The sequence below is a fragment of the Podarcis raffonei genome, chromosome 6, assembly GCF_027172205.1.
Source record: "Podarcis raffonei isolate rPodRaf1 chromosome 6, rPodRaf1.pri, whole genome shotgun sequence".
NCBI classification, from domain to species: Eukaryota; Metazoa; Chordata; class Lepidosauria; order Squamata; family Lacertidae; genus Podarcis; species Podarcis raffonei.
This window is the reverse complement of record NC_070607.1, coordinates 53509380-53653558: the sequence shown is the minus strand read 5'-3', so window position 1 is coordinate 53653558 and position 144179 is coordinate 53509380. Positions and strand designations below refer to the sequence as shown.

Sequence of the window (144179 nt, the reverse complement as noted above, 5' to 3'; positions counted from 1 at the left end):
AGACAGGATTTAGTGAATGTGAAGAAGCCATGGCAGAGAGCAGCTCACACTCTGGTGCTGAAGCATAGGCTGGAGGGAGGATGGCCAAGAGGCAGAGTAGAGACAGGCTGCAACCAGCTCCCCTTCCCACTTGTCTCCTAGAACTCTCAGAGAAATGAAATGGGCAGAGCAGGGACTGGTTGTGTGCAGACGCAGCCTGAGACTGCATTGGAAAGACCCTGCAGAGGAGGAGTCCTAGTGGGCATAGGGAAGGTGGGGACCTTCAGTCCTTGCAACTGCTTCATCAGGGCAAGGCCTCCTAGAAAGAGTTGCTGAGACCACTAGGCCTGAGCTGTGGTTGTTTCCTTGAATAAAGAGTTTACTTCACTGGCCCAGGGTGAGTTATTGCTTTGTTGATGACCTATGCCTGACTCCAGCCCTGACAGGTAGTGCCTGGCCCAAGGTCACCCAGTGAGCTTCATGGCCAAGTGGAGAATCAAACCCTAGTCTCCCAGTTCCTAATCCAACACTCTAATCACTGTACCACCCTTACATTATGACCCAGAAAGGAGTGAAAACAGTCATTCTCCCTGCCTGTTTTATACACTGGTGCAACCAGGACCAGGGTGGAATCTACACACATATTAAAAACACTGTGAAAATGCTTTGGGAATCTGGGGAACCGGGTTCACGTCTCCGCTCCTCCACACGCAGCTGCTGGGTGACCTTGGGCCAGTCACACTTCTTTGAAGTCTCTCAGCCCCACTCACCTCACAGAGTGTTTGTTGTGGGGGAGGAAGGGAAAGGAGATTGTTAGCCGCTTTGAGACTCCTGAAGGGGAGTGAAAGGCGGGATATCAAATCCAAACTCTTCTCTTCTTCTCTTCTTTTCTAAAAAAATGTTTTGAAAAACACATTGAATTTTGCATAGCTCACTATCACCATCTAGTGTCCCATTTGTATATTGCACTTTACACCACTTTTAAAACGTTTTATCTGCAGCTGTGCAGCTGAGTCCCTGAACTGTTTGTTGTGTTCTATTCTGTAGATTGCATTCTATAGACACAGGAGCCAGTAGGAGCCTCTGGGCTAAAGAGCATTAAGGGAATGGCGTGGTGTTTTTGTTTAATTGGCAGAAAGAGTCTGCAGAAATATCGGGGCAGAGCTTGATGTGCAGTTTCCTGCAGCTGTTGGATAAGAACGGAAAGGGGAGCATGCGTGGCTGGTTTGTGATCCCACGAGATGACCCTCTTGTGCTGTACATTTACGCTGCACCCCAGGTATGTGTGGGCTTATTGAGAATTTGTTCTTGTGTGGAAGCTCAGATGGTTCACAATGGGTGTGGCTAACCTTTGGCCTTTCAGATGTTGCCAAACTACAACTCCCATCATCCCTGGCCATTGGCCATGCGGGCTGCATCTGATGGGAGTGGGAGTCCAACGACACCTGGAGGAGCCACACTGGTTCTCCATCCCTTGAGGGTACTTAATTGCCAAGATATCCCAAGCTGCTGTTCTAAGTGCTCAGTACACAGGCCCACCATAAACAGGAGCAGAGGCTCCCAGCTCTTCCTCTGGCAGTTCCTGATGGGAGAAACCTTGAGTGCAAAAATGGCTAGAGAGGAAAGGCTTAAGCGACCGCTTCCCCTGCTATTTCTCTGCTTAAATTACAGTGGCCTCTTGAGGCTGCCTTTGGTAAAAACCAAGAAATAACCACATTAGTGGGAAGATACATGCAGCTGCATGCCATGAATAGTTTTAGTCCTTACACATTGACAACAATCCCCTTGTTAAACAGGGAGCAGCTCTGGGTTGGTTTTGTCAGTTTGGAACATCTGGAATTGCTTCCTTTTGAGTCTCTCGTCCCCCCTCTCTTCCCACTTGCCTCCCAGGACGTCAAGGCTCACACTTCCATCCCCCTGCTGGGCTACCAAGTCAAAGAGATGCCCCAGAGCGACACCCGTCACATCTTCCAACTGGTGCAGTCCAAGCAGGTCTATACGTTGGTGGCAGAGACGGAGGAGCTGAAGCAGCGGTGGATGAAGGCCATTACACACTCGGCTCGTGGGGAAGAGGAGGAAGACTCGTTTGATGAGCTGGAATGACTGGAGCCTTGCTGAGAGGCTGCTGCATATCTTGAGCCGCCATTTCAACATCTGCAAAATGAAAACAGTATTTGGATTCTTTTGAAAACTATTTTTTCAGCTGTAACTTTCCAACCAGTTTTGTAAGTCACAGTATTTCTGCCTAGCTCAGATTTCCCTAGTTTGCTTATGAGCCTGTCACGTGGAATTGTGTCAAAAGCATCACTCAAGCCACACACAGTACATTGTTAGAACTGGAGACTTGCCAACGTTTGCAGATGTGTCTTCCCATTCACATGCTCACCCACACACCTAAACATTGCTGCAAACGGGATTTCCTATATGCACCTAGACTCCCACTAATTCCCTATAACCTGGCCAGCAAAACTAACATCTTCCTAAGGATGCTGCCCCTGTAACTCTTTATGCTGCAGAATCTAGATGCTCCTTTCCATCCCCACCACAAAAAGAACAGCAGTCTCACCTGCAGATGCACTAAGAAAGCTTCCATTAGGATGATGGGGGAATGGGGACAGTGGGAGAAGCTTAGACTCCCTCGACTTGTGTCTACCAGCAAATGTAGGTGAGTTCTTTGGCCCATAAGAACAGAATGGCATAAGAAGAGCCCTGTCTTGTCCAAAACTCATCTAGCCCAGCATCCTGTTCTCACAGTGACCAACCAGTCTCCCCCTCCTGCTGCAACCTGCTCCCCTCCAGTCTCCCAAAACACACACAGAATTGAAGAGGGCGGAGCAATGAGCCTTAAGCTGCTTGGGAAGGAATTGGGAGAGGAGCCTTAGAGAGTGGTCCTCACAACTGCTTCACTGAGGCAAGACCTACTGGGATGGGTTGCTGGGACCACTAGGGCTGAGCTGTTTTGTTTCTTTGAATAAAGAGTTAACTTCACTTACACCAGTGTTTTTTATTGCTGACCTGCTTCTCACGTCGGCTCCTGACAGACTGGAGCTACAACATGAAAAACCCAGTAATAAACTAGACATTTCTTGGGGCATGCCATACCCACAGCAGTGCCCCATCTGAGGAGTGCAGACAGGGCAATCCTTTATGTCACCTGGTTCCACATTGTTTAAGGCTTTAACTTAAGGCTCAGTTAGCATATTGGAAGTCAGTGCAACTTCCTCAGTGGAGTACCACAGTCAACAATCTAGCCTCTGCTTTCTGCACCAGCTGCAGCTTCTGGGTTGAGCCCCACAGGGAGTGCATTGTAATCTTCTTTGGCAATCACTCATAGCCAAGTAAGATTGTCATCCATGAACATGGTCTTAATAGTGAGTCCATAAATGACTATGGAGGCCAATTCTGGATCCACACGTCTTTCCACAATGGGGACATAGGTTTCCAGGTGGGAGTTGATCGTGGTGAGGGTTTGCCAAGCGTGCCTTCCTCTTAGCACATTTCTCCTTTTTGTCCTGAGTTTGAGCGTCTTCAAAGCCCATGACACCTTTGGTAAAGGCTGTTATCCCAATGCCAAGACCACAGTGGCCAAGCTATCTTTGTCCAGACACAGGTCCACAGCCTGCACACCTACTCCAGATTCATATGTTGAAGTGAAATAGAACTGTGTGTCATCTGACACTTTGCTCCAACTTCCTTTGTGACCACATCCAGCAGCTTCACATACATATTAACAGCACAGTGCCCTGTGGCATCCCATAACACAGGTGCCAGGGGCCTAAGGACTGTCTCCCCATCACTGCTCCCTGAAATCCACTCAGCAGGTAGGACAACAATATGGCAATGCTCCTGACACTCACCTTGCAGAACCAGTCCTGGAAGATGCCCAGGCTGATGGCATTGAAAGCCACAGAGAAATCAAGCAGAAGAAACAAGGTTGCACTCCCCTTATCCCTCTCTTTATGAAGGCCATCTATTCGGACAGCCAAGGTCAATTTGGTTCTGAAACAAGGTCTGAAGCCACAATGATATGGGTCTGGATAATCAATTTCATCCAAGAGCACCTACAGCTGCTGTGTCATGACCCTCTCAATAGCCTTCCCATATATATTAGTAATTGGTTGATAACTATTGCAGATTAGTAGGTCCAGGAGCAAGTGCACCATGTTCAAAGTAGGGGTCACCACTACTTCTCATTAGTATGCTTGCAGCTTACAATGGAAGTGCAATGATTGGAAAGCACTAGGAACCCCTGGTTTGGAAGCCCTGGTTGGTGGTTTGAAAGATACCACTCCCACCATTTTTTGGCACAAGTGTGGCCATGTGCAACGCACCCCCCCATAAGCACAGCTCGGATGCAGTGTCTCTCTATTGCAAAAATGATGGTGGTTGAGCAGTAATGCACATCTTAAAGACTGCACTTGGTCAGTGGGATAAAAAGAGATAGCCACCAGATCATCTAAATTTAAGTGCTATGTTTCTAGGGGAAATGGCTGCTTCCTACACCGGTCATATACAGGTGTGTGTGTCATGTTTTTGTGTAATTTGTGCATTGGCTTCCTTATGGATTTTCTCCCTTATTGATAATAAATCCAAAATTTATATCTTTGGCTTCTGACTTATTTTCATGACCCCTTTAAAGATACAGACAATTTTGAAGCCTCGTCTTAAAAATTGCTGTTGCATGCTTTATTATTTTATATATAAGCTACAAGGGTTCATGATTTATAGCTGTAAAATATTTTATCTCACTACTTCTGAAAGTTAAGAATCTAGAAAAATTAGGTTCTAGTCAGAGGCATTTCACCCTTGGGCCTTTAAGATCAAACATACCTGCAACTGATAAATGTTTGTTGGGTTCAAATTTCAGAGGCATAGCTGTGCTTGTTTTCTCCAGCAAGTATCCTGTGATACTTTGACTACTCAGTAATTTACTGGAGATTTCTGTAATTCATATTCTGCACACCAGAGGGTAGTATAAGATATGGAATTGAGAAAATGAAGAAGACAAGACCGATTCCCCCCCCCCCCCCCCCTAAGAGATTTGGGCTTGAAAAGGTCTAGAAGTCCAGAAGAGAAAGTAGAAGTTTAGTGGAGGATGCAACAGCCAGTATATTAAAAATATGTGTGTATTGTGAATAAGGGCTCTTATTCATGTTACAGTGTTAAGGGTCCAGGGCACAGAAAAATCTCAGCTGCTGATGGAAGTTCTCAGTTGGCAGGGGAGGTTGTAAAGGCAGGTTTACTTAATGGCAGCATTAATCTTGTGCTGGACACTCAGCCAAATGCCATCATAAGTTATTGGGGAAAGTTGGCTGCACACATGAAAGTATCGTAGATATCTCTATATAAGGCCAGTCACTCCCAGTGTGAGCAAGAGTGGGAAGCAGCTCTTGGCAATGCATTTCTGTGCATGGAGCTCAGAGAGATGCACATTTGTCTCAAGGCTGCTGCGAGAGGCAAGTCAGAAGGGCAAGGAGACAGCATTTAAGAATGATAGTCCTTGCCCATCCACCCAATGCTGCACAAGGTGGGGCAGCAAGTTGCATCCCTCCTCTCAAGACCAGGAGCATAGTAGCAAAGGCCAATCAAGAGATTTGGGTGCCTGAAGCAGGAAATCCCACAAGCACCTCTGCCTACCCTGGCAGCAAAAATACAACAATGGCCTTTCATCACACCTGAAACCAGCTGCTTCACAAGGCCACCTCGCCTAATGTTAGGACCGGCCCCGTTCCTGTTATAGCAACTAAGCCCCCAACCAATGCCCAGCCAGAAGAAGGCTTAGCTCTGGTGCCAAGAAGTCGCTGTGCCACTTTGCTTTGCACCTCCATTCCTGTATACTTTCCTCAAACTCTTTTGGGCTCTTCCAGACGACCTGCTTACTGAGCATTCATCTCGATTTGTTTGTGGGGAGATTAGACGATGTTGACTGCGTAACGAGCATATGTTCGGACTTGTTTGCAGGGAGGTAAGACAAAGTTTCATCAAAACAAATGCTGTCCCATGCTTTCCAGTTCATTTCCCCATCACCTTCCTTATTGCAAAATATTTGATCTTCTTTTGGGGAAGCAGCTTTGTTGTGCAAGGCCTTCCAATTGCACAGGCTGCCCATATGCTACCGGGACAGGTTGCTTTAATCTACAATACCCTAGGGGACTGCCTGATCCCTTATATCTCTGCCTGGTCACTGAGGTCTTCACTGGGGTCACTGTAAATGGTCCCCCATGGCTCAGATGCGTGGCTCTGTCCACCAGGAGCCGTGCACTCTGTATTGCAAGCCCAATTTTATGGGACTGCCTTCCAGATGAGGTCAGACAGGGCCCCTGACTGTTGAACTGCTGGTACCTGCTGATGATTTTTCTTTATTCCTTCAGGCATTTTACTAATTCTGAATTCATCACTTTAACAGATTTTTAGTTTCCTTGCTATTGGCTTTCTTGTTCACTGCTTAGAGACTACTGTAATTAAGCGGTATGTAAATTGTCAAAATAAATTTAGAAAATTGTTGAAATAAAGCTGCAATTGCACAACCTGGATTTGGTGGTATGTGACTGAATTCTACCCCAAAATAGTGATAGTCTGGAAGTGTCCTTTGTTTCTCTGCTCTGGCTACTCCTAGCTTCACCCTAATGAATTTGTACATCCTTTAAAAACCAGGAAAACCCCACTGGGTCCTGGAATATCAAACTCTGGAATTCCTTCTCAACACCTTCTTAGCATCATCCTGCATTTCAGAGACAAACTAAACAAGACGGCACAGTCAAGCTGTCATTACCCAAATGGGCCTCTGATCCTAATAATAGACTTCCCATGGGCATAGCCGGGGGGGGCAGGGAAGGGCAGCTACCCCCCCAAATCAATAAACAAAAACCATAGTAAACTGAGGTTCTGCCCCCCCCAACAAAAATCCTGGCTATGCCCATGAGACTTCCTGTTTTCCTCAAGCTAATAAAACTGAGAAATGGTTTCCTAGTCAAAGGTCACTCTGCTTCTATTTTTATGACCATTCTGGACCTTCCCATTGTGGCCTTCAGTTCCGTGCCACAAGCTGCCTTCCACAGAAGTCTCATTGTCAAAAAAAAAAGTGGGTGGGGAAGGGTTAGCCATGTGAAAAAAAAGCTCAAGCCAAAATAAAGCTGAATTTCACATCCCTGGGGTAGCATGAAGAAATATCGTAGAAATGCTGCAAACTGCCCTGAGCTACAGGACTGGGCAGGGAATTAATTAAAAGCACATCAGAAGAATTAAGTTTTGAATCTTCTAAACATAAGCTGAATGAATATGGACCATTTTAGAGCTTTGTTGATATTGAAGTGCAATGCTGTTTAGAACTGGCTTTGGTTAATACAGACACACATACCAGCAAGCTTTGCACCACCCAAATACTAATGACAAATTGACTGATTAGTCAATCACATTTGCACCCCTCTAAACCCCTCTACCCCACAGTGGGTAGCACTGTGGTATAAACCACTGAGCCTAGGACTTGCTGATCGGAAGGTCAGCTGTTCGAAACCCTGCGACGGGGTGAGTTCCCTTTGCTTGGTCCCCGTTCCTGCCAACCTAGCAGTTCAAAAGCACGTCAAAGTGCTTTTTAATTTTTATGCAGCCATTCAGACAGAAGTGCCAGCTTGGACCCGTGACCGTGGGTGCCCAGGGCCATGGATGCCATGCAGCGTGTATGGCCCTGGCACTGAAATTTGTGGGTGCCTGTCCCCTTCATGGGGAATTTTGTGGGTGCTTGGGCACCCAGTGTCCCAGGGAGTTGGCACCTATGCTTTCAGATGAAGGTCTAGTTAGAAAACCAAACTCCTGGATGGTGACCACAGGTCTGACTCTGTACAGGCAGCTTCCTATGTCCCTGTGATTTATAACGTGGTGTTATAACTGAGCGAGTGTGAAAAGTAGGTGAAAGGGCAAGAATGTCTGTTGTATTCAGGGCACAGCTTGAGTCATCCTGATCTCTCCCTGAACTTCAAGGTCCTCCTTTCCATTCCAAGAACACTCATCGCCATCATGCTGTCACAGGTTGATCAGCAGACACTTGCCCTGATCATCCCAGGTCCATGGCCCCTTTTGCAACTGGGGTACCAAAGTTCAGATGTGTCATCATACGGACAGCGGAAGCTGCAAGCAACCCACTTTAGTAGAATCAGGGAGAACAGGTTTCTCCCCAGAGGGGGCGCTAGCAGCCAAGGCTGCTTGTTTACAAGCTGGGAACGCTTAGTCCCTCGCCAGATCAAGACCTGTTGACCCCAACCAGATCAGCGAGGAAGATAAGACTCCAGGACACGTCTTCATCAGTGACTTGTTCTAAAGGGAGGCAATTCCTTTCTCTTTGCCACAAAGCTCTGATGGGAAACTCATGAAGGTGCCCAGTATAATAATACACAGTCTTATTATTATTATTTATTGCCTTTGTAGCTCACCCTTTTCTCCAAGGAGCTTCAGGTGGCACACATGGTTCTCCTCCTCCTCCTCACATTATCCCCACAACTCTGTAAAGTAGGTTAGGCTGAGAATCAGATACTGGCCCAAGTTCTCCAAGTGAGCTTCATGGCTGAGTGGGGATTTGAACCCTGGTCTCCTAGGTCATAGTCCGACATTCAAACCACTACCCTAAGCTGTATCTCTAGTGCTAATGGGGGAAAGGCATAAGTATTTGACAGCTACTGCAAGGACCTGACATAAGGCAGAGGTTAGAAAACAAAGACCTTTTTCCTTGTTAAAGCAGAAACTGAAAAGTCCCAACAAGAAGTCCAGTAACTTCCTATTCTCAAGAATGAAGAACTAGAGGCATTTACTGGAATTTCCCCTTCCCTCCCCCCCCCCCGCCTTTTCTCGTAAACTCAGACCAAAATATGTTGTGAAACACGCATAGTGATGCAGAGTCACAATGGGGAAGTGGGATCCGCCTACCCATTGATAAATCCAGAGCTAGGGTGAGTGGGATTGTCATGTTACTTCTTCTAAAAGCAGATGACCATGATCTTTATTTTCCACTGCGGGTCAGCATTATCTCAGCCCCGGTCAGACTGAGCTTGCTCACCTGTTTATGTTGGACTTATTATTCTGCCTATATAGACGACGACGACAACAACAACAACAACAACAACAACAACAACAAACTCCCCTAAGTTCTCAATAATACTTACAACAACTATGTTCAGTCAATTAGGTTGAGTATGGTTAGAGATGATGATGAGGAACAGTTTTTATTTTTTTTTTGCAGAGACTGACCATGCAGTCTTCCCCCATGATCACAAATATGTCAAAATATGCAGGGTAGGCTGTGCAAAATCCACACAGGTTATAACTTCCAAACCAGAGCCAGCAACCAGCTTGACACATACATATGCTGTCCACGAATGGGGGAAATCGATAATGTTTGCATGGTCTGAATTAAGCCCACAAGCAGTTGTGTGGATTAATGCTGGAAAGGTCTTTGACACCCGAGAAGTCTCACAAGTGGAAAGCAAAAGGGAAATGTGGGTCAAAGTAAGTGGGACAAGTTTCGTTTTAAAAGCTGTGCGTCTGCAAATGCAAGAAGCCGATTCTGAGCATAACTAGGATTCACGAAACCATACACAATCTGAAATCTACATGTTCCTAAGTGTAGATTCTTGTGTGTGTTACTGCAGGTGTCTGTCTCGTGCGTGAAGGTGTAGTTCTTTTACGTGCGCAGTTGCTGTTCTGCCCTTGGAGCATCTTGATCTCTGTTTATTATCACCAGCCTTTCTCTTGGTCCTTCTTCAGACCGGCAGATGGCGCCGGTTTGTTTGTTTCAGTACTTCTGGGAAATGGGGCAAACCCTTGGGCTGCAGTAATGCTCCAGATTAGTGAGCATTTCTTCCTCCTATCACTGCAACCCAGGGAACAATGACAGTTGTAAACCAAATGTAATACTTCTTATATTGCTGCTTGGAGAATCTGGCCAGATTTGCCTGGGAATACCCTACTAAAGGGAACGCCCTACTGAGTACCTGACATAAAGGGTGAACTTTATGGCAGGAATAACCAGCAAGAAGGACAAAGCCTAGGTGTGATGTTCCAGGAGAGTCTTCACTCCCCTGGAGGCCTCCTGATGTTGTTGGACTACAAGTCCCAACAGCCCCAGCCAGCACTAGGGGAAGAGTAAGGGTGAGAGGACGACTCAGGTGCCATTCAGTGTGAAAGGCAGAGCATCTCATGTAGAATCTTTCAGCTGGCTGATGCTTCAACAGCAACATGTGCTCTGGCATGATGTGCTTATGGAGGTTGCCAGTTGCCCTTTGTTACATTCAGGTTGAGTGAAGCATCAGTCTGAGGTGGTGGAGGCTGGAGTGAGGGGCAGTGAGGTTTTGGAGGAGTGGTGGTGAGATGTTGGGAGGAAAAGACAGAGCTACAGCTGCTATGTAGTCTTCCCTTTCACCCGCTAAGCTAGCCTGCTGGCCAGGAGAGGATACCATCCTGTCACCAGTGTGGAAGTCATGTTCAACGACCAGTCTAGCTGGCTTCTATACATGTCATGGGAAGTATAAGGACTTGCTGGAAAATAAGACTCCAAGATGGTTATCACCAATGGAAGCTAAGGCAGTTAAAAAGCTAAATATGGAGTCGAAATGGCCAAGATATTGGGAAATCTTGGAAAAGGAAGGGGACAAACTGAGATTGCAGAGTTTTGAAAAATTAAAAGGGAAGGTGAGAGATTGGTTACATTACCACCAAATAAATGAAGTGTTTAAACTAGACAGAAAAATAGGCTTCCAGGTGGAAAAATCAAAATTAGAGACTGAACTGTTAGAATCCAGCACTAAGAATTTGTCAAAAATGTATGATCTGCTGCTGAAATGGAATACACAAGATGAAATGGTAAAATCAAGTATGATTAAATGGGCTCAGGACGTTGGTCATAACATCATGTTTGCTGATTGGGAAAAGTTGTGGACCACCGGGTTGAAGTTTACGGCGTGTAACGCCTTAAGAGAAAATATAATGAAAATGATTTATAGGTGGTACATAACCCCAGTCAAGCTTGCAAAGATCTATCACTTGCCCGATAATAAATGTTGGAAATGTAAAGAAAAGGAAGGTACATTCTTTCACCTCTGGTGGACGTGCCCGAAGATTAAGGCATTCTGGGAAATGATTTATAACGAACTGAAAAAGGTATTTAAATATACTTTCCCCAAGAAACCAGAGGCCTTTCTCTTGGGTATTGTCGGCCAGGGGGTGTTAAAGACAGATACAACTTTTTTTATGTATGCTACAACAGCAGCTAGAATACTTATTGCAAAGTACTGGAAGACACAGGATCTACCCACACTGGAAGAATGGCAGATGAAGGTGATGGACTATATGAACTTGGCAGAGATGACGAGCAGAATCCGAGACCAGGGAAGAGAAGCGGCGGAAGAAGAATGGAAAAAGTTCAAGGACTACTTAAAGAAATATTATAAAATTGGAGACAGTTAGAATGATGTTGGATTAAAACAAATGGTTACTATTAGTAATGGTTATGACAAAGAGAATAAGGGTGATTAGCACAAATTTATAATAAAATTAGGCAAGATTTCGCTGAATAACTGTAAGAATTTGGAATACAGAAACGGGAAGTAAGAGGAGGTCGAGGAAGTAAGGTTTAGAAATTGGGTTACGAAATGGTACTTGTTTTATGTTTTATTATTGTTGAATGTTTGTTCATGTATGTTTTGTTTCTGTTATATAAAAAATTGTTCAATAAAAATATTATAAAAAAAAAATATATATATACATGTCATGGGAAGGCACTGTTTTGTCCCTTGCCTGCAAAAAACCTTAGGGTGGTCTTGGTAAGGAGTGGCGTATATTTTACATTGACCCTTATTTTACCTTCCAAGGGGAGGCTTTTTCTGTGTCATGTACCAGAACTGATGCTGGTGGCACTGCATCATTTCTGGCCCAGCTTTGTTGACACATCCAGCTGGACCAGTTTTGCCATCCCAGGGGAGCAGTGGGTGGCGCCGTTCCCAACAGTCCCGCACAACAGCTTCTCATGCTTGACCCCGTGCATTTCCTTACATCTGTGGCTGATTTGCTTGTCCCACAGTAGACTTTAGAATCAGCTCTCAGATGAGCTGTATCTCCAGACCTAGAAACCCACTGCTACCCTAGCTTCACTCCATGTGAAGGATTTCCCTGGCAACAACAGTAAACTAGTTTCCACACCTCTTTGCACATGCGATTAAAAGTATCATCTTGTTGCTTTTGCTTCCTGGCTGTTGCTATAATATGATAGTGTCTTCAGGTTTATTTATTTCATTGTGTGTCCAAATGGCCCAGGATACTACAGTGGCACCTCAGGTTAAGAACTTAATTCATTCTGCAGGTCCGTTCTTAACCTAAAACTTTTCTTAACTTGAGGTACCACTTTAGCTAATGGGGCCTCCCACTGTCGCTGCACGGCCGCCGCATGATTTCTGTTCTCATCCTGAAGCAAAGTTCTTAACCCGAGGTACTATTTCTGGGTGAGTGGAGTCTGTACCTGAAGCGTCTGTAACCTGAGGTACCACTATACAGTTGCATTTTTGTGTCTTTTCCGTCCTTGTGAAATATGCACATGTACAGAGTACACAAACATACTTTTTGTGACTCTGCTCTCCTGTTGCCCATGCAGAAGTCTGTATCATGCCTTAAGAGGGCTCTTACAGGGCTCTTCCAGTTTCATGGGCATAGACAGGATTTTTTGGGGGAAGGGGCAGGCCTTTTGTTGCCCCCCCGAAACTCAGTTTGCTATGTATTTTTATTGGTTTTTATTGTTGGGGGGGATTGCCCCTTCCTGCCCTCCCTTGGCTACGCCCATGTCCAGATTACCTATTTACACAAAGTTTACATGAAGATTAAATAATTTCCGGTCTCTATGTGCATTCCATTCTGATTTGTTTGTTGGAAGTTATATGCCAATGAACATTCACCCTGCGTTTATTCTTATTTGCTTCTGGGGAGTTTATAGGTCTTCCTGTTAGTCATTCACCCATTCCACACTTTTAAGCACATTTCCAAGTCACTTTCCTAACTGCAGAAAATCCATTTCCTTTTCAAAGCAGATTTGTTGAATTAGAGCAACATAGCTGAATCCATTTCAAATGTGCAAGTCTAAATTTCCCAGTAGGCGCTTTAATCCCTCCCACAATACCCTGACAGTCTGAAGGCACCCACAATGTCTATTTGTGACTGGTCTACCAGTTGATCAATGTCCCAAAAGAATGTTAGGAATCAACCTCTAATCCTGGTCCTACAGAGAAATTGGGCCGGCTCTGAGAAGGAGCTGGGCTCCTTCCACTCTCTATGCACACAAAACCCCTATTGTCAGGGGCAACTAGGAATTCGGAGACTTGCATTCTGCTGGAGTAAGGGAACTTCCTGCAGCCAGAGCAGAGAGAGGAAAGCAGCTTGGACAAATGTGTAGCATTATGGCAGCTATTGAAATAACAGGCTTGGGCATATAGCCAGTTACTTGGGGGATGTTCTGGGGGGGGGGCCTTGGACACATGCACCCCTTGACAGTTTTCCTTTCTGCACTCCCTCAAACCACAGCAATGGGCTCAGACCAAACAGCTAGAGGGGCTGTTACTGAGACACACAGCATCTCATCCTGTATGGGAGCTATGGGGCACTCTACCCCCAAATCTACTTATCTCTTTGAGCTATTACTAATTGTGTTTAGTTGTCTTTGAGAGGATGGCAGAAAAACAAGTCGATCATGTGAATACTTGCTTTTTTTCTTATGGGGCACCCTCCAAGTAGTACATCAAGCCCATCTCCCCCAGGCCTAGCTGGGAAGTATAAAGATGTGAGAGCCATTGTGTGCTTTTGGTTTGTTTTTTTAAAGTCGTACAAACAAACGAATGTACAGTTTAGGATATGTGCAAAGGGCTTCTTCATTCATCCTCAAAGATGTGCAGACAGTATTTCCCAAAGTTAGTTTCCCATTTATTGTTGGTGTTTGTGTGTGTGTGCACTAGCTGAAGGCATCAGTATGCCACCAGCTCTAGCTTGCTGGCAATTGGCTACTGATGCAGACACAGGGCCTTGATTGCTATTGACCAATTTGATCAAAAGCTGTCCTCAGGCAGAAGATCAGTTGTAGGCACATATGGTAAACTTCATTGCACAGGTTGTAAGCAGGGGATGTTGAGGGATGCAATGCCTCATCTGGAGATTTGAAACTTTATGGGTCCTCTAGAAAGAGCTATCAACACTAACGGGTTAGAATATGGTAAGTTTTCTCTCTCGACCCCATGTTTATAGGGGGAAGGGAGAGTGAGATCCATGAAGGACCTGAGTGAGAAAGCTTTATTCAGTAGTGCAACAGAGGAAAAACAAAGATTCCCAATGGGAGGCCAGCCCTCTCATTAGACAGAGTGGGGCAACTGCCCTAGGCGTCAAATGTTGTAGGGTTAGATGGAGCTGCCCTCTTGCCCTCTGCTGGAGGATACAATTGTGTACCACCCTGCCTGTCCTGTGGGCCTCCATAATAAGCCAACTTCTGTCAGGTGTGGTGGACGACAAAGTCTCCTTACTACTATGAAGGTAAATTCCAGCTACCAGACCCATCACCTTCTGCTTATAGAGAAGTTGCCATCTTGTCTTTCACTCCAGGCAGAAAAATGTCTTGAACTGGTCTTGATTTCCAGCAACTGGTATTCAGAGGCAAATTTCTAAGATACCAATCCCCCCCATTCATGTGGGCGAGTGCACTTTCAGAGAGAGTCTATGGAGTATAATTCTACACGTAGTCACATTCATCATCATAGAATTCTCCCCGCAGAGCAGAGACGAACTGTCATGACTTACACAATTCATCGGCTAACTGTGTGAAGCCTTTGTTAGGGCATGATAAAGAGTGCCTGCAACCCGGGGACTTTTAGGGTGGTAGGAGCCAAAAGGGTCTCAGGGATGTTTTCTCTGTGCATAGAGGAATTCAACTTTGGGAGAGCTCTCCAGTTTTCCAGTTTTAGATCACGGCCTTCAATAGCTTTTTATCCATGAAAAACACATCAAGGACAAACTACACATGAGAATCATCATGTGTAACTTGGTCCACTTAGGGCAGGAAATCATCCCAGAAACAGAACATAAAAAAAATCCTTGGCCATAAACAGCCATGTTTTTTGTTATACCCAAAGCCCAAAGGAGGGGAACTACAACTCCCATCGTCCCTGACCATTGCCCATGCTGGATGATGGGAGTTGGAGTCAAGCAACGTATGGACCAACTCTCCATTCCTGCAATGGCCATAGTGCCTTCTGTGGGTGCACCATGAATCAACCAAGCTGGTATCCAGTACATCATCATGGCAGCATGCTAGGTGCCAGCTTCCTTACACCTAGTCTGGTGGGGGTGGGGGGTGGGGAGCTGAAGTTGCCCCCTTCCTGAGAACTTTGGTAATCCTGACCATCATCTGTCATCAGCAATAAGTAGGGACAGGGGAGAAATTTGATTCAGTCCACATTCAAAGGTGAATCTATCAGATTTGCACTTTTCAAAACAATATGAGAATTGAAATAGAGCCATCCTTCGAAATTCATACTTATGCAAATTTTGCAATGCCATTCTCCAGTCAAACAATGTGTACAGATATGTATTATGTTCAGGAGAATTGCTTGCAAAGTGTGCACACCAGTCAAAACCACGTAACAAACATGTGTTTGTCAAGAGAAATTTGCACTCACTAAAACGCCAGTGAATTTTCATTTAGATTTTATTTTCATTTTCTATTTTTAAAAGGCTGCAGAAATACGGAGAGCTGAATTTAAGACTGGAAAAATGAGAAAGCAAGAAAACTGATCGTTGCATCCCTATTGGCAAGGCAACCTCTGCAGCCTATGGGCTGGATGAGGTTCCAGGATTTTGCTGCCTCTGCTGGTGCTTGAAGCCCCTCCTGAGGGTGGGGGAATACGATCAAGGTGGGCGATTTTTGCACCGACTGCAGTACAAGCCTTTCAAGTCCCAGCTGGAGGAAACCGGCTGAACGGTAGCTAGTTGCCTTGGCAGCTCCTTTGACAGCCTGTTTTACGCAGCAAGAGTAATGCAGAAGTTCCTGCTCGGAGTATAAAGCAGACACTAAAAATATCCCTGTGTGCAAGAAGCTTCCCAAGGAGGCGGCAGCCGCGTGGCAGCATCTCTAATGAGCGAGCCAGCGAGCGAGGAGTTCATCCAAGGACAGGAGAATGTTCCCTGCCTCCTCCCTCTCCCACTCCTCTTTGCTGCTGCATTATCAGGTGCTGCTGGCTGGCTGGCTGGCTGCAGATCACTCCAGCACCCTGAAAGGGATGCCAGCTGCATTTGTGAGCAGGGAGATGCAAAGGGAGTCTTAAAAGATGGCTTTTAAATGGAGAGAGGGGGGTGAGAGAGAGAGAAGAAGGAATGTAGCGGTGGATTCTTTTTACATGGGAGAAGGAGGAGAGGGTGCTGTGATCTATACATAGCTGCAGAGTTGTTTCTCTTAATGAAAGCAATGAGAATACAAGCCACGTACAAGCCGTCTAAAGCTGGCAGCAAAGAAGTGGGTCAGATTAGGCATTAGGGCTGTGGCAGTGTAACAGATCTAGAATGAGACTCCCTCGAGCTCGTGTTTCCAATGGGGGCCAAGGTGGTGCTGTGTGCAACTGGCAATCCTGTCCTCGCAATGTACAAGAAGCAGCCCTACCGTTAGGCAGAATGAGGCAGCTGCCTCAGGTGTTGGGTGCTGAGGGCAGGATGGTGGTGGCAGGCCCTCTGAACCCACGGAATAGCCTGCTGTCCTCTGGTGTAGTGGAGGATATGGTACCACTTCCAAGTTGGATTCACAATTCACCTACAATGCCAGTCAACTTCTGTACATGGAACCGTGGCGCAGTGGGGGGGGGTATCTTCTTCTTCGCCACAGACCGAAAGCTAAAAGTAGAAATTAGTACTGGGTACAAGATCCGGCATGCTGCAAATCTCATCTCTCCCCTTTTTAAAAAGCAAGCTTCTACCCAGAAGTCACCATGAACTCCTCCCTTGTTCACTGATGATGGCAATGGCAACCACCAGAGAGGTGCCAGAACTGAGTCCCAGTGTGTTCCAGCTGAAAAAAGCCCTGGATCAGAATCTGGTTGCCATGTGCCTACTTTCAACCTCCGCTGTTGGAGGCAGTGTGCCTCTGCATACCAGTTGCTGGAATGGCCCTCAGGCCCTTTTGTGGGCTTCTCACAGGCATCTCGTTGGCCCCTGTGAGAACAGGATGCTGGACTGGATAGGCCATTGGAAAGCTCCAGCAAATTTCTTTCTATGCTTTTAAATGCTAAAGATCCATGCTCCCTTTTGCATCTGACCATCTTCGAAATACATTATGTGAAGCAAGCAAAAATGGGCACACGTACTTAAACTGCACAATGCATATTTACAAATGGACATCACAAAGATGGCACTAAGACAGCATTTTGCTTTGGGCAATTGACCTTCTCTTTTGAGTGACTGACCTGCTGATAACAATCACCAACATTCAGCATTTGGGGGCTGGGGAATGTCATTTCCTTCCCATTATGGCCAAGATCATGCATACTTGTTGGAAGGGACAGTTTCAGGGACTTTCTCTGAGGTCCATTTTACTTGAGACAGCGACTACCTGGTCTCCATAACCTGGGGAAAGTCCAATGCTGTCAACCTTCCTTCAAGAGGTGAAAGACTGTCAGGCATATTATGTATGGCTGCCTATTGCTACCTATTGGGAAGGGCTGGGGAAAATACCCACTGCGCACGGCTGACAGGTAGTTTCCTTATTGCCTTACTGCCTTCCCAGTAACCCTTTACCCAGATGCCTACCAGCTTATTGCTCCTGGCAGCTGCTCAACCTGTTGAAAATGTTCAGCTCTATTTGGCAATGTCCGTGGGATGCATATGTTACACAAAGATCTTCTGGATGGGATGGAAGGGTGCAAGGAGGGACGGCAGAAACTGCCCAAGGCATTTGGGTGCCTGAAGTAGAGCAGCAAATGGTGCTCCACTTTCTCCATAAGTCAAGGTGTAAGACAGCATTGGGTACACAGACTGGTAGCAGTTTGCCAGGGAAGCTCTTCTCGGTCCTGTGTGGAGAGGCTGGGGATCAAAGCTGTGACTGTGGGTAGAGGGAAGTAGTAGCAACTTACCCTGTTCCCTTCCCACCTAACCTTCCTCCACTGTGTCTCCCCAACCTGGTGAATTTCTAGCAGATGAACAGCAGCCTCTCAGTGCGCTAGCTGTGGTGCTGCATTCTGTTCTGATGCCAGAATCTACAAGGACAGCAGCATGGCTGGTCAAAGGTTTCTGGACCACAGACAGCTCCAAGTGAGCAACTTGCACCAACAAAGGTTGAGATCCAATGGAGGATTTCATGCCTCTGCCTCCAGACTACTCCTCCAGGTTCCACCCCCTTGTGGAGAACTTCAGAGCCTTAAAGGCCCAACCCTCTGGCTTGATTCCAAAATGGGAATATGGCTTCCCCTGGGGAATCCTGGGAACAGTAGTTTGTTAAGGGTGCTGGGAACTGTCACTCAGTGAGGGATAAGCTGTGGTTCCCATGACTTTTTGAGGGAAGCCATGACTGTTAAAGTGCTGTTCATGGGGTGCTGTGAACAAATAGAGTGGATGTGACATAAGATTTTTTTTTTAATTGTTCCTGTTCATTTGATATGTTGTGGGCCACTTTGGGCACAGCTTTGGGGGGAAGTGGCATACAAATAAACAGATGATGATTGCATGTGACCATTCTGCAGCGAACACAGGCGCCAAGTGGCATCTCTGGTCTCTTGAGCTGGCACCACATGGTCGCACTACCTCATTCCAGCTTTTTCAGGGCCTTGAAATGCACAAAAGGGCTTGGATTCCGCTCAGAAGGAGAAGATAAGCTCCCCTCCCTCTTCCTGTAATAACATCACAATTTGGCAGCGCAGTGCGAAGGCAAGGGGGATTCTCTCTGGGAAGCTGCCTTTCTCCTTGGAAGCCCCAGAGCCCTTTGTGTCAAAGTGCTGAATGGCGCTCCTCTCAAATTCTGTCCCTGGCACATCAAAGGTCCCGCTCACCCGTGCTCAGCTCTCTCTGCCACCCACCACACCAAAGGCAGCTGGAGGCAGCCCCAGGATGTCTGTCCAACTCCTGCCTGCCTTGGATGGAATAGTGGCTCCCCTTTCATCTGGGGTGAGCCGCCACCATGGAGACGGATGCCTCCATTCAGGGATCTTGTATGGGGAAGACATGAACTGGCTGCCAAGGCTCTCGTGCTGTTCCCAGGAAAGGCAGCTTCTAGAAGGGCTGTGAGCTCCTACCTCTGTGCCAGCATTCCCTGTGGTGAAAAGGGCAGGAAGGACTAAATGTCATCCACTAATCCCTTTAAAAGGCAGGAACAGGGAGCTTCCGATGTATTTGATTAGATATATGCTGGCCCAGTCCTGAAGTTGTGTAACAGTGCTTCCTTATTTAATCCATACATACAATAACCCTGGGAATGGCAACACTCCCATTATACAGATGGGGAACTGAGGCCAAGCAACAATGATACACAGATAGTGAGGTGGGCTTTCATGCCCACGCCCAATACAATACAAATCTTTATTATGGCCACAGACTAGCATAAAAGTGTGGGATACAGTCATTTAAAATCTGAAAAGCATTTTGGAAAGGTAAAAGGTATTAAAACAGAAGGTAAATATAACGGTCTGTAAGAATTGAAAAGAAGGGATAGCAGCATTGGGCAAGTGTGGAGGAGCATAAAAGGTTGACATATAAAAGACTTTAACTATCAATTTACAGAGCACTCGGATATGTGCATTAAATCTGGTTTGTGGCACAGGTCATCCTCCGACGAATTTTGAGCGCTGCTGTGCAGAATCTAGCAACATTGTTTGTTGCAGCAGGATTGGTACCTGAGAGCAGCAGGGAGGTAGAGAATTGCCCTGTGTGCCCTGGGTACTTATGAAGTAGTGGGGAAATCAGGCTAATGCCCATGACCAAAACTCTGTCCCCTAATTTCTATTGGCTCTCCCTCCATGAGCCAGTGGTGCCAGGACATTGATCCTTCTAGAGTCCTGCACTCTGTGGTGGACACCTAATTTAATCAAAAAGAGAAAAATGACCTATCATTCCTGCTTTTCAGAGGAACACTTCAGTGGTAGGCAACCTCAGACTAATCATCATCATCATCCCTCCTCTGACAGTGGACAGTGCTATATAATATAGGTAGACTTGATCTGTGGCCCTTTGCCTGCAGAAGGTCCCAAGTTCACTTGTGTCTCCAGGCAGAGTTGGAAAAGACTTGGCAGCAGTGCATGATGGTAGAGGAGCAGCAGCCGTGTCCTCCTTGTGGCAGCTGGGCTGCTGAACACCAGGATGGGCTGCAGTGGGGTGAGGCAGTGGTGGAGATAGAGGAGCTCTGGGTTGGTGGCATCAGCATCCTGCAGGTTCACATTACCATGCTTACATGCCACTGCTGGAAAGACTCTTTCCTGAAGCCCTGGAGAACCACTGTCAGCCAAGGCAGGCAGTACTAAGCAAGATGAACCAGGGACTCAGCAGAAGGCATCTTCCTGTGTTCTGAAACAAGGCATCCATGTTGTTTGAAGGGCTCCCTCTGGATATGGGATGTGATCTTTTCTTTAGATTTTGCTTTGCTTCATAACTGACTGAAGCTACTGTCATGGTGTTTGTGGCTAGGAAATGTCTGCTTAGATGAGCACTGACGGCTGGTGACCTTGCTTGCTTGGATGGGGCTCAGAGAAGAACAGTTTAGTCATTGGAATGTAGGTTCTGGAAAAAACAAACACAGGACGGTTAGCTTTACAGCATCGAACAGCCTTGGTGGGGGTTGAAAGACGCACTTGCTGGTGCTGCTTTCAAGGCTACAGCTGTCTGTTTGGGTGCTTCTTGTTTCCCGATGTTACAAAACAGGATCCCATATACGCATTATCTGAATACCAGACCGTACGTAGTCTAAACAGCACCACAAATGCAAAAGAGGGAGATTTAAGCAAGCTTGGGGGGAAACCAGAAAGTTTGCAGAAGTATGAAAATACTTAAAAAAAAACACCTATGGGGAGATCCCTGCCCCACGCAAAAAACAACAACAACCAGGGCAGGAGATTCCTAGCAGACATGGACTGCTGTCAGGCTGTTGTGCCTGGAACCCTGGACCTGAACAGAAGTACTCCATGTTGCAACATTTTGGGGGGTAGGCTAGATGACCCTTGGGTCCCTTCCAGCTCAACAATTCTATGGTTTTGCTGCAGATCCCACTGATATGTCTCTATTATTCTTTCCTCATAAGGAAAGTGCCCTTGGGAAATGCTGCTCCTGGAGCTTCTTATCACTGACTTGGGGAAACAATAGGACACTGGCTGAGCAAAATATGCAAGCTGCCTCCATGGTGTCTGTGCTTGGGTGGGATGCCTATTGCCAAGCAAGCGGTAAGTGAATTTGTACTAATTTCAAGACCATATTCATCTACCAAAGAGGGAATACTTTTTCACATTGAGACATCATAAATCTAACTCCAGAATTTCCAAAAGTTCAGAAAGTTCCAGTTTCCTCGAGGGGGATAGACCAATCAAATAAATTCAAGTGGCAGGTATTTGCATGCTGACATAATGCACACCAGCAATGGATATCTGCTATGGGAAAACAGATCCTACCGTTATCAAATGGGTACAGGTAGAAGGTCTGGGCGTCTGCTATTGATATCAGGCTGGCCTTGTTTGCACCAGTGTAGGCAGATGTGGAACTGCTGTGCAGTACAGTGCAGGTTGCAAATGCGCATTGAACCCGAGCAAGTCTGCAGGACAAGCAAGAGAACTCACCATTTGTCACAGGAACTTGGGAAAATGACTTCTTTGCTCCACATGAGTGCAAGAGTTAATCTGGTGAGTGCATGTGCTTGTTTGCTTGTGTGTGTGCAGCCAGCGAGTCCATTTCCCTTCTACCGTGTTCCCAATAGAAAGTGCTTCGCTTTTGTGCACCTTCCATGTATCAGTGTGTAGCAAAAGAGTATTATCTCATTATTTCTGCTGTGTGCTTTTAGTCAGAGTCTGTATGGGTGCACATGCAGATTCAGCAAATCAGCTCATTGTTTGGCACTGTATTTACTAGGGGCATTCAACCTTAGCACATATATGTGCGCATCCTGTTTGCGCCTACAACTGTGCTTGTTATTCCTATATAGCAGAGGTGTTGGGGGGAGACCTCTGGTCCACAAGCCAAATGTGGCCCTCCAGGCATCTCTATCTGGCCTCCAGAACTCTCCCCAGGCCACTCCTGTCACTGACCCTGTTTTGCACCCCAAGTGCTTTTGCCTGGTGCATGAACTCTGATAACATCTCTTGCTTGTGTGAACGTGTGTAGAAATTAGCCTACTGTACAATGGTGATGTTTACATCAGCTGATCCACCCACTTTTGCTGCTGGCCCCACCCACCAGGGGCAAGTGGCCCTAGGAAGGTTGCCCAGAGGAGAATCCGGCCCCTTGCATTGAAAATGCATCCACATCCCTGAAACCTCGGAAGACATGCTCACAATCTTGTAATCGTTGCATTTGTATTCTGCATGAACATGTTAGGCCTGCATCTGTGCTTCATGTATGCTTCTACTGTATGTGGAGAAAAAGTGTAATAAAAATGAGACATGCCTTCTTTGGTGGTCATGCTTTAATTTTAGCAGGATCTCTCAGGCTGCCAAGGCAGACCCGGTCATCTCTGACACAAGGCACTTCACTCGTTCTTTCCCCTGGATTCCTTGAAATCAGACAGAGTGGCTGCTTCTCTCTCTCTCTCTCTCTCTCTCTCTCTCTCTCTGCTTTTGCCACTGCATGACCAGGGTAGGTAGAAACCCAGAGGAGTCCAAAAGACAGCCAGCGTTGGACCACAAGGCCCAGTCCAGACCCTACCTTGCAATCAGAAACCTTTCCTGGTATTTCTCTCTTCCATCAGCAGTGCAGCAGCTCTCCTGGGAAAGCAGGAGGTAGCAGGAAGAGGCTCCATTAAAGTGAAGAAGACAAAGGAGAAACTGCACAGGCAGCAAAATACGCTTACTGCTTCCAACAATTGCACAGCTCAGGGGAGGTTGTTTTGCTCATGGTCGGCTTCTCGTGATGCGCCTTGTAAATAATGAATGCACATTTGGTGCCATTCTCCTTCTGTTACACCTGCCTTCGCTCTGGGGGTCAAGATACATGTCTCAGTCAGGCTCCCTTACTTTCCGTAGCTGCACATGGTTTTATTATTGATGGGCATGATTATGAGTGGCCACCTCCAAGGCTCTGTGGGATCTCCCTAGACAATGCACCCCACCTCCCTGCTTCTGCAAATCTGGTCTGGGTATCCAGTGGAAGCGAGCCTTTCAGGTGTCATCAGAGAGAGGCGAAATCCCTGCCACCGTGGTGTCTGGCATGGGGAAGGTCGTGTTAACATTTTAATGCAGGGATGAGGAACCCTTGGCCCTCCAGATGCTGTTGAGGGGATTCAGTGTGGCCAATGGTCAGGGATGATGAAAGGTGTAGTTCAGCAATATCTGGAGGGCCACAGGTTCTTCATCCCTGTTTTAGTGAAAAGAAGGTTGTCCAAAAGGTTGTCCCCTCTGCTGGCTGTGCCAACCTGAATGTGGAACAAATAAAAATGTTGTGCTTTTTCATAAGTTAGATTTGTCTTTACAATATATAGAATCATAGAATTGTTGGATAACAAAACTTATCTAGCAGGCATGTTCTTTCCAAGTCTTTTGTGTTCTTTCTTCTGAGGAGGCCTTTAATAACTTCAGTCAAGCTTTATCAACTGCCTTTGCCTTTCTGCAGTATTGACCTCAGATTTATACCAGTCCTTAATGCCTGCAATGCCATATGAATCAGCTATCAGGATCAATTTAAGGCGCTAATGTTGGTGTATAAAGCCCTGAACAGATTCCAATCTGAATACTTGGAAGAGGTGCCCTTCCCAATGTATGCAAACTTGTGCCTTGAGATCTGTGTGGAAGGCCCTTCTCATGGTCACCCCAATGGGAGTGGCTTGTTGTGCAGTGACATGGGGCAGGGTCTTTTCCAGAGTGGCATCCCAACTGTGGAACACCCTTTCAATAGAAATAAGATTGTCCCCATAGTACAGTGGTACCTTGGGATGCGAATGAGATCCATTCCGGAGCCCCGTTCGCATCCTGAATAGAACGTAAGAAGTGACAGTGTGTCTGCACGTGCGTGGGTCACATTTTGCTGCTTCCGCGCATGCGCGTGACACCATTTTGAGCATCTGCGCATGCGCGAGCAGCGAAACCCGGAGGTAACACGCTCCGTTACTTCCGGGTTGCCATGGGACGCAACCTGAAAGCGCACAACCTGAAGCACATTCAACCCAAGGTATGACTGTACCCATCTTTTGGTGCCAATTGAAGGTATACTTTTTCAATCATAAAGGTTTCTGGGGGATATGACTGTGTGAAGGCCACATTCTTTCATACGCTTTAGTTGCAAAAAGTTTTCATTTCATTTTTGTTTTAATTGCCTTTAATGTGCTGCTGTATTCTAAGAGCTGCTGTATTCATACAGAATCATAGAAGGGCTCACAAGGGCCATTTAGTTCAGCTTCTGGGGCTGCTTGTGCACTATTTGTTAATGAAGGGCAGTTGAGAAATGCACTGGCGGAGGAAGAGGAATGCCAGGTGGAGCGCACTGCCCCCGGCAGCGAGATCCTGGTGGGGTGCCATCGCGGCTGCCCCCCGCTTGTGCTGGGCACCACGCCCCCACAGGCGGCATGCCACACCCCCAGGATGTGCGCCAGCCCCACCCCCGCCTGCTCTCCATCCCCTAGTGCTGGAGCATGAAGCTCCGCCACTGGAGAAATGAAGGAAATATTAAAGAAATGGTGTGAGATGAATGCTTAGCTTAGAAAGGAAAGAATCAACAGTTGGTGTTAGCTTTGTCATAAAGCCTGGCATTCCAACACTGCAAAACAAAACTGCTTGAAGATGCCTATCAAAGACTGAGATGTCTAAACTCCTCAGGTGTACCAGGAACAAGGCCCTGCAAGGCCCCTGTAAGTGCACCCTCATCGCCAAATCAAGATCAGCACAGAGCACAGACTTGTGCTGCTTGCAGCCCGTGATCAAGATAGCAAAGGGCAGGAAAGGTGGAGGCCTTGAGCAACTGATCCCCTGATCTCTGGGGGAAAGGTTGGGCTTCATGCACAATAACAACAACAACTAGTAGTAGTAGTAGTAGTAACCATCATTATCTTCATAGTACATCAGACAATATTTCCCGTATCCCCAGACCAGAATACGAGGGTTGAGAGAGAGAGAATCTTGCCTAAGGCAACCTAGTGAGTTCAAGGCAGAGGTGAGATTCGAACCGAGGACTCCCAATTCAAATATATCAAGCTCTTAGCCATTTACACAACAGCTTCTGCTAAATCAAATGCTCTGTTTGGCCACTTTCCACCAGTGGAAATCCTGTTGGCCGAACTTCTATCCACCAATACTCTGGGCAGGTAGAATGAGGAGCAGAGATTTCCAGAGGTGCTTTGGGCTGGGCAAATAGAGATGTTATAAGAATTGGAAGATGTCAGAAATTAAAATCAATGTACTTAGGTGCACAAAGTAAACTTGCATACATAAGTACATAAGCCGCATTCCTGAAATAGTACAGGAGAGCCATCCAGAAGCCATTTTGACTCTCTTAAATGACCCCAAATATTGTCTCTGAAGTAGGAAAACCTTTCCCAATAGTTCTTTTCCCTTGCAAAATCCTTCAAGGTCATGTGAATGGATAGACTTCTCACATGAATAGGGAAGGTCCTCGACAATAGTTTCAGGAACAGGGGTATTTATCATTTCAAAAGAATGGCCCAGACTGGCCAAGGTGGGGCAATCAGCAAACATTATCTTGACAGACAAGAGACAAGCCAGACTCTCAAATTTCTGCTGTAACACACCTCTTTCTGTGACGCTTGTGTGATGCTTTTGGGTGGTCTTTGACTAAGGGGTTGGGAAATAGCTGAAGTTTTGCACACTCTAGTTCTGGGTCCACCAACAATTGGGAAACACTGGCCTGTGAGCGCTCCAACTGGAGAACAACCCTTACCAAAGGCGTCATGAACTTTGAAGATGCTCAAACTCAGGACAAAAGGGAGAAATGTGCTAGGAGGAAGGCATGTTTGGCAAACCCTCACCATGATCAACTCCTGCCCAGAAACCTATGTCCCCACTGTGGAAGGACGTGTGGATCCAGAATTATGGACTCAGTGTTAAGACCGTGTTCATGGAAGACAATCTTACTCGGCTACAAGTGATCACAAAAGAAGAAGGAGGAGGAGGAAGAGGAGGAGGAACTCTGTTGCAACAGAAAAAATAAATATCTTCCTTGCTTTTATTCTACTGCTTCCTGCCTCTACTCTTCCTTCTCTGACCAATAATAGACTTATGGTACACTGAATCCTTTCATGGGGAGTTGGGCTATAAAAGCCAACCCCATTTTTTTCGTACAACAGAGACCTCAGACACATCTAACCTCCCGTCCCCCAGCATGGCAGCTTGGTTGGAACTGAGACCTAAAATAGCTTCTATAGCCATGAAAGATGCCCCTCAGTGCTTCCCTCTAAGCCTGTGCATAGCCTGTTCATGGTTACACAGAAGTGAGGCTATGGCTCTCTGCACATGTTCCAAGGTGCTCTTTGCACTGCATGTTCTAAAACTGAGCTCGAGCACAGAAAATGTATTCTGTGGCAGAGCCCTAATGAGTCCTGGCTCCAGCGGCATAGCTAGCCGCTCGGGTGCCTGGTGCAGGTGCGTGTCCTGCAGCTGGAGGCAGGGTGTTTCGCCCATGGGGGCGGGACGAGCCGCTCTGACACTTGGAGCCTCTCCACTGCCTCCCCCTCAGCTGTAGGGCAGCTGAGGGAGAGGCAGCGGCGGAACAAGCTGATCAGGTGCCTGGGGCGACACACATGCCCTGCACCCGGCGGGGGCCAGCCAGGGCAGGATGCTCAATGGGGCCTCTGAGGAGTCTGCCTGCCTCCTCCGACACATCCGCCCTACAGCTGAGGGGGAGGCAATGGGCAGGCTGTTTGGGGCAGCGTGGAGCCTGCGGGCACTCAAGCCACTGTGTCACTCCCAGGAGAGAAGCGTGGCTCGGGCGTGCTGCAGGCCCCACAGTGAGTGCTCCCACCATTTTGTCAACCCCCTCAGTGGGGACACCCAGGGTGACCCGCCCCCACTGCACCCCCTTGCTACGTCCCTGGGGATAGGCAGTAGGCAGGTGCAAGTCCCATGCTGCTGTTTCAGGCAGCGCAGGCGGCTAAGCCACCACATCACTCTTAAAAAGTTTTGTGAGCTGATTTTTAAAATAAAAAACCCTCATTTTGTCACCCCACGCTCAGTGATGGCACCCAGGGTGGACCGCACCCCCCGCACTCCCCTTCCTCCACCCCTGCCTGGCTCAAACCAAGCCTTGATGCACATGTGGCTGAGGCTTCTGTGGGCTGAGTTGTGAGGCCATGCACACACAGCAGCCACACCCTACAGATACTGGGAGCATTTTGGGGCCGTCTGCATCCCTCTTTGATGAGAGCTACTCCCAGAGAAGCCGCTAACTCCTCTGCGCAGGATAAAGGAAACTCAGTGTAAAAAAAATTTGACCTTCGTGTTCCACACTATGAGGATGAGATATCTATATAGAAAACAAAGTAATTGTGTTGATGAGTAAGAAAATTCCAAAATCCATATAAGGGCAGAACCTTGATTAAGGTCATGCCAACATTTCAAAAACGAATGAAAGCTTTCGAGTTCTCCCAAACTTTTCAGACTAGAAGATAAACAGAGCACTGGGGAAACAGGGAGTGTTCACAGACTTAAGATGGGAAGGAACATTCATCTGCAGGCTTTCTCAGCCAAATGAGAAGGCAGCACAATTGTGATTTCCAGTAGCACTAGGGGGAGAATGTGTGTGTGTGTGTGTTTACTTTCATCCAGGAATCTCTGAAATGTGCTTTTGGTCTCAGAGAGCCTGAAGTGTGAGTCACTGCTGTGGTTTAGAACGTGACTCACTCCTGCCACTCTTCAGGTAGGTCATGATTTGACTGCCAAGTCTGGGGAGAGATCCTGGCCTCCTGCTCTCGGCCCTTCGCATTAGCAACACTTGCCAGGGAGAACAGAGTGGGAGGAGAAAGAGCAGGGAGGGGGCTGGATGGGAAGAGCGGGGAGGAATGAGCAATAGCAAAAGGAAAACATTACACACATAGGAAAGAAATCGTGCCTGCTGCTGTGGTTCTTCCCAGCCAGATGAAAGAGCCAGGCAAGCTCATCGTCAGCCTTATTAGTCAGGGAACAGAAGCTGAAGAGGCTGGCTGCTCGGAAATAGATCAGCCCACAGAATTCAGGTCCAGGAGTTTCTGCTTATGGAGTCCTTAGCCTTAGATGCACAGTTTGAAGGGTCACAGGCTTCCTTCCGCAAACTTGGTATTAGGGCCCCTCCAGATGTACTGTTTGTCGTGCATTCATGATGATTTGTGCTCATGAGGGTATTGGGGTGATTGTACATGATCCTGCTTCTTTCAATATTACTTGCGTTGCAGAAGTTTCAGGGTGGGCATACTGCTTTGTTTCTAATCCGTGCATGACCTGTAACTTCCTACTAAAACCCTGTACGTTTTTGTATCACAAATATTGCAGTTTATTTTGCTTTAAAATTTTGTCCTTCTTCTGTTGCTATTAGAGTGCTGGTGTGCCCCTCTAATAGCAACAGGGAAGCCCTGCAGGAAAATGAATGAAACAAAATGATGTGCAGACAATCTGGTATAAATTCACCAGTAATGCACTATTATATAAATGACATTTTGCAACAAATCAACACCCAGTCTGGCAAGGTTGCCAACTCCTGGGGACTGAGCCCTTCTGGGCCCCTCAAATTTTGTGGGCCAGCCCCCCAATGTCCGAAAAGTGTGGAGCTGAGCATGGTGCAGCTTCAGTGGCTGACTCCGGCTGGTGGTGGTGCCAGGAGCAAGTGGCGGAGAAGCCATTGGCCATTGAAGCCATGCTGCCACCATGTTCAGCTCCACCCCCTGCTCCTCCCAATGTCCTGATGTCATGCGTGCAATGTTGCCTCCCCCCATCACTCTCACAAGCTGGCGCCTCTGCAGTCTGGAAGGACCCTTAGAGGAAGTAAAGAGCATTCCTAATGGGGGTTCCTGTCCCTTGCCTGCAGGCCTATCAGAATAAAATGTTGCATAGGGCTGGCCATATTACTTTGCATAAGGGGCAAATGAGCATTTGAAAATGCTCAAGGGGAAAGCTGCTGGTGGTAGAAAAGAGGGTACCACTTCAGACTACAGATGTGGAATCCCATTGATGAATGTTCCTTAAGGTAAGAACAAAACACCTTGCAAATAGACAAAGAGCACAAGAGGGAGGGAGCTAGGCAGAAACCTTTCCCTTTAATAGGCTGGTGGGTTTGTTGGTATGTGTGTGTGTTAAAAAAAATTATACTGAATTTTTTCCTAGGGAAACATTAAACAATTGCATGCCCTCACCTGCTGCCATGCATTGTGCAGACGACGGTATTGCTGCATTCAGAATTCCACCAGCCTCATTCTATTGAATGTGTATTGTAACAGCTGGGGAAGGATCACAACCTCAGGATCAAGGGATGCCCTTGAAGGTTCGGTAAGAGGGGAAGGCAGACAGTGGCACACACGCACTCCAACTGTGTCTCAGAGCATGTGATCGCAACAGTCACACTGCAGCTAATCAAAGTGCTGCTCTGATTCTTCAGGCAGAGGGGCAGAGTGCTACTGCTGCAGTGGTGCCCTGGCCCAGAAACCCCTCCTGCCTGCAGCTATCATTATGACTGGCCATTAAGGGAATCCCCAGGGCTTGGAATAGGCTTGTTCCCAGAAGGCTTCTCAGCATCCCTCCTCCACGTTTGGCCAGCAGCAGGTGCTGGCAGTGAGCAACCGGCCCACGACTACATGAGCAGTGATTTTGTGCTGCTGCGTGGGTGGGTTTTTTTATTTTCCTTGAAGGGGGCTTGGAAGCTGCCAGGGCAGGCACCTACTTAAAGCTTCAAATACTGATGAGCAGGGAGGTAAGGGAAACCAAAGGCGGGGAGTGAATGCGTGGGTGGGGGCTGTGATGCAGAAGATACTCCAGAATCCTTCTTGCTGCAGCCAAGGAAGGAGCAGAATCAAATGAGTGGCAACCGTCTCTCTCTTTCTCTCTTTCAGAAGGCCAAAACTGGCTAGTCCCACTCTGTCGTGGCAGCTGTGCCTGTAAAAATGACAGGCATCTCCCACTGAGGCAATCAGGCAAGAGGAAATGCCCACTAAACTGTGGGAGGGCCCTAATCTCTTCCATCACATCCACAGATGGGAAGGGTTAGTCTGCAGGCAACATGAATATTACAGCAACAGCCCCAGGCCCTCTGCCATTGCCAGACATCGCCACTTACTCTGGTATTAATATTGGAGGTGGTAGAGGGAGGATGCATGGAAAACAAAACCCCAACCCCTCCCATAAGAGCTGGTCCTTCCCTCACTCTGCTGTTGTCATAGGGCTAACGCAGGGAAATTGTGCCTGATGCTGCCATGCATTACAGCATTGACAGGGAGAGCCCACACGACTGTGGCCACAATTTCCTCCTCTTGCACAATGAAGACGGGTGGAGGAGGGAAGCCTGCTTGCATCACCTCGTCACTCTTCAGCACTGAGGAGGAGAGGCAGAAATCTGCTGTGGGGAAGCCCCCCTAAGGGTAGTCTGGTGCCACAGCTGGTCCTCTCCATCCTCCCCCTTGGCTCCATTCCTGCAGCTGAGCTTGGAAGCAGAGAGTGGGCAGGGGAGGGGTTGGGGGTGTTCTCGCAGCAAGCAAAAGAGAATGTGAACGGGTAATTTTTTGAGAGTGATTTGCATCCAGCTTGGACCCAGGTATCTGAAGGGTGGCCTGCTCCAAGTTGCTAAGACCTTCACCTGAAGACCACCACCTTCTAAGGCAGCCTTCGCTAACCTGGTGGCCTTTGGACTATAACTCCCATCAGCCTCAGCCAGCATAGCTGGCAAATTGGAAAAGGCTCTTCTAAGCAAGGCAGATTGTACCAGTGACAGGGCCTTCTTGGGAGTGGTGCCGCAGCTAGTGAACACATTCCCTAGAAACGCTTGCCTGGCACCCTCCTTGATAAGTGTCAGGCACCAGATGAAAGCCTTTCTCTTGGCCCAGGCTTTTTAACAAGTGTAATTATGATTTCATTCCAGTGACTGCTGGCTTATTTGACAGTTTATCTGCTGCTTTAATTCCTGCTTTTCTTATATTTGAAATAATTGGACCAATTGATTGGACTTAGCTGACCCACCCTGGCCCACCCTGCTCCCTCACCCAGGTCTTGGTGATGCACACCTGGTCAGCCTGCTCATCCACAGTCAAATCATGAATTAGCATGCTTTTATTATTGTGAATAGACCAGAAGTAGAACTTCCAGATTGTTGGGGACAGTGGTAGAGCCTCCAATGGTACTCTGAATAGGAGGAAGCTTGATTGGGGGGGGGGTATCAGGTGCATGCAAGCACCTATTATCACCCCTTTAATGTCTCCATCTATAATGACTATCCATTCCCTTGATCACTGAGATTGGTCACCCAACCACCCCCTCTTTCAGTAATATCTTTCCCCAGAGACACATGCTGCATATGGAACATTCTGCAAAAGAAAAGATGAAATATACAGTTGATCATAACAGCAGGCCATGTTGAGAGTTGCAATCTAACAACGCCCTGGCGTGAAGATGGTTGAATCCTAAGAAAAGCCAATGTGCTGAGTAACATAGTGGGCTCCTATCATCCTATCATTGCTGCTGCCAGTGTCCAATGCCTGCAGCAGCCCCTCATTTGTGCAAGCAACCTACTGTTTGCCCCCACCCCATATTTGGGACAGTCCTGTTCGCATGGCAAGAGAAGGGTGTAGGTTGAGTGGATCCAGCCAGAAGTCACCTTGCTGGGGGCGCCACAAGCACACATCCAGCATGCAATTAATTCCACCCAGATTGGCAATGCTGCATTGACTAAGGCTGCCAGGAGTGGTCTGGCCGATGCTGCACTGTGAGCTGGGCGCAAGTCGAAGCAGTGGCACGGCTGCTGATGCAGAATGTACTGAACTCTCCAGGGATCCCCTTGAATCTCTGATCATGCCCATTGGCAACGAACTGGTTCTCTTTGCTGGTTCTGGGTTGGCGGCAGTGGTGCACAGCCAATGGGCAGTCCCTCCCTCCCTCCCACCCCTTCCTGCCCCCAGCCCAAGCCTGGCAGCAGCTGCCTTTGTCAACAGTGATTGAAAACCAAACCCGGCTGGCGTGCTTTCTCTGTGATCTTGTTAATTAAGAAATACATTTAATTAGCAGCACCCCAGCTGTGACTCAGCTAATAATCATGATAGAAACATGAGAAGGATTCAACCATTCCTATCAGGGCACATTAAAATCAACTGAGGCGGGAGCATAGCCGCACATCGGTGGCTCCAGGGTGAAAGAAGCACAGCAACCCTGGACCTTCCAGGAGAGACAAAAGGGCCAGGCAGCCCCACATCTCACCCTGCCCCCCACCGCTCCCAGCCTATTTGTCCCATGAGCTGTGCTACAGGGAAGGAAATTGGGAGAAGCTCAGGGCAAAAAGGGGACATGAAAGCCAAAACGGGTAAAATCACTTGCCTTCCATGACATTTTCACTGGCACTAATTAGGGTTGCAGCATTTACTTACACCCCTAGGCATGTTTACTCATTAATAAGACCCATCTAGTTCAATAAGGTTACTCCCAAAGATGTGTACATAGGATTACAACATAGTAGTGTTTTGTGGTTATATTTACCAATTAGTAATTAAGCAGGCAGCAGGTTTTTAAAATTATTATTATTATTTTAATATTAAAATACAAGCACCTACAAATACAATATTTTGGTCTGTAAAAGGAGCTCTCAAGGATGCCTCTTGCACAATGATTGCAATGAAGCAACCTTGAGAGTTGGCTGTTTTTGGCAGAATATACCTTATGAAAACTGCGTGGATTAAGGAGACTATAAAAGGTTGTTGTATCTTGCAAAATATGTTTTCCTGAGTATAGAAGCTTCTTCTTCTCCTCCTAGTGACCTTTTAAGAAGCCAACTGTTTGGTTGTCCAGTCCCTTATACATGTAACAGAATCTCCATGATTCACCCTATCTGTTCCCTATCTGTTAATCTGCCCTTTATACAAAGATCCCAGCGAGAGATTTCTGAACCCCTCATTGACACAGGGAAGCAGGAATGCCCTGGTAGAAACGGTTCAGTTCCTTTGGAGTGACACTAACGGCTTTGTGACACACCAAGTGGCTCTTTTTGCACTGGCTGCAAAAAAAGATTAGAAAGGGCAAGTTAGATCATATCACTACAAATTGTTTTGGAGACTCAGAGATTTAATCTGAAGTTGAGTTAGCTGATGGTACTTCTGCTTTTTCATTCTCGTATATTATTGTTATTACTCTGTATTTTGGCATATAAGAATGTAATTGCCATGGCCTTCAGTTACCACAATAAACTTACTGATTGAATCTCCATCAATAAAAAATGGATCAGTGGGCCATTCTCCTACTGGACTTGGGAAACATATTTCATGTTATAATACTGGATGGCTTCTTCATTACATAATGAAAACCTTGGATAGTCATCGCTGTACTTATAATTAAATACTGGACAATAGTTCTTTTTTTCTTTTTCTTTTTACATATATTCCCTTTTCTGTCTCACATGGGAGGGAATGCTACTTTGAAAAGGGTCCTTATGATGACATGTACGTGCCATCATCTAAATCAGGGACAAGGAACTGGTGTCCTTCTAGTTGTTGGTAGACTAACTCCCATGAGCCACCTGGCCAATGGACCTCAGGGTTGAAATTGTAATCAAGCAACATCTGGAGGCCCACCTCTCCTGTGATGTTGCCATGGCAATTGAGGCCTATACAGCATTGGATCTCTCTCCTTCTCTGAGTTTGGAGTGCAGGGGTCATGGGGTGGCAGCCACAAACTCATTTGATTGGTCAGTTAATGGTACAACCCTAATCCTGTCTGTCCTGAAGTCCCAAAGTGTATAATAAGACTTGCTCTAGGACCCTCCAAGTGTCCCTATTTTCCAGGGATGTCCCTGATATAGAGAAGCTGCCCCAGTTTCTGATTTGATCTTGTAATGTTCCTATTTTCACTGGAGAAATGTTAGAGGGTATGGTGTTATCTGACCCCTGAGCCGTCTGAAGGCAATCCTGTATAGGGAAGGTTTTTTTAGATGTTTAATATTTTATTATGTTTTTATATATGTTGGAAGCTGCCCAGAGTGGCTGGGGCAATGGAGCAAGATGTGTGGGGTATAAATAGTAAAATTATCATTATGGAATGGGATGTCCTTATCTTCATTGGAGAAATGTTGTAGGGTATGCCAAGAAGGAGACTATGGGACTGCTGCCTAATCAAGTGCGAACCTTACTGCTAATATGTTTACTATTAATTTTATTGTTGCATACTTCAGTGAAAATTAATTAGGCCGCAGAAATGTTACTTGTGATGCTGTGAGATTAGATTTCATGGGACAATAAAATTGAAGCAGCCCAGTGCTACATCTATTTCCTAGGATGGAAATGGTGTTTTTTCAATGTTCAGGATTGCAGCTTTTTCACATTTTCTTGGTGCCACTCTTTCTAGAGAAAACATTTTTTATTTAAGTGCAACTCAATCCTTTGCATCTTTATTTGGAACTAAGACTCACTGAGTTTAATAAGAGAAAGTATGCACAGGACTGCAGTTTTAGGATACCATCCTCCTATACACAACTATCAGGAAATAAGCCCCATTGAATAGAAAGTGTGTTTTGGAGTATATATATGAACAGGACTGTTGTGCCACTTAACTTTATTGGATTTGGCGATTGAAGATAAAGATATTTGCAGAATTTTTATAAAATGTATGTACTTGGAGCATTAACACAGACCATAAACAAGATATGTACTCAAACAGCCACTTTCTATGTGATCATCAAATTATTGTTAGCAGGTAGAAATGTCTATTTTCTGGTGGGCGGAGATTTATTTATTTTTAAAAATGGAAGTACAGTTCACTTCTAAACTTCTCCTTCGATGACACTTAACTGAGTGTGTTTGAAATGAGAGTGTTTTACTGGCAATTGATTCTGTTTACAGGCTTCACGACAGTCATTTCAAGCAATGATTTTGCTGGCTTCCAGTAAATTTTCTTGATGGCAGTCCCACTTCACTTAGGCGAAGGAAGGAAAATCCTGAGTGAAGGGTGGGTGAAGAAGGGTGGTGATTATAGAGTTTTTTGACCCTGAAGTTGGGATCTGTGACATCTTTGGGCTGGGATTTTGTGAGCTTGGATGAAATAAACAAAAACATCACCTCTCCTGTTTCCTGCGCTCCGGGTTCTCTCCTTGCGCATGAGATGATAATCCTCTTCTTGTCACCCTGGTTACTTGTGACGTGCGCCTTTGAGGCAAGGGCTGCCCTTCACAGTGTGAGCTGAGCAGCCCCTTGTCCTAGATGGTCCTTATCTCAGCTGGAGCTTCTGGGGAATGATAATAATGTGGAGGAATAACAAAACGAGAAACAAAAGCATGGCTTAGATCAGATCTCTGTAGAACTGGCTGAGAGCCAATTACTTGGAAATTGGGCATTCTCTCAAACGGGAGGATTTGCCTGCCGGAAGATGCATGGCTGGAGCCCAGAAGAATCCACATTCTGAGTTATTGAAAAAGCACAACAGCAACAACAATAACATCCTGGGCTTTTAAACATTATTTCCCATTGTTGCTGCAGACTTTCTCTGTCTCATGCTTTTGTCAGGAGTTTCTGCAGCATTTGGCCATGACTCAGAGATTCCAGAGAGTCATCAGTCCTGAGATCAGTTTCTCAATGGCTTAACAACAACAACATTTTAATTCTGCCTTTCCTCCAAAGGCCCTCATTTTATCCTCAGAACAGCCCTGTGAGCTGGGTTAGGGCAGAGAGTGACAGGTTGAGGGCCACCTGCTGAACTGCATATCAGGGATTTGAACCCAGGTTCCCTGGACCCTAGCTCAGCACTCTAACCACTACACCACACTGGCTCTTTTCAGCTGCCACCTGGAGAATGCTCTAAGGGAGGCAGATGGTGGCTGCCGCTGTGGAGTGAGCTGTCTGGGTTGGGTCTGGGCTGGTGGAAGGCATTTTGCTGCCTGAGGGTGAAGGGTAAGGTCATGCATTCTGCATATTGAAGCCAACTGGACCCAGGATTGGCTGAAGCTCCTTGTCCTCTCTTCAGAAAAGCCAGGGAGGAAGGCTGGTTCAGAATACAAAGGTGGCAAATGATAAGCAAAGTAGCATCTGCCGCGCATCAGACCAGAGCCGAGATCAGCGTGTTCATGGGGATCAGAGAAGCAACACGGAAAATCTCTTGCTCTCGCTGCTTCCCCTTCTCTGTGCATGTGTCAGATTCTCAGCTACTGCAAGGAGGCAGCCTGCCAGGCAGTTGTGGAATTTGCGTCCAAATAAACCGTCATGTAAACGGGCCCTCTTTATGTATATTTATAGGGAGCTCTCTCGCCAGCTGGAATCTAATAGGGTGTAAAATAAACTGTGAAACTGCCTGGAACATGAGGACTTACACCCTCTGCATTCCATTCGACTGCCTGTGGCTGACTTATACGATCCATGATGCCACGGCCTCGCCTGCACCTGCCAAGGGAGCTGCAAAGCAAGCAAGAGAGCTGGCTGGCCCAGGATTGAAAGCATCCCGGGTCTTCGCAGTCTAAGGCAGGGGTCAGGAACCATTTCCTTGTAGGCAATCTTCCGAGGGGGGGGTGCTTAGAAAAAGTGGGTGGGACAGTGGCAAAAGCGGGCAGAGTAGCTGATGTGACTCTTGCCTTTGTGCAATTTTGCAATTCAGCTATGCAAAAGTCAGAGGTTTCCCCATACACCTGTGCTCGCCTCTCCATCCCCCATCCATCCATCCATCCACCCATCCATCCAAACAAGAGGCATTATCATAGTCCAACGACACACTCCGGCTGGCACTTGAGGTGGGTGTGGAGAAGGGCCAGTGAGTGTCAGGACCTGGGGAGGAACATTATTTTTGGGGGGGGGGAGAGCCCGAAGGGTCAAAGAGAGAGCCATGGAGCACTGCACTTGGTCCCCAGTGTCTGAGGCTCCCCACCCCTGCTCTTGGGAGTAGGCTCTATGAACACTGGAGTGTTGCCAATCTGAGATGAAGTTCCCTCTGAGGATGGGATGGCTTGCTACACGCAACCACCTGAAATTAAACTTGGTTGGCTGCTTCTTTGAGGGTAAAAAGATTAATGTGCAGCGGAGAAGTAGCAGCTGAAGGGAGGTACCTTCTCACCTGCAGTTCAAGCCCCTGCCCCCAACCAGCCACAGACGCGTTGCCAGTAGCGGTCACTTACCTGTCCTCTTACCACCTGCATTGCTGCAGCTTATTCTGAGAGATGGGAGGAGAGAAGTGGCAGAGAGGTTGGTGCAGTGCTAGCCCCCAAATGGAAAACGAGCGAGGTCCCTGCTAAAGAAGAATGGCAACTTAAACTGATGGAATAGCCGCAGCTTGTGGACAGAATAAGAGAACAAGAAGAACATACCTTTAAAGAAGATTGGAAAATGTTTATTGAATATATGGGGGGGGGGTTGTGCACACTTGAAAATGTTGACAGCATTAAGATAAATTCAACAGTGTTAATAAGGTCTGATGGACGTAATAATGGCGTGCTCTGGTCCATGGGGTCACGAAGAGTCGGACACGACTAAACGACTAAACAACAACAACAACAATAATAATGGAATACTGAATGGTTTAGTTTACATAAAATATGCAGGGATTTGTTATGCAAAATGAACTGTGGAAAGAGAAGAAGGGAAGTTTTTGATATTTTAATATTCTAAATTGCAAAACAGAAAGTTTAATTAATATATATATTTATATATATTAAGAGAGAGAGAGAGAGAGAGAGGTTGGTGCAGTGCGAACACACCAGCAGGAAATTGAAAGTATGCATCTAGAACCCCAAGAAGGGCAGGAGAGAAGTGACAGGGGGTGGGAGAACTGCAGAGGGCAAGTGGCGGACAATGGAAGAGTTAAGCTCACCTGTCTCTTCAGCAGCTTCTCTGCTCCAATTCGCACCCCCTCTGTGGGGTGGCCGCTTACACACTGGCAAAAAGAGAGGACAAAAGAGTGCACAGATTGGCATGAAATTTGATGCTGCTGATTTATATGTATAGATGCAAATTGGGAAATTACTGAAGTCTCACTAGAAATGCAATTCATTGCACCATCCTGGAGAATAAGACTGGGACCAGGTGGCCTGTGTGCCTGCTCAGTCTGCTGTCCAGGGTGCTAACTGTAGATAGGCAACTTCAAGACCCTTCCTGCTCTACTTTCTCATGGCTCTATATTTTTAATCCAGACTTGGAACAGGCAGCTCTTCAAACAGAGGACAACTAGAGACAGGCCTTTGGGGAAGGGCTGTAGCTCAATGGAAGAACAACTACCTTGCATGCAGAAGGTCCAGGTTCAAATCCTGGCATCTCCAGGTAGAGCTGGGAATGTCCCCAGCCTGAAACCCTGGAGATCTGCTGCCAGTCAGTGTAGACAATACAGAGCTAGATGGACTAAATGTTTGGCTCAGTATAATGATAATATTAAAAAATTTCAATTCTGTACCACTTTATATTTTTAAGGGGGGGGGAGTCTCAAAGCGGTTTACAACCTACACTAAAACATGAAATAAAACAACCCAGAACAAAACAGTACTGAAGAAAGTCAGCTGCCAAGTATACATTCAAAGCAGCATAATTGACAGGAAATTAAAACATTATCTTAAATATTCCAAAATAAAACATTACAAAGGAGGTCAGCTACTGTATGCACATCTAATGCAGCAAAGCTAACAAAAAATCTGAAACATTTCAGAGGAAAATATTACTAATGGGAGTCAAATATAAAGTGCACATTTAAAGCAGCATAATTAGCGAGGGAAAAAATATTACCATAAGCATCAAACATGACTATCGCTGCCAATCCCTCCAGTGGTGTTCATGGCGGTGATGGCTGTGGAAGCTCAGACCCGATGACTAGGAGATAACCAAGGTGGTTTCTGGACTCTTTGGCAGCCTCAGCTTTTATAGCTGGACCAATCAGAGTCCTGCCCTCCTGGGCCAAGTGGGAAAAGATTGGCAAGGCAGGGAGCTGGTCTTCCAGGATGCACAGAGCCACCCTAGAAAGCTACTGTCCCCTAATGTTGGAGTTTATAAAACACACATGTGTGCTTCATTTAGGTCTGCTCAGAGTTGTTCTTTGCTTGTTATTACAGATATTACACCCCCAGGATGAAAATGTTGCTAGTCTTAGGCCACTTCCCGGCAAATAATAATAATAATTCCTAGGTTGTATCCTAAGTTAGTACTACTCTACTCAGAGTAGTCCCATTGAAATAAATGGGCCATGGTTAACTTAGGGCCATTCATTTCAATGGGTATACTCTGAGTAGGGCTTTGTTGCCTGCAACCTTTGCCATTATCAGGAGTGAGGCTTGTTTGATACCATATATTCCCCCTTTTCAGACTCTGATAAAGCTCTGGGTTAGGTTCAATCAGACAGGATCTGAGTAGAAAGCACGTGATTTCAAAAGAGTTTCCCCTGGCCTGTATGTAGCAAATCCAGCCATCCTGGCACTAGGCCTCTCTGCATGTAATCTGCTGGAGAAGAAAACTTTGGAGCTGGAAAAATCCCCAGGCAGTTTTTTTTTGTTTTTTTGTTTTTTTTTGCTAATGGTAGGAGTGGCTCTAGTTAAGGGAAAGTGCAGATCCCTCTCGGGATGGGAACAAATGGAGTCACTTTGCCCATCTGGACAGTGCATCTGCTTTGCAAGGCCCTGGCTCACACCTCGCTCCCTGCACCCCCGAGCTAATTAATCTGCCTCTGAGCCTGACCAAGATGCCTGCGCCAGGAGGAGAAGCAGCCTAGGAGGAAGGGAGGGAGCAGAACATACCAAGAAAGAAGTGGCTGGGAGGGCAGGTGTCTGACAGCTGCTCATGAAACGCATGCGTACAGACAAGGGAGGTGGGGAGAGAAGGCCCACGTTTTTGGAAAACAGCTTCTCTGTGCGTCAGGCTGCTGTCAAATACACAAGAGCAAGGAGAGGGAAAGAAGCCCAGTGGCAGAGAGCCAGTATGGCACAGTGGTTAGAGTGTTAGACTAGGACTTGGGAGCCAAGGGTTCAAATCCCCACTCGGCCATGATGCTCATTGTGTGACCTTGGGCCAGTCACTGTCTCTCAGCCTAACCTGCCTCACAGGGGTGTTGAGAGGATAAAACGAGAAGGGGTGTGTGTGTGTGTAAGCCACCTTTGAGCTCCTTGGTGATAAAGTTAGGATATAAATGCAAACAGCAGCTACCTGGGGGGACTGGGGACTGGGAAGCATGCATGTAGATGAGAGAAAGAAGGGGCATGTTCTGGGCAGGCCCCAGGCCTGGTCATCCTCTTATATACCTGCTGGGATTGGCAAGGCATCTGACCCTCACCTGACTCTCATAGCTCTTCTGTAGCTGCCTCTGATTAGTTATCATTTAACTCTTGGGAGAAATAATTAGCATCACACGTCATGTGCATGGAAGTTGCCAAACCAATTAACCAACTAGATACTGCTGGATTGTTTTGATGAACTGCAAAAGGATTTGTGGGAGCAAATATATTGTGGGAGCAAATATAAGGGGGCCACAGTCCTCTCTATTATCCTGGCTGCCAGTGTGTGTTGGACTGAGCATTGTTAACTGTGGCTGTGCTCAGGTTTGTGAAAGGCACGCAAATCGTGACTGTATAGATGTGAGCAAGCAGTATTTTTAGGAAAACAGATTTCTCCCAAGGAAGAGGAACAGCCACTGGCCCCAAGGCAACACTTTCTGGTTCTAGAAGAGAGGTTTGTTCAGCAGAAACCTGGAATCTGTACCGTGACGTGAGGGTTTCCCTGCAATCTATTGTACACTCACTTAAGAGAGATACTCCTATTAAAAATTCAGACAACACAGCTTGGCTCAGATCTTCCTGTCTGGAGAGAGACCGTCTCCAGAGTTTGTCGCTCCTCCAATGTAAACCCTTTTGCGGCAGTGCAGAGCTGGAAGCCTGTAGCATTGGAAGCTGTGGCCTCCATCCGGTCTTGTTTCTAATGCACAAAATGACTGGCACTTTGGTCCTTGTGTGGGTAGTGCAAAAATGTGGAATGTGGGGAGACAGGACAGTTAAGGATGGCATTTGCACCCATATGCACTACACGTAACTTTCACAGTGTGTGTGTGTGTAGAAATAAGTCACCCAAGTCTGTTGAGCACGTACAATAGGGATTAGGTGTAATGTCTGTGCAGAGATGGACAGCTCAAGGTTATCACAGGGAAGGAGTATTTGGGGGGTGTTGCCTGGCAACATATACTGTCTGTTGGAGCAATGGTGGTTAGAGGGTTTAGCTATGTTGGCAACAAAGGCCTGAAATGCTTCAGCAGCAATTTATTTATTTAAATATTTGTAAACCACACTTTCATATAGAATGTCACCAGACAAGACGAAACCTTAAAAAGCGCAGTATATTAAACAATGCCAAACATATCAGTAACAGCTGATTGGCAATGAACCTCAGGTTTGAACAATACCGTTTGAAGCAGCGATGGCTCTATTGGCAAGGAGTTCCACAGGGCAGGGCCTGCCATGCTAAAAACTGGCAAAGGCCAACTGAACATCACAGGCATGTGGCGGCACCAAAAGTGCCCCATCAGGAGAGCTCGGTGGTTTGAGGAAGGGATTAAGGAATCAGGTGGTCCTTAAGGCACTTTGGGGCCCAAGTTGTGTGTGGCTTTGTGAATTGGTAATGCAAGAACCTTAAACCTGGCCCAGTAGCAAACTGGTAGCCAGTGGAGCTCTCTCAGCAGCAGAGTAACTAGTAGCCTGTTCCTGTCAGCTGTCTGGCTGCTACATTTTGCACTAGCTGCATATTCTGGACCAGACATAAGTGCAGCCTCCTCCACAATCTACCGTACTTCTACTCCATTCTAATAACATCCATTAAAGGTCTATGCAAGCTAGCAGAAATATTTGGTTCCTCACCATACATTGCCCAGCTCCCAGAGAGGAGCAACACAGCCTTGGGATGGCCACCTGACAAAATTGTTCTTCTGTTTATGGTGCCATAAAGCATCTGTTCTGGTTGCTTTTAGAAAAGAAAATTAGCTGTATTTTTTAAAAAACCACTCCTTCTATTTCCTTCCCCAATCTCCATAGGAATCAATACCACAGGAGATTTAGGTATGCAGATTTCCAGTGAACTGGCTGGCTGATTCTAGTTAATTTCCTTCATGGGAATAATGAATCGTTCCTTTTCATATTTAAGTGTTCTTGGTTTTCACTCATTGTAGAGCCTTGATCTGTATGAAGATATGGAAGCCTTGTTGTCCTACAATCATTGGTTCTTCATTGGCGTAGAAATCATCTCTCTCCCTCCCCCACTTTCACTTCCTCTGAATTTGATACTTTTAATTAACTTCCATCTTCTGGCTTGTTGTTTAATTCCTGCCGGCTGGAGTCAAGGAGGGTGCAGCCAAGAGTCAACTCCATGATCCTTTTGTCTGACTCAGCCTGACTGAGATAGCAGTGGCCCTGATCCCAGGAGGACACCGTGTCAGCTCTTGAACTCAAGAACTTCTACTGGTCATGTAATGCATCAGCTGTGAACAGAGCCTGCCCTACCATTATTAAGGAGCCACCAAATTTTGTCTTAAATTTTATTTTGTTTTGCTGCCATAACCATTGTGTCTTTCTGTTTCTGGTAAATAAAAGTCTTATTTTTAAGCCTAAACAGTCTGTTATGATTATTTTTCAAATAGAGGACCTGCCCACATTGCTTTGCTGCCAAAATCTTAATATTATGAATGGAAAGAAAGAAGCCACAAAACACAACTTTTACAGCAGAACGGACTTACTCTGGGGTTTGTGGACTCTCCTTCCTTGCGGGTTTTTAAGAAGAGGTTGGATGGCCATCTGCCATGGATGGTTTAGTTGAGATTCCTACGTTGCTGAGGGTTGGACTAGATGCCTCTTAGGGTCCCAACTCTACAATTCTATGATCTCCAGCAACCCTATAACTGATGAGGGATCTACAGGGAGATGTATTCTTTTCCCTGTATGAAGCTGGAGTTCTGATGTTGCATTATGGATCAGCTCTCTAGGCAGGGGACATTTACTGAGCCCTCAGGCTGCTTCACACACACAAACACATCTATCTTTGAGGGCTGGGGTGCCAATGAAGGGCTTTGTCGTGCTGGATTCTGTTCAAACGCCCAATTTGTATCATTCCATCCTGCTCTCAGTCACATTCTGCAAGCATCGCTGTGATTCCCTGCACTCGGCTAAAAATAACTCCCACAGCTGCCGCCACAGCAAAAGCCATCAAGCAGAGCTAGTTATAAATAGCCCAGAGTGCTGCCATTGCTGCCACTGTCCCCTTCGCACTCTGCTTCCCACTTCCCTCCAGCCTTAGGTGTGTACATGCGCAGCGCTGGAACTCCCCGAGACAGCCTCACACTCATTGCCTTTCTGTGATGCAGGCTTGAAAACATCACCTGAAATAACTCCATTGTGGTATTCAGTACCGGCGGTTTGCCCACTTTGAACTCTTGGACTGATGCTTTCATGGCAGGAGAGAATCAGCTCGGGAAAGTCCAAAACACCTCTGTAGACTTTCAATTTTCCTGGCTATAAACATGAAGAAATTCCAACAAGAGGGGGTATTTTTGCCTCTCCTCTCTGTGTTTCATGCATAGTTGTGTGATGATTATTTGTTAGTTTTTTCTGGGTTTTTTTTTAAACTCACTTAACATCCTAGAATCTGAGCAACTTTGAGACGCCAACTTTCCTCTTGGCTCCTGCTGTTAGCAGCTGGCCTTTTTTCGCTCTGCCTTTCATCATCATGTGGTTCCCCACTCAATTCTGAGGAATCAAAGTTGTAAACTAGGGGTGGATCTTGGGACACGGCCAGTGCATGCCTGGGGTCAGGAAACACCCCACAGAAACACAAGGGAGGGACAAAATGGAAAATAGATTTTGATGAGACAAGGAGTGGCGAATGCTTTCAGCTCAGAATAATTCATTATGTGCACTAGAATGGTGTCCTTATCCAGGGAGAGGCAGTAGTATTTGGCCCTTGTGGTACAGATAGAAACTCCACATTTCCCAGACTGAAGGAAAAACTGTTTTGCACAAAGGAAGCTTGATAAATTTACTTTCAGAAACTGCAAAGAGAGTACATATATCTCTGTACAGATAGACTTTGAAGGGGGGGGCACTTATGCATTACCCCCAAAGCATCAGCAAATGCATCACCAAAGGACACCAAGTCGCATAAAAAGTTCACGTGATAATTTATATGTAGGGATGCACATTTGGAAATAATCCCTATAATTTACATAGAACTACAATGCGGCTCACCATAGCGGGAACAAGACTGTGATCAGGTGACCTGCACAATCTGCTCCTCAGGTGTTAACTGTTGATGGGAAACTTCAGCTTCCTGCACTCGCTTCTTTTAAACTGGGCCTGGACAGGGACACCTTCAAAGAGAGGGCTGGTCTCTCTGACAGCCCTTCGGACCCAGGGCTGTCCTCTGTAAAGTAGGGTACATGGCCACCCTATTTTGAATTCCTCTTCTTTCTCTCCTCCTCCTTCTGTATCTCACACCTATGTTTGGATATAAAAGGTAAAGGTACCCCTGACCGTTAGGTCCAGTCGCGGACGACTCTGGGGTTGCGCTCTCATCTCGCTCTACAGGCCGAGGGAGCTGGCGTTTGTCTGCAGACAGCTTCCGGGTCATGTGGCCAGCATGACTAAGCCGCTTCTGGTGAATCAGAGCATTGTACAGAAATACCGGTTACCTTCCCGCCGGAGCGGTACCTATTTATCTACTTGCACTTTTTGACATACGGTAATTTCGAACTGCTAGGTTGTCAGGAGCAGGGACGGAGCAACAGGAGCTCACCCTGTTGCGGGGATTTGAACCACTGACCTTCTGATCGGCAAGCCCTAGGCTCTGTGGTTGAGAGCACAGTCCCACCCGCGCCCCATGTTTGGATATACATTACTTCAAATTCTCTCCATTGTTTACTTCATGCATCCACGTAAGACCTGCTGTTAGTTTTAGACCCATCACAAAGTGGTTGTCCCCTGGTGGCTGTTCTGCAATCATAGGGTCTCCATGCTAACACTGTTTAATGCCATTGGCCTGAGTCACCTCTTGCCACATGCCCTGTGCATGTCTATTTTAACTTTGCAGTTTTCCCCACTACATCCATAACTTTTGATATTTGTCACAGCCAATTATTAGTTTTTCTAATAATAATAATAATAATAAATTTCTTGTTTGTACCTTGCCCATCTGACTGGGTTGCCTGAGCCACTCTGGGCAGCTTCCAACAAATAAAACATCAAACATAAAAAACCTACCTATACAGGGCTGCCTTCAGATGTCTTTTAAAAGTTGTATAGTTATTTATCTCCTCGACATTTGATCGGAGGGCATTCCACAGGGTGGGCTCCACTAACGAGAAAGAATATCACTGCGAAGGAGGAATATCAATGATATTCCTAAAATTGCATGTTCTGTGGCATGTTGTGTTGCTCTTAAGCTGTTCGTGTTTCTCTTTGTCATGGTCTCTGCTTTCATTATAAAGCTGCCCTGACTTAAGGACCATCATATGGCAATTGGTTTGGGGAAATATAGGAGTGATAGAGCAGATTGAAAAAGCTTTGAAGAAAGAGTAGATGCCCATGGTCAGGAAGGTGCCTGTTTTGATAGTTTCCTCTCTGGAGGGGTAAAGCTTGAGGCTATGCTTAAGGCACAGAATACTCCCAGGCACTAAAGGCCAGCTTTTAAGAGCCAGCTGCTTCGGCACTCCAAGACATCTGGGGATTGAAGATGGAACCTGGGAGACTAGGACCAAGGTGCCTTGTTATTCACGGACTAGCTGTCCCTCCGCAGATACACACACACACAACACAGGTGAGCACACTTTGCTGATGGGAAGTTAGATCATACTCAAATGATTCTACACCAAGGAAAAACCTACCCCATATCCTGCAAGCAGAAAACCCAGATCCAGGCTTTAGAATGAATTCTGCATATTTGGATATACTGTATGCCCTTAATCCCTAAGATGAACTGTGGCTGCACCATTTGGCTTGTTTTCCTCTCTGCAGTTTAAAAGAGAATATGCCATTCTCTGCTCCAATATTTATGTCGGAACAAAAGAATATGAATAATACAGTGCAAGACCGAACTGAGCAAAAAAGAGCCCCGAGATTCCCAGGATTTCCCAGATGCTGTTAGATGTCAGATTTTGCTTTTCATAGCACAACTCCAATCATATAGTTTTCAGGTCTCCTGCTTCTAACATCTGTGAACAGAGCTGAGTTGGCAGTCATTCTGCAGTGCAGTAGTACAAATGAAGCCATATCTCCATGGCAATGACAAATGGATCTCTTTTCAGCTTGATCCAAGGGTTTCTTTTGCATACAGTGCCTCTACACAAGCAGGATTTCCCCCACGCAACATAAATTAGGGAGATGGAGCAGCATACATGCATCCTTCAGGTAAGTGGAGCTAATGCTGAGGCCATTAAACAAACTCTTTCTGTTTATTTGAGTGCATATCTCAGAATCTTCTGCAGGATAAAAATGGATCAGCATCTTGTGGGTTTCATTGGTTCTCGAGTCCCAAAGTACCTAGTTCCAATTTGTACTTTGTTTCAGACATAGTAAGTTGAGTACATCATAAAGCATGAAGTCATTTAAGGCTTTCTACACTGGTAAGGAAAGGTAAAGGGACCCCTCACCATTAGGTCCAGTCGTGGCTGACTCTGGGGTTGCAGCGCTCATCTCGCTTTATTGACCGAGGGAACCGGCGTTCAGCTTCCAGGTCATGTGGCCAGCATGACTAAGCTGCTTCTGGCGAACCAGAGCAGCACATGGAAACGCCGTTTACCTTCCCGCCAGAGCGGTACCTATTTATCTACTTGCACTTTGACGTGCTTTCAAACTGCTAGGTTGGCAGGAGCAGGGACTGAGTAACAGGAGCTCACCCCGTCGCGGGGATTCAAACCACCGACCTTCTGATCGGCAAAGTCCTAGGCTCTGTGGTTTAATCCACAGCGCCACCCGCGTCCCCTCTACACTAGTAGTAACACCTTGAATTGGGCCCAGTACTCCCTGAAAGCCAATGCAGCTTTCAAAACTGGGGAAACATGGTCCCAACAGGCTGCCCCACTTACCAGCCTAGCAGCTCCTGTGCTGAAGGGGAAAGCTGATGTATAAACTACACACATCAAAATTAGCTGCTCTTACTCAAGAAGAATTACAACTACCTGCAGGTGCACATTGTGCAAATACTGTCAGCTCTTGCCAGTGGGATTTTTGCAAAGCCCTTTCACCAGAACAATCCCTTCCTGACTTGGCACAGTGAGGGCATATGAAAGTAGCGCTTACCTAACACCAAGAGTGGATAAGCAAGACTTGCAAGGCACTATAGCTTGGTAGATCACAGGGTGTAACAGAGGTCAAAACAGTAGCAGGGAAGAAGTAAATGTAAAGATACTTTCAAGCCACTGGGGTAATACAGTGGTACCTCAGGTTACATACGCTTCAGGTTACAGAGTCCGCTAACCCAGAAATAGTACCTTGAGTTAAGAACTTTGCTTCAGGATGAGAACAGAAATCGTGCTCCCGCGGTGTAGCGGCATCAGGAGGTCCTATTAGCTAAAGTGGTGCTTTCAGTTTAAGAACGGACCTCCGGAACGAATTAAGTACTTAACCCGAGGTACCACTGTACTTGTAGCTTTTTAATGTTGTAAAGGAATTAACTCAGCTGTTAAGTGCACACTTTGCCCATCTCCCTAGTCACACATTGCAATTCTGAGAATGGAATTTCCTCCACAAGTTCTTCCTGGGAGCAGCGGTGTGCCAGCCAGTGAGAGCCAACCTTAAGGGTACAAGAAGAGCCTGCTGGGTCAGGCAATGGCCCATCCTGTTCTCACAGTGGCTGACCAGTTGCCTGTGGGAAACCAGTAAGCAGGATTCAAGCCTGAGATCCCTCTCCGCTCCTGTGGTTTCCAGCAACTGGTATTCAGAAGCATTGTTGCCTCCAACTGTGGAGCTGGAACATAACCACCATGGCTAGTAGCCACTGCTATCCCTTTCCTCCATGAATTTACCTTACTCTTTCAAAGCCATCTAGGTTGATGGCCACAAGAGCCTCCTGTAGGGCTGAGTTCCATGGTTTAACTATGTGCTGTGTGAAGAAGCACTTTCTTTTATTTGTCTGAATTTTTCAACATTCAGCTTCATTGTATGTCCATGACTTCTAGTGTTATGAAAGAGGGAGAGCAAGTTTTCTCAACCACTTTCTCCAAGGCTTTGCAGTTTCAATAGCTGCATAGATGAGGTAACATAGCCTGGGAATTTCCGGTCATAAACCCCCTTTCAAGGTATGATGATCCTGCACCACCTGGAAACTCTTCCTCTCTTTTCTCCTCTCCACATCTTCCACAATCTTCAGAGAAAGGCTGAGGAATATTTTCTGGCCTTAGGCTTAGAGGATGCTTATATGGGCTTAGGGCTGACCAACCCTTTGTTAGACTAATTGTCCAGGGTGGCTGGTTGATGTTTCGTTAATGGGATTTAGGATAATCTCTCCTGAGAGCTTGCGTGTTTCAAATGAGGTGGACCTGGTACCTTGGAGAATGTGAAACTCCTGCAGCTGATGGAATGGGCCAGGAATGTGAGAGAGAATTAGCAGAATGTGAGAGAGAATTAGCAGAAAGCTGAAGGCACCCTGGAGATGCAGCACTTTCTTCCTGAGGATGTGACTTATAGGAGTGCCTCTGCTGCCTTCTAGACTCTTTCTTGTCTATTTGTGACTAAAGCAAACATTACAAAGATGCTCAACGTCTCTTAACACCCCAATGAAGTTACTTTAGAGTGAGTCAGACTATTAGTCCACCTAGTTCAGTATTGTCTACACTCTCCAGCCTTTCAGAAATGGAGTCTTTCCCACCCCTGTCCAGAGATGCTGGAGAAAGCTTAGGCTCTCCTGCTGAGCTATGGCCCTTCTTTCCTTCCAAGAAAACTAAAACCAGTAGCTCTGCCTCTGGAACTTCTTGCCACTTGGAAAAGCGAGATGCATGCAACTATGAAAAGCAGGGGAAGGTGAAATAATTTTCAACTCAGGGGCCACATTCCCTTCCAGTGGCCACATGCATGGTACTGGAGGCAAAAATGGACCATAGGCTACTTTCTACATGCACTCACACAGCCCTGCATCCTCCATCCAGGCAAGCATTGTCAGCCGGGCCAATACACTCAATGAGCATTAAAAGAGGTGTGGTTTAAGGAGAGTCCTGAGGGCCAAATAAAGAGACTTGGAGGGCCACATATGGCCCATAGGCCCGAGGTTTCCCATCCCCGATGGAAAGGGAGGCAAGGAGTCCAGTCCTGAGCAGCATTGTTCATTCCAATGACACTCACCTTTTGCATTCACATGAAATGGCACATTCTTGTTGCCAGATGGGAGGTGTTTCCATATGCCTGTCTACTGTGGGATCAATGCTCCTCATGCTTGCAAGATTTCCCCCCCAGCATAAGCCCAGCACCAATGGCATCCCAATTTAACCTGGATATATCTTATTCCAGGGAAAATCCAATCATTTTTTAAAAAAATAAATATGTTGCCAAGAACCGTTTTGTGATATCTCAATGAGCCACTTGCAGTATTAAAAGGTGCCCTGTTGGGTCTCACAGGAGCTTCTTGCAGAGGACTGGAATGTGTCTGGAGCACACCCTGATTCTGTGGAATAGCCCCTAGCTGAAGTTTGGGCCAATTCTGCCCGGCCCGTCTCCCTTTCTGTGTGCCTGTCTGTCTCGCCCAGCAAGGCTCTTAAGCTGCCAGCGCCAGCGGAGCAAATAGGGACACACAGCGAAGGAAGAAAACAGAGGCTCCAATTTTAAACTTCGGCCAAATCCATGGGACCAGGAAAAAGATTGTTGGCAGGTCTGAGTGGAAATTGGACTCATCTCTCACTGCGGAGCAGGGACTGTTCCTTTCCGACAGGGACAGCTGGCAATGGATGTCTTGAAATGTGTTCCCTGCCCCCTCACAAATGGGACTTTGTTATCCTCAGTCGGATAATGAGCCCGGCTAATAAATATTAGCATTATGGTAATTGGTGAATCACCCACAAGGGCAGGGCCTGGACGCAATGTGTCTTCCTAGAGGCCGGGCCTCGAGTCAAGCCTGTTCAGAATCCCTGTCCAGTAAACACACACAGGGCAGGCCTTTCCCCTTCCTCCCCTCTGTGATGCAATGGGCAATTTCACTCTCCACACAAACAAGCCTGGCAGCATTCCCTTGGCCCAGGCCCAGGACGGTGATGGGAATTTGCTCAAAAACATGTTTTGTGGGAAAGAACCGTGAGGTAATAACCTTTCTCAAACTGGAACAAGACTGAAATAGGGCACTTTGGGGAATCCTCCCCAACACACACACACACACACACACACACACACACACACAGCACCACCTGCCTCTTTGCCAAACCATCCAACTTGGTCCCTTGGGCTGGTGAGAAAAGAAGTAGAAAGGACAAGAATTGGGGAGGTCTGTTATTTCATGGTGGGGAATGACAGCCTTATACCCAGTGCAGGCTAATTCATTGGGGCAAATGGGGTCCTTCCCCACCAACCTCAGTGAATTACCACCTTACAACCTCTCCTAGGGGGTGTCACTGCCTCTCAACTGTCTCCTCCTTAGTCTCAGTGTCGACCTTGCCACACATTTAAAGCACTATAATGCCACATTAAACAGCCACAACTTCCTCCAAAGGTTTCCTGGGAGCTGTGGCTTGTGGAACTAAAGATAATTGGTTCTGCCTTCACTTTCTGGTTTCCCTGCCTCCTGCCTCACCAATCTCAATAGGCACCAGGCACCACTATCTATCTATACCACCAAACTGTCAGGCTTAAAATTTGGCTTAAAATGCAAGGACTCCATCCACTACCCCCCCAAGCCTTAAAATGTGTTTAGGTAATTACAGACTCAATTACAGAAAGGTAGCCGTGTTGGTCTGCCATAGTCAAAACAAAAATTTTTTTTCCTTCCAGTAGCACCTTAAAGACCAACTAAGTTAGTTCTTGGTATGAGCTTTCGTGTGCATGCGCACTTCTTCAGATACCAAGAAGACTCAATTGTTTCATTTGTGGTGCGGTGACATAATTAGTGGCATGGTGTATTTCTTTGCTTACTTTGAGATGTGTCTGTGGGTCCTCCTGCTCAATCTTCTGAGAGGGCTTTGGACCTCAGCCCCCCCCCCAAAGTCTTGTCCTAACAGCACCACTGAGAAGCCTCCACCTCTTAGCCACCAGATCACGTACAGATTGTGTGCTTCAGAGTCAAGTGTTGGGGCAGCTGAATCATCGCTTCCTGCAGCTTAGGTTCAGAGGGAACAGCTAAATTCCCCTGACAACTCATTCTCCTCCAGATAGGTATGTGTATATGCTCAAAACAGAAATAGGCATAGTAGCTTCTTCTGAACAATGTTTGCATTTTGTCATGATCCTACGAAGTAGGAGAAATGGTGAACAGCTCACCCAATCAGTCATAGCTTGCTTTTTATTACTTACTGATCCGTAGGGGCAGCATTTCTTCTATAACCAAGAAGACAGTTAAGCTTTGCAAAGTTCGCCTTTTTAAACTACAGACACTAGACAAGAACACACAAACAATGACCCACCTTGGGCACTGTGACATTGAGAAAAATGACCTCTGATTCTGGAGGTAGCATATAGCTGTCATGCCTAGTGGCAGCAATTTATAGCTTTATCCTCCATGGTTTTTATCTAATCACCTTTTAAAGACATCCAGACTCGATGTAGATTTTAGTCCATGTACACAAGAATTTCTCTTTGGGCCATTTGTGCTAGGATAGTCTCGATCTGTGTTGAAACGAGAGGGTAGAACTTCCGCCTGGAAGGATTTTACCTTGAAAATGTGAGATGAACTGGCGTCTGGATCAGAACAGAAAAAGTAAGAGGTTTCAGAAAATGCCATTTCTGTGATTTGATGCCTTTTGCTTTAGTTGTACAGTGCAGGCCACCATGGCGCTGCACTGTGAGTTGGTGGAGCTAGAACTATTAAAAAAAATCAAAGGCTGTCATCAGAAGCAGCAACCTTTGAACCATCTGCTCAAAACCTTCCAAGTGGCATTTGGGAATTGCTACCTGAGTCTCCTGAAGTCATTCTATTTCATCTTTAAAGCACGCTTATCAAAAAAACCAATTCTGCTTGCAATGCAGTTGAGCTTTAATTTGTGGGGGAAACGCTGTGAATGCACAGACTAAATAAATGATTTGATAGGCCTGAGTAGAAACACTGAACTGTAGCTGTAGCCTCTTTTATGTCTGATGCGAAAATTATTCCTACAGACGTCAAAGAAAGTTGTGTCCACACAATGCCCTCAGTTAAAATGTTGGGAGTAAATTAGAGAATTATACTCAACTTACTGCAACTCAGTGGTAGGGGAGATTTTGAACAGGGCCAGGTTCCCAGGGAGAAAAGAGGCTAGAGTCTCCTTTCCCCTGAGCTTAGAGGCCCCAAACAAAATTGAGGGCCCATGGGCCTTTTTGTTGGGAGATTCAAACACAGACCCCCCTTTTTCATGCACAATTTGCCCCTAAATCTATCGTCTTACATCTAAGTGTAAAGCTTAACTGTTTAGTGGCTCACAGACATATAAAAATACAACAGTCATGCTGGCAATGTCCTGAAGGTCATCTGTTCCAAACTCTGGTATGAGTCATCACAACCAAAATGTTCCTAACATATTTTACACACACACACACGTGTTGAGCCAATTTCTATCCTGCCTCAAGAAATAAGCTGAAGAGTGTCTCAGTGCTAAAATTTGGCAGTCACACAAAGGACTGGTGCAGTCCTCCCCATGTTTACTCAGAATTAAGTTCCACTCTGTTCACTGGGGCTCTTACTGCCAGATATTTGCAAATTTTGCCAAAATCCAAATGACTTAAACCAGTGTTTGGCGAAAGGTGACTTGGAGTAGACCAGTAAGGTTTTGTGACTCCCAGCTGTCGGACAATGGCAACATCCAAAAGGCACAGTTTCCCCCTCAAATTAGGCTGCTGAACTGAAGAAAGGTTGTGATAAGCCGGAGTGGACTTTGTATGAAAGCACTGTGAGCAGAGTTTGGTTCCGCTGCTGAAAACAAATCCCTAGGCTCACAATATGCTCAGAGGCACCCTGTTATTTAATTCTAAATGTATGCCTTATGCACCTAGCTCTGACTGGTAGATCTTGGGGGGTCTAGTAAAACAAAAACAAGAAGAAAAACAAAAACAAAGCAGATATGTCATTCCTCACATCTGTCTACTCCTGACTTAAGGCACACAATTCTAATGGAAATTTCTTCTCAGTATTATGGTGAGTGCCAGAGTATGTAAGCATGACCTCCAGTACAATTCCTGTGATAACACTGGGCAAAATCTGTATCCTGCTTAATCACAGTCACCTCTAAGTGGTGTACAGGTGACTCAATACAATGAAATGAAGCAAGAGTTAAAACAATAAAATAATAATTTAATTTTAAAGCCTGCTGGAATAAAAACAACAAAAAAGTATTCAGTAAGTGTCAGAAGTTCAACAGGGAGGAGGTCTTTCTGTCCTCACCTAGAAAGGAGTTCCATAAAAGTGGGCCCACAATTTTCAATGCACAGCATTATGTGGATACAAACTATGCATTCAAGGCATGGGGGACGACTAATAGTGATTCCACCAAAGACCTCAGTGATCAGGCAGGGATATAAGGAATCGGGCAGTACCTAAGGTATCCTGGACCCAAGTTGTTGAGGGCCTTGTAAATTAAAACAAGACTGTTGGTCCCATCCAGCATATTTGCAGCAAGTGCAAGCTTTTGAGCACTGGAGTTATGTACTGGCAATACTCTGCCCCCATCAACAGTTTAGCAGCAGCATTCTGCACCAGCTGGAGCTTCAGGACCAGACCTGGGTAGCCGCACATATTTTCCTGGGAGCAAAGTGTACTGTACAGAGCAGGACTTACTCCTGAGCAGACACGCATAGGATTGCTTTGTTCTATAGCCAGAAGAAGGCTAATTTCATGTATGAACAGGTGTATTGATGTTTGTTTACAGGTGTGTGCAGGTTTAGGAGAATGTGCAGGTGTAGGAATATGTGTACATGCAAATAGACGCATGTGTACGGTGTGTGGGTGTGAGCGACAGTGAATTAGGCAATGCTTTACTGGAGGGCGTAGTGATACTGCCTTTTTGTTGCCAAATCTCTACAGTAGCTGTCAGTCAGCTGGGCATCTACTTTCACCCCTTTGCGTGCAATGAAAATGATGACAGCATTGCCACACCCATGGCACTTCATTACTTAAGATTAACCGAGTGCTCTGTTGCCTTCTGGCTCATGCCGAACCCACACATGCATTGCCACAGTAGCAGCTGATGTTCTCTCTGTTGACACCACTTGTCCATAAAACAGCAACCTCTTGTTCCTATGAAAAAGGGCCTCGTTGACTATGGGCATCTGTTCCTAATCCACCATTAATTAAATCTCTGGCAGCAGGTTTCACACAACCACATGTCATACCAGAACATCATTGGTTTCAGCAGAGGTTTTAAAGGTAAAGGTACCCCTGCCCATACGGGCCAGTCGTGACCGACTCTAGGGTTGTGCGCTCATCTCACTTAAGAGGCTGGGAGCCGGCGCCATCCAAAGACACTTCCAGGTCACGTGGCCAGCGTGACGAAGCTGCACTTGGTGAGCCAGCACCAGTGCAGCACACGGAAACGCCGTTTACCTTCCCGCTATAAAGCGGTACCTATTTATCTACTTGCAGTTAGGGGTGCTTTCGAACTGCTAGGTGGGCAGGAGCTGGGACCGAAAGACGGGAGCTCACCCCACCGCGGGGATTCGAACCGCCGACCTTACGATCAGCAAGTCCTAGGCACTGAGGTTTTACCCACAGCGCCACCCGTGTCCCATAGCAGAGGTTTTACTTATCTCAAAAATAATAATACTCTTAAATCCTATGAAGATCAACGAAGTCAACAGTAATTCAGGATCTCAGACATGGTTGAGATGAGACTATTTCTCTTCTGCTGCACAGTAAGCTTTCTCCATTGCAGACATCCACTCCCATCCAATTCTTGGGAACAGTTCAATACTTTCAATACTTGGTATTGGAGAAAGAGGGGACAACAGCTTCCAAGTAGCCTTGAGTCTTAGTACTTTTATTTTGGAAAGGAATCTTTCTTGGCCCTGCTAACTGAATCTAGTTAACTGGAGATGCCAGAAATTAACCTTGAACCTTCTGCATGAGTATAAGAAGATAAGAACAGCCTGTTGGATCAGGCCAATGGCCCATCTAGTGCAGCATCCTGTTCTCACAGAGGCCAACCAGATAACTATGGAAAACCAGCGAGGAGAACATGAACACAAGAACACTCTCTTCCCATGCTTTCCATGAGATGAGCGTCACAACCCCAGAGTTCTCTGCGACTGGACCTAACAGTCAGGGGTCCCTTTACCCTTTTCTTTTACTCATGAAGAAGCAATTGCTTGACCCCACCCATCCAATAAGCAACACATTTGCTCAATCTGCATTTTCATCATGCAATGCAAGTGGGTTAGATCTCCCGAGAGACTCACTACTATGAAATAGCCTTCCCTAGAAACAGTATTGCCAAAGGTGGCAGCAGCCGCCGCCGCAGCAATAATACCAACAATACACACATGCAAATATATTTCATCATCATAAGCTGCACCGAGTAGATGTCAAGGGAATGCCCTTTTTACTCATCCAAAAGCCAGACAGCTTGGGAGTGGTGGGTAGACAAAAGAAAAACATGAATGGTGCTACAGATAGACATGACAAAGCAGAAATTCTAATGGTGCCTTCAAGCATATTTTATGGATAGTTGATAGATATATATTTTCTAAGTGCCATGCTACAGAACAAGGATGGGAGACCTGTGACCCTCCAGATCTTGTGGAACTCCATCTCCCATCATCCTTCACTGCTAGCCATGCTGACTGGTGCAGCTGAGGGTTGGGAGTCTAGCAACATCTGGAAGGCAACAGGTTCCCTATCCCTGTGCCATAGTGTTTTCAGGAATCTGAGGAGAAGTTACTATTGAAGTCCAAAGGGAAACCTCTCAACATGATCAAATGCAAGATCTTTTCACATAGGGAACAGAGACATGTACCTTCAGGGATCTCCTTACCTCTATGAGATCTCTGAAATAGCAGGTCTAAGGCAACTGGTGTGTGCGAATCCCAGCAGTTAATTCATATCATAATAGATAACTTGTGTAGGGTAAGGCTTCCAGATGGACTAGTGCATCTGTTACTGCACTTGCAGCTAATGAATGAATTCAGATATATTGAAATGTGTGTCTGTGTGTGATGTAGCATGTTATGAAGCTGCTACATCATGATGGCACATGACTCTTCTGTGGCATCACTGAATTGGGATTTTGGGAACCAGAGGTGGATCCACACAGAGGTTCCTTCCTCCGCTGAGGCAATACTCTCTGCCTATTGCTGGGATCACCATTTTCTTTTAAAATATGCATCATTGTTACACTATGCCCCCTGTAGACATTGCATGGCCCCTCCCCACTAGATCTGTGTAAAGCTGCTGTGTGAGATGCTCAAATGAACTGCAGGTGACAGCTTCTCAGTGACATGTGTTCAGGCCTTGGTCTTTCTCTGCACACCCGAGCTGGCCTGGGCAGAAAGGAACACATTTGCTACTCTGGCTGCTTCTTGCTTGAGCAGCATGATCTTTCTGGGGTCTTGTGTGTGTCTTTGTCATTTGGTTCTTTTTGACCCCAACTCCTGGCTTGCAACTTGATCCTGCCTCCTGGATTCTCGTCCAGTTCTGACTTGATCTTTGGTTCTGACCCCTGGCTTGAACCTCAGTTGTGCCTCCTGGTTTTTCCTTCAGTCCTGACTCAGGGCTCATATACACTTCCACTTGTCCAGCCAATTTAACCTGGGGAAACCTGCTGTTTACTGCTGAGCTGGAGCAAATATCTGCGGATTGGTGTTTGTTCCTATCCAGTATTAAAAATCCAGTGAATTTCCCCGGGGGCAAGCAATGGAACAAATGAAAAACAGCTTGGACCCATGCCTCTTTGACCCATGCTTTCTAGGCATGGGACAAGTGAAAGTTTGGAGGATCCCTTACTCTTTGGTCAGGCTAGCGGCTGGTCTATGACTCCTGCTTCCTGGCCCCTTGCTCACCCCAGACTGCTGCTCACAACTCATTCCTGGCTGACTGTCCCCATCACATCTGATGTAAACCCAGGGCACAATTAGATCCCTCCAAAAGAGGCTAATTAGAAGCAGGCATGGCCAAAGCAGTGACTCATGCAGAGAGGTAGTGGGCAACCTCCTCTGTGAGCGAGTGCCTTGGGCTCAGGGGAGACTTTTAAATGAATGCATTTTGGGAATGACTGATGCTCACGCACAGTAATAACCAGATCTCCTGTTCCACAAGGTATTCGGCCTCCATAGGTTCCCGCAGGCCGCTCTACAAAGCAGCTGTGGTGTCCTTTTTCAGAGCAAGGAAACACATGTGCCTTGTCTCAGAAGTGCTTCAAAACCAACAGGAGAGGTGACTTGCTGTACTTACTGACCACCAAAAAACCAAAACATGTTCAAGTCATAACTAGAGGCCAGCGATTCTTAGATCTGCTAATCAGTCAAAATCACATAATGAAACAATGTACCCCTGGCTCCCCAGCCCCCAGCCTCCATGCTCTCAGATCCAAAGACTGCCTGCGACTCAGCATGGCACCAGATATTTATTTAACTGCCGGAGCTCATGAAATGTATAAAGCTAACACCCATGTTGAAACCCTCAGACGCCGCGTTTTGCTAACACAGTACCTAACGCAGAGCAGAGTGGCGCTTAGGAAGGAGTTACGGGCTGGCTGAGAACAAAGACAAGTCTCTCTCTGCCAGTGATCCAGGGCCTTCCCCAAGAAGCCCTCAGCCGCTCAGTGCATCTGCAGAAGCACAGAGCACAGTTCAGTCCTTTATGAGCATCCCAGACTAAACACTCCCACCAGCCTCCATGGACGTAACTCAACCTCTCCAAACTCAATGGGTGACTGGCTACATTTTGCGTCCGGAAAATTCTTGGAGCCAGGAAAAGGGGGAGCTGGGAATGTGGCTGCCAGAGAGGAGCCAGAGGGTGGGAGGGGGATGATTCCAGCAATTCCAGTGTGGGCTAGGAAGACTCTGTTTTAAAGTGCCTGCTCAGAGCCAGTTTCAGGGTCTGTAGCCTGCGGCTACGTTTGCAGGCCAAGCCATACAGGCCCTCGTGGAATGAGCAGCTGGTAATTTTTTTTGACAGCACAAAGAACTGGAGCTTCAATGTATGCAGTTCGACCAAACCTATTTATCAGGCACTGAACCTAAACTTTGACTATGTGTACAGATTGGTTCATTGGATTGCATTTATTGGAATGCCTTCATCGTTGGCAAATTGGCGGGCTGGCCCAAATTTGTATGGTAATGGTTTTTATAACCAGATTTCTGCTCATAGGATTATCATTGCCAGTTGTCTTAAGGAAATACATTGCTAGAGTCTTGGGCAAAGGAGTAATAGCCCAGAACATTCAATAAATACTGCTGCATTCTGAATCCTATTGTTCTAGGACCAGTCAGACTGCTGCATTCTGAATCCTATTGTTCTAGGACCAATCAGACTGCTGCCTTTTGGATCCTATTCAACTCGGGACATAACAATTCAGGTGATCTCTTTCCAATTGTTGTCAATTGTTAGATGATCTTTCTTGAGCCAATTGTTAGATGATCTTTCTTGAGTCTTATGAATGGGGCAAAATCAGATCTCCTACCCCACATGCACAAATGACAAAAAGAAACAATACAAACTGATTTTTTTTCTTGGCCTCCAGATTAAGACAGCTTTGACCCTGCCTGCAATAGCCAGCTGTCCCACCTGAGAGACGGAAGAGTAGCAGCTGCAGCTCTTCACGTGAGCAGCTCCTTTGGGCTGCATCCAGCCCTGACATCTGCCTCTTTCTTGTTTTATTCACTCACATACACCTGGCTTTGCTTGGGATGAGCTGCAGGAGGAGACAAGCAGCTCTGCATCTGGTCCTGTGCATGGCATCTAATTCAGGAATTTAAAGAAAGGGCCAGACCAAGACATTTTGTAACCAACCCTGGTCGTACAGTGATAAAACTGTAGTGAGAAATTAAATGAATGGAAAATGACCTGCTTTTTAGTGGCAGCTGCCTCATGAAGCTCGCTTATCTCTCAACCTACCTTGCAAGGTTGTTGTGAGGATAAAATGAAGGGGAGTGGGAGAGCCAATCTATGGAACCCTGAATTCCTTGAAGGAACTAAGCGGTAGCTGTATAAATTGCTCAAGCAGCATTCTTGGCAACCTGAAGCATGGAGTTATTTTTAAATTTTGTATTTTCTTTCAGTACAATCCTATGCATATTTACCCTGAGGGAAGACACACCATGTTCCCTGGTCAGGGCCCACCTAACCCAGACTTCCTCCTGCACAATGGGGCTTCCCCTCTTCCCTTGCATGCCACCCCTATGTCCCTGAAATTTCAGTTGTCATTTGTTTTCTTGAAGACACACTGGCTTTGGGCTGAGGGTGTGGGGTATTATATGTTCTCAGTACAGTGGTACCGCGGGTTACATACGCTTCAGGTTACAGACTCCTCTAACCCAGAAATAGTACCTCGGGTTAAGAACTTTGCTTCAGGATGAGAACAGAAATTGGGCTCCAGTGGTGCGGCAGCAGCAGGAGGCCCCATTAGCTAAAGTGGTGCTTCAGGTTAAGAACAGTTTCAGGTTAAGAACGGACCTCTGGAACGAATTAAGTACAGTACTTAACCAGAGGTAACACTGTATTAAGTCACGTTTCATGCCTGGACCCAGGGACACTATTAGTGGTAGTCCCAAAAGACCTAATTCCCATAACTTTTTCTGAGAGCCCCATGTGCCTCTGAGTGTGCCATTATTTTGGGGGGTGGGGGCTGAATCGAGGGTTGACATGGGTATTTATTTATTTATTTGACTTTGTAACCAGCTTTCCAGGAAATAAATTAAATTAAGATGGCTTTATACAGAGATGATTTGGAGGTTAATGAAGGGGTGGGTGGGTAACTGAAGGCGAATTGAATGGATATGGAGCAGGATCTATGGGGAAATAAATCAAAGAGGAACCAGTCTCGGGTGATCTGGGGTGGGGTACAAGTTAATTGAAGGATTTATCTGAAGTTATTTGTATGGGAAATTAGTTGGCTTGACTTCTTCGACATTTGAATTCCAAATGGGCAGCTGTACATAAGAATTAGCATATGCAGATCTCATGCAGATTTGTGCCTATGGGCCCTGAATCTTTTAGGTGCTTAGCAATGTCCCCTGCCCGGACTCACAGTGATTTGGTGATGGCATTTAATCTTTTCACATTTTCTAGTTATACTCCCTCCCCACCCCCAGCTGGCCTCCCCAATGTTCTTCTAGCAGTTTTCTGATATGCCAACCATTTATATACTCTTCTTTAGCAACAATCACTTTAGCTCATCAAGCACATCGGCTTAGAAGCTTCTGGCATTGCTGTATATATAAACATTTACATTGTGCATCTCTCCAAATTTCGCCTAGCGGGGAAAACAGCAGCAGGTCAAAGAAGCAGCTCCAATCAGTGAACCCTCTGCTGAAGTGCTTTGTTCTCTCTGCCAGTTTTGAGATGCCTGGAAATTCTTGCTTTTAAGAAAGGATTGGCAATTTCGCTTGTTGCGGCCGCACTCCTATGCCTTTCCTAACTGTATAATGGAGGGGTGGGGGAAGGGGAAGCTCAGCAGGCAAAGCTATCCTCATCATGGACCATATCTTGCCCACATCTTTTCTGGTAGAATTCCTGTGACTTTAAGGGCTGTCTCTCCTGCAGAAATTTCACCATTACTGGCACAGAGGTGAAGGGAAACATAACTTTCTTCCAGGTTGCTTTTAAAGGCACAGGAGCCAGACCAGAAACATATTGGCATCCCCCATGACTTTGTTCTACCTCCATATCAATTGCTGGGAAACACAAGTGGGGAAAATGCTCTTGTGCACAGATCTTGCTGTTGGGCTTCCCAGGAGCATCTGGTTGACCACAGTGAGAACAGGATGCTGAACCAGATCGACCATTGATCTAGCAGGCTCTTCTTGTGTTCTTAACTGTACAGTGGTACCTTGGGTTAAGAACTTAATTCGTTCTGGAGGTCCATTCTTAACCTGAAACTGTTCTTAACCTGACGTACCACTTTAGCTAATGGGGCCTCCTGCTGCCGCCGCCACACAATTTCTGTTCTCATCCTGAAGCAAAGTTCTTAACCTGAGGTACTATTTCTAGGTTAGCGGGGTCTGTAACCTGAAGCGTCTGTAACCTGAAGCGTATGTAACCTGAGGTACCACTGTATTGCCCTGTGCCAGGCAAAATATGTCCGATTCCTACCTCTTGTGCAGATTTTAAAGTGTGGAATCTCTGTCCAAAAAAACCCAAAACACAAACCTGTTGGCAACCATGCTTCAAAGGTAAATACAGGCTGGCAATAGTATCCAATTGACCTTGGCCTTCCACATGACTTTTCAGCAAATGACTGACCAAAAGGGATCCAGTAGCTGCTGTGCATTTACAGGAAGCAATACTTGCTGATGGTGCCAGCAGTGGCTGTTATTTCAGAGCAGCACTGGGCTCAAGGAGGGGGCAGTTTTCTTGGTTTATTATTGTGCGATGCAGCCCCATTCAAAAGCTGGGAGCTTGGCATTGGCACCCATGTTGTTTCTTTTATAATCTTTCAGATCTTCCTTCCAGGCAAGAGAAAACGCTTTCTCCTGCTGGGGTGCGCGCACACCTCTCAGTCTGGTTACTGTAGAAACGAAATTGGCACTGGGATGGAATGCAATCCCAAAGCTAATTAAGGTAATTACAGCTTCACACCAGCTGCTCATGAGGTCCAAGGACCTTCTGTAACTTGTGTTGAAAAGCAGCCGCTCTGGGGACTTTTGAACTCTGCCTGTTCACCTGGTGCAATCCAGATACAAACACAGGAGAAGGAATCGGTGAACTGCACCTAGGAGCGATGTGACGAAGCAAAAGCTCAAGCTCTCCAAAAACTGCCGTTGACTCTGCTTGGATCGCATGGCAGGGTTAGGAGCTTTGTGGGTGCTCTCACCGCCATGCCAGAACCTGGTATTTAGGGTCCCACTGTTTCAACACTTGAGCAGCTAAAGATTATCCCTGCTACAAAAGGCTTTACAGAAAATTCAATCTGAGGCACAATCTGAGGTAAAAGGTAAAGGTAAAGGACCCCTGGACGGTTAAGTCCAGTCAAAGACGACTATAGGGTTGCAGCGCTCATCTTGCTTTCAGGCCGAGGGAGCCGGCATTTCTCCACAGACAGCTTTCTAGGTCATGTGGCCAGCATGACTAAACCGCTTCTGGCACAACGGAACACCGTGACGGAAACCAGAACGCACGGAAACGCCTTTTACCTTCCCGTCACAGTGGTACCTATTTATCTACTTGCACTGGCATGCTTCCGAACTGCTAGGTTGGCAGAAGCTGGGACAGAGCCACGGGAGCTCAACCCATCGTGGGGATTTGAACCACCGACCTTATGATCAGCAAGCCCAAGAGGCTCAGTAGTTTAGACCACAGCGCCACCAACGTTGTGTTTTTACATTTGAGCTATAGCTTCCCTTATTAGATGAGGAGTTGAGGAGACACGCATGTTTTGTGTTTTATGGCTGCCAGTTCATGTTTGGGTCCAATTCAAAGTGTGCACTTTGGCGTTTAAAGCCCTGAATGTCTTGGGCCCCAAATATCTCAAAGACTGTCTCCTTCTCTACGGACACTCCCAGGTGTGAAGATCAGCAGAGGTGGCCCTCTTGGTAGGAACATAGGCAGCTGCCTTATACTGAGTCCAACCATCAGTCCATCTTGCCCAGTATTGTCTACACTGACTGGCAGCAGCTCCTCAGGGTTTCAGGCAGGAGGTCTCTGCCATCCCTACTTGGAGAGACCAGGGATTGAACCTGGGACCCTCTGCATGCAAAGCAGATGTTCTCGCATTGAGCTATGGCCCTTCCTCAAAGGGTCAGTTGCAGCAGCCTGGGAGAGGGCGCTGAAGACCCTTGTGGTCCCTTCCAACTCTACAGTTCTATGATTCTAAGATTCCTTGTGGCAGCCCCTGCACTGTAGAAGTCCCTCACCTGGCTTCCTCGTGATACAGCTTTCGGTAAATGCTGAAAATGCACCTCTTTACTCTGGACTTTGACATCTGAGATGTGTGTTTTCAAGACCCACACTAGTCGTGTGCTTGCAATCTGTTTTAACTGCTTTTAATGTTTAATTGTTGTAACTTTTCCTGGGACTTGCTGGTGTGAAGGGGGAGGTAATCTATCTATATCTATCTATCTATCATCTATCTATCTATATCTATCTATCTATCTATCTATCATCTATCTATCTATCTATCATCTATCTATCTATCTATCTATCTATCTATCTATCTATCTATCTATCATCTATCTATCTATCATCTATCTATCATCTATCTATCTATCTATCTATCTATCTATCTATCGATCTATCTATCTATCATCTATCATCTATCTATTTATCTATCTATCATCTATCTATCTATCTATCTAATCTATCATCTATCTATCTATCTATCTATCTATCATCTATCATCTATCATCTATCATCTATCTATCTATCTATCATCTATATCTATCTATCTATCATCTATCTATCTATCTATCTATCTATCTATCTATCTATCATCTATCTATCATCTATATCTATCTATCTATCTATCTATCTATCTATCTATCTATCTATCATCTATCTATCTAATCTATCTATCTATCTATCTATCTGTCATCTATCTATCATCTATCTATCTACCATCTATATCAGGCTTCCTCAACCTTGGCCCTCCAGATGTTTTGAGACTACAATTCCCATCATCCCTGACCACTGGTCCTGCTAGCTAGGGATCATGGGAGTTGTCGGCTAAAACATCTGGAGGGCTGAGGTTGAGAAAGCCTGATATCTATCTATCTATCTATCTATCTATCTATCTATCTATCATCTATATCTATCATCTATCTATCATCTATCTATCATCTATCTATCTATCTATCTATCTATCTAATCTATCTATCATCTATCATCTATCATCTATCTATCTATCTATCTATCTATCTATCATCTATCTATCTATCTATCTATCTATCTATCTATCTATCTATCTATCATCTATCTATCTATCTATCATCTATCTATCTATTATCTATCTATCTACCTACCTATCTATCATCTGTCTGTCATCTATTTATTATTCCTAGTGTTGCCAACTTTTTTCTGCCATGGCTCTTGTGCCTTTAACACCTACATAACCAGGAGAAATTGGATACCAGAGCCTTTTCCTAGCATGGTGTTATAGTCAAAAGTTTCACCTACTGAAATGACCAAGTTTCATGAACTAAGCCTCTGACTGACATGGGATCCATGCCAGATTTGGGGGGGGGGGGCTTTAGGTACTCTAGGGTTGGATTACTGCAGTGCAGGACTTGATTAATCATTATGCTGCGAAAGCTTTGCTACTGTATACAATCCTTGCCAAACTGTGTCTGCTGAGTCAATTTTTTATATAGCCAACATCACTAAAGAAAGAAACACTTCATAATATTTTGCAGGGCAGCATTTGGTGAGAGAGCAAACAGCAAGATCCAAATGGTGTATCTTTTACGATCTATCCATAACAACGCATCATCTATCTAGAGTCACAGGAAGCTGTCTCGTTCCACCTCAGGCCACTGATTCCTCCCGCTCAGGACTGTCTACCTTGACTGGGGACAGTCCACCAGTGTTTCAGACAGCCCAGCCACTCTCAGTCTTAGGGATGCCTGGGATCAAACCAGGGACATTCCTCATACAACACACATGCTTTACCACTGAGCTATTCCCCCTTCACCACATGTTCCAAGAACGATTGGGGCTGAGCATTACTGTGATATGACCATTTGTGTGAGCTTATAAAGTTTTCAGCTGGGTCAGAAGTGCCTCCTTCTTCTTCTTCTTCTTCTTCTTCTTCTTCTTCTTCTTCTTCTTCTTTATTATTTATACCCCGCCCATCTGGCTGGGTTTCCCCAGCCACTCTGGGCAGCTCCCAACAGAATATTAAAAACACGATGTCTTCTAAAAGTCAGGTAGTTGTTTATTTCCTTGACATCTGATGGGAGGGCGTTCCACAGGGCGGGCACCACTACCGAGAAGGCCCTCTGCCTGCTTCCCTGCAACCTCACTTCTTGAAGTGAAGGAACTGCCAGAAGGCCCTTGGAGCTGGACCTCAATGTCCGGGCTGGACGATGGGGGTGAAGACGCTTCTTCAGGCTAGGTTCACATTAGTGGCTTAAAATGCAGTGTGGAAATCTCCCAACGCTGCATTTCAAGTTGCATTTATAAGGTGTTATTTACATCAGAGTGTGTTGGTGGTGGGGGAGGGCATGCAGAGATGGCACATCCTGCCACCTGAGGCAAAATAGGAATTGCCAACTCCTGCCCCTCTGCACTATTCCTTGACACCATGTCCTGGCTTTTGCTGAACTCTGCAGGAGCCGGGGAGCTCCTCAAAGTGTTGCCACTTGCTTGATTTGTCTGCCTGGGGGTGGGGAAGACGTGGCAATGCCACATGCCAGAATGCCTCCCTCTTGGCAGCAGAAGTGGTGGGGTGGGCAGAGCGCTACCTCTTGCACTTCCACTGCCTGAGGCAAGCACTTCACCTTGCCTCATAGGTGGGTCAGCTGGGGGGGGGGGTTCTCTTCCAATGGCCAAGGAAAATGGAGTTGGTCTGAAGCATCCAAAGGGCACCAGGCTGGAAAAGGCTGTCATAGGGCAGAAGCAGCCCTATGGTCACCGTGGTGGGGAGAGGTCAACTAGAAAGGCCAACTCGCTTCTCAGGGTTGACCAGTGTGGTGCAATGGTTAAAGTGTTAGATTAGGAGCCAGGGTGACCTTGGGCCAGGCAGTGCCTCTCACCTGAACCTACCTCACAGGGTTGCTGTGAAGATAAAATGAGGTGGTGGAGGGGAACCATGAATGCCACCTTGAGCTCCTTGGAGGAAAAGTGGGAATATAAATCAAATGAATAAATAAAAATAGTAGATATTTTTTCCTCTGCAGATCAAATTTTAGAGCTCAAAGCCCACTAATTCCAGCCATGTTTTCTACCTCCAGTGTGTGCACAGGTGTGCAGTCTGAGCCTATCAAAAAAAAGTCCCACTGTATTAAATAATGGGGGGTATTCCCAAGTAAACGCCAATAGGATTGCTACCCACAGCAAAGAGACATGTGTGTCTTTGGGAGAAGGCCAAGAAGAAGAGACTGAATGACCCTTTTGGCCTCCACGTGTTTACTACAAGGACTGGGTGTCCTGAATGTAGCTGACATCCCAAAAAAGAACCACTGAGTGAATGTGCCCACCACTGGGCCAAACTAAACATGACATTATTCAGGCCTGCAGCCCTTGTGTTGGCCAAGTTGGATCAGGACCACAGTGGGGGGGAGCTTTAACCCTTTGTCCAAGCTATGGTTGCAATTTGCAGTGGAAGTTAAGTTCCCATTGGTGCACATATGAGAGATTACCTCCCAAAGCAAATAGCAGGCATGTCCCCTTCCCAATTTGAAGTTGGAGCATGGCAGGGACAAGGAGCTAAAGTCCCTTCCCTGCATGTCACAGTCTAAATCTACCCCCTCCCCATGCTGGGAATTCTTTTTTTAAAAAAAAGACTTGCCCATTCAAAGTCTAAAGGCATGAATAATCCTATATTTAGTTTTGTGAAGTACCATGCTGCACTTAAGTACCTGCTGGAGGACAGTCAAAATATTTTTCTCCATCTATGCCCTGAATTTCCACTTATACTTAGAAAGCAGTGCAGGAAATGAAGGCAAGCAAAACCATTTAGGACAGAAAGCAAGAGTAGGGATGGTCCAACAGCTTATATACCTGTACATAGGTTTGTTTCCTGATTCCTGTCCCCCCCCCCCAAAGTAACATTACCTGCCTGCTGATGTACAGGCAAAAATACACTGGGAAATTTGCATTTATAGACATCTAGGCCATAAAACAGTCATAGTACTTTTGGTCAAGCACAGAGTGAATGTGAGAAGGAGAATATTTAGAATGAGATGCAGGCTGGGCACTATGCATGCACCTTAATGTAAAACTGGACTAACACCTCAAAGTTTGACTGCAATATCCACATCTCTATAGGACTCCTCTACTTTCAGTCGGTACTCACAGCACTCGTATCCATTTTTCTTTATAAAAAAAAAATAGTTCTGTTTTCAGAATCCTTGTATATATATATATATATATATATATATATATATATATATATATATATTCTAGAAACAAAAGTAACCCATACCCAACAAAACCAACAAAGTTTTCCTGGAGACCCCTACTCAAAATATTTTATGAAAGCCTATAACCTTTTCAAACACCACGACTTATAACAGCATAATCTGTTCTTATTGTTCAACATGTTCTTATGGAATGATCTACAAGTTCATATAAACCTTTGGAACTGGTCTTTGTTTTTCTGCAGTATTTGTGAATGAAATAAAGCTCCATAATTCTCCAGCAAAAGTCTCTTTGTGCTTTGTTCCTCTCGCCAGACTCAGTTTTGTCCATAAGAGCAATATGCCACACTTACTCTTGCCTAATGTTCAAGTCTGCCTCTTTTAAGTTCTTCTAGAATGTGGCTACAACAATACATGCTGCCACTAAGAGAAATCCACAACACTTGCGCAACCACAGAATTTACAACCGTACTGGAAGCAGTAGTTAGGGGAGAAATGAAGACATTTCCCCAGTAACAAAATACTGCAATATTTTACTGGAAAAGAGATTTCCCTGCAAGAAAAGCATTACACTGAGAAAAGACATCTGGATTCCTCTGCAGCTACTGAGTAGCAACTTGGAGGAAAGTAGCTTGGGTTCCCTGCAAAATTCAGTTTGTGCATTTTTGTGGGTGCTGACAAATTATTGTCTGGGAAGGCCCTTAGTAGATTCAGTGTCATTTTCCATGGATTCTTTTGTACTTCAAGGGGAAACTTCAAGTCACAATGAATGTATGGCTTGGTAAATCCATCAAAAGGAATTCAGTCTAAAAGAAATGGAACTGATTGGGCCAATTCCAATATAAATTTTGGTATTAGCAGAATTCTTTCGAAAAGCATATGAGCACATCTGCTTGGAAAAGTTATGTTATAATAAGTCATCCACTAACAGTTCTGGGAATCAGTGGGATTCCAGATGCCCACTGGCTCTAGTTTATAAACTACATCCTAGGGACATTGTTTATAAACTACATCCTAGGGACACTGTAGGGACGTGGGTGGCACTGTGGGTTAAACCACAGAGCCTAGGACTTGCTGATCAGAAGGTCGGCGGTTTGAATCCCCGCCACGGGGTGAGCTCCTGTTGCTTGGTCCCTGCTCCTGCCAACCTAGCTGTTTGAAAGCACGTCAAAGTGCAAGTAGATAAATAGGTACCGCTCCGGCAGGAAGGTAAACGGCATTTCCGTGCACTGCTCTGGTTCGCCAGAAGCGGCTTAGTCATGCTGGCCACATGACCCGGAAACTGTACGCCGGCTCCCTCAGCCAATAAAGTGAGATGAGCGCTGCAACCCCAGAGTCGGCCATGACTGGACCTAATGGTCAGGGGTCCCTTTACCTTTACCTAGGGACATTGTATGATATCCTCAACATATTTTTTTCCTGTGGGTCTGTTGTATGCCATAGGTTAATTTGGAACTGACCCTGGACCAAAGTCCAGACCTTATCCTATTACCATCACTCTACCATCACTCTTCAGCATCCTTTGAAATGTGATCAGGCCCAGCTCAAGACATGTTGATGCTTGGAGTGAAGTACAAGAGGGCACCACCTGCATTTCCATGTTCAGAAGCCTACAAGACTAGTTGACAGTGTCCTCCACGGCACAAGGCATAAGGGAACACAGGGCAGATACAGCTTTGGCATCCCAACACTTTATAGCTGCCCTCTCTGGCGTTCTAATGGTAGGGCTGGCCCATCATGTAGTAAAATGTATTAACATAGCAAGTTATCGGGGGGGGGGGGAGATTCCTGTTGCTGCTTTAAAAAATTGGATCTCAAGCAAGTTTACATAAAAGCATGTTCCAAGCTTAGGTTTAGTGATGCCATCTACATAGTGGTAACCTCTTCAAATATGAATCCCCTGATTGTTATTTTTTCAAGAGCTGTCTAACAGAGAACATATACTCAGCCAGAGATTCATGAGGTTGAATTTTTCAGTACTTTGGAGGCGGAGTCAACAGGAAAGTATATAGCAGGGTTTGTGGAGTGACCACAAGATCTGTCTTGTGTCTATACCTGTAGCATTGGGAATCAGTTTGGTCTCTTTTGGATCTGCATCGTGTTATTCTGATTCATTATTCAGGTTGACTCTGATCTGTTAAATCTGCCCCATTGGCTATGCTGGGAAATCTAAAAAGGGCTATAACTTGTTTTCCTTTCCACTTAAGTGGATGAAATTGCAGGCAAGGTAGTCCCCCAGAGTGGATTAAGCCTGTCAAATTTCAGGCAGAACCGTCCAGGGGTTTTCATGCAGTGAACCTTTAGAGTGCTTTTTAACAGTCTCTGCCTTTCCTGCCCTGCCAGAAATGGATGCATATTGTAGACATGGCCACTCCTTTTGAGGGATGAAGCCTGCCAGATTTCAGGAAAATAGATGCAGCAGTTCTCCCAAAAGGGCAAGCACTGACTGTTTTGTGGTGAGAAAAGAGCAATCACATTCTCTTCCCTATTTTATTTTAAAATTTTTGTAGGGAGGGAGTGACAATCCAGTTGAAAACTGGGGACATAAGTGAGGTAAGAAACCTGCCAAAGGACTATAATGCTAGCTGATTTTACCTATGAAAAGCTGGGAAAGTCATACTTTCTTCTTGCTACTCAAAGTTATCATCAAGAGCCAGTGTGGTGTAGTAGTTAAGAGTGGTGGACTCTTATTCTGGTGAACTGGGTTTGCTTCCCCGCAGCTGCTGGGTGACCTTGGGCCAGTCACACTTCTCTGAAGTCTCTCAGCCTCACTCACCTCACAAAGTGTTTGTTGTGGGGGAGGAAGAGAAAGGAGATTGTTAGCCGCTTTGAGACTCCTTAGGGTAGTGATAAAGCAGGATATCAAATGCAAACTCTTCTCTTCTTCTTCTCTTCCTCTTCCTCTTCCTTATAGTAAGAGAAAGAATAGACCAACATGGATAATTTAATCTTCACAATTGCTCCCCACTCCTCAATTTAATCATCCTGAAACCAATTTACCAGCTGCCAGGATACTAAAATTGCTCTTATGCCCAGTTTGAGGTCCAGGCTAGATGTGATGTGTGACATCTGTGATTCATATTTCTTTCAGGGGTTTTTTTTTATTAAAAGAAACATTAACAGCCATGGGAGTACGCAGGGGTGTGTTTATTTATTTTGAAGATTTATACTGTCTTTCAATTAAATGACTCTGAATGCAGTTTACAAGTAACAGGTTGCAATAATGCAAAACCTTCACACTCACAATACACAGACACACATCTTCAACCAATAGCCAACCCCCTGGCTGAAGGATGGGGCCAGAACCATCCTTCCCTTCAGTTCTGCGGCTCCAAGGCAAGTGGCAGTTTGAACCAAGGGTTGTAGTCACGGTTAGACCTACTCAGTGTAGACCCACTGAAATAAATGAATATGACTAATGGAAACTCATCAGTTCTAATTAGCCTGCTCTTTATAAAAAAAATAAAGATTTTCTTGTTTTAAAAAAGTACATGCATTGTCTCTTTTCAAGTTGTACAGTCTTTTCTACAGATCAGTTACATTTGTTATGAGACATTAGTGTAGAATACAGTATAAAGTCAGGAAGAATAAGGGGAGGGGTGGTGGTGAAATTTATATTTTTTACAGTGTACATGTGGTGTTTTTGTGTCAGCTTCAACTGGATAGGTTCTCTTTCTATTTGATTGTTACGTTTCCTTGGTAGTGAGAGAGGTTGGGGGCCCAAGGTATGGTTGATTGTCTGTGGTTGGCTGCAATGGGGTTTGTTTGTGAGGGGTGGGGTGGGGGGTTTGTTGGGTCAAGTAAGCCAGATTGATTCATAGGCTGTGGTGGGTTTAATAAGCCTGCTCTGAGCAAGACTTCATTGGATAGAGACCCAAGTTCTTATTCCAGGAGGGAGAGGATGGGGTAAACTAGCTCCCTTCAGCTTCTCCTTCTCTGGCCAATGGTCTGGAGGCTGGTCTCTCCTAGGCTGGTGATGTTCTCCCTGAGAAGCAGGGGGGTTTAATCTCCTAGTGCGCTTTGATCACCTAGCTGATGTCAGAGTGCCTTGCCTACCTCTGCAGCTGAAGGGAACAGGACCAGAACCACAGCATTAGGGGAGCAAAGTTCTTTCCCTGATGGCAGTTGCAGGTGGTTGGACTAGATGCCCCTTGGGTCCCTTCCAACTCTATGAGTCTATGAGAGAAAGCTTACAGGTATCATCCCTGCCTGAAAATGTCCATAGAGAAGCACAGCCTAAGATTTTCTCCCTTTTTTCTGGAGGATGTCCTGTACCTGTTCATAGCTTCCTTATAAATGCATTCTCCAACCATGCTCATTTTTTGTTTTTCATGTCAGTTATTAGAGGACCTTCTCCCTTTGTCCTTCAGAAGATGGCAGCTCTTGGTGTCGCAGCAGTACACATGACTAGATCACAACAGCAAGCCTCCAGTGAGCCCTCAAGCTTCCTAGGGAGGTGAGGACTGAAAAGGCATGACTTGGTTTGCTAGGTTTCATCCAGAGATCATGCTTGAATCATGAAAAGGTCCAAAGCAGACCCTCTTCCATTAGTCCTGAGCTGGGGAACCTGTGACACTCCAGACTTCAGCTCCCATCAGCCACAGCCTGCATGGCCACTGGCTAGGGATGATGGGAAATGTAGTCAAACAACATCTGGAAGGCTACCAGTTCACCAGTCCTGAATTAATCCCTTTGCCTATTCATCTGTCATGCTCACTGTGGGACCAACCAAGAGTCACAGGTGCTATAGTAAGTCCAATCACCAGGTTGTCAACTATCAACATGCAAAAAATAAGGGATCCTAAGATACTAATTGGCAGAATCTGGTCTACAACAAGGTGTTTCCTTACAATTAAAGCACTTCAGATATCCTGATTTGCAGAGACAGGGCTGCTGTTCCCATCTTCTTCCTCTTTTCTCATGAGATGTCCTCAGAAAGATCATGGTGAAGTTTATAATATACGAAGATGCCTTTCACTGAGCCGGACCATTGACCTATCTAATGCCTTATTGCTCATATGGCAGCAGCTCTCTCAGGTTTTATACAAGAGCCTTTTCCACTCCTACCTGGAAACACCAGGGAGTGTGATGTGGTAGTCCTGGGTTGCAGGGGGTCAAAGACCTGTTGCTACTTCTGCAGCAGAGTCCTCTCTCCAGTGTCCTAGAGTCACCCAATCAGGAGCTTTTTCGCCACTATATGGTGAAAGCTAAGCATTTAGGAACACTGAAAGCACAAAGTATTTCAGTTTCAAGACTAGTGTGCAAGTTTTGTTTTGTACAATGAAACTTCACAGAAAACACAGCTTAAGCCATGCCGAAAGAAGATATCAGAGCACTCAAAATCATTTGTCCATGTAGGTGCACGAAAATAGGAGAACTCGCTGAAAGGTGACACATGGATATGTGCATTGATTGCTGCAATGCATCCCTAATTATTACTGCATTGTTGCATAAATATTATCGTGTAATCTTGGAAGGTTGTATAATCTGTGGCTGAGAGGAGACATGGCAGTAACTGTCCTGAAGGGACCCATCACTTCTGAATTTGCAGGGATTGAGCAAGCAGGCACTCTGCCATTGAACTATGGTCTTTTCCCAGTTATACTTAGCAACAGGGCCTGTCTGGTCCCCTGAGATGCTGAGCACCCCAGATTCCCAGGCAGGAAGGTTCCTAATGCTTCACTTCAGCCAGGATGTGGGGAAATGGAGGAAGCAGACTGTATATTATCTGAGCATTCTCGTGAGAGAGTGGAAGAGAGGCTTTTGGCAAGACTTCATCACGTTGGAAATGAGCTTATGTGGAAGGTCAAGAATGGCACACTTTTGCTTCCAGTGATAAGTGACCCCGAGAGGTGAGGAACCAGGGAGGGGGAGGCACTGATTCAGAGCATTTCTGGTGCACCCCATTTGAAGCCATCATCCCATTGCCTGATATCAGTTTCCATGGGCTAATTTATACCAGTAGCAGCAGCAGCAGCAGTAGCAGCAGCAGCAGCAGCAAAAGCTGCTAAGGAGAATTCTGCTGACTTGTGGCTTTTTAAAAATAACTCTGCCTTTGTCAGCAGGTCAGGGTTGTTCCAGATTGAATAAGCACAGCAGCTCAGCCCTCCCCTCCTCTGGGTAATTTGCACAAGTCTGTCACTCTCCTACATCTGACAAATCATCACAGTTAATGTCCCAAAGAAGACAGATGGGCCACTTACTCACAGGAGCTGCCATCCTTTGGGGTGAGGGAGGTGTCTCCCCAGACTGGTACAGAGGAGGCTGTGCAGAGGAAGAGACCCTTTCGTGCCTTGCTCAGAGCACTGGCAGTGCAGATACAGCAACGGAGAAAGGGCTTGTGACCCAGCAGGCTGTGCTGCTACTCATGACAATGAATGGAAATGACGAGAAATCCTTGTTTTGAAATCAGAACCTAACAGAGCGCTGTCAGTGTTGTCTCCTTGTTTCTTTTGAAATGGTTCCTTTCTGCAGTGTGACCAGAGTGAAAGGATGAGGGGCCTGCCCTACGCACAACCTGGAGAGGCTCTCAAAAGGGCAGCAAAGTCCAGGCAGTATTATTATTATTATTATTATTATTATTATTATTATTATATCTGACTGCGCTTCCCCAGCCACACTGGGTGGCTTCCAGCAAAATATAAAAACACAATAAAAGATAAAACATTAAAAACTTCCCTATACAGGGCTGCCTTCAGGTGTCTTCTAAAAGTCATATAGTTGTTTGACATCTGATGGAGGGGCATTCCACAGGGCGAACGATCGTAACGATGGTTCTCCAAAACAATTTTACGTTATGTAACTTTTCAAAATAGAACCATGGCTGAAAACAATATGCAGAAAACCTTGTTCAATTTTAGCTTGCTCAGAGGCTTGGTAAGCACAGCAGGATGGTCTCGTGGAGTTGAAGCTTCTCATTGGCCCTCTCCCTGCAGCCTAACACAGTAAAGCACATTCAGTCACTGAATCCTGCTGGTACAGGAGGAGCAAAACTGGGAACCAGAGACCATGGACAGCAGCAATCAGCAGGTTCCCTCTGCCCCAAGCACAACAGTTTCTGAGCAGAGCCATTTATCTGAGCAATGAGAACCTGGAATGCCACAAGCAGACCCCTTTCAGGCCCATAAAACCATTCTTAAAATGGCTCAAGTGCCCCATTCCCAGGTGTGCTTGAACTTAGAACTGGGAGCTGCTCCAGCTGCCATTACAACAGCAGCTCCTTTGGGGTGAAATTCATCACCCCCCAAAAAATCATATTCCTGTTTTAAATGTAACAAGCTCCTTCATGCTGCGCAAGTTAATCTGCTCCCTTCCTCTCTCCCGAAAGTCAAAGGGTTTTTTGGGGGGAGGGGGGAGTTTAGAAAGAAAACTGCAGGCAGTTTTTCATCAAGGATGATTTAGTGAAGGATTTTTTTGCAGCGTTAATACACCAGGGCTTTCTTGACTGGTCAGGTAAGAAGTAAGAAGAGATATAAAAGGCTTCATGTGGAGAGATGGGTACTCAGGGAACAGGATGTAAAGAGATGGTGAGTGCTTTGTATTTCACGCTTGGAAGGGCCAAGGCATTTACTGGCCCTTGCTAAATGATTTAAGCTTGGAAATTCAGGTGGAGAACGGACTTTGAAAACGCACTCTATGCATGGGTGAAAGTTTTTTGGACTCAATATGGGGTCACTCTCTTAGAAAGAGTAAAAAGCCAGGTCACTGGCAGATGGGCTGGAAGGTTACTTGCTAACACAATGTCGTCTCTTTTGTAGGCCACTTCCGGATATTAGTACTGTATCACATATTCCAGAGGCTGGAGATCTTCTGACTATTAAATCTGGGGTCCATTAACTCATGATGTCTGCTGCTGCCTAAGACCTCTGCCAAGCATAGGTAAAGGTAAAGGTACCTCTGCCCGTACGGGCCAGTCGTGTCCGACTCTAGGGTTGTGCGCCCATCTCACTTAAGAGGCTGGGGGCCAGCGCTGTCCGGAGACACTTCCGGGTCACGTGGCCAGCATGACGAAGCTGCTCTGGCGAGCCGGCACCAGCGCAGCACACGGAAACGCCATTTACCTTCCCGCTAGAAAGCGGTACCTATTTATCTACTTGCACTTAGGGGTGCTTTCGAACTGCTAGGTGGGCAGGAGCTGGACTGAAAGACGGGAGCTCACCCCGCCACGGGGATTCGAACCGCCGACCATGCGATCGGCAAGCCCTAGGCGCTGAGGTTTTACCCACAGCGCCACCCGCGTCCTTCTGCCAAGCATACTGTGTGTCTATTCCCAGTTGACAGCTACAACCCCATTGACTGCACGGCCTTGATGCATGCTGCTGGCCAGCACTAAAAAAGATCAATGTTATAATCCGCAGAACAATCCAGTGTCTATTTGTGGCTGTTACCTATGAGTCTTGCCTTCTGGGGAGGTGTGAGTGGTGGGGAAGTACTGCATAGAGATCAAGTCTTCTGAGGGCATGGGCCCCTGCCCTCTGGTGCCCCCTTAGGTTTCTACATCTATTTTATTTATTCCCTGTTATTTATAGGCTATTTTTCCTGCACCATGTGCAGCCACTTAAAATCAATAAAACTAATCAATTTACAACAACAGAAATCAATCCATTAAAAACAAACATGAAAATGAGCAATAAAACAATAAGATAAGCTTTGAGGCTCCAAAAGTCTTTTAAAATAAATTTTGTCTTAGTTCAGCTAAAGGCAAGGAAAGAAAGTTGGTATAGCCCAGAGGTTTTACGGAGTCGGTTCTAGAGATGTGAAGGCCTGCATTAAAGACTGAAGAAATCACAGACACACACCCCAGCTGCTGTTATTGTTCTCTCCAGGCCTTTGCATCTCTTGCAACTGTATTCCAAAATTCTCTGGAGAAATTTAACACTGACATTCACTTACAAAGTTGCCATACCATTGGACTAGTTCTGAGATTCAGGTCTGGTTTGCATAGCTATGGTAAGGTAAAGGTAAAGGTAAAGGGCCCCTGACCATTAGGTGCAGTTGAGGATGGCTCTGGGGTTGCGGCGCTCATCTGACTTTATTGGCTGAGGGAGCCGGCATACAGCTTCCGGGTCATGTGGCCAGCATGACTAAGCCGCCTCTGGCGAACCAGAGCAGCGCACGGAAACACCGTTTACCTTCCCGCCAGAGAGGTACCGATTTATCTACTTGCACTTTGACGTGCTTTCAGACTGCTAGGTTGGCAGGAGCAGGGACCGAGCAACGGGAGCTCACCCCATCGCGGGGATTCGAACTGCCGACCTTCTGACTGGCAAGCCCTAGGCTCTGTGGTTTAACCCACAGTGCTACCCGCTCAACTTATTGGGACCACACATATCTTTACACCCTTGGAGAGGAGCTTGCCTTCACTTTGTTCCTCATTTTTGCTCTTGCACTGTGCTGAGCTAAGCCATGGTTTGGCTTAGCCTGCTATCCAAACCAGGGGTTGTGGTCAGTGAGGAGAGAGATTAAAAATGAGCCTGAATACAGACACCATGCTAACCCAAACCTTGTATGGAATGGCAGCAAAAAAGGACCAGGGAAATAGAGAAGTGCTTTGAGCTGCTCCTATCCAGGAGTCCACATATTTGTGTGGTCCTGCTAAGCCAGGTCACTTGGATATCTCAGCAACAGCTGCAAGAATCCTGCAGATGGGGTGAGCTTGGAGGGAGGAAAAACATTTTTCCATTTCTGCAGGAGGCTGGATCTCAACAGGCCCAAGGCTTTCAGAGAATGGAGCCTTGGGAAGGAAGCAAACCCCAGTGCTGTGAGTCTCTAAAAGTACCCTTTCCCTGAGCATGGATTAAGGCTTAAAACTCCAGAGAGCGGAGTGGGATGGACAAGTGGCCAGAACATAAATATCTGCTTCATTTTAAATTCAACATATGCATTTTTAAAACTTTCACTTTGGGTGTTTCCAGACTGTTTTTCGCAGGATGGGTTCAAGTACGTAACAGGGAAACTTAGGCTTGCAGAATGAAAACGGATCAGAGGCATTCTGTCACCCCAGTGGCGTAGCGTGGGGGTGCAGGGGGGCTGGCCGCACCGGCTGCAACATCTGGGGGGGGGGGTGCGCTCGCACTTGCAGCTCTCTGCCCCTACCTGGCAGAGTAGCCTACCACGGGTTAGGGGGCGCAAATTACTTGCCTTGCCCCGGGTGCTGACAACCCACGCTACGCCACTGTGTCACCCTCATGTAATGAAACCATTTTTATTTTAAAAAAGGAAACTGACCTTTCGTGGTTAGGAAAGTGATGAGGAAATGCATTGCGAAACATGGCATGAATGAATGACTAAAGGGAAAGACCCCACAAGCAAATCAGGAGAAATTAAGGAAGGATGCTCATTATTGTTTGACCTCTGCAAACAAATCAGAATGAATGCTCAATGAAGACCCAACGTAATCAAACCTCCATTTAATTTTTGTGCAAGTAAATCAGGACAAATGCTCTATAAATAGGTTGACTGGAAGACCCCTCTGTGCTTCACAATTTTATAAATGTTTTTTGGACGATGGGCATGAATAAGCCCAAATCTGAACAACCAGTTAAGAAAGCTCAAACCAAATATCACTTCATCCTATATTAAAAAAAACTTTTTTTAAGAATTTGGCATAGTTAGACTACACAGATCCACCAAAGGAGACAAAGGAAGGCCGCCCCCAGCCGCACCATGGTTTAAATGGGAAGTGGCCATGCCCTCGGCTAACCCGATTGGTCAGCCGGGGTGTGTGATGTGGCTGGGCATCCTAGTGATGTGGACAGCATCCCTCTGCTCACTGCCGGGTCACTGGAAGGTCCAGGAACTCCTCCTGCAACACAGCCCCCCCCCAAAGGCGAGCTGTCTTCACACAAATTAAGGGCTTTGTCACAATAACACCTTTTAGCCTGGAATGCTGGATAGAAAGTAAGAGAGAGAACTATTTTTATATCAAACAGACATTACTTGCTAATGTAGGTTTACAAGAGTGATTTATTTTTTTAAGCATCAAACTACAAAAGCCTAGGTTTTAAACCTGGACTTGCAGCCTGCCCACAGCAGAGGATTCGTTTACTCTTGTTATTAAGACCTCCCACAACCCTTTCAGGATGCTGTAAGCTCGGAGCGCAGCGATCCCTTGGGGGACATGAATATTTCCCCCATGAAGGATGTTGCCCTTGTCAACAAGCTAAAGTGGACTCTTCACTTTGTATCATTCCTCTTGTCTCTCTTTCTGGAGAGTTTTTCCACTTCTTTTGCAAAGCTCAGCATGAGGGGTGGGCTGGGGCGGGGGCTCATCTATCTCTGACTGTAGCCCCTGCACGTTAACAGATTGTTATTTACTATCCAGGAGTCCATTAATTCTGCAGGGACTCAGGAAGGAGGGGATGTTTCTCCTGCCACTGAAGTGGATAACACAGCTTGGATAAATGCTTTTCAGCAGGCATCCCTTGCAGCAAGGCAGTGCAGATGTGCAAGTGGCGCTGGCTCACGATGAAAGATGCCCTTTTGCTTTTTAAGGCTTCTGGTATAGTTGAGACTATCAAAGCCCTATTGGAGGGGAAGCATACCAAGGCCATATGTTCAACCTGCCAGACATCAGGGCCGGCCCTCCCCTACAGGAGGGCAAAGTGAATTCCTCCCACCAGTTGCTGGGATTCACAGATGGGGAGAGTGGCATTGTGTTCAGGTTCTGCTTGTCTGATGGGCATCATTTTCATCCCACCTGCCCTCCCAGGAGCTCAAGATGGTGCACATGGTTCTGTCCCTCCCAGTTTATAATCACAACTCTGTGAGGTAGGTTAGGCTGGGAGGCAGTCACTGGCCCCAGGTCACCCAGTGAGCTTCATGATTGAGTGTGGATTTGAACCCTGGTCTCCTGGGTCCTAGGGACGTGGGTGGCGCTGTGGGTTAAACCACAGAGCCTAGGACTTGTTGATCAGAAGGTCGGCGGTTCGAATCCCCGTGACAGGGTGAGCTCCTGTTGCTCAGTCCCTGCTCCTGCCAACTTAGCAGTTCGAAAGCGCGTCAAAGTGCAAGTAGATAAATAGGTACCACTCCGGCGGGAAGGTAAACGGTGTTTCCGTGCGCTGCTCTGGTTCACCAGAAGCGGCTTAGTCATGCTGGCCACATGATCCGGAAGCTGTACACCGGCTCCCTCGGCCAGTAAAGCGAGATGAGCACCGCAACCCCAGAGTCGGTCACGACTGGACCTAATGGTCAGGGGTCCCTTTACCTTACTCCCGGGTCCTAGTCCAACATTCTCACCACTCACCACTCTGGCTATTTCCCTTTTCTGCTTTTAAACAACCTGATAGGACAAATGTGTTAATGTTATCAAGGATCCCAAAGACCCAAGAACCTTGTCCATATCCTCAGTTACCACAGTAATTAAACCTCATCCACAGACATTCAAAACCAAGAACAACTCCTTAAAAAGTCTATGCTGAAAGCAGTATCTGCTTCTGTGCAGATATGAGAAGTTTCATCAGCAGGAGCTTTGCAAACACATGACCATTCCCTTTCTGTGGTGCCCATTAATGACATGCTCAACATCCCTCAAGTCATAGGAGCCAACTCCAATGAGCCAAGATCCCTTTGCCACCCCCCCAATAAAATATTTGAGGGGGCTTGGCTCCCCAAGTTGATGGGCATTGCCATTCAAATGGCGTGTGTGTGCATCTTGTGATCTATTATGTGGGACAGGGCTTACCTGCCGCCCCCCAATATTTTATTCAAGTTGGCACCTCACCTCAAGGCTCACCCAGAAACACTCCATTCATGACCCTCGGTGAAAGTGTTGGTCACAAACTTAGGCTGGAAATGGGGTGGAGAGCTTTAGGCTGCAAACACACTATACATTCAAAGCACACCACCCCTAAAGAACCATGGGAACTGTTGTTTGTCCTCACAGAGCTACAATGCCCAACACCCTTAACAAACTACAGTTCCCAGGATTCTTTTCTTGGGGGTGAGGATATGCTTTAAATGTATGGCACATATGCAGCCTCCAAGGGATGGCAGATGAAATTGAAGCAGGCATCTTCTGGGATGGCAGTGAGAAAGTGTTTACAATGTTGATGCTTCTCATCAACCCTTTCTCTCTCCTTTATTAGCGTAGAAAACACTGCTTGAGACTGGGTTATTGGCCCCAGGTCCTGTTCGTGGGCTTCCCCTAGGCATCTGGTTGGCCACTATGGAAAACAGGGTGTTGGACTAGACAGGCCTTTGGTCTGATCCAACAAGGCACTTCTTATGTGCTTTTTTATGGATCATGCAGGACAATAATCAAGAGGAGTGATTGTATTAGTTTGCTGCACCCGACAGCAGTAAAGCCCATTACTCACACAGTAATGGTGTGTGAGTTTTAAAAATGTTCCAAAGCTCTTTAAAGCACAATAATAGTTTCAAAATTTCCTGTTCAGTCACGAGAGCAATAAATTTAGATCTAAATTAAGTGTAGATGCCCAAGTTTCTGTCTGATATCATTGGCACTTAATTGAGGGTGGAGGGAGAGAATGATAACCCAGTCACCCAACGCAACCAGAACACTGGATATTTTGCACGTTGGGATGTAATGGCTGTTTTTAAAGCATTTATCCAAATGAACAATTTCATATAATCTTATGAACACATCAGATAATTTGATCTGGAATTTAGGTTTCTTTGAGCAAGCAACCTCATTGCTGTGGCCACAAAGAAGGCACAATCAGATTAATTGGGCATGAGAATCATTTGCATGGAGGTTATTTGGATAACATGGACACATGCTGGCAGGATTTTGTTTCCCCCATCAACCTGCTATGCAGATGGACAAGAGACCCAGCATGGCACATTGTCACAGTATGTGTCTGAACAACACATACTGTAACAACACATGCAGCAGACAGATCTGCTGAATAAGGACTTTCGCTCCTTGACAAAAACATTCTGCAGCCCAAAGTAAACAGAAGAAGAACATGAGAAGAACCTGCTGGATCATCTAGTTCAGCATCCCATTCTCACAATAGCCACCCGGATTAGATGTTGGTAGTCTTATTTTTCATGAATTTGTCCCATCCTCTTTTAGAGCCATCCAAATAGGTGGCTGTCACTGCTTCACAGGGCAGCAAGTTTCCATAGTTTAACTATGTGCTGTGTGAAAAAGTACTTTCTTCTATCTCTCTGGGATCTTCCAACCGTCAGCTTCATGGGATGTCTGCAAGTTCTAATATGAGAAAAAGAGGGGCGGAAATCACTATCCACTTTCTCCATTCCGTGAATCATTTTGTAAACTTCCTCTATGTCACCTCATAAACTACCTTTCCTCCAAACTGAAAAGTCTCAAATGCTGCAACCTTTCCACAACCCCCTTCATTGTTTTGGTTGCCCTTCTCTGAACCTTTTCCAACTCGACAATCTCCTCTTGAGGTGGCCATGCTGAACTCCCAAGGTGGTTTTTTTAAATACTAATTGGCTACCTAGCTGAGTTCTGCATGAGCGATAGGACCACAGAGTTGGAAGTGACCTCAACGATCATATATTGCAATCCCCAGTTGATGCAGGAAATCTGCTGCTACAGCATCCCTGATATTTAGTGGATTTTTAGCCATGCTCCAGACCCACTCATGTGGGTCACTGCTTTTACGTGCAGCACTTGCACTGGTGTGTGTGTGGGGATGCCAGGATTCCAGAGTTCAGTGCCCATGAAGAGCAGTGCAAAATTTAGCATCTTTGCAGCTGAAGAGAAAAATTAAACTGTAACAGGCCCATATCTTTGCAGATCTGCAAATTTGGTTGGTGTTGTTTTACCACTTTAGTTCTAATAGCTTCCCCCAAAAAAAGAACCATAGTTTTTGTGTGAATGCCGACTGTTCGCCACAGATCTTCCTTGGATTCTACTTTATGTTTGTGGTACTGGTGGGGAGAACAAAGATCAGAGAGATGGAGGTTGAGAGCAAGAAAACTAACTACCGGTACTCTGGACTCTTGATGCATGTCAACAGTAATGCCAAAGTTGTTGTCGCTTCCATTGCCTGTCTGTGTAATGATGGGTTGCGATGTCACCAGTGTAGGCTGTTACACTTGCAGTGCCAAACATTGCAGATTAAGTTGCATAATGTTGCCTTTCCTGAAACTGGTCCCCCCTTTTTTTTTCTTTTAAGGGAGACTGCTGGAGGGAGGGCGTTGGGTCTAAGCATGCTTGATGGATAATTCTTCATTCCTTTAATGCATTTGCAAGCCAAGATAATTGATGGATGTTTAACAGGATGTATTTCCGACAGTTGGGCTGGAGAAATGGACTCTCATTACTCTGCAAATGTTTCTTTTTACTATTGAACTCTTTTGTTTCAATTGATCTCTGCATTTCCCATCATTCGCTGCTCATTAATAATCCCCTCCTGAAGCAGCTGTTGCCTCCAGCCCTCTCCTCCTTTGCCCAAGCCATCATCAGTCATCTCTGCAGCCTGGCGGCAAGTCCTGCTAAGGATGCCACATGGCGGGGGGGGGGAAGGAGGGAGGGAATCTGTGTGCTCCTGAAGACAGAATTACTAAGAGCTACAAACAGAAGGAAGGAGACTAATTGCTGTTTATTTTCAAACTGGATGCAGAAGCATGTTAGGCAAGCAGACCCTAACAAGACCAGCTCAACAGCTCATAGTTCTTGCTTGGGCTTGCAGAAGAGGATGAGCTCATGTATGTGTGAATAGTGTGCCAGTGAGTCTTCAATTCTAGACTCACTAATCTGGAAGCAGCGGCACTTCTAGGCGGGTATTTATTATGGGACAGGTGTGGCTTATGCATGCAAGTTTTTTGTAGCGTGCACACAACATTGTGGGCATCAAAATGCCATCCCATATTTCCCCCCTCCCCCTAAGAAAGGAACAACACCCTGCCAAACTGGGGGCAAAATCTGTAAAACACTCTTCAGGGTGTGCTAAGGTGTTTTCAGAGCATGCATCACTGCTTCTGGGTGGAATTCAATCATATATCAGCAATTTTAGGTTAGGCCATTACAGTGGCTTGGGAGGTCTTGCACAGCAAACCCACTTCCCCAGAAGACTGGACTTTTTGCGATAAGGACAGTGAAGGGGAATGCACTGGAAGGTGTGGGGTGCTCGTTGAATAGCTAAACTCAGTCTCATTTCCCTGTAAACAAATCGGGATGGATGCTCAATAGCCAGGTTGTCTGGAAGGGCCTCTACATATAGCAGCACCTTCTGTATTCATCGTGGAGACTTTGGGCTGCATCAGGCTTTGGCCCAGAAGCAAAGGAACACAGAATTGGCAGAAATGACCGGCAGAATCCGAGACCAGGGAGAAGAGTCGGTGGAAGAAGATTGGAAGAAATTTAAAGATTATTTACAGAAATGTTGCAAAATTAATGAATGTTAGAATGATGTTGGATTGAAAGTTATGTGTCTTTTAGTTATAATACTATAAGGAGTATGAAAAAATGGACTATTAATAAGTAAAAATCTAATGTTACATTATTTTAAGATTAAAGATTAGGACAAGTAAAGAGGGGAAGGATTTGCTGAACTGATAAATTAAACTGGAATACAAAAAGGGAGGTTAGAGGAGGTCCAGAAAATTAAGTAAATGAAAGAATGTAATGGAAAGATGGAACTGTTTTTTTTCTTTTTTATTTGTATTTGTATTTTTCTTTTTTCATTTTGTAAAACTTTAATAAATATTTTATTTAAAAAAAAACAGAAGCAAAGGAACACATTCAGGAGGTCTGCTCACCATATACACACTGCACAGGTCTCTAATCTACCTGCATGGCAGAAAGACAGAAGGGACCAAGCTCCTGCCACGTGGATCAAGTTGTCCAAATGACGCAAGGTGTTTGGATAATGCCTCATAAACCTAAGATTGTACCTTCTCCATCAATACTGTGGATGTGTCAGAGAGCCACAGCTAGGTTCCAGTATGGCTCTCTTAAAAGGCCTCAAAAAGATTCCCATAAAATGCATCCTTTCAAAATGTTGAATAATGTATATCTCTCTAATAATTCCTGGAACAGGCTCTGCCGCTCACCACAAAATTCTGAACATGTGTACAGTGGTACCTCGTGTTAAGTACTTAATTCGTTCCGGAGGTCCGTTTTTAACCTGAAACTGTTCTTAACCTGAAGCACCACTTTAGCTAATGGGGCCTCCTGCTGCTGCCACGCTGCCGGAGCACGATTTCTGTTCTCATCCTGAAGCAAAGTTCTTAACCTGGGGTACTATTTCTGGGTTAGCAGAGTCTGTAACCTGAAGCGTATGTAACCTGAAGCGTATGTAACCCAAGGTACCACTGTACTCAAAAGTAAGTCCCACTGCATTCAGTGCGGCTCACTCCCAATGACCAAGCATAAGATTGCAATCTAAAGGCAGTAATTGGCTAATACTACTAGTGAATTGTTAAAGATATTGGGCAAATAATACCTTAAACCAGCTGGCTTCAACCATTTAAGACCCAGGTCCATTTTTAACCTGAGAATGCATTTGGGGACCTATTTCTTAATATTTTACCATATATTTGCATGCTGGCAGTGCTCCTATTGTGATCCACCTTGGATCAGGCCATGATCCACTTGCGTGTCGTGACACACCAGTTGAAAATTAAACAGCCAGAAGCTTGGAGTGGAAGGAGACGAACTACACTGTTGAAGTTTCCTTAATCTGCCCTCCACGGGAGGAAGAATACTGGGTTTCATGGGTAAGTGAGCCATTTGTCTAACTATATAGTCTATTCTTCAGAAGATTTGGCTGCTGGCTTCATTTGTGTGATGGTAGAACACGCCTCTAAATGCACTGTGGGCAAGGATTCTGCACTCGTCCCCAAGGAATTAGGCATCTTAGCTGACCTTAATGGGCCTTTGATGTATACAGCATTCTGACTGCATAATTACAAGCTCCTGCCAAGTGAATAACTACTAGGTTTAAAAACAAAACAGCATCAGTGCAGAGCATGGAAACTACATAGTCCCAGAGATGAGCTGGAAATTATCCTGAGAGTTGCCATATAACTATCAGGAAATTAGACAGGTGGGTGGGTGGAGGAAATCAAAGATCAATTACTGCACTACTTGTCTGCTTGAGGAACCCTTAGTGGTTTGGGCAGAAAGTAACTAGATAACAGCCTCTGGTTACAAAACACTTTTGTGGTCAATGGGTACCTTGTAATTAAAAGAGTATTCTTGTCCTAAGCGAGTTTTGAAGAAGGCAGCTAGGGAAATGTTCTCCATTTGGGGGAAACATTTTGACTTCTGAGCATCTGCAATTCCAGTTCCCAAACATGTTAAATGTTGCCATGAGCATAGCCCAGATTTATTTGGGGGGGGGAGGCTTTATGTTTCAGGGGGCAGAACCGAGTTATCTGCAATGCAATTGGTCAATTAGTTCAGTATTTTTATTTATTTATTTATTTACTTGATTGGGGGGGTAGCTGCCCCCCTGCACCCTGCTGACTACACCCATGAAAGTTGCATTTTATTAAATCAAAAGTGAGCAGGGCAGAAGACACCCAAAGGTGGTGAATGGAAAAAGAAAAGCACAGATTTTTTTTCTGCTGTGCCACAGCCATTAAGCAAACCTTTTAGAATGAAAGATCACTTTTTGCAACCTTTTGAAATGATTCTGTTGCCCATAGAAGGTATCCCCCTAACATTTCTAAAGAAGAACCCGAATCTCTTGTCTCTGCTGCCTCTGCTTATTAATGCTCCCTGCTTGCCCGTTTCCCCAACTACCACTGGTCTTTCTCCACAAAACTGTACTTTGGCTGGAAAGCTGGAGTGAAGAGCTTGGATGTCTAGTCTGATAATAGCTAATGACTTATTATCAGCAGCTGGAATATTAATTGCTGACAAATGGAAGACTGACAAACAACCAAGTGGGCGGCTAAATAAAATATGAACTGCAGCAAAATTAGGCTGTAATCCTATGCAGGTTTACTTGGATTAAGTCTCATTGAACTCTGAGTTACTCCTCATGGGGATGGTTTATGTGAGTCTGCAAGCTGCCCCACTGCAGACGTGCACTGTGAATGTGGGCAGCATTGGGGAGGGGCCATTATGGGGTGCAACAGTTTGTGTATGTGTGAGCCCCCATTCTCCTTATTCATTCATTGCATTTTGATCCCATCTTTTTCTCCAAGGAGCTCCATGGTTCTCCCCCTCCTCATTTAATCCCCGCAACAGCGCTCCGAGGTAGATGAGGCTGAGAGGCAGTGACGGGCCCAAGGTCAGTGAGCTTCCGGCACTTCAACCACTACACCACCCTGGCTACTTCTTCACATGATTCTCATCATGTTGTTCTGAAGGCCCAAATATGGTTCCTAGTGTGCAGTGTACCAACAGGCGGAGACACCATCAGGCTCCCTGATTCTGCTCTGGTACATACACAGCCAGGGCTCAGGTAGCACCAGATATCCATACTATGAAAGTCCTTGCCTTTTTTGCTTTCATTACAGTCAGAGGTAAGTAGGCAGGAAGTCATGATCCACTCTGGGCAGCATGGAACCATAGATTCTGGTGGCTTTGTCAGAAATCTCATCACTGTCAACTTCCAGCTTTTTAAAAGGAAAAAAGTTTCTAGACCTCAAGGGTGCTGAGAGGGTCATACACAGCTGTACAGATGGGCATTATCAGTGTCTGCTCATACGACATAGAGGGCGAGGCCTCCAGTGGCCAACTGTTTGTGCGTATGCCCCTCAAATGAGCAAATATGAGGGAAAGGCTTGCCGTCACTGCTCCAGAGTGTGCCCAACAGAGAGAGAGAGCAAGAGGCCAGCCTGCCTTACGAACTGTGTGTTCTGAAGCAAGGAGGCACTGGGGCAGCTGTCAGGCTCAGATAATCTTCTGAGAATTAGCAATTGTTCACTTGAATGTCATTTCCATCTTTAATTGGAACATGAGCTGAAACAAAGAAGCATCCAGGGCTCAGCAGTCTGATAAGACACCGCTGGGAAAAACCTTTTCTCTCCTTTCAAACGTTTTGTGTGAATCTGCAATGAGCTGATAAAGCAGAGAACGTCCTGCCTTCTTGGGGAAATGGCTGTGGCAGACTAACATACACATGCGCGCGTGCACACACACACACACACAGCATCCCCCTCCCCTGCCCATCGCTGCCACCACCGGAGGAGGAGATGTGGTACATTTGCAATGGAAATAACGGGGGAGATGGCAATAGCAACAGCCCAGTTGGCACACATGGACTAGAAATGGTGTGAAGTCGAACAGCTTCTTTTAAAGAAAGTTGAAGGTTAGGTTTGCAGGGTCAGATAGGCTACATAACTAATCCAAGAGAACATAAGAGGCTGTTGGAGCAGCCAATGGCCCCTCTAGTCCAACATCCTGTTCTCCTGTCTGTGGGAAACCCGCCAGCAGGATTCAAGCGCACAAGCCCTCTCCTCTCCTGTGGTTTGCAGCAACTGGTACTTGAAAGCATTGCAGCCTTCAACCGTGGAGCCTAGTCAATATGGCTAACCTGATCCAAAACAGCCACCCACCCCACTCACACATGAAAACAAAGTTCACTACAGCCAATCAAAGACAACTAACCACACCCTAGGCCAACCCCAACCTCTCTCATCCCCAAAGGAACACAAGTGAACAGCAGATAACCTGCACAAGTGACGCTGACACAAAACCCCACATATATTAAGTAAAATAGAAACATCGCCACCCACCCCCACCCCCACTCACCTTTCCCCCCTCCACCTCTTTCCCCGCTTTCTTCCTAATGTCTCAACAAAAGAAACTGATCTGTTACTTGGAAAAAAAGAGACGTTGCACATACTTTTGTAAACAAAGAAAATCTCCAATAAAAATACATTAAAAAACAATAACTGTGGAGCCTAGTAGCCATTGATAGCCCTTTCCTCCATGAATCTGTCTAATCTACCTTTAAAGGCATCTAAGTTGGTGGTTACCACTGCCTCCTGTGGCAGTGAGTTCTATAACTATTTCCAGTTGGAGGCTGTTCCATTAGGGCAAGTGGGACACGGCCCCACCAAGTTTGATCGGCCGTCAGGCCCAACTGGCCTGCCTTCTTTCTTACCGACAGCCCTGGGGGTAGCCTGGCTTCCTCCTCCTCTGTCTCAGTTCTGTCCACATCATATTTGGCAGGGAAGAAGTTGGGTACAGACCTAGAATTAATGGGCTCCTTATGCCATTGGTTCCAGCTCACCTTCCACCCAACCAATCTCAAGGGACACTAGCCACCACTGCAAGACGGTGCTTTGGGCAGCAGTGTGTTTAGGGTACCAGAGAAGCAAGCAGTGATCCAAGAGGTACCCCGCTAGATCCCTTGATATGTCAAAGGAGATCCTAGGGAGCAACTCTTTAGATCAGGGGTAAGCAACAGGGTGCCTTCCAGATGTTGGAATCCCAATCCCACCATCCCTGGCCAGCGTGATCACTGGCCAAGGATCTTTGGGGAGACAGAGTCCATCAACACCTAGAGGGCACCATGTTTGTGGGCAACAAATGGGCAACAGTGGCAGCAAGGAGGAGGAGGTAGACCAACTCGGAAAGGGAACACACTGAAGGCATCTTGCCAAAATCCTGCCATCCTACCCAAACTTGGAGCTGGTGCTACCTCTGTGTATAGATTGGTGGCATGGAAGTAGCCATTCTTCGTAAGGCCAAATGAGACTCTATCTGGCATCTATCAAGACAGCAATGTTCCAGCACATAACTCAGCTTTGGTGCTTCATCCAATTATCCAGAAATTGAGCACGTCACTAATATTGATTGCTAGCGTAAGCTAAAAACCTGGACCCCAGTACCTTGGCTCTTCCTTAATCTCAGAAATTAGCTTCTTCGCCATCTCTCTCAAGGTTTCCCTCTTCATGATTATTTATAAGTTGTAATTGTGCAAATTCAGCATTTATTAATTAAAAGGGCTGGAAAACCCCTTTAGCATTAAAATTTCAAAAGAAGGAAACATGGAATGCACAGGAAATGTACAAAGAATACTTCAAGCCACTAAAGGGCTGGAAAGTAAAATTGGTGTGAGCCAAAGAGTCAAACCACACATTACACACAGTTCCATGTGACTTTCTTTATTTTCATTTATTTGTTTATTTAACAAATTTATTAACCGCCTCGTTAAACGAAGCCATCGAAGCAAAATTCAGGAGAAAAATAGAATAAACCACAAAAACACAAGCACCCTTGGAAATAACAGTCTTTATTAGTGCTTATTTACAAATCACCCTTTGCAACATTTTTACAACATGCCTGTTCTGAAATACACCCCCAAGTTCAATGGGATTAACTCCCCAGGCACATATTTAAAGGACTGCAACCTGTGTTTACAAAGTGTCTTGCACATATTGCATCACAGGTAGGGGACTGAAGCTGAGAGACAAAGCCACTCAGTCAATTCACCACAAAAAGTTCAGCTTTCTGGGTTCCAAGTCTGTCTATCCACCAGGCTGTACAACATGCACCTTTTGATCTATAGCCACACATCTATGCTTCTATCAGAGCAATAATACAACTTAGAAAAAAGAGGGTGTTACCATACAAGGGGCCTTCTTCTTAAATACACCAGAGATAGGGAACCTGTAGTCCTCCAGATGTTGTTGGTAGTCCAGCATGGCCAGCAGTCAGGAATCTTGGAAGTTATGGTTCAGCAACATCTGGAAGGCCCACCATCTGATACAGGCAGTCTGGGACATAATCAAGGTCATGGGAGATTCCGCACAGGGAAATATTTCCCTGGGAGCTTCTCCAGCTGCTTTTTTTAACTTGTGTGCCTTCGTCGTGACTTATGCTCATGATGGCAATGGGGATGTTATACACAAACCTGCTTTCAATACTGTTTGAGCTTGCAAAAGTTCCAGGGCAGACACGTTGCTTCCTTTCCAATCGGTGCATGTCCTGTAATTTCCTGCTGAAATTCTGTAACTTCTGACACCAGTGTTCTGTAACTTCTCACACTAATGTTCAAGGTGTGTGTGTATTGTTTTCGCCACTGCCTATGGCACAAGAATGCCTACCAGACAGCAATACTGTAATGTGGCATCATTCCGGAAGCATCACAAAACAATTAATAAACCATAAAGTTGTGTGGACAGTCCAGGATAAGTCCACCGCTAATGCATTATTGTAGTGTCAGTGGCACCTGAAAAAAACAAACAAACCACCCTTCTGGTCTGGAAAGGCCTACAATAATGCCTGCCTATGGAGCACAGCTGAAAATAAAGATCCTGCTCCAGTCTTGTGCACCTCAGCGCCCTTCCATGGATGCCAGCCTCTCTTGTGCAACACGAACCTGCATTGTCAGGTATATATTGTGCCAGTTAAGCGAATTCCCCCCGTCTGTGCCTCTTGGAGACTCGTGCTCCTAACCATCCAGTTCCCCATCCCTTCCGTCTCTCCATCCTGTTTTTTTATTTTTATTTTTCCTCTCCCTGTTCGATCTCAAAGGGTCGCCTTGCTTCCTCCTGCCCCCCCCCCTTTCCTGTTTCCTCGCAGTGACCTGCTTTCCCGGCAGAGGTCATGTTTCCCACATTGGGCGGGTCGAATTTCCCCAGATTTTCGAAGCGCTTGCATCTCCCGTCTGCTTTTGTGCCTCACTTTGGGACACGCCCCGAGCAGGGAGAGAGCGAGGCTGGGAAGCAGCGAGAGAAGGGCCTGGCTCTATTGTTTCTGCCCGATCAGCACATGTATTGCTCACATAAGCAGAGAGCCCCAGCGGGCTGCCACTTGGGATCAGCAGATTGGAATGCTGTGAGCTTGCAGAGTGTGGTTTCAGCGAGACGTTATCTAATGAAGGAGGGAGGAGGAGGGTGGATTAAGCCAAACCCACAGCACCAGCTTTCAATTAAACCAAGGGAATGTGCTGCCTCTCAATCTGATACAGTAATCATATATATATGATATACCCCTAGTTGGCTCCTGATGGGATCTTGCAAAGGTTCAGATCCTGCCGGGTGGGTGCTAAATATTGTTAAAGCACATGCAGACTCTGTGCTGCTCTTATGCATCTGAATATCTCCTACCAATGCCCCATTTGTTAAAGACAATATATTTTAGCAAAGCTTTGGCCATATCTTTATGCAGCACATCTCTGAGTGGTAACAAGGACACACTGAACAATGGTTATTGTTGCCTATTACTAGAGAAAGGTGCAGGCCAGGGTAGAGAAGCTGTGGGTCTTGGCAGATGTTCTGGGACTACAACTCCCATCATCCTGGGCCACTGTGCTAGCTGGGGCAGATGAGATCTGGAGTCCAGTATTATCTGGAGAGCTACAAGTTCCCCAGCCCTGGAGAAATAGTGTCCAGACAGCGTAGATGGACCAGTGGTCTGACTCAGTGTATGATGGCTTCCTGTGTACAGTGGTACCTCGGGTTACATATGCTTCAGGTTACAGACGCTTCAGGTTACAGACTCTGCTAACCCAGAGATAGTACCTCAGGTTAAGAACTTTGCTTCAGATGAGAACAGAAATCGCGCTCCGGCGGCGCAGCAGCAGCAGGAGGCCCCATTAACTAAAGTGGTGCTTCAGGTTAAGAACAGTTTCAGGTTAAGAACGGACCTCCGGAACGAATTAAGTATTTAACCCGAGGTACCACTGTATCTATACATTCCCATGCCTTTTCCTACTGTTTAGTGAAGAGAAAACCAAGACTCAAAATGGGAGCCCCCTCCCAACAGGGATCATGTCCCTATAGGTCTATTTTCTTATGCGGTTCCCATATGTATAGGGAACTATAAGTCTTCCCTGTAAGTCCAGCATTTGCAGGGAAAACAAAGACACAAGGTCGCCTGCGCTGAGAAATAAACAAAACAGATACTCAAAAAAGATGTGGAACTCTGGCCAAACGTAGCCCTCCCTAAAAGTATCTTGATATAGAGACAACTGATTTATGTGCAACTGGGTGCACTCAGAAGAGGTGGACCGTAAAGAGTATTATCAAATTTACGCCTGACAGGTTATTGGTTCTAAGCACCTTTTGGAAAAGTAATTATGCATATTGAATCATTCTCTTAGGAGCACTGGAAGAGAGCTGGAAGAGAGCGAGAGCCAGCTTAGCCTTGCATCCTGTCTCTGACATAACTCTGTGCAGGAGGCTTTAGAGGAAGTGCAAAGCTTTGATAAAAGCCCATCATTGTGTGCTGAGATCCCGTCAGAAGCAGAGAACTGCTCCCCTGACTCCCAGATGGTGAGAGATCACCAAATGGCTTGAAGCCTGAACACCCAGAGCCTTTGCAATGCCCATCCCAACTAATATGAGGGTGCTCATCTCACTCCCTCTCCTTTGAATCTCACAACCTCCTTGCCTTGACAATAACCTGAGGCAGGGAGTTCCATGGGTTGGTTGTTCTTCATTTGTAGTTATTTGCCCTGCTTTGTAATTAAGTGTAGATGTCAAGATTAGGATCTCTTTTATGTCATTGGTGTCAGTTTCCTTTCTGAATGGTTTATCCAAGAACAGATCTTTTTCTATTTTCTTCTATGAACAGATAACTTTTCATCCAACTGCTTAACTCTAATGTGAACTTGTGCCTTTCCCTTAACAGGGCATTATTCCTGGTTCCCCCTGCCATATATTCAGTGCCCATCTAGTCTTGATCTGTACTTTTTATTGCTGGTTTCATTAACATGGTGGTTATATTGGCAGATTCTGGCCTGTCGGGCTTGCCATAAATTTCCAGGTTGCATACACAGTATGACTGCAACAAAGAAAGTCATTCTCACTCCTGTGTGGTCACATTCTTTCATGGCTAGACAAACCAGACACATATGGATAGGAATAAGACAGTGGTTTGCTCCGCTGAATTTAATCTGGATAGTTTTGACCTAGCAATTCTCCCTCCCCACCACTCTGCTTTGCACACAGTGTGAAAACATTTTGTTTAACAATTAGATCATTGTTTCCAAGCATTTCTGCAGGGAAATGTCATCAGGTCCAGCAGCAAATCTAGGTGAATGAAGAATACCTAGAAGATTACAACAGTGAAATAAGCAGATATCTGTGTTTCTAACGGTGGGGGGGAGCAACAGAATTTCAGCGACACTTGTGTAAAGGTGCTTCTAGATGGGGGCTTACTATTGCAAACAGGTTATTATCACATGCCGAAGATGTTGCATGGATTATGTTTCTCAAAAATCCAGGTATGCATGAGGAGCACCCATCCCACAAACCCAATATCCTATGGGGAGGCCCAAGATGCATCAACAGGACTGCCCACTGTTGTTTTAAATGCAAGTCCAACCTGTGCTATCTTTTATTTTCTCTGTCCTTGATCTTTCTGGTCTTACATCTGCTCTGTTTATCCCCCCACCCATTGCTTCCTCTTTGTAGCCAATAAATTCAGGACTCATGAAAGCAACATTTAGTGGGGAAGGTGCTTTCTGCTGACCATAACCCTTACCTAGTCGGATAGAGCATATGGATTAGGAAATAGGAAAGCATCCATTTAGCTCAGTTGTACATCATCTGCTTTGCATGCAAAATGTCCCAGGCTCAATCCTAGCATCTCCTGGTAGGACTGGGAATGACTCCCTATCTGAAACCCTGCTCAGTATTGATGATACTGAGCTAGATAGATCAGTGACCTGAATTACTATAAGGCAGCTTCCTATGTTGTTTGGATGATACAGGAGGTCTTACATACAGGGACTATTTATTTAGACCTACATACAGACAGTGTTTCCGGTAAAATGCCACTAGTGTTGTTTAATTTTTTTAATCGAGGGCAGCGCTTAATTTCTGAAAGCGGAGCTACTAGTGCATGACCTTGCCTGGAAGGATGCTTGGGGCTTAGCTGTAATTATGTTGAGGGGAAAACACTCTGCACATGCTTCAAGGCACTCACGTTTTATGGATACTTTCCAGCTTTCAGCATGTCATGCCTAGACTGCAGCATTTGTCTGCTAAGCAATGCCATGTGTGCACGCCTCACTCCCATTTTAATTGTGCAGGAGTCTGGCTGGGTAACCTTGCTCACCTCTCTAGGCTTGTGACTTCCTTGTAGCCCAACGAGATACTGTGTGTGTTTCCTCAGAAATGTCTCACTCAGGCCCTATCGGCACTATACATGTAAAGCACCACGATGCCACGTTAAGCAGCCATGGCTTCTGCCAAAGAATCATGGGAACTGTAGTTTGTTAAGGGTGCTGAGAATTCATAGGATACCCCTAGTCCCCTCACAGAGCTACAGTTCCCAGAGTTCCCCAGGAAGCTGGGTAGATTGTTAAAGCACTCTGAGAATTGTAGCTTTTAATTTCAATGGGTTTAGTTTGAGTAGACATTAGTTGGTTATGTCCCAGAGGAAGCTGACTTATATTGAGCCAGCCTATTGGTCCATCTAGTTCAGTATTGTCTATAGTGACTAGCAATGGCTCTTCAGGCTTTTAGGCCAGGGATAGTTTTTGGGCCTAGAGACCCTGGGGATTGAACCTGGGACCTTGTGCAGAGAGCTTCCCTTGACCCAAGTTTGGGGACCTCCTGGCAGATACCAAAAGAGGGCCAGAACCACATCTTCAGCAATACATGCTGTTTTCTCGCTTGCATCCCTGTCACCCAAATGTGCGTGTTTTAAGTTTCACTGAAATGTACACAACTGAGGGAGGAGGAGGAGGAGAAACAGGGATGAGTCACCGTGGAAAAGAGCAGACTTTATGGGAAATCAAGATTGAAGTTCACTGTCGCCATGGCGGGGCGGGGAAGAGGGTGGAGAAGATGGCGAAAGTCTGTCAGGGCTGTGGGAGGAAGCAGGACTGGAATGGCAAGAGTATTGCAAGGGCAGTAGCGCTTTGGAACACCTTCAGGGCAGGGTGTAGGGGAGCTGAGTAACTGGAAGACAGTAGTATCTTGGCACATTTGGTTCATAACAATGCACGATGCCGACAAGCCTTTTCTTCCTTGCAAACCAGCACCTGATTTTAAAAGGGGCTGGAGACTGCAGACCACTACTAGGTGTGAGCACATCAGGGCAAAGGGTGCGCTAATGTGGCGGCTGTGGCTGATGGGAGTTGTAGTTCAAAACATCCAAAGGGAACCAGCCTGCTCTGGAGGATTTCTTTTTATTACTGCCTGGACCTCTTTGCTGGAGACACCTGGCAGGGCTTTTAAAAAGCCAGATTGAACTCTGCCATCAAACTCGGCCTTCTCACACTTGCTCCCTCCCCTCCCTCCCCGTTGCACCTTATATTGCTGCCACAGAAACCTCAGTGTTAGCTACTGTGCTCCACGTTCCACCTGCACCTTGCAGCCACTTCCGGTATCACTAGCAAGGCTGTGTGCGATGGCTAGCAGTTGCATTTCTCACATTTGCAAACGTTCAGCCTGCTTCCCAGAAGGCAGCACAGGTGAACTGGCAGCATGAGCTTGGCTGACAGGAATCAACTGGGCTCCTTGCCAGCTTCCACCACAGCAGCCTTCAGCTGGAGACATGCAAAGTTCCAAGCTGAGCACCGGCTGGGGAAAGGCTTACAGGGCAGGCCACCCAGTTCAGTGTTGTCTGGGAGGGACCAAATGGCATCTCCACCAGCTTATTGCAACCAACGCTGCTAGGAGATTTGCATGTCTCCTGGTTGAGCATCAGGTCAAAAACAGCTGGTTGGGAGCTGCCTGGTACCCCTCCAGCCTCCCACAGCTGATGCTCAGCTAAGAAACTTGTGTATCAGGCAACTGAAACCCCTTGCAAGCAGCTTGGAGTTTCAGCTTCATGCATGCAGCTCTAGCTACGCTTCTTCATAATTTGCACCATCTCCCTCATTATTATATTTATAATAAAATAATAATAATAATAATAATAATAATAATAATAATAATAATATAATAATAATAATAATAATAATATAATAAGAACAACAACAACAACAACAACAACAACAACAACAACAACAACAACAACAACAACAACAAATTTGTTAGTCACATTATCTTGCCCATGGCAACTGAAACTGACTTGCAAACAAATAAACAAAAAAAACCCCACATGAAGATGCATTAAAACCTAGGGTGGAGGAATACATTAAAAACATCCCACCCACTTCTAAAAGGCCACAGTTAGTTAGAGGCGAAAAGCCAGGTTATAGAGGTAAGTTTTTGCCTGGTGCCGAAAGATATATAATGATGGCACCAGGTGAGTATCCCTGGGGACAACATTCCACAAATGGGGAGCCACCACTGAGAAGGCCCATTCTCAGTTTAAAGGACCCCTGACCATTAGGTCCAGTCATGACCGACTCTGGGGTTGCGGCGCTCATCTCGCTTTACTGGCTGAGGGAGCCCGCGTACAGCTTCCGGGTCATGTGGCCAGCATGACTAAGCCGCTTCTGGCGAACCAGAGCAGCGCACGGAAACGCCGTTTACTTTCCCGCCAGAGTGGTACCTATTTATCTACTTGCACTTTGATGTGCTTTTGAACTGCTAGGTTGCAGAAATCTCCCATGGGGCGAGCACATGAAGAAGAGCCTCAAATGATGGTCCAGGTTGGTTCCTATCCCTCCTTTTCCCAAACTGCGACTCAAGGCGGCTTATACAAAATAAAACAACACAGATAAAAGACAAAAGCTAAAACCATAAAAAGGTAATTATTAAAAAGAACTCTAAAAGATTCAAACAATAGAAAAAAAATATATTAAAATACAGATAATAAAAACAGCATGGCATTATTCAAAGCCCTTTCCTCAAAGAGTGGTCATTTCCCAAAGGCCTTTCGGAACAAAACAATCTTCACCTGCCGATGAAAGGACAAGGAGGGAGCCAGATTCCTGACATCTAGCTTCTCTAGGAAATCTGGGAGCAGTCACTGAGAAGGTCCTCTCCCATGTTCCCACCAAGCATGCTTTTGAGGGTGGTGGGAGTGAAGAAGGGCCTCCCACGAATCTAGGCAGGATAGTATGGGAGAATATGGTCTTTCAGAAGGCCTAGGCTGAAACCTGAAAGCCTAATTTCATGCTGGAGTTTTACTATGGTGCTGTGACTGTCACCACTTCCAAATCTTAGGAGTTTCCAGAACCACTTGTGGTCGCCCTTGAGATGAAGGTTGGCCCAACCACAGAAGCAAGCTAGCCAGATGCCAAATGTCAGGGCTGGATTACCAAATTTTGAAGTAATTCAAGTAAGTGAAGTAACATACATTAGCCATCTAGAAAAGTGGGTGGGTTTAAGAGAATTAAGCATCTAATTAAGTGTCTAATTAAGATAATTAAGAGTCTAAAAACTAGGCCTAGGGTGCCAACATTTATGGGGTTTCTGCCTCAGCTAAAGAAATCATAAATGCCTTGGGAAAAGAGCTACTGCCTGCCCTTTTTCCTTTTTCAGGCAAACTTCTGGAGGAAATGAGAATTATAATCCATGTTAATGATAGCTTGTAGGAATCTGGCAGCCATATTTACTCTGCCTCTGGGTTGGGGAACCTGTGGCCCTCCAGATGCTCCTGGACTGAAGCCCCATTGTTCCTGACTCTGCTTGTTGGGACTGATGGGAGATGGAGAGACACGGATTATGCACCCTTGGGCCAGATTTAACTAATGTGGAGAAGAGTTGCGTATAGCTAATTCCTGAAATGACTGGCACATACTGTTTCCTTATTTTTCATTTTTATTTTGTTGCTGCTCAACATTCAGCAAGACACAAGGGAAAGAGGGAGGAAGAAAACTTCAATTTGCTCAGGATAGTGGAAAAACAAACATTTTGTTTGTAAATAAATATACAAACCTTGGATTGGCCCTGCTTGAGATATTCCCATCAATGCATTTGGCAAATAGATTTAACACCAAACTTCTTTCATTAGGAAGTCAACAGTAAAGGGCTGGTCTGGATGCAGCCTCAAATGCTAAGCCTTCTCACATTGGTATTATTGTAACTATATCAATTTGGGCAAGGAGAAAGGATTCTTATATTATTATCTTCAGAGCGGGGAAAATGTGCCACTTAGAGAAGCAAATAGTCCTGTGTCAAATAGGCAAAGATGTGAACCATCTCCCAGGCTGGGAAGAGATGGTGGTGGTGGTACTGATGATGGGGGATACTAGGTTATCCAACCTCCCTGTGGCTGAATTGCTTTCATAGCTGGATGTTGTAATCCTAGCTCCTCCGGCTCTGGTGTGCCCCATCACAGGCATGCTGTAGACAGGTGTTGTGAAACCTCCACGCCCACTTCAGGCACCTGCAATCATTTCACAGGTGCATCTGAGATCCAAGAGTATCCGACAGGCTATGTAGGGCAGCCTTTAAGACACCGACAAAGGCTTATACAACACTTCCACTTGGGAGATCCTCATTGGTCCTTAGGGTGATGTCACCATCCTTTATTTCCCATCCTCACTGTGATGTTCCCGATAAAAGAGTCTGTCCCAAAGAATTTACAGTTTGGCAACATTGGACTTAATAATCAGGATCTGCCACAAGGCCTCAGTTCATCCCAGCTTATGCAAGACAGAATGATTCATATATTACCATGTCACAGAGGTTGCATTGATTTCACCTTCTTCCATGCCTGCACATAATAGATGGGGGAGATAATTCCCCCTTCCCCACAGATTGTAGCCTGGACCTTTGGGGGGAAATCTTTAATATAGAGCATTTTAACTCTTTCTCCTGCCCTAGAGATTAGGGGGTGTTGTTAATAGGAGGCCCAGAGTTCCCCCCTCTCTCTGGGGGGTCTGGGCTGAGGTTGCAGCTGCAGAGATGATTATCTTGTGACTAATAATAATAATAATAATTTTATTATTTATACCCCACCCATCTGGCTGGGTTTCCCCAGCCATTCTGGGAGGCTCCCAACAGAATATTAGAAACACAATAAAACATCAAACATTAAAAACTTCCCTGAACAGGGCTGCCATCAGATATCTTCTAAAAGTCAGATAGTTGTTTATTTCCTTGACATCTGATGGGAGGGCATTCCACAGAGCGGGTGCCACTACCAAGAAGGCCCTCTGCCCGGTTCCTGTAACCTCACTTCTTGCAGTGAAGGAACCACCAGAAGGCCCTTGGCACTGGACCTCAGTGTCTGGGCTGAACGATGGGGATGGAGACACTCCTTCAGGTATACCGGGCAGAGGACATCAGATCATTAGAAAGATGTCCATCTTCACAGAGGCCAAGGAGTATGGTGTATGAGCTGAAAAGAATTGTTGAGGGGATTCTTAAGAGACCCCACCAGAATAACAAAGACTATACAAGGATGACCAGCTGCTGGATGACAGCAAAACCCTTGGAGACCATGGCTTCACCAGCCAGTTAGCACAACCTAAGGCCTCAGTGACAGTTGGCTTGGCCTTCAGGCCTAGTGAAGATGTCTCTGGAGCTCCCAGACGTGATGAAGCCCCAGGACTCTGGCAGCAGCGCCAATGAGCAAGCAGTGCTGTGAGAGCCAGAGGGTGAGGGAGTGAGCCGCACGACCCATGGTGCCCTTTCCTCATCATCCACCCACTCCCTCCCTCAACTCTCCAGTGTGGAGAGTGACTTGGCACTGTCCCATCCTTCCAATCTAGGTTCCCCTTCAACTCCACCCCTCTCTAAACAGGACCACACCTCCTTCCAAGCCTCTCTGCACTCATCAAACAGAGCAATGTTCTCATTTTGGGCTTTGGAAACAGTTCAGTTGTTCTTCTTCTTTCTTTTTTACAGGAGGCCCAGGACCTTCTGCCTCTTCTGCCTCTCCCCTCAGCCTTTTGACACTTAGAAGTTCTCTTGCAACTATACCTAGAGGTGCCAGGAATTGAATTTAGAACCTTCCACAAGCAAGCAGATAGTCTGCAACTGAGCTACATCACTCAGTTAGTTGTGCTACAAATCACAGTGCCTGTGAGATCCCAGCCACCCACCGACTTAATTTACCAGAGGCAGAAATATATGTATTTATTCAAATTTGTGTTGTGGACCTGTGCCCTGAAGCCTTTAAATACTTGGCAATGCTTCCACGCTGGTTTCTCCCTGGATGACTAAATGTTTTCAAATGCTGCATTTTGAAGCAAGACAAGGCATCATTGAGCAAGACTAGCTTTTTCCAAAGAACTAATCAATAACCAGTTTCAGGAAACCTTCAAAGAGCTTAGCTTGATTCTCTAAGGAGCTGAACATCCCACAACCAAGCTGTTACCTAGATTTTCAGGGGGTGGGGGTGGGAATCAGCAAATTAATGTTCATTGCAGTCCTGTTCATGTTTACACAGAAGGAAGTCCCACTGTATTTATTCCTGGGTTTATTCTTTGCAGATAGTGCAATAGATTTGCACCTTTAGGCCTGTCACCTTAATGCACAGGGTGACTGACTTCTGGCTGAACATGGATCAGGCTGCACAAAAATCCACACAGCCTTGTACGTCCCAATCTTATACATGATTGCTCGGGAGCAAGTTCTTCTTGGCATGTCTAGCTGTCTTAACAGGTTTTTGCTCCTGATCCATCTCTGGGAGAGTGGAATAGTCACAGGCCCCAATAACCGACTTTGCTTAGAGGTGATGGAGAAGCTTCTCCTTACTGGAAGGCAAAACATTGGTTGTCTCTGACCTGTGGGTCTTCTGAAGCCAGCTGGTAGTGCTTTGATGGTGCTGAATGGGTCTTTCCGTGAGAGTTTAGCACTTGTCTACCCCCCCAGTTTACTGTTTCTGTCATCTGGCACAACCAGCAAAATCCTCCCCAACAGCATGTAAAGCAGAGAGAGGCATAAATTTGGTTCTGATTCCTGTCATCACAAACTCATGAGCTTTGGCCTGCATAGAATAGCTGTCACTTCACTGGTGTCAACAGTCAGAACCAGGTAAAGGAAAACCTGCCCAATGAGCATCAAATGAGTGGCTGATACAGAAGCTGATTTGCATGATTTCCAGGCAGGGCCAACCCACTGGGCAGAGTAATGCAATTGCCTCAGGTGACAGGTGCCAGAGGTGGTGGTAGCCCTCCATGATTCCACTGGTGTCCCCTAAAGTAGCCTATTCTGAACCCCCTAAACTAACCTGCTCCCAGTCTAGTTGGATTCTGTTTAGGGGTTGGTGATGCTGTCATTTCCTTCACCTCAGCCAGCAAAACACACACCTGCCAAGTGCCCCGGAAAAAGCGAGACATTCCATTTTTTCACATGAGAGGGTGGCAGCCATTTTGAATGCCGCAATCTCACACGCTCTAACACTGCACTGTGACCCCAAAAAAGTGCTTGGGGATGGGGCCACAATCTTGCCCAGTGCCCCAAAACACACATTTTTGGGTGCCACATGAGATTTCACCCTGGTAAAAGCACTTTTTCAGGGCAAGAGTGAGACACAGGCCATGTGACTCATCTGGGAGCTCGCCTCGGAAGACGTGTGTCTTGGGTCTGAAAAAGTTGGACAGTATGCAAAATATCCTGTACTGACTCTGTTTCCAGGGCCTTGTGCTAACCACTAACTTCACCTCCATTGTCAGCAAATTCCAGGCCTCATGATCACAATATTCCCACAGGGTTGATATGAGAACCAAATGGATGCTCCTTCTGGTTCCTGCCTGCCAATCACTAACGAACAGAAAGGAAAGTGAAACTAAATGAAAGTGACTGCTTTACCCCCAAAAGGGATCTCTCAAAATTGCTAAACTAAATTGAATTGTTAGAGAATACTCCTAAATTTCCATAATCAACATAAGCACCATCATAACAAGGTCATTTGTGAGGGGGATGCTGGGGGTGGGGTAGAGTGGGGCAACCCCAGATCTTTAGTTTGGTTTCTGCCCTTCCTCCCACCCCATTTTTTAAATATAAATAAATAAATAAATAAATAAATAAATAAATAAATAAATAAATAAAAAATAAATCCTGTTTTCCTTGCTTATTGATGAACCAGGCATGGTGCAAAGCACAATGCCAGTGAGACTTCACCAACCGTCTTCATTTGCTCAGAGGCCTAAATTGGTGTCTATACATATAAATTTAGCATATGCAGATGCATGTTGTGGGTCTTTAAAGTGCCTAGCCCAGCTTCTTGCCAATCTGGCTCCCTCCAGATGATTTGGGCTGGGGTGATGGGAGTTGGTCATCTTTGGAGAACGAGCACAAGAAGGCTTGGTGCTTCCTGCTTCTTCAGCTATCTAAAAGGATATTCACCGATGCCAACAAACGCAGCTCTAGATTTGACTTACAAATCCCTTTATAAATCTGCCCAGAGCTTTGCCCTTTCACACTTGGAATCCCAGAAGCAATGCAGAACCTCTCTGCCTGGCCTGTCGTTCAGTAGCTACAACTGAGCAGCTAGGAGGTTAATTGTGTTTATTTTTGTATGCTTAAATGTTGACTTCATATGTATATATTTAATGTATCTGTTATATCATCTAGCCCTTGAGAGAGAGTGAGAGTACAATATAAAACCAAAATGGAATAGCTAAATAATAATGAATAGCTGCAATCTCACAATGGTCTTCTCCTGACTAAACCAAGTGACTAGAGAAATGCATATGCACACACAGCAGGGGAGGGGCAGGGGGGATATGACAACTAGAATCAATCCCAGGATGTCCTGGGGTCACATAATTCTGGAGGTCAGATTGTAGCAAACTGACCAGCTGGAAAAAGTGGCCGACGCTGCTCAGCCTTTCCAGAACTCTCCCACCCCTTGACTGTTTATTATAAACAGCCATTTCACCTCAGAGATTTCCCAGTAGGTTCTAGAGGTCACTGGGAGGCTGCAGGTCACGGTTAAACAGCTCTCAGTTGTAAGGCCTTTAAGCAAATGGCTCAGGTTAATTATTTTAGACCCTGCCCCGGGAGCCACTTTATTGCTCCCTGAAGAGGAGAAAAGGAAAGGCTCCGAATTCTGGGAAATTAGACACTGCGCATGCAGTGTACAGTAGAGACCCATCCTTGCAACTCCTTTGGTGCAATCCAGATAAAAGAGGGTGTCTCGAGGTACCATTAGTAGCAATGGAAATTAAGAGCAGAGCTCCTTGTTTCCACCAACTTCAGTGGGGTTTATTTCCAGAGGGGTAGTCATGTTCATCTGTTTGAAAGCCAGCATGTAGGTCATATAGCACCTTGCAGACAAAAGCACTTGCAGACTGTTGCTATTTTTGGGTGGGATTCAGTCACATACCGGCAAATTCAAGTTGCACAATGAAAGTTTATTTGGAACTCTTGCACAACAAACCTACTTCCCCCAAAGATCAGATTTTTAAACGTATTTATTGCAATAAGGAAAGTGATGAGGAAATGCACTAGATAGTGTGGGAAAATGTCCTATAACCTCCCCACAAACCAACCAGAATTCACAATAAAGAGCCATCAGGATGAATGCTCAATAAACAGGTAATCTGGAAGCAACCAAAGGCTGTAATCCTAACCCCACTTACCTGGGAGTAAAACCCAGTGAGTTCAATAGTACATACTTCTGGTAGACGTGGTTAGGATTGCATCGCAAAACATTTATTACGGCATGAGCTTTCATAGGCTACAGTCCACTTCATCAGATACATGAGGCACTTTCATGAGTTACAGAATATATACACTTCAGTTGTGGGGCGGGGGATTGTAAACAGTGAGGTCAGAGGGAAGTGTAATGCAGACATTTCAGACAGTGATAATTATGTTGTGAACAGTACTTATTCACAAAACAGTAGCTGGTGGTAAAACAGACATCCTGGCATTAGTAAGTTAATTACCAAATGTAGTGTGGAAAAAACCCTTTGTCCTGATTCAAGCCACAGTCATGCATCCAATTTTCACTTGATCATGCCCCATGTTTGCCAGATCAGCTGCCCCTGCTACTTCATTCTGTGTGGAAAACACAGCACTTCCACAACACCACCATCCATTACTCCAGCTGTACCTGACTATTGAGTGTTCCTCCCAATTTGTTTGCAAGGAGATTGGATAACATTGGCTATTTAATGTGCATTCATTCTGATTGGTTTGCAGGGAAGTTAGAAGATACTGTGCCAAAGCAATCCTGCACTTTCCTGTGCATTTTTCGGACACTTTCCTTGTCACAGTAATGTCCGATCTTCTGGTAAAGTGGGTTTGCTACACAAGACCTGCCAATCAACTATAATTGCATAGCCTGCATTTGCCAGTATGTGATGAAATCCCACACAAAATCAGCAATGGTCTGGAAGTGCCCAAAGGCTTTATCATACAGATCCAGAGTTTACAATTAAAAATTCTCTGTGGCAGTCCTTGCATTCATGAAAGGGTACTTATCTGATGCCAGTATCTTCAAACATCTCCATACACTTTTAGGTGTATTACTTACAAATCTAAGTAGCTTTGGAAAATACAGGAAGCCATGTTGGCCTGTTAGAGGCAAGAGGGACTTCTAACAGTAGCCAAATATATTTATGAGGATCAACTGAGAGGTCACAAAGTCATGCATAAGCTTTCAAGTTCCCTAGAATAGTTCTTGAGGCTGGGTTTAAAAAAACAAACAAACAAGTAGTGAGAAAGGCAGAGAGGAAAGATCCTGCTGGTCACAATGAAAAGTCCTAGTCTGCAGTTTGCAGAAATCTTAGAATAGAATATAGAGGCATTTTCCTGCAGCTGGAAGTTTGATTAGAACTCAGGTTGCTGCAACACATGATAGGATGAAGGAGCAATGGCAAATAGATTACAAATATAAAAGACAGCAGTTAAGAGCATAGGAAGAGTTTTTCAAAGGTAAAGGTACCCCTGCCCATACGGGCCAGTCGTGTCCGACTCTAGGGTTGTGCGCCCATCTCACTTAAGAGGCCGGGGGCCAGCGCTGTCCAGAGACACTTCCGGGTCACGTGGCCAGCGTGACGAAGCTGCTCTGGCGAGCCAGCACCAGCGCAGCACTCGGAAACGCCGTTTACCTTCCCGCTATAAAGCGGTACCTATTTATCTACTTGCACTTAAGGGTGCTTTCGAACTGCTAGGTGGGCAGGAGCTGGGACCGAAAGACGGGAGCTCACCCCACTGCGGGGATTTGAACCGCCGGCCATGCGATCGGCAAGCCCTAGGTGCTGAGGTTTTACCCACAGCGCCACCCGTGTCCTTGCTAGATCAGACCAAAGGCCCATCTAGCCTGGTAATCTCTTCTCCCAGGGGCCAACCAGATGTCTATGATAAGCAGGACATCATAAGCACAATAGTCCTTTCCCTCTCATAACTAGAAACCAGTATGCAGGAGAGAGGTAACTAACATGGTGCCCTCCAGATGCTATAGATGACAGCTCCCATCAGCCCCAGGCAGCATGGCCAACAGACAAGGATGGTTCAAGTTCTAGACCAACAACTTATGAAGGACACAATATTGGCTACTTGTGAAGCAGGATATAGCCATCAGGAGCAGTAGCCATTGTTAGCCTCATCCTTCGTGAGCTTGAAGAGCATTACACTTATCTGAACAGCACAATTTATGCTTTGTCTCTGAGGTCAACAAGGATTATCCTCTTCTGAATTCTGATTAGAAGAACTGATGGGTTGCCAAAGCCAATGAGAGGCAGAAGTAAAGCCAGCTCTTTGTAGTTTTGTAGTTCTGCAAGGGACAACATAGAGATGGAGGGAGGAGGAAAAGGACAGGCACGGCCGCCTCCTGGAGTGGTTGTTAATAGGAAAGCAGGCAGGTGGGAGCTGGCTGAGTGCAGACCAGCGCTGGCACTTCTGCTTCACCCTGAACAGAGGGGAACTGCCAAGGAGGTGGAGGTGCAGCCACCCCTCAGCTTCTGCCGCCTGAGGTGGTTGTCTTCCTCCCTCTCTGCCCAATGGTTGTGCCGGCCCTGGAGAAGGGGAAGGAGAAGAAGAGAGCAGCATGAAATTGCCATGCCAAGTATCACCATTGTGGCGGTGTGTGGTGATCACAATAATAATAATAATAAATTGTTCTGCAAAGCCTCATGTGGGTTAACTAAGAAGAAATCATCCACCCGGAAGGAGCTGATACTCTGTGCAAAGCAAAGCGCTGGAGCTTATTAATGCTGCTGATGTCCCTGTAGCCCTGGGGGAATGTGGATGGCGAGGGAAGATGGATGTGTCTGGCGCACTTTGGAGACAAGTTGCTCTTAGGGGAGGGAGAACACTGCAGAGCAGAGCTGCCTGCCCCGTAAGCTGTAGGGCCCTTAACCCTGCACATTTTGTCCCGAGCCGCAGAGGTGCAGTGCCAGCTGGAAGGCAGGCCACGGCATGTTGTGCTGCTCAGGGAGGGAACTTGCACAAGGCTTTTTACCTGCTCATTATCTGTGATTCACCTGTGACTCTGCCTTCCGCTTCCACACTAGGAGATGCTTCAAAGGGATGTGGGTTAAGAGGAAACCTGCGACTATCTTTCATCCGAAAGTGAGGCCGTCAAGTAAACAGGGAGGCTGGAGTTTCTGGCTGGGTCTGTGACTCCAGGAAGGGGTGGAGAAAGCAATGAGCTTGATTCACCCGCATGCTGTACCTTCACCCTGTGACAAGCCAGGCACCTGGCGCTCATTTGGATGTGCTCTAGGATGGAAAGAATGCAAAGAGCCCTAGAGGATGGGAGGAAGGAAGGAAATGATTCTTTTCTGCTTACAGGTTCAGGGTGGAATTGAAAATCCCTGCTGCAGACTTACTGTGTGATCCTGGGCAGTCACAGATGTTGGCCGTGTAAAAGAATTGTAGACCCATACAGTTGGGAGCAGTCTTGTCTGCCAGACTTTGGGCAACAGGTTGGCAGAAGCTTAATTAGGCGAACCCCCTTCTCAGTGGAAATCTAGAGCTGCAGTATCACCTAGCAGACAGCTGCCTGCTTGAAGACCTCTAGCGAGAGAGAGCCCACCACCCCTTTAAAATGACATATTTTTCTGCCTAATCTCTTGGCAGCATCCTAAATGACAAAGGAATGTCATTCACACTAATTCTATGTGTTGCTCTCTTAGGCTAAAGTGGGGATAAGAGTTTTCCATGACAAAGCATCAAACATGTGGAGTCTTATTGCCCAAAGGGCTCTGCTCATACCATCAATGCATGAACACAGGCTCCCCCAACCTGGTGCCCTCCAGATGTTTCAAACTACAGCTCCCATCAGCCCCAGGTGGTGTAGCCAGAGGGTACCAGGTGGAGAAGGCTGCCCTGACATCTCACACTGGGGGCCACTGAATCTGGAGGGTACCTTCCTAGCCTACCTCAGGTTAAACCTAGGCCATGACTTTTACAAGAGATGTGGTAATTAAAAGCGAGCTCCCATTATTTGGCATGCACTTTGCAGGAAATTAGTAGAACAGAGATCATTTAAACATAACTTCTTTAATCCTAAGGAGTCATAAAACAGGCAACACAGCTTATCCTCAAATGACTCTGCCTGAAATGGAGCTATTAAAATCCCAGAGTGATGAGCTTGAGGGGAAATGCTAGCACACCCTGGACTGTATCCATGCAAACATGGTACTGTAATAATAGTTGTTTTTTTTAAAAAAAGCAATAGGAACAATAACGTCACCTTGAGGAGCGTCTATGGGTGCTTAATTGCCATACACCTGTTGCTGTTTGTTCATGTTCCTGCACTGCAGCCTGAGACAGAAGCTCTAGGAGAATTTCGACATCCTCAAACAGAGCTGGTTTTGTAGATAGAGTAATGATATGTCCCTATGGTGAAAGGTACATGCTATACATTTAAAGCACACTCAAAACACATTCCCCTCTCAAAGAATTCCAGGCCCTGTACTTTGTCCATCGCAGAGTTACAATTCCTGCAACCCTTAGCACCTGGAATTCTTTGGGGGGAAAGAATGTGCTTTGAAGTTATAATGTGTACACAGCCAAAGTGTACCAGCTGCTGGTTAATAATGAATTCATACCTAATACTTGGGCTGTCATGAGATGTCTTTCTTCACTGCAATACATTTTGAACATTTCTGGATTCTGTGTGGCATGCTAGAAAAAAATGAAGTGAATGATTCTGTATGGCATGCTAAATACATGCACCCACAGTATCAGTTCTAAAGCTTTCTAAACTGTAGGGTAGGAGTAATCTATGTGGTCTAAAACAGATAGCCCAGAAGCCATAGAATCATAGAATCGGAGAGTTGGAAAGGACCCCAAGAGTCATCTAGTCCAACCCACTTCAAGTCATTAGGACTCCAACTCCTATCATCATAGGTACCTAGGAAGCTGCCTTATATTGAGTCAGACCTGCTGGCTCAGTATTCTCTACCCTGATTAGCAGCGATTCTCCAGGGTTCCAAAGCACTTCTGTAGAGAAATAGATATTTTGAAGTTAATTTTTCCAAATTTATTTGATGGGGAATGCAACCGGAATTCAAACAAAAGCAGCTTGCATGCTACTGTGGCACCAATCCCTTTGTTTACTTAATATGAAACAAGTGTAGCTTGTTTTCCCTGATCAAAAGCTAGAGGTTACATGTAGGAAGTGGTTGCAATTGGGTCAAGCTGCCAGGGATTACAACTTGACTCAGCAAGCTATTTTAATTGCTCTCCTCCTACCATCTCGCCTCTTATTTCTCAAGAAGGTGGCCACCTATTCTTCTGGGCTGGTTCTTGTGCCATTAACAGCTTTGGGATGGCCTTTGTCCTGCATTCCCCATCCAATAACATTGGGGATGCTAACTTCTAAGTATGTGTTACCTTGCTTTAAGATACTGAGTGTGCCTAATCGGAATCCCTGCCCTGTTCCTGTGTACTATATGAAATGGGAGGAAAGCTCCCATTGATGCCAATGGAAGCTTTGTTCCTGTTATGTCTAAAGGGACCCCTGACCATTAGGTCCAGTCGTGACCGACTCTGGGGCTGCGGCGCTCATCTCACTTTATTGGCTGAGGGAGCCGGCGTACAGCTTCTGGGTCATGTGGCCAGCATGACTAAGCTGCTTCTGGCGAACCAGAGCAGCACATGGAAACGCCGTTTACCTTCCCACTGGAGTGATACCTATTTATCTACTTGCACTTTGATGTGCTTTCGAACTGCTAGGTTGGCAGGAGCAGGGACCAAGCAATGGAAGCTCACCCCGTCACAGGGATTCGAACCGCCGACCTTCTGATCGGCAAGTCCTAGGCTCTGTGGTTTAACCCACAGCGCCACCCGCGCCCCTGTCCTGTTGTGTCTAGCAGGCCATGAAAAAACAATTACACACAGCATCACAATGTGAGAAGAGTCCTGCTGGATCAGGCCAAAAGCCCATCTAGTCCACTATACCGTTCACTCAATGGCCAACCAGATGCCTGTGGGAAGACTGCAAGCAGGATCTGAGTTTACAGAACCAGTTGGAAGAGACTCCAAGCATCATCTAGTCCAGCCCCCTGCAATGCAACAATCTCTCTGCTTGTGATTCCCAGCAACTTGGTTTCAGAGACTTACTGCCTCCAACAGTGGATGTAAAGCATAGACATCATAGCTACTAGCCATTGATAACCTTGTCCTACATGAATTTGTCTAACCCTCTTCAAAAGCTATCCAAGTTAGTGGACACCACTGCTTCCTGTAGCAGTGAGTTCCATAGGTAAACAATGTGCTATGTGAATAAGTGCTTTCTTTAGTTTGTCCCGACTCCTCCAACTTTCCATTTCATTGGATGGCTCAGAGGCATGCCTGGTTTGGCCCTGGGTTCATTATAAGCCTGTTTATACCACCAGTTCTCCTAGGACAGCCAACACTTTCATTGTTTCAGCTTCTGATTTGTAAGCATATCTGAAGGATGGCTCAGATATTGAAATGAGGAAAAAGGAAATCATCAACTTGGCAATGTATGGCAATGTTCTCTGCTCACCCGGATGATAGAAACACTGTTAGTTTAGGATAACAGGAACACAGCGATTACCAACTTATCTCTCTAATTGTGTAAGCAAGCGCTATGTCAGTCTTCAACATCTGAAAGCTTGTCTCGGATGCTAGCCACTTCCTGACAAGTACATCAGAAAAGGCTCTGATAGCTACAAATTTAACTAAGCAGGTCAAGCAGATCTGGACTGAAACCAGCCACCAAAAGTACCATATGAGTTGCTTACATTTAGCTCCCTTGAGGGTTTCACTTCATTAGGTGCTACAGACCTAGGAAAGACTAAGGACAAGTGAAAGAATAACAGGGCAAGAAGCAATTCATAAGCCCAACAGGGACCAACCAAAGTTCAACTCCATCTTAAAAAAAACTCCAGAAGGATCTCTTTCTTTCTCTGACTTCTTGCTTGAATTCCTGGGTTGCTTATCCTTGACAGTTCTGCACACAAAAGCAGTAACATTTTAGGTGCTCTTCATTGTGTGTGTCATCCAGTTATGTGCAGAGTGTACTACCTGCCCACATGCTGATGTGAAACAGCCAACATTGCGCATGAAGGGGTGATGCACGTGGCAAGGGGAGTTGTAAACACCACTCCTTATGGGCAGATGGGCTTTTCAGCAGCCAAGCCATAATATCTAAATTGGCCATTACCTCTTGTTGAGTAGCAAGGCCCCTTCCAGCCACCATCCCAGCAGCTGAGCTTTTGCAATTGGCTTGAAGAGCCATAGTTACGCACCCCCCTTTCTGCAGTAGCAAACCACAACCTGTTCCCAGCTAACTGTATCTCTCAGGAGTTGGGCAATGCCCAAGGCACAGGAAAAGAATCTCAATGCCCCCTCCCTTCTGCCCCCTCCCAAGTCCACTGTTTTCGCTGCCTGTTGTGAAAGAGACTTATCAGAGAAGTAGCGTAATACTCAGAAAACGCAGCTTCCAGGAAAGGAAGGAAGCATTGGGTCACCACTTACACTCTTTTCCAGCAAACAAGCAAAGCACACAGATAACAAGGCCAGCGGTATGCGCTGTAGAGGAATGTGTGTCAATAGGGAAAATATGTGACCCAGCATGTGCTACTGAACCTTTCAGTTTTTACTAAAAATACTTTCACTCCAGCACAAGCTGGCTGGATCCCCCTGCCTGGTTAATTAACTCATTGCCATTTATGAATGGGAGGGGGTGTAAGTGACCCTGCCTCCCCTGACAGTGAGAAGGAATCTCATTCTATTAAATTAGGAGTAATTCAATTTGGCCTGGTTCTCTGCTCTTTACACCCTCTGCAGATCTGTTGCTTTCCCACTTCTGCTGAAATGAGTGGTATTATGACTACGCATGAAAGGGAGACTGGGCCTGACCCCCTGGCCTTTGTTATGCACATGTTATCCATCATGCCACCCACTTGATTAGACTCAGCGAATGGGATACGTAGAAAAGTAGGTATGCCTCTGTCCTTTATACTCTGTCCTGTATACTTAAGATCCACTGATATTCATGGGACCTGGGTGTGCCTATAGCTTTACCATAACTTCCACTATAGGGCTTCAGTATGCTGATGACAACGTAGTGTGTGCACACTCAGAGGATGTCCTCCAAACCATTCTAAATATCTTCGTAGAAGCTTATGAAAAGCTTGGCCTATCGCTCAACAGCCAAAAAAATAAAGTGCTGCACCAACAAGCACAAAACAACCCCTCTGCAGTGCCACAAATCCAACTCAATGATGTACCATTGAAAAATGTTAATCACTTCTCCTACCTGGGCAGTTATCTTTCTACAAGGGCCAACAATGATGCTGAAATCCAGCATTGCCTGAGCTCTGCATGTGCAGCTTTCTCCTAATTGAAGTGCAGAGTGTTTGAGGACTGGGACATTCTCAGGGAAACCAAAATGCTTGTTTACAATGCTATTGTACTACCAACCTTGCTGTATGCTTGTGAAACATGGACCATTTATAAACGCCATCTTCAACTCCTCAAAAGATTCCATCAACGGTGTCTCCAAAAAAAATTACAAATCACTTGGGAAGACAGGTGAACTAATGCCAGTGTACTGGAAGAAGCAAAGATCACCTGTGTCGAAGCAAGGATTCTTCAACATCAGCTTCGTTGGACTGGTCATGTTGTGTGGATGCCTGATTATTGTCTTCCAAAGCAACTACTCTATTCTGAACTTTAAAATGGAAAGCGTAATGCTGGTGGTCAACAAAATAGGTTTAAAGACTCTCTCAAGACAAATCTAAAATAATGTAGTATAAACACCGACAACTGGGAAACACTGGACTGTGAGTGCTCCAGTTGGAGTACAGCCTTTACCAAAGGTGTCATGGGCTTTGAAGACGCTTGAACTCAGGATGAAAGGGAGAAACATGCTAAGAGGAAGGAACACTTGGCAAACCTTCACTGTGATCAACTCCTGCCCAGAAACTGTGGAAGGAGGTGTGGATCCAGAATTAACCATGTTTATGGAAGACACTCTTACTCGTCCATGAGTGATCACCAAAGAAGAAGAAGATAGTTTTTCAGAGGGCTCTTTTAGAGGGCAAAGGGCAGCAGTTTGAGCAAAGACTGGACCATGTGTCACGTTTTCTGTTATGATCACATCCTAAGCAATTATGTCTGAACCAGAACTCCGCACACCTTGGCTTTGATGTATCAGGCCAGGACTGGGTATGATGTGGTCAGTGTGGTTTCCCCCCACCCTCTTCCTCTGTTCCGTTGCTCCTTCCTCTATTTGGCCATGCACTGTGTGCAACTGTGCCATGTGGCTGCTTGCAAGAATTGTCTGGACCACCATGGAGGTGATGGTTGGTTGGTGAAGGACTCTGAGAGGCAGGGAAGGGAAGATCTCCCAGGGAGGGAGGCTGGGAGAAGAAAAAGGAAGCTCCCAGGTGAGAGCTGGGAGGGTCCACCCCCTTCTGTGTGAGACAAGGATTAAGATCTATCTTGGAGAGAGGAATCTGCATTTTCTTTTCTTCTGTCTTTCTCTGTTTTTGTTTCTTTCTAGATTAGTTTCTTTTCTTTTCTTGCATTATGAAAAATGTTTAATAAAGTCTTATGGTGAAACAGAAAAGTGCACTTGCACTTTCTGGAATGTATTCAGAGATCTCACTCAGTCCCACAGCATCACCCGTTGCAAAGGGGCAGCATGAATGTATCGGTGATAAAGCAGTAAAGCTGTGAATATGTTTCCCACTCAGGAAATTGCAAGCCTACAAACAGGAAATCGGTCAGGGATGCATAGATGGACTGTGGCGCCAAAGAGCTGCTGAAGAGGCTACGTGTCATCAAGAATGCTGATTTATTGAACATTTGCATAGGATTGAATATTTCCATGGCACTCGTAGCACTTACATATTTATGAGTTGACTTCCTGATATCTCATTGCACAGGTGCCAAGGTCTGTACAAATGGCCCCCAAACAACCCTTTCATTTTAGGGCTTTTCCAGTGCAGTGTGTGAATTTTAGGGTGAAAGGTAAGGGATTCTCATCTGTTCCACTTTTTTTTTTAGCTAAGGATGCCATCCTAAAAGAGAATGGGTCTCTTCCTTCTGGAATCGGAGCAGTGCTTTTTTGCAGGGATTGTGCAGAAGCTAAGTAATTAATTAGTGAACAGGATTTACATGCTGCTCCATCATCAAAACCCCTTAAGAGGTATATAGGCATGTTTCAGGCAGCATTGCCCCAGCAAGCATTTCCACGGCGGGAACAATGCTTTCGCAACAGCCAAGCCACCAAAGTGAACTGAATTGCTGGGAAATGCTGCTTCACCACTTCCTACCTCCACCATCCTTATTAGCACAACCACTGGGTTTGGTGACATCTAGATGCCCAACTAGCGAAATGGGAACTCCTCCCCCGTCACCATCACTACCTACAGGCATTTCTGATTGCTTTTGAAAGTAAATTATTATTTTTCTAATTGCAATGGGTGGGATTCGCCTAACAAGTCCCATCAGTGCAAGCCCTGCGCCAGCAAAATGGGGCTTTCTCCTCCCCCTTCCGCAGTTCCTGCACCCACCCAAATTGGTTCCAGGGGTCAGGAGAACCCCTCACCCCGAACAGTACATGGGGCGGGGGGAGAGAGAAAGAAGAGAGGGGATTGTTCCTTCTGGAAAGCTAAAATGCTTGCACGGAGAGGATGTTCATCCCAGCGTTACACTGAATCATGGTAGGTGGGGTCTCACCATCTGCATGTTTTGTAGTACACCCGCCCGGCCTGTCAACAAAGTAATATTTTTACAAAGAAGCTTTAAGTTTCTTTTTTGGGGGGAGGGGTGTTGAAGGAAGGGAAAGGTGCAGGAGATCCAGGGCCCAACAGAAAGGCCTTGGCCTTAGGCATCCAGGGCCACACATTAATAACATTCATAGCTATTGGCCCAAGTTCTTTGGGAGCAAAGCCTGCATGGTTCTGGTACATATTACCTGACTAATACATTCAAGGCCTGGCTCCTGACCTCATCCCTTGTAGTAATAATAACGATGACTGATGTGAAGAGAGGAAGCAGAAGTCATGAAATGGTTTTCTTCGCACCTTTCTCTCCTATAAACAAATACACAGTGGAATTATTGGCAAGGATTAATCTTTGATCTTATTAGTCCCTGCTTTTCCATCTGCCTTGAATTTGCAATGGAATTCCTCACAACACCACTTTATTAAGGACATGACACCGCCAATCTGTGGAGAAAAGCTGCAAATGTTTTTGGGGTGTGTGTTTTCTCTTTCCCCAATAAATTTCCCCTAAGAGACGAAATTCCCATTTCTAGACATATGCCAACTTCTGTTTGTTAAGTGGGCCTTGTAACATAAAAGCCTGACAGGGAGGGCTCCTCTAATCATGCATTCTAGCAGGGGTTACAAAGAGAAAGAATCATTTTTCTTTAGTGCTGTCTGATCGCTGCAATTTACTTGTAAAAAATAATAATAATCTGCAATTGGAACTGCGGAATGAATTTGAAGTTCAATATTAACACTCACGTAGGTTGCGACAAATAAAAAATTAGCACAGCAGGATTCACTGAAAAGGAAAGATGCACAAAGCGCCACGTATTTGGGTTAGCAAAATGGTTAAATGTTTGCTCAAAGTGCATCTGGTTTTGCAGTTACCACTTCCAGTATGGCCTTTGTTGGTAGCAAGGCTTGGATGTGCACTGCATATACATCCAGCTCTCCCAAGATACTGTTGTTGAAAGGTAAATACAGGTTGCAGCAGTTCTCCTGGGTGTAGCCTCTGCAAACTAGTCTGGCTGGGGTGGCTGAATATAAGTCATTATGAAACAATAGACAGTTGTTATCACCTCAGAAGGAATCCCCCAGGTCTGTGCAAAACAGAAGTTACCAAGGTGACTGGAATGGGTGTGAGGTGATGGGAAGGAGGTTTGGGTTTTTGACCAAGGTGTGCTGGGAAGAAGAAAGAGGAACAGAGGAGTCCTCCATGAGCTGCTAGAGGGGCCAGAACTCCATGGTGGGGCTGGAGGACCAGAACCATCTTGGCTGCTGGTTGGAGAGGCCGCAACCCAGAGCCGAGCATGGCTGGTTGCTCTAGATTCAAGCTGGTCAAAGCCATGAGAGAAACAAGACAAGACCCTTTGGACATGACAACGCTGTAAGATTTGCTACTCCCTCCACCTACATACTCAGGTGTATATATGCAAATAAACTGTATATCTTAAAGCCACTACTATCTCCACCGTGTCTTGACTCTCAGCAGAAACGCAACACTGGGATGAGTGCCTCCAACCCCCTGGAATCTTGCTACCGGCCAGCCGAGGTTGGGGGTTGGCGTGCCACATTGGTACCAATACAGTGGTACCTTGGTTCTCAAACGCCTTGGTACTCAAACAACTTGGAACCCTAACACTGCAAACCCGGAAGTAAGTGTTCCGGTTTGCGAACTTTTTTGGGAAGCCGAACATGCTCCGTTTTGAGTGCCACAATTCCATTTTGAGTGCCACAATTCCGTTTTGAGTGTTACGCTGAGGTCTGTCTGTTTTTGCCATTTATTTTGTGTTTTTGTTTTTGCGGCTTTTTTGTTTTGTTTTTGTGACTGTGTGGAACTCCAGTTCAGCTACTGATTGATTGTGTGGCTGCAGTACATTGTTTATTGCTTTGATTTTATGGATCAATGGTCTTGTTAGATAGTAAAATTCTTGTTCAGTTGCTGTTTTAGGGGTTGTTTTTAAAAGTCTGGAACGGATTAATCCATTTTGCATTACTTTCTATGAGAAAGCGCGCCTTGGTTTTGGAACTCTTTGGTTTTGGAACGGACTTCCAGAATGGATTAAGTTTGAAAACCAAGGTATCACTGTATTAATTGCTATGATGATGTGTTCCCTACTGTTGCTGTCTATAATTTGATATTGCCCTGACATAACCCTGCCTGATGCTTTCCTCCAATGACCTTCCTTCTCCCAGTATTAATGCTGACATGGTCTAGGTGGGGCCTTTTCTGTCTACTGCTTCTTCATCGTCTGCAGCTTCCTGGCCTGCAGCAGCCCTGTATTATCTTGAGACACGTTCTTTTGGCACAGTTCCTGGTGCTCAGTCCTTGATACCCAGCTACGCAGGCCCATCTTCCTAAAGGAAATTTTGTCAGAACATTCATTACAGGAAGAATGATGAAGCGTAGGTAGCCCATTTCCCCAGATCAGTCCCTCTCTTCTCACCTCCTGCTTCTCTGGTTTTCCTTCCATGGTAAACTCTTTGGGGAAGTACTTTCAAAAAGAAAGAAAGATTGGCTTCAAAGAACAAGATTCTGCTTCTCACTGGCCTTTCAGCACCACCATGCTGTTAACTACTTGCCAGTAACATACTTTCTTTTAACAAGTAAATAAAGGGCTGTATGAACTCCCCTCTGGGGCCACGTGCTATGGAGACCCAACTAGGAAGATCAAGATTGCTGACATTGAGAACGCAAGAGCCCTTTACACCCATTGAAATGTGTGTAGTCTAAATACAAGGGAGCATGATCGTATGTGCCACCCCTCTCCTGATCACCATGCGTTGATCAGTTTTGCATGTTCCATACTATTGCCTTCTGTGATTGGATGTTGCCCTGATACAACCCTGTCCAATATTCGCCTCCTATTACCTTCCTTCTCCTATGCATAAGAAGCTAGGTTCTTTTCTGACATAATCTTCATTGTCGATTATTTTCCTGTCCACGGGAATTCAAAGACGAATGCACAAGGTCCCATCCAGGCATTGGCCAAACCCTGACTGGCTTAGCTTCAGCAAGGTGGCTGCATCACATGCCCTCAGATTATGTCCTTGGGACATTTGAAAGAGGACAGGGAAGCCACTCTTGCATTGGGAAGATGGGGATGGTATCACACAGGCATCTCTGGGATTTAGGGCTTGGATGAGCACCAGAGGTATATCCACCTCCCTCTTTAAAGCCTTCATGCAGACGTCCTAGGATGTGTCTTAGAAAGGAGGCTGGAGCATAAGAAATGTGATCATTTTATTAATGTGGCACTAGCATGTTAATATCATTTCTAAGTATACCGGGGCAGAGAGATGTATCTGTATATATGAAAAAGACAAGGAGTTGCTGTTGTAGCCACCAGGGAAGATCAATTGTATAAGCACGGCCCTTTGGGTAGAAATATGCTGGCAAAGTCAGAAGAAGCAAGGATACTAATGGGTACAGGGGACAAGGGACATTGGCAGTGGGGCAAAGGATTGTTCGTCAAACTGATATTCATTGCCAGGCACAGTCATCAGGACGTTTTGGAGCTGCTGCTCACCAGCAGCTGATTCTGCTTCAGTTATGCCTGGACTCTAGCCTGAAACTAGAAGATGTTGGAGATTTTAGATTGTGCATCTCCACCAAGCTATGTCCACAGGAGGGACCTCCAACATGGCCATCACACCTGTAAAAAGACCCTTGAACATCAATAATCTAGAGCAGGTCACAGCTTTTTGGTCTGGCTTCCTCTTTTTGTCTGAATGTCAAGGGAACTCAGCTTGCTGCTGTCCCTTGCCACGTCTGGGTTATGGAATGATTTTATTTATTTATTTTAGAGCATTTGCTCAGTCTCATCTAAAGGTGCCTCCAGACTGTCAGTGGGAGGGATTTAAGCACATCCTGGAGCTTCAGGTTGGTGCAATTAACGTGGATTAAAGCCCTCTGTCAGCCTAGTGCAACAAGGGACTTTTTGCAGTTTGGAAAGTGATGAGGAAATATATTGAAATGGAAGGATGAACAAAGGATTGACTCGAAGGCATATGAACACCCCACAAGAAGATTAGGACGAATGCAGAATGATTGCTCATTGTGGCATAACCTCCCCACAAACAGAATAAAGGCTCAACTCCAGACATGGTATAACTGCCATGGAAGCTTTGTGTAAGCAAATCAAAACGAATGAATTGGTCGTTTGGAGGTGCCTTTATTTCTGTGTCTACTTTTTCAGCCTTGCCTTGCCTTTCACCCTAGGGCTCATTCATTCCCACTGATTGTGTGGGGGAAAGGGTCTGGCAAACTGAGAATGAGTTTGTGAATGATCCTGGCAAAGTGGAGGTGGGGAGCCTTCTTTTACCAAACATGTGCTCACATTGTTACCGGAAAAATCTGAGGGCTCCCTTGGACAAAAAGTAAAGACACCAACCAGAGTAAATTGAAGCAAATCAGCAGCCTGTAGGCTTGGTCTTTATTGAAGAAAGACTGTCGCGACAGGGTGCTCCCCTCACTTGCAGGTGAGAGGAAAGACCCAGAAAAATAGTGTGCAAGGTCTTATAAAAACTTTTTGAAATTCCCCTCCTCTAGGTCAAGCCCACCCCCAGAAACATCATGCATACATTACAGAATGGAGGGGTTGAGGGAGGAGTTGGTGGTAACCTGAGTGTCTTGTCACCTGGCTGGTTCCTCCTTTCCCCCCTCCCCATGAGTCACTTCCAGGAGACAAAGGGGAGTTTGCAGTTTCCTGCCCCCAGAGGGAAGATCTGATCATTGTCCTTTGTTTCAGTCCATGCTGAATCCACTCCCATATGCAAGTTCTTTGTGATCTTGATTGTCTTCTGTCTGGGATCATCAGGGTTGGCATAGCAACTGGGCAGGGCTCCTGTGGATGTGCTGAGACAGTGAAGGGATTATGGCTGACCAGGACCAAGCCACCCCCCTTTGATAGTTCTTGTCATATGGAGTAAAATAAAATGGAACAGTGCAAATCCGATGTATGGTTGATTTTCTATGAATTTATAACAGAAATGTGGCGTATGTAGTGTGTGAGTGTGTGTGTGTGTGAAGTTTGTACAAACAGAATGATTGGGGTGGGGTGGGGTTCCTGCTACAACATTAAAGACATGGAGCCTGTTATCACTGCAGAGTGCAAGGCTCTTGTTAACTACAAGCTTGTGCCCTGAGAGAAGACACTTGCTGCACTGAGAAAGGCAAGGAGCAATGCCCAGTGGATTGCCAGACAATGTGCCAATGACTACTGGCTAATGCCGCATCAGAGCATTCAACTTGCTGCTGACACTCTGAGGAAGCTCTATAAAGGCTCATCAACTGTTTTGCCCAAGCCTGGGTAGAATTTGACCTCACCTTCAGCCTGACAAAGACCAACATATTGGATCAGGATGCCGCCAGCACTACACACATTAGCATTGGTGACCACACGCTTGAGATGGTAGATGATATTGAGCATGCTGCTTTGTGGAAGTGAGTCATGGGCAACTTACACCCGCCAGGAACGATGCCTCAATGCCTTCCATATGCACTGCATCAGGAAGAGTTTGGCCATCAGGATAGAGTCTCAAACAAAGATGTGCTCTTCCAAGCCCACATTCCCAGTATGTTCACACTTCTGTCTCAACAGTGTCTGTGCTGGCTGGGTCATGTACATAGAATGGAAGATGGCAGGCTCCACAAGTATGAGCTCAATGGGGAGCTTGCTTCAGGCACTAGGCCTGCTGGCAGACCAGCTCTGTTACAAAGATGTCTGCAAACTTGACATGAAAGCTGGCAACATTAACCTTGCCATGCGGGAAACCCTTGCAGACAACCATAGTGCCTGGAGACAAACAGTCAGGCCATGTATGCACAGCAATGACCAGAGGAGAAATGACTGCTGGGAGGAGCGCAGAGAGAAGAAACGCCATGATGTATCTCCACTAGCAAAACCTGATCCCTTCATCTGCAGCTCCAGCTGCAATAAAACATGTCTCTCCCATATTGGTCTCTACAGCCACAGCAGGTGCTGTAACTGGCCAATGGTTTGATTTTATCCCCGATGGCACACTCTTCCTTTGTCTCTCGAGACAGATGGATGCCAGCAACAATGTGTGTGTGTGTTTGTGTGTGTGTGTGTGTGTGTGTGAGAGAGAGAGAGAGAGAGAGAGAGAGAGAGAGAGAGAGTAAAATGGCAGCTTCCCCACGCAGAATCTGGAAGACATTCAACAGAGCAGTTGCTCTCACATATTCTGTCACCACCGCAGATGGGCTCTGCTCACACGAGAGAGAAAGTATATCATTAGCACTGCTGAGTTTATCAGGGAAAGAGGGCCTTCAGCTCTTGTGAGCGGGTCATAGGAAAGACGAGCACCAGACCAGACAATGTGTCCAGCCCACACGCACTCCAGTCACTTTGTCTGGACATTCAACATTCAACAAGGTCGGGTGCCTCTCTGCCTGTCAGACTGTGAAAGGCAACAGTGGGAACTGCTTTTACATCAGCGTTTGATAGAAATTAAGCCATATGACTACCAGTGTCAGGGTATTCCTTTTTCTTAGCTCTCAGGCAAAACCAGAGGGACAGATTTTCAGGAGGCCTAATGTTAGAAGCACAGTATCAAAAGCAGTCAATTTTCATCTGAACAGTGAATCAAAGGTCATGCCCTGGAAACAGAGGTATTGCTAGCCTAGAATGCCCAAGGCTGTGTGCATACCATATGTTCAAAGCACATTTTCTCTCTCTATAAGAATTCTGGGAACTGTAGTAGACCCCTCACAGAATTATAGTTCCCAGCACTTTTAACAAACTGTTGTTTCCAGGATTCTTGGAGTGAGCTTTGCATGTGCTTTAAATGTATGGTGTGTATGCAGCCCTGAGTCTTTTGCACTTGGCCCTGAATCTCCCACTCCTTTCTCCCTTTTAAACTTAAAAAATTCTTTAAAAAGCTTAAGAATGCCTGAGACTCCACTCACCATCATGTCTGCCCAGAAGAGGACAACACAGGAAGCTGCCTTACCCCAAGTCAGACCAGTGGACCATGTAGCTCTAGATTGTCCACTCTGACTGGCAGTGACTCTTCAGGGTTTCTGGCAGGGTATGTTCCAAGCTCTACTTATTTATATGCCACTATTTGGGCAAAAAGGCCCCCAAGGTGGTTCACAAAGAATAACTAGGGACCTTTTGCATGCAGATGCTCTTCCAGTGATCTATGGCCTCTCCCTTAGTAAAGACAGGGATGGGGAACTGTGCTGCTACGTTAGACTTCTAAAAAATGAGGCTGACAAATATCTCCTCTGGCCTTCAGAACCCTTACTTATGAGCTGAGTTAAACCAGCTTAGGCCCAAGTGGACTGTAGTTCCTGCAGACAAGGGATGGCCTTCTGTTGACCCTGGTTTCACAGTGACACTGAAGTTGTGAAAGCTGGCCCAGTTGTTCGATGCTTGTTCTGCTACAGCCCCTGTGTGTGACCTTGAGAAAAATGACTCAGTCTCACTGGGTTTGAGGTTCTGACCTTAAACACTGGATAACACCTCTGCATTGCTGAAGTCTTGAGAGGATATTCACATGCTACTCAGATCACAGTTATCCTAAAAGTATTATCAGTATTAGTAGATATTATGTGGGCTGTAATCCTATGATTATTTGCTTAATTCAGTATATGTTTTTAGGACTGCAGCCTTATATGGCATCATCAATGTACTGACACCTTTTCTGCAAAGCATTCAAGCAAAGATGGGTCCCTGCCCTGGGGAGCTTACAATAAAAAGTCTGGCAGGACATAGCAGCATCCAATAATAAATTTAGGCTAAGTCTACATAACCCCGAATAGGCTTTCCGAAAGAAATCAGCTTAGTAATTCTATCAACCACCATCAAAAATTACAGCAAAATAGTTTTCTATACAGATTGCAGCACAGAAAGGAGAGCACTAATTTTCCGCTTCCCCAGAGATCACTTTTCATTCATGGATTTCCAAAGGTGATAAGAGCAGCAAAGGGGGACTCAGGACAGGATGGTGTTGAAGGCAAGTTTAGAGAGGTGGTTGGTGCCCATTAGGATTGGCAGGGAGCCCACCAGTAGGCAGAGCCAGAGCCAATGAGGGGCAGAGAGCCAACTCACACCAGTTATGTTCCCCATCCTCCTGCCTGCTGAGTTCTACAAGAGGCAACTCTGAGACTAAGGGGGGTGAGGAGGAAGCTGAAAGGAGGTGCCATTCTCAAGACTGTGGGCAAACTGAGGTGGGGGTGGGGGTGCCCCATTTGGCCTAATGAGCCAGCTTCCCCTGTTGTAGGAATGCTCTTCATCTCAGACAGAAATTATGGTTTAAAAATTATAAGGGCATAGTGCCTCTAAGCATGTGAAGAGTGCCTCCTGAAGAGCACAATCATGTGTCTTATTTTATATATATATACATTATGGGAGGTAGAGAAATAACAACATAGGGCCAAATGTTTTTGTTGCTATTTCCTGACCCTACATCCTTTGTTCTGACAATTGACCAAGAGGATGGCATTCTGGCTGGGCTGGTAAGATTCTGGCAAGTGGGCATCAGTAACTCTTGAGCAGAGAGGATTCCTTAATAGTGTTATGAGTTTGTGGTGTGTCAGGACTCCCTTTTTAATTTCTGGACCCCCGCTTCTAGTTCCTGAATCAGACACTAATCAGACACTGGATTTAGCATGTTAAAATACAGACCAGGAGTCAGCCTGGCAATAGCCTGCTAAATATGAGTCCTTAGTGGGACAAAGGGACAGACTCTGTGCCATAGGGCAAATGGGGGGGGCCCTCCCTCACCTCCCTTAGTAAGAAAGACTAAAGCCTTTGGAGTAGTTTTTAGAGTTGGAAGGAGAGAAGTTCTTTTGAGGACTGCAGTTGGGGCTGATGCGGGCTGGAGGAAAAATAGTTGCACACTGTTAAACGCGGCAAGCTGAGATGAGGAACTGAGGACCATGGCTGATTTCTGCTGGCATTCAAGACGGTGGCCATTGGAGAAGCAAGAACCTTTTGGAGTGTGATGCTGGGAGCCCTTCCACCATAGGCTCAGGTTGTATATATGTGTAAATAAACCACATCTCACAAAGACACCACAGTCTCTGTTGTGCCTCATTTCTAAAAGAATCCCAGGTAAGCACGTGGACCCCTGGAAGCTTGCACCGCTTGGAGATTGGGATGGCTTAGAGGATGAGCCTCCCCTCTCCCCAAACTTGGCCTTCAGCATGATTAACCTTTACCAAGGGAGACACTTAATCAAGTCTTAATCAAAACTTAATCAAGAGAAAGACTCCCTGTGGTGAGAGGCTTCATGCCAGGCCTGCCTAACAATAAGAGGCCCACGCAGGGCATCCTTCTCGCAATGGTTTCTAACCTGCTGTAGGATGGTTTCATCATCAGAACAAAAGAAGCCGCTTCCTGATGCAACAGGTGGGAGAAGCCTGTGGTGATTACGTTTCTGAGTAGCTGTGGCAGGGAAGGGCTCCCTGGACAGCTTTACTCCCTTAAGGGGAATCCTGAGCACTGCTGCCACATCCCTTCCATCCCCAAAGAAAGCCTAGCTTGTGAATTACTCCCTTTCCCTCTTACTGAATTGCTAGTATTGAACCAGCAGCACTCGGGTCATTAGACACACAGCAATATGCACCATTCCCTGCCCATGGCCAGGGACGGGCTTGACATCTGGGTCCCTTTTCCTTCTCTCTGTCCAGTCACTGTGAGATGCACACCTCCAGGGTGGGGGAAAGAAAGGAGAGAGAGAGAGAGAGAGAGAGAGAGAGAGAGAGAGAGAGAGAGAGAGAGGAGAGAGAGTCTCACTGTGTGTGTATGTAAAGCAACTGTTACAACACTGCCCTGTATCTAGGAAACCAGGCTGGGGAATAATCTTGTTGTTGTTGTTTTTTAATAATAATATTTTATTAAGTTTAACAATAGGAAAAAAAACAGCCAAACAAAGAACAGTGAAAACACAGGGGAAATAATCTTGTTTTGGTCCTGAGAGCCATCGCTGAGCAAGAGTCATTCTCAGCTAGATCACCTGCATCTCATACAGGTGTCTGTAGCATGCTGAGCATCCAGTTCCCCGCTTGGGGGACAAAGCACTGGTTAGTGGGCCATGTGACTCCAGGACAAGCTGTACTGTTTTGGTACCACACAGACATCCCAGAACTGGGACATGCTTCAGCGGCGTAACAATAGCACAGCTGTCACATGCACGTAGATACACTCCTCCCTCTCCCTCCCTCTTTCTCTGTCCCCCCCCCACTCTCTCCCCCTCTCCCTCCCTTCCTCTCTCCCTCTTGTTCATAGCCTGAGCCCTGAGACTTCTTTCCCAGATCACTCACCAGGGAACCCACTGCATTTGTGAAATTTCTGTTCAGGGAAGCAGTCAAGAAGGAGGACTGGTAGCCTGGCAGCAAACCCTGGGATGTCGTTTTGCACATAATCAGCTCTCTCTTGGCTGGCAAAGGCTGTTCTCGTTCCATAGGATCAGATCAGGACAGCAGAACGGGAGCGCAAGGCAGGTGCAAAGTGTGCCTTGGAGACGTCACAACCCAATGCCAGCAGCATCTGTACCAGATCACAATGTAACTGACTGCAGCGTGACCATAAAGTGTTGATAGTTACTCTCCAGTTTCAGGACATGGCACCGGTCCGCTTCCTCTCCCAGGCTCACATTCAGCAGCAGGTCAAGCGCAAAATGCCCTTTGCCATTCATTCTGTGGCATTTCCTCTTATGGGAACCTAGAGCTGCACCACTTCATACTTGAAAATAGCAAAAAGGAGTGGAGGGAAGGGACAGCCACCCAGAGTGGCTCATTGGTGTGTGTGTGTGTGTGTGTGTGTGTGTGTGTGTGTGTGTGTGTGTGTGTGATGGTTTTCTCCCCCCTTTTTTCTTTTCTTTTTTGAGGGAGGGTGGGAAGAGAACCCTGGTGTTACTTTGGATTTCTGATCACTTGCAAACTTTTACTTTGAATCTCTTATTGATTGTGCAGCTAGAAACAAGACGGTGGTTTCTTCAGACCCCCTTTCTATTGCACATTTATGATGATTTGTGCTCATGCGAGTATCAGGATGCTTATATGTGATTCTGCTTTCAATACCATTTGCCCCTGTAAAAGCTTTGGGGCAGTCATACTGCCTGTAGCAGCTTCCCATGGAAAACCAGTCCCTGTGCATATGCCAAATGTTCTGGATATTTGCTTGCCCTGCTTTTGTTGCACTGCAGTGCCTCTCCAGATGACAATAATGCAGTGACATTGGGCAAGTATCACAGAACAACTAATAAAGTGGACTGGTGTGTGGACAGTCCAATATTAACCCATCATTAATGCACTATTATGAGTCAAAGGCATGTTGCAGAGTACACCAAGAAACAAAGAAGCAAACACCCATCTAGGGGTGAGAATCTGGAGGCAGCTGTGGGTTGGGAGAATAGCTACAGGGAGCTTAGCAAGAAGGCATGCCGTTGTAGGAGGAATGCTTAATCTGAAATAAACACGCAAATCCTTCTCCCCTTAGTCTGAGTCTTTCTCTATCTGGAGTGCCTGCTGTTTACCAACTTTGACATCCTATTATTTAATCTGAATGGCAGATTAAGTAACCTCCCAGGGTAACAAAATGTCTTGAATTGACCCTTCCTATCTAAGCATGAACTTTCCGACTTTTGAAAAACACTCTAAAGCTTTCGTTCAATTCAGACATACATCTAACCACCAGGGATTAGCATGTCTGTATGTGCAGACATGTAGCCACAGATGCACATGTGTGTTTGTATTTCTTTGTGGTTTTTCTGGTAGTTTTTATTTCATGTTTTAAATGCTGCTTACTTGAATGTGGGTAGTAGCTGATACGGTGTACGGATTATTTCCTCTGGGCCCGAGAGCTTTTCTCATTGTTCCATAGCTGTGCCTTGAGAAAATCTGATCTTACCTGCTGAACTGAAGCTTGGTCAAGCAAAATATCCCTTTGGATTTTCCGCACATCTGATAAGATCTGATTCACAGGTAAGATCAGGTTTTAGCAAGAACACAAAAAGCTCTCGGACCGGGGGGAATTAATTGGTACACAATACGAGCAAATTATGGATCAAGCAAAAGTGTGGATGAGCCCCTTTTGGAGCTGAGCTAGAAAACTGAAAGATACCGATGTCCTGTCTGAGAGTTCTTAATGTCAGGCCCTCTTGCATTTCAGAATAGACATCTACAGGCTGCAAATGCATGTTGCAAGATACTTCACTTGCTGCTTAGACATTCTGAAGCTCAAGAGTTCCCTCCCACCATCACTGCCTTCCCACTTTAGTCAAGACTCTATGATATGCATCAGTCAGGAGGCCAAGGGGCAGCGCAAAAGCAGCAGGGGAGAGGAAGTACCACACTTTAAACCACATTTCCCATGGGACGGTTGTGCTGTGCTCAGTCCCACCGAGTGGTTTGGGTCACTAAACCTGGGATGAGTTATAGTTTCCCAAAGGAAAAGCTTTGCTAAGCGGGACCCCAGGCCTCAGCCAACCAAACCCCTTTCCAGAATTGTTGAGCAAAAGGAATGTGTTCCCCTTGTGTGCTTTGGTTTCATCCATGGGGGCCTCCCAAGTTGCTTGCGCCGCTGGATCCATGTAGCAAGAGAGCATGAAAAGATGAAAGACCCTTTTGCTCTTACTTCCTCCTCCCCCTTCTTGATCTCTGGGACCTACAGCTTCCCTACAGCAGAGAGCAAGGCTTTCCCATGGTCAGAGAGGTCAGCATTCCTGCCTGGGCGCTCACAAAGAGAGGAATGCGGGGAACGCACCTGAGAAATGAGCAATTCCTTTCATTCCGGGAGGCGACATGCAGAGACATATAAAAGCTGTCCAAAGCAAGCTCAGCTCCCCTTTGCGCAAGGTGGGAAGAGCTGCTTCTGCGGAGCACTTTGGAAAACATTTAATAGGAAAAGGAAATGCCGTGAGATCCATTCCATCTCAACTCAGAGGGTGAAAATGCCCACAGCTTCTCAGCCGAGTCTGTTGTGTGAATTGATCAGTCCCCACCCATGCTGAGGGCCTTTCCATATGGCTGTATCAAAGTGTGGTCCAGTTGCATAGCAGTATTTTATTTTTATTTTTTTTGCAAAGCAGTCTTGCGAAGCCCTTTTCAATGACTATAGCAGGATCATTTCCAGAAGGGTAGCTGTCTTAGTTTGCATTGCAGCAAAAAGAAAAGAAAAAAGGACAGTGCTCTGTAGTGGTTAGAGCAGGGGTCAGCAAACTTTTTCAGCATGGGGCCGGTCCACTATCCCTCAGACATTGTGAGGGGCCGGAATATATTTTGAAAAAATAAATGAACGAATTCCTATGCCCCACAAATAACCCAGAGATGCATTTTAAAGAAAAGGACACATTCTACTCATGTAAAAACACGCTGATTCCTGGACTGTCTGTGGGCCGGATTTAGAAGGCGATTGGGTGGGTCTGGCCCCTGGGCCTTAGTTTGCCTACCCATGGGTTAGAGTGCTGGACTAGGACCCGGGAGCCTAGGGTTCAAATCTCCACTCAGCCATGAAGCTCACCAGTCACCTACCTCTCGGGGTGGTTGTGAGCATAAAAGCGGGGGGAGAAGTTTGCATGCCACCTTGAGCTCCTTGGAGGAAAGGTAGGATATACATACATACATACATACATACATACATACATACATACATACTACAGGGAATTTTGTGCACCTTAAAGATGTAACAAATGTTATTATAGCACAAGCTTTCAAGGAGTTCCAGCCGATCTCATAAGATGCATAGAGTGTGATCCTCAGTTGTCAGGTGTAATGGGTGTAAAGGAGTTAAAAATGTAAAGGTTGGATACAAATGGCAAGGAAATGCAAATGTACAGCCTGAGACCATTCAGTTAGTGTTTAAATATATGCAACATGACTTCTCAATGCCTGTTGCTGAGCCATGATGCTGAACGCTAACCGCCTCTGACAACAGTATAGTTGGCTTGTGGTACAACGAGGTGATCTTAGTCACTGATCATAACAGTATCAGTGGTCTTATGGGACCCCACTTTAGATCACTATATCTATCACTTCACAGGGACACGGGTGGCACTGTGGTCTAAACACAGAGCCTAGGGCTTGCCGATCAGAAGGTCGGTGGTTCGAATCCCCACGATGGGGTGAGCTCCTGTTGTTCGGTCCCAACTTTTGCCAACCTAGCAGTTTGAAAGCACGTCAAGTGCACGTAGATAAATAGGTACCGCTCTGGCGGGAAGGTAAACGGCCTTTCTGTGTGCTGCTCTGGTTCACCAGAAGTGGCTTAGTCATACTGGCCACATGACCTGGAAGCTGTCTGCGGACAAATGCCAGCTCCCTCGGCCTATAGAGCAAGATGAGCGCTGCAATCCCAGAGTCGTCCACGACTGGACCTAACAGTCAGGGGTACCTTTACCTTTACCTTTATCTATCACTTCAACTGTAAACACACAATTAACATTTCTCTCTCTCTCACTCCATGCATTACAGCTGCTTCCAAATTCCTTGTATGTTAGAGCAGCAGCAGCAGAGAATTTGTGAATCCTGATGGGGAAAAGGAGCATCCTGAGCATGTGCACTTTGGCATTTTTTAAATAATGACTTCAAGCATGGTGCCTTCAACGACAACAGGAATGAAATGGAGTTTGTGTCTCCTGCACTGATGCTAAATGCAACCACTTGAGAATAAGTCCCATTCTGTTTTGGAGAAGGATGGTATCGTTAAAAATAATAAAAGGAGCATCTGTAACAATGTACCTACCGGTACTTGGCTGGTTGACCCCTGACTTAACCCTGAAACAGGTGTGGGGAGTCTGTGGCCCTTCAGATGCTGTCAGATTATGACTCCCATCATCCCTCAGCATTGGCCATACTGGCTGGGGCTGATGGGAGTTGGAGTCCAGTTCCATCTGGCGGGCCACAGGTTCCCTCCCCTCCCCTGAAAGCCTGGCTTAAAGCAGAGCAGCTTCTTATCTTTCTTCCCACCCTAAAGGATAAACAAGCGAGCAGCCCCTGAAATGGGCATTCTCTGGGCCTGCTGGGATTCCTTCTCTGGAGGGAAGGGATCAAAGCCAAGGCGAGAGGCAAGCACTTACCACCAGTGCTATATGCAAGCTCCTCTAGAGATGCTTTCTAGGACCGGTACCTCTTTTATAAAGAGAAGAGGCTGATCTCAGAGTGGGGGAAATGTTTTCCCTATCTCGCACTTGCTGATTGTTCGACTGCTGAGGTCAAACTACAGAGAGAGAGAGAGAGAGAGAGAGAGAGAGAGAGAGAGAGGAAGCAGCCACGGCAGATCGCCCCTCCTCTGTCTCCTCCACACACACACCCTATGCTCTCCATCCCAATTGCTACTGGAGTCTGGGGTTCCTGCACATGACATCATTTCCCACCAATCACAAAGGGCCATTGCTTCAATGACTGCAAGCTGGGGGCCCCACTTCCCCCTGCTCATATCCAATACAAGTTCAACAGCATGCAGTGAAAACTGACCCGTCCCTGATCAGAGAGGGGTGGAGGCCGCTGGTGAGCTTCTGGTGTGGAGGGCTGTGTGGCGCGCACAACTGCACAGCCCCAGACAGCTGCCAAGGCCCCTGCGCAGGAGCAGCAGGAAGACCATCTCTTCCCGCCAGTGATTTGCCTACTCACGCCACCGATCCCCAAGTCCTTGCTGTAGCTCATGCCCTCTAGCCCATGAAACAGCAAGCATCCCATAATTGACAACCACTCCATCCCTTCCTTAGGCAGGATGCTAACAGCCACCGAGCAAAATGCCCCTGTACAAATGCACACAAATGCACACCATTGTGCACAGACGCACATGTAGTGGTGGGGGAACCCACCCCTTTTGCTGTGCTCTTTTCTTATTTTTCTTTTATGCCTATAAACCAAAGCCGAGCTCTTGCTACATCTGTGCAACCAGCTCTGCTGATACAGGAGAACTGTATCCTGATACATTGGAACACATGGACTTCCTGGGTATCCTTGGTCAAGTCACCTGTCTGTCTCATATACTCACTGCAAAAAGGGGAAGTTATTGACCAATATTACTGTGTGGGAATCATAGAACCATAGAATTGCAGGGTGGGAATGGTACCCTCAAAGGCCATCTGATTCAACCCCCTACAATGCAGGAATCTGTTGGCATAAGTCTTTCTTGAGAGACAATGGAGTGAGCCTCCGAGGGTGAAGTCAAACTGCTACGTTAGCAGTACTGAAGTGACCTCTTTGGGATGCAAGTCTGGACAGTGTGTATGGAGGTCCTGGATGGCCCAGACAACAAGACCCCCCACCTCAGCCTTCCTTATGTGGTCCAAAAGAAAGCAGAGTAATACATTTGACACCAGCTTGACTGCAGGAGTTGCCGGAAGGAGCCATACAAGGCACCATCCAACCATCTTAGGGACTCCATTCCAGATTTGTGTAGGGTTTACTCCTGAGCCTTTTCTTCTCCTGAAGATATCCTGCAAGGCAGCAGAGATTTAGGATCAGAGTTTTCCTAGATGGGCTACCTTCCCAGGTTGACAAGCCCCATCTGCCCCTCATTTCCCTCTACAGCATGTGCTGAAACTGCCTTCTTGACCGTTGGAGCCAGTATTGGTCTTGCCTGCTCAATTTACCAGAGCCTGTCTTTGTATGCAGGGGAAGACCCTAACTCACCAAGGGTTTGAGCCCCACCAGCAACCTTCATCTGGTTTAGTCAAAGCTGTTCCCGGGGTGTGGCCACTATCACCTACTGACAGCTTCTAGGATCTACAAGTGAGAGCTGAGTGCAGGGTGGGGACCCAAGGTGGACAAACTACCCCAGAAGGAGCACAACGTGTCCCCCACCAGGGGTACCACCCCTCCCCTAACACCCTATACACCTCAATGCAGGAATCACAGCTAAAGAATCCCTGTTGCAGTGAATCAACAAGTCTACACACATTTTGCATGGTAAAATGTGCTGTGTAAATAAATACCGTAAGAATTAAAAAGAGGAAGGTCATTCTGAGATGGGTGGCGCTCAGGGTTTACTGTGCAAATGCAATCTGCATTTTCCTATTGAACTTTCATTTTCAACCACCTGTAGCTTGCTTTAAGTGGATATGATATTCCAGTTTTCCCTTCTAGAAATATTGATCCAAGCCATGCTTTGTTATGATTTGTTTGGGTGAATTTCCCTGAGATCACAGTTAGTGAGGTGGGGTTTGTGTATGTATATCTGTAACTCTAGCATAGCACTTGATGCTGACACTCTGATTTTCTGCATGGGCAGAGTCTAGCCCATTGAAGAATCTGGCCATATCAACATGCTAGCTGGCTCTTTCTGAATGAACTCTGTTCCTAGCGAATGAACCACTCCACCGTCTAGTCTCCACTGAACAGGCTGAGCCTGGAGTGGTCGTGTGCTCAAAGGGGGGGAAATGAATGGGCAGGCAAGGGGAAAGACATCTAGACCCAGAGGCATCTAGGAAATGTGGAGCTCCCTGTGACATTGAAGGGGGAAGATGCTGGAATGTAGCCGGGAAATGTTGCATGAAATCCAGGCTTAAGGCTTGATGACTGATGATCAAACAGTCGCTATGACTAGATGTAGGAGTCAAAACTGGCTGCTTCCCTTGGGAATTCTCCCAGTGAAACATAATAAAGCATGGTTTGGACCAGTTTTTCATCCAGAGACAAATTTTTTTAAAGTGTCATATATCGTTAAAACAGAAAAGTATAAAATAATACGCTTCTTATTTACCTGTAAATCACAGACTTCATCCAGGCAGACTGACAATCCAGCAGATTAAGAGCGAAGAAAGGAGTTCTTCACATTGCCATGGAAGGGTTTTCATCTAGAGACTTGTATGGAAAGACTGGGAATTTTTCTGGGAAAGGGTCTGGCACAAGGCAATATTGAGTGAACAGAAGCCAAAGAGAATGTAGGCTTTCTGAAGCCTCAAACTACTGCTGATGGCCACTGCAAAGGGGACTCTCAGACATTTGCACACTATTTGGAGCAGCCTTCGCCAACCTGGTGCCCTCCAGATGTTTTGGACTACAATTCCTATTGTTATAAGAATGTTAAGGTCATATATATATAAATAAATAAATGTTAATAACTGTATATATAAACACATGTCTGAAACCCCACAGATTAGGTCCTGAAGAAATTGACCTCTAATATTTTTCACAATGTCAAAGTGGGAAACCTCCCCATTGTCTCTTTCCTCACAAATCCTGTCTTAAGGGCACATTCAAGATATGAACAGGGTGTGAGCCTGTGACCTGTGACCTAGATTCAGGAATTAAGTAGTTATCATAAGAAAGAGTGGCCAAAACCCAGATAATGCAATCAGGTAACTTGCCAGACAGGAGATAAACAACACACTCAGATTTCTGTTGTAGACTGCCTTTTCTGTGATGTAGGTATGATGTATCTGGGGAATGGTCTTGGGCTACACCCCTTCTGTGATGTATGTATGATGTTTCCAGGGGGTGGACTTGGACTCCAGGGCGGGCAATTTAAAATGTCTATATAAGGGCGGGCACACCTTTGTTCTGGGTCCTTCTCCTCTCTCCTGCGTGTGGAGGAGCACCCTGTTGCAACAGCATTAATAAAGATCAGGCTTACTAGCTGCCTTGCTTCTCAATATTCTCTGGTTGGCCTCTGTTATTTTCTCCTACCAAGAGAGAACCTAAAAAGAGGACTCTATATGGGCTCTTGGGTACCCCATAAGGGAAAAAGAGCAGTTTTTTTTTTCTTATCTCACTATCATCTCCAATCTTGATGGCACCTGTGTCGCAAAGTATATGCCTGAACCCACATCTGTGTGCGGCACTCGTGTGTATTCATTCACACAATACCAAGGGGTCTGGGATTTTTTGCTAGAGTTATAATGCGTGTCCGCTATGAATTTGTGTTTAGCTCCAGTCCCAGGTCCGCAATAAGTTCTTACACAAAAGAAATAAAAAACACTTGGTGTATTGTATGAAATGAAATTGACAGAATGTATAAATGTGTACGACACATACACACCTTCATCTAAAGAGCGAAATAATCTCTACTCTCAAACGCCGACAGAAAGTGAGTATGACAATTTTGCCACAGAATCTACACTAATGGCAAATCAAAAAATGAAAAATGGAGGGTAGTGGGTATACCTGTCCTTAAGGCAAAGTGTGTGTTGGTTCTTTGAAAGTGCCGAGTAAGTTCCTTGTTTGAGCTTGGAGAGCTAACTAACCTTTGAAAATCTAGGGCTTATCTACTAATTTTAGCCAATGCAAAGCCAAGTAGCTCAGTTGGTGGACCAAGAGACACTTCATCTCCAGGTCATGAATTCGAGCCCCACATTGGGCAAAAGATTCCTGCATTGCTGGGGGTTAGACTAGATGACCCTCATGGTCCCCTCCAACTCTAGAATTCTATGACTATGATCTTGACTAATGGAGAAAGGAGGGAGCCTTTGAGATGAGCAGTCCCTATAATTCCAGTATTTCTATTGTTTCTTCCCAGAGTTCCCTACCTATTTCCCGTTTTGTTTATTCTGCTTATTTAAAAGTTGAAAGAATATAATCCTAGTGAGGAAGGACTAAACTGGTTTGCTTCCTGTCTTAAAGTTATTTTGTCTGTATAAGCAACCATTCTTTAACAGGAGGTGTTGATTAGATTTTACTGGTAACTAGATTGCATGTGCTGATCTTTATACAAGGTATTAGGAACTCAGGATATCTCCTCAATGCCTTCCAGGATACATTTGAGATAAGACTGGTAGCAGGATCAAGAAAGTTCATAATGGGGATCTCCTGTCATATTAAGTTATGCCAACCTTTTTACACAGGCCATTATCTGCAGTGACACACCCCTATTCACATGTGGTTAATGAAGGCTGGTTTGGAATACATGGGTTGAGTACAGGGATCAAGGGAGCTTTTACTGGACACATGTTAAAAGATAACAGCTGCCCAGACTGGGTCAAACTGATTCTGTGCTTCAGCCTGGAAGCATTTCTATGATGTTCCCACATATATTTATTTCTCTGCCAAACCTCACACTATGAGTGAGCTGACCTAGATTGCTTCTGGGTCAGCTAGAAGGCAATATGATGAACTGACTTTCAGCGCTCAGATTGTCTGAAGAGCACCAATGAGGGTCAATCTGACCCAAGGCAACGTATTTTTTAAATGAAAATTCACAAGATGCAGTCTGTTAAAACAAAACTAATAGTCTTGTGACACCTTAAAGGCTAACAAGTGCCATAATGCATACGTTACTTTAAGATGCCATGAGATCTTTTTTTGGTATATGTGTGAAGGTACTTTTGATTAAGGGACGCGGGTGGCGCTGTGGTCTAAACCACAGAGCCTAGGACTTGATGATCAGAAGGTCGGTGGTCCGAATCCCCGTGATGAGGTGAGCTCCCGTTGCTCGGTCCCAGCTCCTGCCAACTTAGCAGTTCGAAAGCACCTCAAAGTACAAGTAGATAAACAGGTACTGCTCTGGCAGGAAAGTAAACGGCGTTTCCATGCGCTGCTCTGGTTCGCCAGAAGCGGCTTAGTCATGCTGGCCACATGACCTGGAAGCTGTACACTGGCTCCCTCAGCCAATAAAGCAAGATGAATGCAGCAAGCCCAGAGTCGTCTGCGACTGGACCTAATGGTCAGGGGTCCCTTTACCTTTACCTTTACTTTTAATTAGGCCTGGCAGTCAGCCCATCCATTAGAAAAATGTGTGCTTCTCAGAATGATGCTGTGCAGCTGGCATCAATTAAAGAGCTTCTCAAGTCTCTTAAGCCTCTACATGTTTCACAATCTCAGCTCCCGCCTAGTTTGATTGGTGGTTTTGTTGAACTTAATGTAGGAGGAATATTTCTTTTTTTGTAGGTGGCATCATCAATCTACATAAAAACAACAGACTCCTGTGGCACTTGGAACTTTAATACTTTCCTCTTTACTTTCTGAACACCATGCTGTTGTTGTTGTTTAGTCGATTAGTCGTGTCCGACTCTTCATGACCCCATGGACCAGAACACGCCAGGCACTCCTGTCTTCCACTGCCTCCCGCAGTTTGGTCAAACTCATCCTGGTAGCTTCGAGAACACTGTCCAACCATCTCATTCTCTGTCGTCCCCTTCTCCTTGTGCCCTCCATCTTTCCCAACATCAGGGTCTTTTCCAGGGAGTCTTCTCTTCTCATGAGGTGGCCAAAGTATTGGAGCCTAAGCTTCAGGATCTGTCCTTCCAGTGAGCACTCAGAGAGAGGCCTTAGACCTAAAAACTAATGAGGAGGAATGACTGCTGGAAGGAGCACAGAGAGAAGATATGCCATGGTGCATCTGCAGCATCACAACCAGATGCCTTTATCTGCCCTAGCTGCAAGAAAACATGTCTCTCCCATATTGGTCTTTACAGCCACAGCAGGTGCTGTAAGCTTCCCACAGTTTGACTTCACCACCAAAGGCACACCCCTCCATTGTTTCCCAAGGCAGATGGATAATGGCAGATAGATAATGGTCACTGGATGCATTACCTGGCTAGTCTGGGCCATTCTTTTGAGTTCTTGAATCCAGGTCACAGGCCTACCCTGTTCATACACTAAATATGCTCATTTGGAGAGGTTTTCCAAGATATTCCCTTCTGCAGAGGAATATTTGGGATCATTAAGAGTCAAGATGGTTTCAGGATTGCTCTCCTGTACTATTTCAGACATGTGGTTTATATACTTATGTATGTGTTTTTACCTTATGCACTTATGAAAATTCATTTCATCACACCTTAGAATTCTTATAAAACAGCTATTGCACACCATCAAATATTTATTTCATCCTATCTTGAAAGATGACCCATTCCTTCCTATGTATTGAGGATTTACTGTGATTTGTTTGCAGAGAGGTTATACATTGTTGCATGAAGCAATTGTTATCTAACACTTTCCAGTGCATTTCCATCCTTATTGCCTAAAGCCCAATTTTCTGGGGAAGCAAGTTTGTCACACAAGAGGCCCAAATCAATGCTAATGGTACAACGTGAATTTGATGTTTGTCCTTGCTAACAGACAAACACCCTCCTCGCCCCATCTCAGTGGCGTAGCGTGGGGGGTGCAGGGGGGCCAGCCGCACCGGGCGCAACATCTGGTAGGGGCGCTCGCACTCGAGTGCTAAAATCCACGGGTTAGGGGGCGCAAATTATTTGCCTTGCCCCGGGTGCTGACAACCCACGCTACGCCACTGCCCCATCTGAAGCAACTCCACACCAAAAGTGGCCCACTTCACAAGATAGGAAGCTAAAACTCCAGAACCAGCCTCTGCAACAAACTCTGATGCAAACTCTGACCACCATATCTATCTGAGTAATAGCACCATTATGGAACCAAACAACACCAATCATACCATCAAGGGTTCATTTGCCTGCACATCTTCCATTCAAACTGAACTGCCTCTACACAATGGGCACAAAACAGATGTTAAAATGATAAAATCATTTCAATCCCCCTAGTCATTCAGTAAGAAACAGATTTGCAAGCCACAGTACTTCACCATGATGAATGAGATTTCAGTGGGAAACTACCAAGTTGGGATTCATATGCAGATTTGACACTATCAGATCTGGACTGAATAGAAACTGGGAGTGGCTAGCTCATGATGTGTTTATGTATACTATTCATCTTGCTTTAGCTTTCCCTTATGACTTGGGGGTGGGTCACTCCCACTCTTACTGAACCTTTTCTCCTTTTCAGTTGATTGCATTTAACTCTGCATCAGAATGGGGCACACCTATCTCTTGCATTGCTGGCCTGGTCTCAGGGATGTATTTCCTAAAACTCTTCGCCCTTCTCTTCTTCTGACTCTGCTCATGTAACCACCACTCATGTATGTACTGTAAAAGTGACCTGTGAAAGCTAAAGCTACAAAACCAAGGCTACATACACACAAAAATCTGCTGCAAGTGTCACTCTACATTCTCCATAGGACAAACCTCCCAGTCACTATGGAGGACAATAAACATCTACAAATCTGCCATTAGAAATGACATGTAGGAAAACATCTCAAGCACTCAGTACGCTGTCCTTCTGATCTGAAGGTGACAACACCTGAGCAAAGGAATGTCAAAGGGAGGCTCCAGTGCGAAACTGCAAGACAGCTCATCAAGATCTTTTAATTCTATTTAATTAGGCCTGAAGAGCAACAATGAGTTTGGATCACACACTATAGATACTAATTAGCACAGCCTTTTTAAGTTGATTACTCCATCATCTGTCACTTGTTGTCAAAGGTTACTGTGTTTATTTTGTATACATTCCAAGCTTAATTCAATTTTCACTGGATACTTCTTGCCTTTTATTCTGTTCTTACTTCATTGCTTACTGTCACACACACCCATACCTGTAAACTGAGTACTTCATGTATCTGATAAAACTGGAAGCTATTACATAGTTTAATTTCTGCTAGCTCTTTTTATATTTTTTTGTAAACCGCTTTGTAAGGCTCGCCTGAAAAGCAGCATATAAATATCTCAAATAAATAATAAAGAAACAAACCATGCACTCCTATGCATGCCTTATTCCCAGGCAAGTGAGTATAGGATTGCTGTCAAAGCCTGCAAGTCTAGATGCTTTACTTTGATGCAATTCTAATAATTAGCACACAGTTAATAGGATGTGATTGGGTGATACTGAGCTCTGACTGGGCAAATCCAATATTGCACAAGCAGATGTCCACTCATGTTCTGGGACTTCCCCTTCTTCTCTTGCCACCCCTTGCTCCCCTCAAAACTGCTCTGGAGGGTCCCTGACCCCTTGGAGTAGATTTAGAGGACATGCAAGGGGAGGGGAGTGAAAGGGGAAGTCCCATTGCATGAGTGGACATCTGCTTGTGCAATATTGGACTGCTTGTGCAATCAGTTCTTCTTCTGAATGGACAAACTGGATACAACCCCAAACCTATAGTCATTTGGTTAGGGCTGGGGTTGATGGGAGTTGGCACTGAGTTGGCAAAGGAGAAATACATAGATGGAGGGTGTGTGGGTGTGTGTGTGTGTGTGTGTGTGTGTGTGTACAAACACACGTATATGATACAAATAGGTACGTATGGGTGTAAACACACAGATCCCATTCATTATCATCATATGGGTTTCATGTACAAATCGCACAAGTATGTGTGCCTCTTCCACACCCAGCCAGACCTCTCTTTCCTCACCAGGCTGCAGGAGGTTTTGCTTGTAAACAGCAGTCACTTAGTAACACTCTTAATCGGTTGCCGCTGGACGATTATTCATCCCAGGCTAACCTTAAACCCTGCCCCTTCTCTGCAAGGCACCCTTAGAACAGAGGAAATTCCACAGCTCTGAGGTGATGTGAAACAAAACATGAGCTGCCATCCCAAATCCCAGCCAAACTCTCTCTCTCCTCCCTGCCCCCCCTCTCTGACACTTTCCAATAAAGCAGGGCTCTCCCTCTGCATATCCACCCCTTCCCCCCTTCTTCATCCTTTTCTGGTTTAGGCATTGTAACCCGATAGGCTGGAAATGCAGTTTCTTTCATCTTCCATTTCCCACATCCTGAGAGTCTGGAGAGAAGGAGCCCACCCAGAGAAAGGAATTCCAGGCATGTGGCTTCCTTTCCATCCCCCAACCCCCCATGTGGCTCCATTCACAAAGCAGATTAGCAATGGCAAGAAGGCCTCCATTGAGCCTCTCCCCACAACTCTTCCCTTCCTCCTCCCCCTCTCCCCCCCAAAAAAAGAGGAGAGGGGGAAAGCACTCTATAGGAAATATCCCAGGTACAAACGATGCCTTTTCTGCAGTATCAGGGCAAAACTTCTCTGTGGTCCTTCTTCCATCCCCGAACAGAAAACCTGGCTTTTAAACTGGGCTTCCCTCTTTTATCACAAGGAATGGAATTCAGAATTCTTCCTTGGCCTGAAAGAAGCATGAAAGGCAAATAACAAGCATTCTTACACACCCAACAAATAATATAGTGGTGGCATCATGATCTATGGGAGATCTCAAGGCATGCAGAAGGGTGGACAACTACAAAGAAGTGCAAGTCCAGAAGGTTCAAACCACAGCAGCAGTACCAGCAGATAATCACTCTCATTAAAAGCACATTGGTTTTTAAGAGCTCAAGCTTAATGCTTGCGCCCCCCCCCCAAAGAAAAAAAGTGCTGTGCATCCATAACTCATGCTGGCCATAGGGAGTTGTGTGTTCCCAGCACCGAAAGTGAAAATATGTGGTGGAGAATCTGTGAGTGATTAAGTATGAAGTCTTTAGCATATCATCTCCTTGAACTCAACTTCCAAACAAACATGCCAGATTGGGAGACGGATATTCATCTTCTCATGTTCCACAGACAGAAGCTGAGGAGTAATTACATTTAATGGCTTCAAAAAGTTTTAGTGGTGGTGTTGGGTTCCTGGTCACTTGCTTTCCTTCCCATGGGCAGCCCACATCTCCTTAATGTCAGTTGCAGATTGGAAGACTGAATTCAAAATCTAATTTAGGGATGAGGAACATGGAAACACTCCAGGTGTGGAGTTACCAACTCGCATCAGCCCCAGCCGACATAAGCCGTGGTCAGGGATGAAGGGAGATGAAGTCCAGCAACAACGGGAAGGCAATAGGTTCCTTATGCCTGCTCAAGTCTGACAATTGCCCATTCATGAACAGAGCTAATTGAAGCAGGAAAGGAACTAGGATGTGGGGGAACTTGGTGTTCTTCCATGCTCTCCTGCAGATGTATTGTGCCACCTTTAGCCAGCTGCTGCTCAAGAACAGCTCACACATTACTCTTGCATTCACTCCCAGGCAAGTGCATGGTGTTCACTCTGTTCTGACACTGCTCCAGAACTCCCTGAACACAAGCTGTTGACATGAAGGCCGGTTGCTCTAAGTCTAAGGCAGAGATGGCCAGAGTCTGTGGTTTTGAGAGGTTAGTCTACCCACCAGAGCATGGTATATTTTGCTGCACCATCTAGTTCTTCTCTGGATGATCAAACTGTATAATAACGTTATGTTAACCAAAGTGTTACATATAAGCCAGCAGCATGCAGTGGAAAGAGCTGGGCTAGGACTGGGGACCTCTGGGTTCAAACTCCCATTTAGCCATGAGGTTCTCTCAATGACCTTGGGCTGGTTGCTCTCTCTCAGCATAGCAGAGTTGTTTTGAAAGCAAAATAGGAATAGGAAGGGAGGGAGCCAGACATGACTTCTTTGGAGAAGTGGAATAGATAACGAAAATCAAACACAAATTTGAAAAACAACTTCCTTTTTTTCTGACAGGTTTAAATGGTGGGCAAAACTTTTACCTGGCTTTGGGTCATCTCCAATTAAGTTCTACTCAGAGTAACCCATTTAAGTTAATGGACCTAAGTTAATCGTGTCCATTAATTTCAGTGGATCTATTCTGAATTTAACTATTGTTGGGTACAGTTTGGGAAGTCTACAGAGGTTTGGATGGCCTTTATGTAGCCACCACTGTTCTAGGGCAATAGCAATAATTTGCTTGCCTCTATCTGGCAAAATGACAACCTCCGAGTAAGTACTATTCTAATACCTGAATATATGGTCTCAGGACAGAGTACAGTGCAGCAATTACCCCACATAAAGGTGCTGTTAAAGCGGCTTCAGACTTTACCTTTGATATTTAGAAACCAGCTACCCAGTTCAAAATATACATGTTTGTAGATATGCAAATGATGTGCAGAGACATACATTGTGGTTTTAGCCCACGATAAAACTTGAGCAGGGGCTCAGCCCCATTCAGGCAGCTTGTTGATGTGAATCATGTGAGCTGCAAATTATGTGGATGGATGCCTTTCATCAATGATGTGTTTATTTTGCCAGCGTACAAAATTGTGGGATGTGTTCAGCTAAGCCCTACTCAGTATACCCACTGAAATGAATAAACCTAAGTTAGTCATGTTCATGAACTACTCTGAGTAGGACTAGCATTGCATACCACCCATAATGTCTGAAATGGGCTTAACCTCTGTCTCTGTTTCCTGTGTACAAGCAGAGGGAGGGGGGAAGCATATTGCCTTTCATTCAGGAACAGCCCAAAATAAACATACATATGTGTTGATATTTCAGCAGCTTCAAACAAATGATGTGCTATGTACTCACAATCTCCTAGGAGATACAGAAGCATTAACTGATTTTGCTGATGAATGCAATACTCCGGATATCGCAAAAAGTAGAGTGACATATGACAGATCAGAGCAATCAATGATAGTCTGGGGATAAAACATGGATCTTATGGCTTCAGAGAGGATGCACTGACCCTTAGCATGTCCTTCCTCATTTCCATGTGTCTAGCATTTTGGGGGCTCTCAGCCTTGTACTTCAGCTACAATTAACTTCCTTCCTTTGCAAGAGTAAATTAGAAGGAACGATACCCTTGATTGCCTGGCCATGGAAAATCATTTAGAACACATCTAACATGTATTGACTTTTGCTGAATCCAAGGCTCAAGTTTTTATAATGTTATGGTACCAGACAGAATGCTCATATTTTATAGCATGCACGAGCCTGCTTGAATTATTTTTGTTTTAACGCAGAATTTAGTAACGAACCCAGCAAGCTCCCAGGACAGAATGCATTGCAAGCCCAGTACTGACAGCCAAGGAAAGACACTCCAGTTATTTGTGTTCAGTGAATTGAAACCACAAGCTGGTTTTGATACCAACCGTTTAAAAAAAAAAAACACCCCACAAAAAAACCACCCTGATTCACTAATTATAATAGTAGAATCCCAAGAGAAAGAAGGATCTAAATAAGAGGAGGGTGAGAGAAAGTTGGGGAAGAAAGAAATATGCATGTAAGCTGAGTAAGGGACACTGCAGTTCCAAAGGCCCAGCACAACAATCAAGGGATAAAGCAGTAATTAGGCCTGATTATCATGCAAGGCAGCTCTGGTTGGATTGGAATGCAGCTGAAGAGACTGAAAAACTGGATGGATTGTTTGCAGTGCTGGGGACTGACCCTTTGTGTGGAGGCTGCTTCTCAGCCAGCACACTCAGGGCCCCTCCACAGGTCCTCTTTTATTGTGGATTTATGATTATTTGTTTTCATGATGGTATTGGGGTGGTTATACATGATTCCACTTTCAATACCATTTGCCCCTGCAAACGTTTTAGGGTTGCCATGCCACATCACTTTCAATCAGTGCATGCCCCTTAGCTTCCTGCTGAAATCTGTGACTTTGTATACAACCAATGTTCTGGGTGTGTGTGTCCTGCTTTTGCTGCACAGTAGTGCAGGAGTGTGCCTCCAGACAGCAATGATGTGGTAACACTGGGGACTGCAGCAGAACGAAGTGTGTATGGCCCATTATAAACCCACCACTATTACTGCATCGATTACATGTTGCAAAATAACACCAGTCTGGCGGAATCCAGACAGAAAAATTAGTTGCAAATGCAAAATGTGATCTTATACGAACACAACATATTGCTAACACAGCAGCGAGAGGATGCTGGCTTCTGGAATAGAAAAATGTTTTTTCACATGCCCCAGAACCTAACTTTTCTTTTTATCTTTCGTCCCACTCTCTTTCTTTACAGGTTATTTTGTGCTCAGTCTGCCAGTCTCGAAGTGAGAAGGGTTACAGTTTGCACCAGTGTTAAATCAGTTTCCATTAGCAGAGCTCTAGTTGCTTGCTCCAGGTCTGAGTCTGAGAGAGCAAGAACTACAAGCAAACTTTATGCACAAGCAAATGAGAGGATTCCTACTGGCAGAAGTGCTGATCCTCAGCAAAGGAGGAAACGCTTGGAGGGGTTACAACAAAGTGGTGTGGCTCCTTCCTGCGCAACTAGTTCATGCTTTAAAGAGAAACCAGAAGTGAGGGACACTGGATATCTTGCACTACCAACACTGCACTTCCCCATGTGTGGACTAGGGGATCCATTACAATGCCTGGGGTTCCACAGGTGTGCTCTGTGGACAAACAGAGAATCAAGGCAGATTAAGCATGAGCGCTATGTGGCTTCCAGCTCTCAAGTGCATTGAATGAATGCACACGAGAGCCAAAAATATAACTGCAAAGAAGTACCCTGCAGAAGAAGGTGCTAAAGTGAACTGCAATAACTAATGAGGAACTGATATCCTTGGCAGCTTGTACTGTAACTTGAGGTGATAGTGGGAGGAGGGGTATTTGATATCAACTGGGAAAGTAGGTTACTCTAAACAAGCACAAGAAAGGGAGCAAGCTGGAACCTTTTACATCTTTTTTTACATCTGGAGTATTCTAATTGTTTAAACAAGGGAACCATGAAACCCAAAGTGAAACGAGGGAAATATTCAATGAAATCAAATATGCTTTGATTTCTGTAGAAGGAGACATTTACGCACAATTGACTCCATGTGGGGAATAAAAATACTTTTTCTGGTAACCACTCTGAAGAAAAGCCATTGTATCAGGGACAAGAGTTGTGTAACAGTGTGATTTTGCTAGGTCTGTGCCTCCCTCTCCTCATGGATGTCAAGACAACAGAACTTCCCCAGGGTCGCTGACCAATTTGCGATCATTTTTCTATAGTAGCTACTGGGATCAAATTTCAGCGGAGAGCTTTGCTGTCTACCTGGCTAGATGTGGTATCACAAGCAAGAATGAGTGCTCACTCAGCGTCTTCGTGGGGCGGGGAATATCACCATTTGGTGCCTGTGTGAAAATTGACTTCCTCGAGAGCTTGTTTATGCAACCAGGAATATATCTGTCAGTGTTTCACAGCTTATTGATTTAGGGGGGTTATTTTTTTCTGGGATAAGCAATGCTATATCATGTTTGTGGCCGTGGCAGTGAATCCTCACCGCAAACAGTGCTTGGGTCCTGGAGGAGATTGTGGCAGGGCAGGGGTGGGGAAAGAGTGACATGATTGTAGAGGGGGGGGAGAGAAAGGATGAGAAGA

The 144179-nt window shown here is 45.8% G+C and overlaps 1 protein-coding gene across 1 annotated transcript in view; it reads left to right on the top strand.

The window, feature by feature from the left end:
• Nucleotides 1–2821, top strand: part of FGD2 (FYVE, RhoGEF and PH domain containing 2) — a 13451-nt gene extending 10630 nt beyond the window's left edge. The window contains exons 14-15 of the mRNA XM_053392956.1: nucleotides 1115–1258; nucleotides 1870–2821. Coding sequence (XP_053248931.1) covers nucleotides 1115–1258; nucleotides 1870–2082 — 357 coding nt within the window. The 3' untranslated portion in view covers nucleotides 2083–2821. The remainder of the gene's footprint in view (nucleotides 1–1114; nucleotides 1259–1869) is intronic.
• Nucleotides 2822–144179: the final 141358 nt, after the last annotated feature.